General features: G+C 40.5%; 9 protein-coding genes across 12 annotated transcripts in view; 7 read left to right on the top strand and 2 right to left on the bottom strand.

Annotated features, from left to right (window-relative positions):
• LOC115794919 (myomesin-3-like) overlaps positions 1-623 on the top strand; it is a 7,872-nt gene extending 7,249 nt beyond the window's left edge. The window contains exon 12 of the mRNA XM_030750623.1: positions 1-623. This exon is cut by the window's left edge and continues 139 nt beyond it. Coding sequence (XP_030606483.1) covers positions 1-131 — 131 coding nt within the window. The 3' untranslated portion in view covers positions 132-623.
• A 728-nt stretch (positions 624-1,351) lies between these two features.
• On the top strand, positions 1,352-2,536 carry LOC115794685 (fatty acid-binding protein, liver-like). Its single transcript, XM_030750309.1, has 4 exons — positions 1,352-1,513; positions 1,665-1,837; positions 2,221-2,310; positions 2,437-2,536. Exons 1-4 carry the CDS (start codon positions 1,447-1,449, stop codon positions 2,485-2,487), a joined length of 381 nt encoding a protein of 126 aa, XP_030606169.1. The 5' UTR covers positions 1,352-1,446; the 3' UTR covers positions 2,488-2,536.
• A 530-nt stretch (positions 2,537-3,066) lies between these two features.
• On the top strand, positions 3,067-10,217 carry LOC115795155 (serine/arginine-rich splicing factor 10-like). 2 transcript variants are annotated; one of them, XM_030750971.1, is made up of 6 exons: positions 3,067-3,244; positions 5,213-5,317; positions 6,166-6,269; positions 6,373-6,541; positions 8,798-8,848; positions 8,939-10,217. In XM_030750971.1, the coding sequence occupies exons 1-6, from the start codon at positions 3,180-3,182 to the stop codon at positions 9,195-9,197; spliced, it is 753 nt and encodes a 250-aa protein (XP_030606831.1). In that variant the 5' UTR covers positions 3,067-3,179; the 3' UTR covers positions 9,198-10,217. The 2 variants fall into 2 exon arrangements, with proteins under 2 accessions (XP_030606831.1, XP_030606832.1); XM_030750972.1 differs by lacking the exon at positions 5,213-5,317 and adding an exon at positions 5,550-5,858 and having other exon boundaries at positions 3,106-3,244; positions 6,174-6,269.
• Positions 10,218-10,729: 512 nt separating this feature from the next.
• Positions 10,730-17,579, bottom strand: pnrc2 (proline-rich nuclear receptor coactivator 2). Of its 2 annotated transcripts, none has more exons than XM_030749369.1 (3): positions 17,346-17,579; positions 13,302-13,521; positions 10,730-13,086 (listed from the first exon to the last, which is right to left on the bottom strand). In XM_030749369.1, exon 3 carries the CDS (start codon positions 13,061-13,063, stop codon positions 12,596-12,598), a length of 468 nt encoding a protein of 155 aa, XP_030605229.1. In that variant the 5' UTR covers positions 13,064-13,086; positions 13,302-13,521; positions 17,346-17,579; the 3' UTR covers positions 10,730-12,595. The 2 variants fall into 2 exon arrangements, with proteins under 2 accessions (XP_030605229.1, XP_030605228.1); XM_030749368.1 differs by lacking the exon at positions 17,346-17,579 and adding an exon at positions 14,048-14,251.
• An 8,287-nt stretch (positions 17,580-25,866) lies between these two features.
• On the top strand, positions 25,867-30,020 carry cnr2 (cannabinoid receptor 2). The gene is made up of 3 exons (XM_030750500.1): positions 25,867-25,937; positions 27,730-27,831; positions 27,953-30,020. Exons 2-3 carry the CDS (start codon positions 27,762-27,764, stop codon positions 29,038-29,040), a joined length of 1,158 nt encoding a protein of 385 aa, XP_030606360.1. The 5' UTR covers positions 25,867-25,937; positions 27,730-27,761; the 3' UTR covers positions 29,041-30,020.
• Positions 30,021-35,437: 5,417 nt separating this feature from the next.
• On the top strand, positions 35,438-54,880 carry akirin1 (akirin 1). Its single transcript, XM_030750727.1, has 5 exons — positions 35,438-35,805; positions 48,424-48,570; positions 52,917-53,045; positions 54,208-54,279; positions 54,364-54,880. The coding sequence occupies exons 1-5, from the start codon at positions 35,601-35,603 to the stop codon at positions 54,372-54,374; spliced, it is 564 nt and encodes a 187-aa protein (XP_030606587.1). The 5' UTR covers positions 35,438-35,600; the 3' UTR covers positions 54,375-54,880.
• Positions 54,881-55,608: 728 nt separating this feature from the next.
• rhbdl2 (rhomboid, veinlet-like 2 (Drosophila)) lies at positions 55,609-69,653 on the top strand. The gene is made up of 9 exons (XM_030748970.1): positions 55,609-55,785; positions 55,976-56,208; positions 57,981-58,227; positions 62,832-62,980; positions 64,589-64,701; positions 66,186-66,286; positions 66,855-66,915; positions 67,003-67,064; positions 67,591-69,653. The coding sequence occupies exons 3-9, from the start codon at positions 57,994-57,996 to the stop codon at positions 67,771-67,773; spliced, it is 903 nt and encodes a 300-aa protein (XP_030604830.1). The 5' UTR covers positions 55,609-55,785; positions 55,976-56,208; positions 57,981-57,993; the 3' UTR covers positions 67,774-69,653.
• Positions 69,654-74,894: 5,241 nt separating this feature from the next.
• Positions 74,895-78,993, bottom strand: LOC115794561 (c-Myc-binding protein-like). Its single transcript, XM_030750133.1, has 5 exons — positions 78,822-78,993; positions 77,283-77,355; positions 76,730-76,778; positions 76,438-76,567; positions 74,895-75,266 (listed from the first exon to the last, which is right to left on the bottom strand). Exons 1-5 carry the CDS (start codon positions 78,834-78,836, stop codon positions 75,219-75,221), a joined length of 315 nt encoding a protein of 104 aa, XP_030605993.1. The 5' UTR covers positions 78,837-78,993; the 3' UTR covers positions 74,895-75,218.
• A 1,318-nt stretch (positions 78,994-80,311) lies between these two features.
• On the top strand, positions 80,312-96,367 carry rragca (Ras-related GTP binding Ca). Of its 2 annotated transcripts, XM_030750132.1 has the most exons (8): positions 80,312-80,667; positions 83,684-83,887; positions 84,806-85,005; positions 89,503-89,617; positions 90,355-90,497; positions 90,833-90,981; positions 94,444-94,499; positions 96,056-96,367. In XM_030750132.1, the coding sequence occupies exons 1-8, from the start codon at positions 80,485-80,487 to the stop codon at positions 96,137-96,139; spliced, it is 1,134 nt and encodes a 377-aa protein (XP_030605992.1). In that variant the 5' UTR covers positions 80,312-80,484; the 3' UTR covers positions 96,140-96,367. The 2 variants fall into 2 exon arrangements, with proteins under 2 accessions (XP_030605992.1, XP_030605991.1); XM_030750131.1 differs by lacking the exon at positions 96,056-96,367 and having other exon boundaries at positions 94,444-95,001.
• Positions 96,368-142,880: the final 46,513 nt, after the last annotated feature.

Raw genomic sequence — 142,880 nt, 5'->3', positions numbered from 1 at the left:
TCAACATGGAAGATTCGGGAAAGTACAGCATCTTTGTACAAAACAAATACGGCTCGGAAACGGTCAGTGTAACCGTGAGTGTTTACAAGCATGGGGAAAAGCCTCCAGCTAATGCGGTGGAGATGGGTTAGGACTCCAAACTGAGTCCAGAAATCAGTATTCTGCAGGGAGTGAGGGTTTACCAAGTTCAGGCCACGTGTTGCTCTTAAAAGAAGAAGCGTCAAATTTTCCTCTGAGCAAAGCTGTTGCTCAGTTCACTGTATTCATGGATTAGCTCCTACAGCTTTATTTGGTGTGTCTAGTGTCCATTTGGTAGCTAATTTTAGTTTATTGGCTTACATCAACTAATCTAAACTACAGCTACAGATGCCAGTGTTTTGCAGTAGATCATGGTAGCATTTTCTGTAAGCAAATTAGTAATTAGATAAGAAAAAGCTCATTTATCTGTTTGTAATTGACATCATTGAGCTCGTTTGCTGGCTTTGACTGGCTTTACTTTGGCACTGCATTTTATCATTTATCTGCTTTTGGCCACGCTGGCATTGTTCAGCAAGTGTTGCTTTAAGCGCTTTAGAAAACCCTCAACTCTAACCCGAGTTTTTGTTGAAGCAGATCTGTGATTTGTGTGCGTGTGTAGTGAATAAAGGAATTTGCAGCAAATTTTCTCTGGTGCATTACTGCTAAAAGCACTACTTTCTTATTCAGTAACCTTCATGGTCAAGTATTTATAGCAACAGCAGCCTACTTTGTGTATGATTTTGCAATGAGTGATTATGTCTTTCGCTTTGGAACCAAACAGTCCGCAGTGTCATTTACCCTACTACTGGGCACCACCTAGGTAGACTGATATTAGTAGGCTAAAAAGCTGGAGACATGAATGAAGTTCAGTTAAAGTCTACACATTAATCCTGTTTAATAAATTATTTAATTTAGTAGTTTCTTGTTTTTATCCTTAAAATCCTCTAAGATTTGAGATCCTCGTGGTAAAAAATTTGATTCCTTCTTCATGTACTCTCTCTGCTAACTCTGCTCCCATTGCACATTTGTCACAAATTGCAGAAGAGCAGCTATACTCTTACGATGCCTATGAGGATCAAAATATTCAAATTATGAAATATGATGGCGTGCCTTTTACTGCCAAATTTCTCTATGAGCTGCAGATATTTCATGTGAGTAAAACTCTTGATCATGTGTAACTAAATTTACTGATTTGAATTTGTCTTTGGTGGAAGCTGTGTCACCAAACAGGAGTAAATGAACTCCAGGTTGTTCAAACAAGCGATTACTTCAGAGGAGGTTGTTACATACATAGTGCTGGGAGCCCTTTGCTACCAGGTATAAGAAGGTGGGGTGTATGCTAACATTCTCCACATTGTGTTGAGCCTCACACAGCTGCCTCAGCTTCCAGCCACGTCAGTGAAGGAGAACCCAGGCTCTCTAGACAACATGGACTTCAATGGAACATGGCAGGTCTACGTTCAGGAGAACTACGAAGAGTTCCTCAGAGCAATGGGTGAGAAAAGAGTTGGCCGTAAAGAAACAATATTATTTTTGGTATCTGAGTTGATTAACCTCACAACACAGCTTTGTAGTGTCGTAGTAATACAACTTGTTGTGGGTTACTGTGCATGAATTAACAAATATACATGTGTTTTGCTCAACAGAGCTCCCAGAAGATGTCATTAAGATGGCCAAGGATATCAAGCCAATCACTGAGATCAAACAGACTGGCAACGACTTTGTCATCACCTCCAAGACCCCTGGAAAGTCTGTGACCAACTCATTTACCATCGGCAAGGAGGCTGAGATTAACACCATGGACGGCAAGAAGCTCAAGGTTACTTATTCTTGATTACCTTTTATTTCGAAAGAAGTATTAGCTGGGAATCAACCTTGCATCAGGATATCTTTTGAGAATGTAAAAAATACTATATTCTCATTACACATGAATCTTATTCATACTTCCTAAATTGCACCATTGTGTGAGGGTTCATGGCTACAGTCCCACTGTTACATTGGTCACTTATTACTGCTGCTTCTGTCTGACTAAAGGTCAGTCATCTTTTTCTTAGACTACTCCTCTTCTGGAAAAGTGAAATATGAGCCTGAAGATGTAAAGGGTTTAAATTCTTTATGAAAGTGATAATATTAAATATCTTATGAGCACTTGTCTGTTTTGAAGAATTTATTAAGTGTATTGTCTCGTCCACTGATCTGTAGTGTACTGTCAATATGGAGGGTGGCAAAATGGTCTGCAAAACTGGCAAGTTCTGCCACGTCCAAGAGCTCAAAGGAGGAGAGATGATTGAGGTAAACGTCCATCTTAGACAAGCACAGATATCTAAAACCAAACAAAATAAATACATATTCACTATTTGATGGATTATAAGCTTAATCTTGTTTCTTTATCTATTCCTTTTCTTGATCTCATTGCAGACTCTGACCATGGGCTCGACAACTCTCGTCAGAAAGAGCAAAAAGATGTAAACTTGGCAGTGAAGAAACCAATGTCTATTTAAATAAAAGATTAATAAGAGCTGCATGTGTCATATTACTATTCCTTTACACTTGTAATGGCCTTCCCCTCGCCATATGTCTAACATGTATTATAAAGGTAAACAGAGAAAGACCTGTGCAAAGAAGCATTTGGTAAGTTTGGTTTGGTTTGCCATGTTGGCTACAATGAGAAAACTATTACTCCTGCTGGAGTAAATATAAATCAGTTTCTACAAATCATGAAAGTTTACAATGAAGATTTAATCTCAAGGTAAGGGTTATTTTACGGAAGTAAAATGCCTATGGGCATGCACCTGGGCAAATATTTTGAAACATTAATCTCTTCCCCCCAAATTGTCCTAGCTTTTTTCTTTTTTTTTCGCTGTTGGAGAATCATTTCAGGATTTCGTTTAAGATAGTATAAAACAATCGCAGACAGTGTAAAAGATATGATAAAAGTTCTTTTAAGTAATAGAAATACAACTATATGTGTATTTGAGAGAGTGTGTGTGTGTGTGTGTGTGTGTGTGTGTGTGCATTATTTCTACGCATGCGCAGTGCCGAGAGAGCGCTTTGACCACGTAGCTTGTTTGAGCTGCAGTAAATCGTTGGGTTTGTAGGACAGAGTTAGCTGCAATACACGAGTTCACGGCCACTCCGCTGTAGCAACGGGCCGCTGAAAAATGGCGAGATACCTGAGGCCTCCAAATACATCTCTTTTCGTCAGAAACATCGCCGACGAGTCCAGGTATTTTGTCATTTTCAGCCCTGGCGGCGTGCATGCAAGCATGGCCAGGCTAATGTGATGCTAGTTAGTTAGCAAACATGTCATCATCGTGGTGTCATCACCAAAATTAGTAAACTGGTGTTAACGTTCAAAGAGCGACTCCAGGCAGAGGAGCTGGTAACGGACCACAAAACCGCACACTGTTTGGCAATACTTAAAAAAACAGAAGCTGGAACATTTGTTGTAACTTAAGTTAACGTTAGTTCCTGGCTTGAATTAAAAAAAAGAAAAGAAAAAAAAAACAAAAAACAAAAGAAATACGTGCTTGAAACTGAGCTGCTGCACAGTCCCTTCAAGTAAACTACAGTGTAGAGTTACATTTGTAGTAAGTTGCAACGCATTTTTGGACCAAACAGTGACATACCAGCCCAACATTTGACATAGTTTATACGTTTAAATGATAAAACGTACTCTTATGACCAAGCTGCTATAAAACAATTAAGGCAACACTTGATCATCACAGTTAGTTAAACTTCAGGGATATCAATCTCTCCAGGTAGCAAGCATAAAACAGTGAATCCAGCTCACCTGCTTTGGTGCAGGTGAAAGTGGTGGCCACAAACCATTGCTCTCTCCTTATGAAAATGAAGGCAATTTAAATTTTATTTGAAAAGAGAGCGCCTTGGAGTGTTTTGATATTTTGGCCTGTGTATCCATTCCAAAGAGCACCTCAGATAGAAATGTTTGACTCCAGGAAGCACTCCTATGAAGACTGTGGAGGAGAGCTCTACAGGGCCATAGGAGGGCATCAGCCCTGCAGCAGTACCAGTATCTGCTCCTGTGTGCGAGGATTATCAAGAGGAGCACTGCTAGAGCCTTACTAAGTGGCCTACAGTGGGTTGCTCATATGCATGTTTCCGATCAAACACTTTGAATTCGAGTCCATTAGGGTAACGTGAAGTCCCGGCATTTTTTTATTGGGATATGGGCTCACAGCCCAGTGCCATGCAGCTCGTTTGGCATTTGCCAGAAAACAACAGAACTGGCAGGTCTGCAACTGGCGTCTGCCCCGTTGTCCTCACAGATGAGAGCAAATTCACACTGAACACATGTGACAGGCATGAGAGAGTTTGGATATACTGTGGCGAATGTTATGGTGCCTGCAACAACATTGGTACAAAAGCAGGTGAAACTGATACACAGTGGTTTATGATTCCTAACTGGATAGATTGATATCCCTGAAGATTAATTGTCCTTGTGTTACACTATGATAATTAAGTGTTCCATTACTTTTTTTCAAGTAGTGCATATTCAGTAAAATTGATATAAAATTTATGCAGTATGAATATCTGCAGTTCACACCTTGAAAGAGGAACTAATGCTCTGCACCAGGGCCCAGTATTGATTTTAAATACAACTCTTATAGTCCAGGATTTAAAACAACATGTCCCTGTGTCCTCTTTCATAATCCAGAACCCTAAATGTGAATAGTTTAACTTGAACTACTTAGGGTCTAAGTAGTTGGGGACTAATAGTCCCTAACAATTAAAAGAAGGGTGGCAGGAAAATTTTCTAGGCTGGTGTGGATACATACTGTATAAATAACCAACAGAGAGAAGTCACTTCGGTAACTCCATTAGTCCTTAAGAGTCTTCCAAGAGAGTTTAAAGTGCATCTATTTTCACAGACAATAACCTTCTCACTTCTGTGAAAAGTGCATGCCATTTCTGGCTTTTATGCCCGCTATGAATGTGTGAAGAAGACCGTTGCTGGCTGTTTTTTTTTTTTTTCTTAAATTGCACAAGTTCACCTTAAATGTTCTGATGAGAAATCTTCCTTAGGAGTGAGAGAGTAATACAATTTGTCTGTTGTTAAGTAATGTCCTGTGCTTTGCTGGCACCAGCTCTTGTGTATATCCTTCACACTGGACTCCAGCCAAATTCATATGGTAGCCAGCAGAATAAATGTGCTTATTTCATGACACTTTAGGCCAGAGGATTTACGACGTGAGTTTGGTCGTTATGGGCCTATTGTAGATGTCTACATTCCACTTGACTTCTATACACGGCGGCCAAGAGGATTTGCTTACATTCAATATCCTTTATTTTTTCAATTTATGTTTATGCTTCTTCACCAGTGGATTCTAAAGCATCAAATCTGATCTGTTGGGTGCACTGGGTTCATTAACACCTGATCTAATATTTACTTTTTTTTGGGGGGGGGGGGGGGGGGGGGGGGGGTTGTAATGTAATTGCATTTTTTTGTTATTTGATACCTCTAGCATTAAACATATTCCTAACCAATATTTCTTCTGTTGTTGCCTCAGAATGGTAAAGATACAGGTATGGAGACCCAACACCAAAGAAAGTTGAAAGGTGGTTATAGAGTAGATTCAAGCCAAAGACACCCAGGCGACAAGCAGTAGTGGAATTTGGAAAATAAAGACAGAGCGAAAGCATGAAGATACAAAGAGGACAAAAAAAGAGAGCTTCCAGGCTTCCATTTGGCTACCAAAGGGAGGAAAAGAAAAGTGTTTATTGGGCAAAGACAAGCAGGAAACCTCAAGTTCTTCTGCCAAGGCTATAAAGATCAAGCTGAAGGTCAAGCATGTTAAAGGTAACAAGCCAGACTTTTTGTATCCTACCCAATCTGATCACCAGTAGTATTTGTCTTGTCTTCACAATCTGAAATCACACATGGGCCTATTTTTATGTGTCATAATTGCAGCTGGTGTTACTGAAGACAGTCAATTATGAATTTAAAAAATTATGCTGAGACAAATTATTTTTATAAGTTTTTGGCCTCACTGATCGAGTAGGTGTGTGTTTTTTTGATTTTTGACTTGCGTTGCAGCCTGTTGTTGTGATGTTTGTATTGCATGCGTGCAACTGTCAGTTCCAGCTTTCCAAATTTCCAAATAAAAGTCCTTAATAATCCAGCATGTTTGAAGATGTCCGGGATGCAGAAGATGCTCTTCACAACCTGGACCGTAAATGGGTTTGTGGGCGCCAGATTGAGATCCAGTTTGCACAGGGAGACCGCAAGAGTATGAGCAATTGACATTCCTACTTGAGCTTAACTACACCAGGTTTGTTTGGGAAATCTGTTGTATTGTTACATAATTTTTTGATGTGGATTTGTCCATGAAGCCCCTAACCAGATGAAGGCCAAGGAGCGCCATTCACCTCGCAGTTTCTCCCGCTACGAGGATGATCGAGATACCCGCAGAAGACGCTCCCGGAGTCGCAGTTATGATCGCCGCAGGTCCCGGAGCCCCTCTTTTGAGCGGCGTCCTCGGAGGTCTGAGAGCCCTAGAGAGTGAGTTCTTTTCAACTTTTACACCTTTTTACAGCATATAAAACATAGATGTTTACAAAATAACGTAATGGTATAAACATTAAGGTGCGTTTTGTGTGTGTGGCAGTGCTCTGTGGATATGTGCGGTTCTATTCTGTCCAAAAGCTGGCACTTGCAAAGGAGGGCCAAGAGGGGGAGGAAAAATAGACACATCAATAGAAAATAAATAAGTTGTATGTGCATGAGTGTGTGTGTATATATACACACTTGCATGCACAGACATAATAGTGGTTCATCTGGGGGATGAACCACTATTATGTCTGTGTCCATCATGTGTTATGGGCATCTGAACAACACAGGATCATCGGGAGCTGTAGTGGTGGTTAAAGAGGTCAGTGTCAGTCAGGTTGACTGTATTTCTGTCCTGCAGCATGTGCTGTAGTTAAAGCTCAGTGTTTTAAAGCTGTGTTTGTAGCATCAAAATTAAAGTCAACTACTGTATTACATAAATGCCTTCTGGGAATAAGTCAGTCAGAGGCAAATCAGAAAACCTTACTAATATGTTTATTCTGTTTGTAGTCAAATAAGTGTACTCTTAACATCTTCAGTGGTAGGATTGCCACGATGCTAGAATTTCAAGCTTGAGCCAATACACTGGAATTTTCAAAAAAATAGAAGCAATTATTTTTTACTTTACGAAGGTTATATAGCATAATGACATAACATCAAATGAAAAACAATATTTTTAAGTAAAAATGTGTGTGGGTATATAAAATGGTGTCCAATATTTTAAGATTCTCGTATCATAAAAAACAAAAACAATATTTTTAGGTTGTCTAAGGTAGTGTTGCTCTTCACTGTTTCTGTTTAGATGCTGGTAGCTGTTTCTCTGATTCTGTCTGTGGGACTTTAAAAGAAACATAACACTTTTTAGACACAAATAATTGTTATACATTAACACTATTAATGTTACTTTATTAATGTTACGGACAGACAGGATTGTTAACGTTTGCTTCTTAGTGCCAACATTAATGTTATTGTTTTATTATTAGTCATTGCTGCTATCTAATGATAACAGATGGCTAATGTAGCTATTAGATAAAGGTACTTTGGGCAGCTCCCTCATTTTACAATGGATCACCACAACAGAAGGTTCTGTATGTTTGATTTTTAGCACGGACGTGTCCCGCCTTGGGACTGGCACTAGGAGTACACACTAGCTTGTGATACCCGAGGCTTGAATTGTGTTTATCAGACAACTGCTTATAGTTAACCTGCTAATGTTAAAGTGTGTGCCAGTCAGTTTAATATTTACTTTCATACTTTTCCCATTTCAACAACACTTAACTGACCTTTGTTCAGAGTTGTGAGCATCAACTACTTCAGCTGCTAGTGCGAGGAGGGGCTGTGTGCCTGCCTGTTAGTGCCGTGTGAAATTGTGTGTCAACTGGAGAATGCGAAGATGATGCAGTTGCAAATGAGTATCTAATCTGATAGTCATTTTTGGTATTGATTAGTATCTGAGTACCAGTGGTGAAACTAGTGCAGTCGTCATGAGATCTGTTTGCAGAGATCATATCATATCATATAACACCAGTACAGTGCACCACGAGCTTACAATTTTAAATAATGCAAATTGGCAACTTACCATTGTCACTGTGAACTGGGGACCTGTTTAGGGTACACCCCACTTCTCAACCAGTAACAGCTGGAATAGGCTTCAGACCCTGCCTCTGCAACCCTGAGTAAAATAAGCTATTAAGATGGATGGATGTGAACTTAATTTACCAAATGGTCTGAAATGGCGCTTATGGTGCTGCATCAGTGTAACAGGTAACTGCATGATTATGCATGAGTGACAGTCAATATCAGTGCTAGTGAAAGATTTGCAACTATGTTTTAGTTATGAACTGCTTGTGGTGTGACATAAATATAGTTTCCTGTAATAGTCTGGGGAATTTGCAGCTTGTGAGCGGGCATCATGCATGCTGTTTTGTACACATTCCATCCAAGCAACTTGCTAACCAAAATGAAACTGCAAACTTTAGCAATAATTCATATGAAGCAGATTGTCCTCTGTTGTCTGTACAAAATTGTCCCAGCACATGCAACAATGTCCCAGCCTGGTAGTTTCTGCCAAAAATGGCTCAAATCTATATGTAATAAACAGGAAGCTATATACTACTTGTATAAGCTACTACTTGTTATGCTGTTGAGGATATAAAATGGTTCATCCAAACTGTACAGTAACTGAGCAATTGTGTTTTCTCTCTACAGCTCTCGATCCTACAGTCGACATGGACGAAGCAGAAGCCATGAAAATAACAAGTAGGCTCATTTAAATCTTCCAGTATTTCAGTAATAATAGAAACATGTCACTGTACCCACTCTGAGCATTAATAATTATAATCCCACCAGGCACAAAGCTCCTCCCAGTGACCACCACAGAATGCACCATGAACCAGCCTCACACTCCACCTCCCGCTCCCCTTCACCGTCCAGGTCTAGACCCAAAGGTAAAAAGAGCCAATCCAGGTCTCACAGCCCGGCGGAAGATTTCCACCCATCCCAGAAACAGTCTGTTAGGAGATCCCCATCACGCTCCTACTCTAGATCCATGTCCCGATCACGCGCTCGTTCCAGGTCCTGGGCTGGACATAAGTCTAGAGGCCACTGACTGTTCTCCAAAACCCGTTTGTTCACTAGAGGTTCCTGTTTAATGTTCAATTCTAGCCCTTTCTGGACAATACTTCATATTGTAGGTTTCATTAATCTGCTAATGATGGCATTTTGTTATTCTCTATGTTCCTCCCATTCAGATGTACCAGCAGCAGTGACCGAGAGATCCACAGCATGTGATATTTGACATGCGTGCAACAGATTTTTGTTTTTAGCTGAAAGTGTTGTCAGTATTGACACTAGACTGTAGAACACTCGGTTCCCTCTGCTGCTGTTATTAAGAGCTTTGTGTGCCTGTGCTGCTGAGAACTGCACAAAGTCCCTCCCACACATACTTAAGAGAGACATATCTAGCTTCTGGATTGGGAAAATGTAACAAGAGTGCTTTAAAGTTACTGCAAATAAAAAGAGAACTTATAAACATGCTATTGCTGTAGTGAGCTGAAGAACTCATGCAGTGTGTTGTGCGTTCATATCTATAAATGTAATTGCATGGACTGGATGTAAATGCTTCTAGGTCCAGGCCTGTTAAGAACTGCTGTTTTGACCTTCATGGAGAAGCTACCAGGGTGCTTATTTCGACCCAAAATGGACATGTTAAGATACGTTTCTACAAAGGTGTGCATGTGTGAAAGGAGTCTTGTGCTCCCTGCTTCCATTTCTTATTTCAATATAAAGGAATCTGTTGCCAAAATAAATTTGTCAATAAAAGCACAGCTGATTCCTGGTTTTTTTTTTTTTTTTTTTGTACATGTGTTAAACTGAAGGCCCTAGTTTACCAGTGTTTACAACATGCCCTGGACATACAGGTTTAATTTCAGTAGGCAAACTTGTATACTATACTAATTATTATTGCTGTGGCAAAGGAAGATACTGAATGCACTTAGCTGGTACACAATATGGCATTTTGTTTTGTAATGATATATTCAAGATGAGAATGATTTTTCTTGTATTCAGTGCCCCTGACTTCCTTGTTTAAACTGTTATATCTGGTACCTTTTGTCAATAAATGCATTCTTACCATGCTCTAGTTTAATAAGCTCTGTTGTAACCAAGTTTAAAACTGATAATAGCATCAAACAAGTGTCATTGTATCTGGGCAAAAATACTCAGGCACAAGGTAGGGGGGTAGGGGAGGGGATTTATTTTGTTTTTTTTGTATTTTTTTAAAGTTTGTCATCAATTCAAAGAGTGCTTTCTTTCACATTTTTTAACAAATTAACACCAATCGTTAACAGGGCACATTTCATTATTCTTGGTGACATTTCATCAGAGGGATAAATTAAAATGCCAATTCATTGAAAATTTTGAATATGGAGACTGCTATGCATGATTTGGTCTGGGCAAGAAATAATATGGTTTACGTGAACCAAAGAAAGGCAGTACTTAAACATTATGGAGCCATTTTCAGTTGTCAGCTGGCGGAAGAACAGCTGAGAGCTGAAAGTGTCTCTGGTGAAACTATTTGGGAAATTGCCATCAATGAAAATGTCAGTTTCAGTATGAGTTTGAACTTAGGCACAAAGTTTGTTTTTTTTTTTGTAAAAAAACCAAAAAGTATCATGCTTACAGACCACTGTAAGCACATTCGCAACTCAAATCTGTACATGTGCAAGTCTCCTAGAATCCAATTGGTATTTTTTTAGTTTTTTTCCATTTATCATCTTTCACCCTACACTGCATAATACACAACAATAAAAAAATGTGCAAGAGCTCTGGAAAGATAACAGTGTAGGGGTACTGACGGATACTGTAGGCAGTTTTTTTTTTTTTAACAAAAATATTCTTCAGTATTGAAGTCAAGACATGACCTTAGCATGTCCCATACATTCAGTGTTATTACTAAAAATACTTTTGTCAAACAGACCTCAAACTTGGCCTGCAAATGTACATATGCTACAAGTATTTTATACAGTTCATTATTTACATGGCTCTTGAACTCACAAGCTCATACTTTGTTTTGTCATCTTTAAGTTGGCCATAAATGGCTCCAATTCTGCAAAGGGAAAGCAAAAAGAGCCTCAGAAAACTAAAATAGAATCCACAGAAGATAGTCAATTACGCCTCGATCAATTCAACAGCATTCTGGCCTGTAACTTATGAAGAAAAAACAAAAAAACAGTCTGATTGCAGTGCAGGAGGGTAAGTGCAAGAAACAAGGGGCAGCATGTGTCTTGATTATGGGATAGTCAACTTAGAGACTTAATTGTAAACAAAACACCAGCCTCCTTTCTCACATTCAGGTGCTTGGGCCCCTTCAGAAACCTTCCTCAGCTCTGCCTTGCCTTGTGCAGAAAAGCATACAGCCAACAGGACCAGGTAATGTGATTTTTGAGAAAAACTCAGTAGCCCCACATTGAAGCCAGGCCCCCTTCCGCATGTTGGAGCTGCAGCACTGTCCTAAAGAGGCAGAGACTGAGGAGCAGTAACGGTACTAATTGGAACAGGTGACCAAGTCGACTTCAAATCATTTACCTCGAACTGGCAAGTGGAAATGGCAACAACGCCATCCGCACAAATGTCCAAAAAAAGAAAAGCAAAACATTGCTTTGGTTATACACAGCACATCATACATCTTTCAACCACAACAACAGAAAGGACTTATACAAAATAATGCTATGATAAGAGTGCTGTAGACCTTGGACACACTCAACTCCAAGTGCATGTGCGCACAGCGCAATAAAAAAAGGGTACATGAGTTGAAGGTCCGAGGCCAGTGTGCCATGGTCTCTTACTACCCTTCGTTTGAGGTTATACCTTTAACCTGTAGTTACACTACAGCTCATCTCCTGTAAAACAGCTTTTTCCCTGCAGAATTGCAGTTGAGTGCCTTCTCTATCCAAACAATGAATGTAAACAACAATGGGCCCCTGACAAAAAAGAAAAAGAAAATTGCTACAAATATGAACCTGCTTTAGCACCTAAAGCTTAAAGAGATGACTCCAATGATCATCATAAAAACTACATAAATGAATTGCCACATCTGTCCAAAGAAGTGGACTGTAATAGTGATGGGAATTTTCCTGACCTATGTTACAATCCTTGTTTGGGAGAAAACACACTCAATCTGCCTTGACAGCCAAAATTAAAAATAACAAAACAAAACATAAGTACAAAGGATATCCAGTTTGTCATAGTCACAGAAACTCCACTAAAGGCATCACCGACCAGCAAGGCTGCAATTCTGTAAATTTAAAATATTGTTGTTTTTTTTTTTAATAAATGGATGGTACACAGGAATGGTAAGACATCGCTCCTGCCAAACATCCGTTAACTTTCAAGGTCAGCCAAAAAAAACCAAACAAAAAGCTAAAAACACTACAGAACTGAGGCGTTCCTGGTGGGTGGGTCCATGCATTGGCTTTTTTTCTTTAAATGAAGTGTCGGTATCCCCCATCAGGCCTGCACCTTCAGGAGACTCTTGAGCTGGAAGGCCATGACCTCCCTGTTGTCACAGGAGCCTATAGGGAAAGACACCCAGTGACTAGGGGGTTTGGGCAAAACACTGGGTGAGGGTGGCTCGCTGAATTTGGGCCCTGCATAGCTTGGGCTGCCTTGGGTTGCCAGGAGCGTGTTGAGATGAGACACTGCACCCTCCCAGTTCTGATCATAGTTGGTGGCAAAACAGAGAGAAGCATTCTCTGCAGACACGGCCTGCCGTGTCTCTGGAGACCTGTGGTAGGCAGCACCTTTATCGCTCCGACGGTGGCCATGGTGGTGAAGGCCCCCTGCCCCTCCTACAGATGCTGCTGCTCCATTCTGGTCACGGCTTCGCTGCTTTGCCCGGCCAAGGTGGTGGTTCTTCTTGGCTAAAGGACGCTCAGGGTGGGAAACTGGAATGTTGTACCTCTCTCCACCTCCCATACTGCTTTTGCTCTACGTGTCACCTAAATGATGAGAACATTGTTATTACAATAAATTGTGACCCTGGTTACGCACTGTATCCACATTGATAATCTACAGGGTAAATTGTTAACCACCAAGCATGCGCACAGGCACAGCACAATAAAAAAAAACAAGTACAGAAACTACGTGCAGGAACACCAGACAGCGAGGCTCGCCCATCCCCCACACAGCCAAGCGCAGAACAGCGCCAGCTCACCTCTTTGTTGTCAGAAAGTTGACCGAGTAGACGTCTCTCTTTAATCTTTCTCCTCCGATCGGGCCCCAGGTCCTCGAAGTAGTCTTCTGTCTACCTCTCGCTGCACATTTGTGTCCAGCAGGGTCTGAGGTTTTCATGTGCCAATGAGCGTTGTTTTCTCGTGAAGCCGAGCTGAACATCAATTCACCTCGGCGCACGACGCTCCAAGAAGTCGTCGACCCTACAGGGTATTAAAACAAGAAAAAAAAAAAAAAAAACAAAGCAAACAAACAAAAAACGTCGATTAGAAATGCTAAATAGGCAGGACTTAACATAACAATAGCGCTCACAATGCTGTGACGTGTGACTGGGAACTGACATTTTCTACAAATAGCGTTACATAATACAAAAAACAGCGACAAAATTACAGTTCCTCAGCATTTGCTTTATTTAAAAAAAAAAAAAAAATCTAAATTGTAAGCGATGGCGTTTAGCACAAGAAAATGTTATGTAACAAAAGTGCGACATAACAGCTCACTTTTCTTTGCTCAGACTGGGCTTAAACTGCGATCAATTTTCACTGGGTTTTGTGTAGTAAATTTACCAATAAAAAGCAGTCGTATTCATACTCTTCATGTAGAATAAATTAGTAAACGCACTGGTTAAAAATCTAACGTTATTATGATCTAGGTCGCTGTACTTTGGCACCGAACCAAAACAAAGAAACTCGACTTAATATGGCGACGAGGTACAAAACTGCTTCTTACCGACTTCCTCAGGCTTGGTTGTTAAAGCCTTTCGTCAGAAAAAAATATATAGTTAGCTTCTGAACTCCCTCTGCGGACTATGTAGGAAGCACAGCAAGCTATATTTCCTACAAATCCGTCACCCTCGAAGCTTGTTTGGTGTTAAAAATGGGCGTAGAGATGTCACTCGTCTCTCTCCCGACTCTGAATTGCGACAAAATGGAATCTACAGCAGCGATATGTACTCCCTTCCAACTCGCATCAAACCAATCACGCACCGACTACGAAGTAAACGACCAATCAGCGAAGAGCCAAACAGATGCTTGTTGCCAGACTGGTGACGTCAATCACCGACCCTCCTCTCTTTGCCTTTGTTGGAGCTCGGGTATTTCCTGAGAAGTGAAATAAAAAAAAAAAAAAAAAAACACCACTTTCAATCTCTAAAACTTAGGAACTAGGAAATGCCCCAGATGTCACATACAACACTGTTTAAATGTTTAGAGTGAGCACAGATGCAGTTACACGTTATGTAATGTCGAGCCATGTCAGCCAGCTCCTTCAATTAATTTGTAAATATGTGCGCAGCATTTAGATTTATTGTGGGACGTTTTGTGCTACAGGAAACTGCTTTAGTTTTATTGCAGTTCCTGTTTATTCAGGGTAACCCCCGTTTGTTCTGCCTTGAAACAGCAGCAACAGGCTGTAAAAAATGTCTGAGCTGCTGCCCATGTAAACATTGTTTTGTCCTGGTACCAAACAAAACTTGCTCAAACTGGGTCTGTGAGTTATCTTTGTGTGATCCAGCATCAGAGGTTTGATACAGAGGCTGTGGTATTATAATATTACACTCAGTTTTTTCCCTTTTCTTACTTTTCTACAAGTTTTTTTAAGGGACACGGACCATGAACATCATACCTTAGTCTTTCAGTGTGCACTTCTAAGTCTAAAGCTTAACTAAGATCTATGCCAATACGGCCTTCCTCACGTCCTTGCCAGGATTTTTAAAGAGTTGCGCAACATTGCTCAAAGCTGGAGACCGTGGCATGGCAGAACACTCCCCAAAGAAAAGCGACCTCTGAAGGGGGCTGTGGCAATCAAGAGTCAGCTATGTAAGGAAAGTAGGTCACCCGGAGGCCGCTGTAGGTTGCTCCAAACTCAAGAGGAAGGACTACTCGCCATATTTGACTGGCTGCTAAAGCCAAGCGGTGTAAACACGTCACAGAGTTGGTGTACAGTGAAGTGGAGTGTGGAATGGAAAATACAAAAGCTGGCGGGTTCATAGTCCACCCCCCCCCCCATTCACACAGAGAGAAAGAAAACTACTGATTGTCTTTGTACAGGTACTGGCTGACAGCCTATAAACAAGTGATTGGAGGTGTGAACATGAACTTGAAGCGTCTGAAAGGCCTTTCACACACCCCCACAAAGGGAAGTCGGGGAAAGTACAGAAGCACAGTTTCACACTGCTCAATTATAAGTTGAGCACAACTTCTGCAGAACTAAATCACATTCAAATTGAACTGTTTTTTCCAGTAAAGTATTATTTATGTACTTTTCTCATTTAGTTATACAACAAAGCAACTTAATATGCTATAAAAGTAATACAATTAAACTAGAAATATTAAAAGACTCATGATGATATAGGACCGGGACTATAGGTGTGTTGGAGGGAGGCAAGCCCACAGTAAATTGAAGGTCCTCTTTCAAGATGGCTCTTTATGGAGAGTTAAGATTTTTGCAGGGCCACAGCCTGCAGGTAAAGTTTCCGGTTCATTAATACAACTTTGTTTTGGAGCGAGACCAATCTCAGATGTTTGGTTTTTTTTTTTTTTTTAAATAACCACAGAGGACATTTTGTAAAAAGCACAAAAAAACCACAGACAGGAACAACCAAATTTTTTTGTTGTCCCTGTCAGTGGTTTTTTGAAGACAAGTACCATTTTCTATGCATCTGTGAGTTTAGGACCTTATCTCCTATCTTAAGCTAAGTTTTCACACTACAGTCAAAACATGGCAGCAATATAATATAATATAATATAATATAATATAATATAATATAATATATATATATATATATATATGTGTGTTTGTGTGTGTGTTTGTGTGTGTGTTTGTGCACATGTCTATGACTTTCTGCACAATCAAAACATGTCACACATGGCTGTTTTGGGGGAAATTTTTAAGGTATCAAGAACATTTGAGCTGTGTTAATAAGGCTGAAAAAAAGAAGCTCACAACTAACTTGGTTTTCAGTCTGTTTGGGGGGGATGATACCTGGTATCAGACCTTCCTCTTCTTCCTTGCCCACAGTAACAAAAGCAAGGTTGAACTGCTGTTGACTGAGACAAGAACACTAAATGTACATGGCAAGTATAATTTTGTTCACCACAAATTAATTTGTTTTATGAACTCATACCTTAAATTCAGATTTGGGATTATAAAAGACCTAGTCCTGCTGGTGTGTTCCTTGCTGTGTACCACTGCAGTAGTATTTCTGAGAAAGTCATTTCCTTCATGACTTTATTGTCTCCTGAATCCGCCCTGAAATCTACACTCATATCTACAGTATTCACAAAACAACAAGTGGGCAAGGAATCACTGTATGTCTGACACCCCCGATCACTGGACTAAATAAGTAACACAGACTTGACAATATGAGAAAAACTCTGCAAATGTATTCGTGGGGTTATGGCTCACTGTATTACCATGCCTTACACTGGCAGCACCAACATTAATGTAGGGACTCCTGGTGTATTTATTCAATCTCATAACTATTAATATTATTTTATAAATCTTGAATAATAGAAAATTTAGACAAAGCATTAGTTTGATCTGTATCATAAAATACACTATTTGTAACTGATTATTAATTCAATTAATAACTATTATCAAAGTCACACAAAGAGATCTGAATAGCAGAGATTGGCAGTATTCACTCATAACATTAATTACACCCAAATATATATATTTAAGAAAGTTTATTTACAAAAGTAATAAGCAAAAACAGAGAGAGAGAGAGTGTGCCCGCGCGCCACCCCTGCAATAGCGCGTGTGTCGTTGTTCTAGCCACAGAAAAAAGCGCATGCGCGAGGAGGGAGTTTCAAATCTCTCCACGCGTCTCGTGATTTTTACGCCAAATAAAAGGTGATCACGTGGAACAATGGTGCCGGATAATTATGACAGCATGCTAACCCTAACTAGCATCAACCGAGAAGTGTGACCTACCCGTTGTAGTGACCCACTTAAATAGCTGAAACAAATCAAGACATTTATGTTCTTAATCATATACTATAAGCTACACTGTGCCCAGGTGATTTACCAGTCACTGGCTGGAGTAGGATCCTGCTTGTCCGACCTAGGAACCCTTGTAGTCTCGTTCAGCTGTGTCTTCTGAGGTACAACGATAAGCATGCCTCCCATTGCTCTCTTTACTAGCAGAGTTGGCACTCTGCGCTGACTTGCTCCGTTGTGGTTGCTCCTTGTAAAGTCGGCTACTGAGCTGACTTGGTTAGTGGTGGGTACCGGCTAACCAGAAAACCTCTGCATGCTCCAGGGGAACTCGGAGAGAAGAATAGAGGTCAAACTAGGCCACAACCTTCCAGATCTGAGCAGCGTCCTTACCTCTCCCAGGTGAGCATGAAGAGAGCGAGCACAATGAGCAGCTGTGGTTTTGTTGAGCTCATGGGGGAAAGGGGCGTGATTACCGTGAAGGTAAACAAGGCTCTATTTAGGGGTCATTCACAATTATCAATATTTTCCAAAGTGTGCAAAGGGTACTCTTTTTTAGACTCCCCTCCCTAAAAGTGTACAAAGAAAATGTTGATCTTTTTTCATGACATTTCATTTCACCTGCTTCTTTGGTATTTTAATATAATAGGAAGTATTAAAAACACATCCTGGTGTTGAAAAATCCTAGGAATCTTGGTATCAAATATACTCTTTCCTATCTATTAAAGCATTGTATTGTTGCACCAATAAACAGATATACCTATCCCTTATATCCCTTACGTTGTTAGTGACCTCGGGTTATTCTGTACCCCATGGATTTAATCAAAGAAAGCATAGATTTTTTTTTTTTTTTTCACAAATATTTTTATTGGAATTTTCTTCTATTATAATGACAAACAAAACAAGAAATAAAAACAAAATTATAACAAAATTAAAAACAAAAACAAACAAAAGGAGCTCACATTGTTAACAAAATTATATAATTAAGATTGCATGTCACTTTGTTTAACGAAATTTAGAAAGGGTAACCAGATGTCTTTGAAGTCTTCAAGTGTCCCTTTGGCTATGTAAGTCAGTTTTTCCAGTGCCAGGTTATTACACATTAGTTTAATCCATTGATTTAACTTAGGTCTTTCTGAGTCCTTCCAGTTTAGAGCAATCACATGTTTAGCCTGTAAAAGGCAAAAACTAACAAGCTTCCTTCTCTTTGTTTGTCCTTTAAAACCTTCAGGAAAAATGTGTAATAAACAAAGTTTACAGTCCATTGGCACAACCTGTTCAGTTAAACGAGAAATAAACATAGTGACTTCCTTCCAAAAGGTTTGAAGAATTGTACATTGCCACATACAATGAAAAAGAGTACCCTTATCTGCATTACATTTAATACAAACATCAGAATTATTTGAGTTGAAATGGTGAAGTTTTAAGATTAAGATTAAGATTAAGATAGTGTTTTATTTGTCACATGCACAGTTATACACAGTACAATGCACAGTGAAATGTATTTTGTACCTGCAACCATATATACACACACATATAAATAAGAAGAAGAATAAAAATAAAAAAAAGTAATTCGCACTATACACTATACTCTATATACTATGCACTATACACACTTTTATAAATTATAATATTTACATTGTGCAATAATGGTCCAGTTAGGGCTCAGAGTTGAGCAGACGGATGGCTTGTGGGTAAAAACTCTTCTTCAACCTTTCAGTCTTAGCCCTCAGGCAGCGGTAACGCAGGCCTGATGGGAGCAGGGAGAAGAGAGAGTGTCCGGGGTGGCTGGGCTGTTTTAGGATCTTCATGGCCCTCAGCCTGCACTGCTTAGTGTAAATGTCCTGCAGGTTGGGGAGGGTGGTTCTGATGGTCCGTTCAGCTGAACGAACCACCCTTTTTAGGGCCATGAAGTCCTGCTTGGTGCAGTTTCCCATCCAGGTGGTGATGCTCCCACGCATGATGCTCTCGATGGTGCAGGTGTAAAAGTTCCTGAGCACCTTGAGTGGGAGCTTGAAGTCTCTCAGCCGCCTGAGGAGGTAGAGACGCTGTCTGGCCTTCTTCACAGTGATGTTTATGTGATGAGTCCAGGACAGGTCCTGTGAGATGGTCACTCCCAGGTACATGTATTTGAAAGTGTCCACTCTTTCCACCTCAGCACCACTGATGACAAGTGGATGGTAGTCCCTCTGCTGCTTCCTGCTGAAGTCCACGATCAGTTCCTTCATTTTGCTGACGTTTTACAGGAGTGATATAAGTTTTAAATAACCATTTATATTGTAGTATTCTGAACCTTGTGTTAATAGTTTGTGTTTGTGCCAGTAGACATGAGTTGTTCCATTCATCCTCAGAGATTTCTGTTTGCATATCCATTTTCCATGCTTGTAGATATGAGAGGCTATTGTCTTTTAAGGCTAACAGTAAGATATTGTAAAATTTGAAAAGTAGGCCTCTACTGCGGTGATGGTGAACAGCTAAGTACTCTATGGCAGAAAGTGGAGGTTCAGCTGTAGATTTCAGTGAGGCAGTTATAAAGCTTCTGATCTGTAGGTATTTAAAAAAATGATTTTTAGGCAGATTGTATTTGTTAACCAATTGTTCAAAGGACATTAAAACTCCTTCACTATAAAGGTCTCCTATTGTATTCAAGCCTTTATTCAGCCACATTTTGAACCCCCTGTCTGCTCTTCCTGGTTTAAAACTGTTATTTCCCCAAATAGGTGACAGACGGGAGATCTTGGATACTTCGCTTAAGACTGTATGTGAATGGTGCCAAACTGATATTGTGTTTTTGAGCAGAGGATTTTTTGTGCTTTTTAATAGCTGTTTAAGTTCAGCCAAGTAAAGGTAAGATGACAGCGGTAACATTAATGATTTACTCTCAATCTGCATCCAAGATGGTGTGATACAGGTGGAGAAATAGCAAGTAGCAGCACAAAGTTGAGCCGCCCAGTAGTACAACTTGACGTTCGGCACTCTGAGCCCTCCTAGATCATAAGGCAGATAAAGAAGAGAAAGGCGTAATCTGGCCCTAACCCAAAGAAAGCATAGATACAGCCATAAAATGAACTTTATTTCAACCAATAAACGAACACTGCATGCATTTAACCACCAAACAAACACTGCATGCATTTAAACAACTGAATTGGAATATTCTGCAAAACATTTATCATTAGCAACCTCATTCTGGATGAACATACCTAAAATGAAGTTACACAGTACCAGGTAGCTGATAAGACTTGGGAACAAAAATATCCAGATACATGTATAGAAAGACTAGCTAATTCCATCTAAATTTGTCTGATATGAAACCTTTGCAAAATATTTTTTATTACGACAAATCACTTTTTTCTGTGTTCACTGTACAATAACAGATATGCTGACACTTTTTGTATGTCTTACTCCTACTTAGTCACCCAGATCTTTTACAGTTGCAGCTGGATGTATATAGGATTTGATTCAAGTATTCTAGTCCTATATATATATATATATATATATATATATATATCTCCTACATTTATAGAGATACCACAAGGTAGCAGTGCTGCATCAAAAAGAGACACCTTTTGGCAATGATGGAAACCCTGGGGTACAGAATTACCCTAGGTCCATAAAACTGTAAATTTCGCAATTCAAATGAATAACTTAATAAGTGGCTATTGATTGATGAGGGCAATGCATAAAAAAAGGGCTGGTAATGACCAAGGAACAAACTCCTAAAAGGATTGCTCGATAACATTTACTTCAATAATATTATTTTTAAAACTTGGGACTTGGGGTACAGAATTACCTCAGGTATGAATAATAGGGCTATATATTAGAATTTATAGGGTGCAATAAACTGATTTGAATTATAATTTGAATGTGAATGTGTGCTGCACTGCATATACGCAAAATGTACATGTCACCACACTGTACACAGTGGCAGTGGAGCAATTTGTCATCTGAATAGCCGGGCTCGTGCCAAAAAGTGATCACCTGAAGAAAAGCGATTTCCGAGATTTAATGGAAAAATTATTGCTGGTATTTATATTGTTGTAAATGACTTGTTGACCTATAATCTGTCAAGCAAATTTCAAACATTATCTCTCATGAATGATATCAATTCATTTTGAGTCATTTTGCAGTCATTTTGAGTCATTTTGCAGCTTCTACGTGGTAGAAGCTGTGTTTTGTGTACATAAAGCACCCTTTGCATGCTATCTCCCAGACCTCGCTTCGGCACCGAGGGGGACACCCCCCTCTCGATTTGTCCTTTAGCGACTGTTGAGACAGCCGCTAGCAAATATACGGGCCAGCACAGATGAAAACACACCAGAAGCATGTGGAATTATTGTACATACCTTCAGAATAAAATCCTTCATTGTTTTCTGTTGTTTACTGTGTACGGTTTCCATTTTTGAAACAATATTTCCACTTCCTTATTGAATTTATCTCCAGCGGCTTTGGCTGCTTTCCACACCTGCTGCACTGCACTCGCAGCTTGTTCCTGCCTAATATCGTCAGCAGAGTCTTTTCGTGAATCGATGATGGCCTATTTTAGCGAATTCAATGACGCCTTTGAAGTGATCTGCCAGACCGGAGGCCACATCGCTGCAGACCACGCAATAGTGCAGTGGTGTACAAGTGAACGAGTGTGGATGCCTCGGGCATTGGCAGGCAGGCAGCAGTGCTTGAATTACATAGTCCTGACCAACATTTTCTAACTATTTGAAAAGCATACGTTGGGTGTTGACCCCCTTCCCCTGGGCGTACAGTTTGTACGCTTTGTAAAATGTGAATGATCCCTTAATTGTTAACCTTCTGTATTTTCAAATTGATATCCTTGAAATAACAGCCCCAATTCATTTATGCTTTGCAGCAAAAATCCAACTCAATTATTACAATAAATATACAGTTCCCAAATTTTTTGGACAATGACACTTTTTTGGGGTAATTTTGCTGCTGTACACCAACACAGTGAATTTCCAATCAAACAATCAAAATGGGATTGATTTAAGAGGTTTGTGTTTAGGAACTACAGCCATTTTTATACACACTCCCCCATTTTCAGAGCCTCCAAAGTAAATGGAAAATCAAGTGTTAAATAGCTTCATGGCCGGGTAAGCCTGTTCTCTCATTATTTCATGATGAATTAAGCAGATAAAAAGACCTGGAGTTGATTCCAAATATTGAAGTTTCCTTTCATTGAAGCTTTCACTATATGAGGCCCAAAGAGATGTTGATGCTAGTGAAGGAGGCCATTATCAGTGTGGGGAAAAAAAAAAAAAAAAAAGGCAGAATAAACCAGATAGCAACAAACACAGCATTTAGTGAAGTCCATAACTTCCAGACACACAGAGACAAACAGTGGAAAAATTACTAAATTGTATCATTGTCCAAAAATGTAGCTAAGTCCTCTTCTTCTTCTTTCAGCTGCTCCTTTTAGGTTTGCCACGGCGGATCATCTACCTTCATCTCATCCTATCTCTAACATACCAACCCTCTGCATGTCGCCCTTCCCTACATCCATGAATCTTCTCTGTGTTCCTACTGTTTATATCCGCTATCCCTCCTCTGCACATGTCCAAACCATCTCAGCCTTGCCTCTCTAACTTTGTCTCCAAATCGCTCAACCTGAGCTGTCCCTCTGATATCCTGGTCGCTCCAAATGAAAATCTTACCATCTTCAGCTCTCCCTCCTCGAGCTCGGCCTCCTGTCTTTTTGTTAGTGCCACTGTCTCCAAACCAGACATCATAGCAGGTCTCACTACAATCTTGATATCCTTCCCTTTCAGTCTTGCAGCTATCCTTCTGTCACAAATCACCCCTGACACTCGTCTCCACCCACTCCACCCTGCCTACTCTCTCTTCTTCACCTCAAGTCCCTAACACTGTAATGCTGAAACAGAGCTTAATAACAGCTGTGTGTGATAAGCGGCAAATGGGAACAGCAAATGTAAGATGTTTTTCACGATGATGGTAATTGAAAGATATTTGAGTCTGAGATTTAGATTTATTTGTGTACATTTGTAGTTTTCATTTTGTGCATTTAATTTCCATATTTAGAAGTCAGGACTTTCATTTAACAAAAACAAAGTAAATAATTAGGCATTACTGAAGAATTAAGCTTCCAAGTAATTTGATTTTTGCCTGATCATTTTTTCCTGTGTTTTTCATGTCAGTGAACTGATACTGCTCCCCGAGGGTCTGGCAATCTGGAAATGAGGAACGGAAATTTGATTAATGGATTTAATCCAAATCCGTCTGAAGCAGCAGAACTGGCCCTGATGTTTGTGTCCAGGGCAATTTCTAAAAATGGATTGCGTAACAGTAATTCAACAGATAATTGAACATTTCAGCTTTTAGTCTGTCCTGTTGTCTGTTGTGTGTATGCTGCACCTGGGCAGACAGAGAGCGAGTAGAGATCTTATTGAAGCTGTGCTGCCTGCTCCTAATCACATTTCCTGCTTTCTGGCCTGCTGAATTCATCAGGTCGCAGGAGGAGAAGACAGAGCCCGTGCAGCAGATATTGCAGCCTTTCTGCAAGACATTTTTGTTTTTTTAAATAAACATGCAGTTGAATAGTAACTCCTTTCTTGTCACGTAATCCAATATATTTGTTATATTTGTCAGTCCCAGTTACTGACTCTGTGTTATTGAGAATAATTTTCTCAAAATGCTAAAATAGGTTGCTAATTTATTTCAGATTGCCTCAGGTATGTGATTAAGAGACCTGATTAAATTGTTGTCGAACTAATGTACCCTATTTTTACCACGAGGGACTCAATCTAAATTAAATGACCTCCTTGCTGAGCGCACAGCTTGGCGAGTTTGTATGTCTAAAGAATAATCAACTAAACAAACTTTTAACCCATCACCTTCAGTGTTATGCTCCTGGTCAGGTTACTGACTCACTCATATTGTCTACTGAATCAGGGTTGCATAGTATTGCCCCCTATGTACTGCATCCAGTATTACACACTGACTCGTCCACTTACAGTGTATCACAAAAGTGAGTACACCCCTCACATGTCTGCATATATTTAAGTATATCTTTTGATGGGACAGCACTGACAAAATGACACTGTGACACAGTGTAAAGTAGTCTGTGTGCAGCTTATATAACAGTCTTCATGTAGAGCAACAATTCTTCTTTTAAGGTCCTCAGAGAGTTCTTTGCCATGAGGTGCCGTGTTGGAGCTTTCAGTGACCAGTATGAGAGAGTGCGAGAGCTGTGCTACAAAACTGAACACACCTGCTCCCTATGCACACCTGAGACCTAGTAACACTAACGAGTCACATGACATTTTGGAGGGCAAATGACAAGCAGTGCTCAATTTGGACATTTAGGGGTGTAGTCTCTTAGGGGTGTACTCACTTTTGTTGCTGCTGGTTTAGACATTAATGGCTGTATATTGAGTTATTTTGAGGGAAGAATAAATTTACACTGTTATATAAGCTGCACACAGACTACTTTTCATTGGGTCAAAGTGTCATTTTGTCAGTGTTGTCCATGAAAAGATATACTTAAATATCTGCAGAAATGTGAGGGGTGTACTCATTTTTGTGATACACTGTATGTAGAGATCTGTCAGAAATGACTGGCATAGAAGGCTTTCGAGCCAAGTGAGTCAATGCTATTACTCCGCAGAGTAACTATTTGATTAGCTCAACTTCAAAATGCTCAACTGAGCACTTGAAGTGCTGGCAAAACAGAGGGACTCACATTAGGATGAATATGATGGTGAATTATGACAAAAACCAAACAGGCTGTCAAATTTATGCAGCACCAAGATAAAGCAGATAATTAAATTGTCCACTGTAATGTACAAACACCAGAATGAAGTGTCATGGGGCAAAAGGTGGGGTACACCCTGGACAGGCTGCAGGACTAACAAGAAACACAAGGAAATATCTGCAGTTCTGTCACTTCTATAAAAAGCAACAAGGTGTTCCTCTAATCCCTCAAGCAATGTGCTATGAATATAGCATTAAGTGATCCTGCAGGGACAGGATGTGCACTGCATTTAGAAGATACTGTCTGTCAAATGAAGATGAGTGGAAGGTAATGAGAAAAAGAGGTGGAAGGAAAACAATTGCTGCTCATATAGGAATAATATAGAATAATCTGACTAGAACGGTTCATTCTTGACCTTAGGTAGCATAGTTTGTTAAAAAAATAATGTTAAATAACCTAATAACGGGACTTCTGTCCCATTATTAGGTTATTTAAGTACCATCGAAAAGCTCTCAGTGTTTGAGTAATAGCCTGCAAACCCTAATGTGGTTATGATGTATTTCCTGCTTTTTGTTTTTTAATATCAGCATGCTTTTCACACTTGATAACTTAGATCCAATCTTGCACCTAAATGCTTTCCGCCACAGAAGTGTGTGATCACTGCTGTAGATCTCTGTTTCTATGTATGAAAATATTAGGTGAAAAACATACGAGCAAAAAAAAAAAAAAAAAAAAATCTGTTGAAATTTGTTACAGAGAGTGAATAATCAATCAAAAAGTGGGCTTGGTTTTTATTTCATCTCCGACTCCCGCCCCCTCTTAGCTACCTCCTTATCTTCTCCCTTCACAGGCACACTTTCCCAGTAGTCAGGTCTGTTGGTCTGTGCTGTCATGCTGCTTCAGATCTGTGGCTGAGAGGCAGGAAATCAGATCTTTTCACAGTTTGTCAAGCAAGAAGATAAGGTGAGTTCTTAAAACCTTATTGAACATAGTAGAAAAATCCACGTATATACAGCAATAATTTTGTAATTTGCTTTGAAGTGGAAATTTGAAAGTATGAAATTGAAAGAAAAAAAAATGTTTTCTGCAGTGTTTCTAATCTAACATGTAGAGAGCTGATCTGCTACTTTTAACCTATTTTAATTATGCATCTGTTTCCTACATTAAATACAAAAAGAACGATTTCAAGTAGTGGTTTTATTTAAATTTTTTTATTTTGCCTGAAGGGTTCATAATATGTTGAAACAGGGTGGCAGGATGCAGAAGTGACTCAAGGGTTTATTGCAACACCATATTTCACTGTACGTGTTAGCCACAGTGTTGCTAAAATGGCTGTCAGTGTGCACGTTAATGATAAGATTCGGGTATCCCGCAGTGCCACTGCACTACCTGTAAGGATGACTGGTTGTCTTAACAGAGCTGTCACTCAAAATTTTCACTATAATGAATGAAAGCCTTAGGTGGTGTAATATCCACAGTACATGCACCAATATGGCCCTTCGCTGAACTGAGAATTATTTTCCCTCAAGTCAATAAGTATCTTTCTCAAGACTTATTTCCTTTCATCTCTTACATATGCATTTTTTATAGACTTCATAAGGCGTTGAAAAACAGAAACAGTGGGAACAGAATAACAATGGTATAAATGGAACAATGCCACATAACTTTATTTATATCCTTTCTTAGTGTTTATCAGCTGCTTTGCTTTAAGAACATTTTGATTATACCCTTTGTAGTCATGCTGCTACCCGCCACAAAAAAAGAAAAAAAAAAATCTTAAGCCACTCTGTGCAAACAAAAAGGCAGTCCATTCAGTTCATCACAAGATAATTTGCTTCAATCAAGTGTTTTCACATCAGCTTTCCACACATTCTTTAAATCTACTGATTGCATACAGGCAACGCACTTCACAGGGGGGGGGATTGTTTTAACTCAACTGTGACCTTCACCCATTAAATGAGTAAATACCATCCCCTCTGATTCCACAAGGGGGCAGTAACATGGGCACCTGTACAGTGAGAGCACAACCACAGCTTGGAAATATTTAACACATGCGCATACACACACACACACACAAAAACAAAGAAACAAATAAAGTAAAAGCTTTGTAACAAAGAAAATATATTTTCATAGCACAGAGTATTCCTCTAGAGGTTTAAATATTTATGAGATGTGCATATTTGTACATGACATTAATACTAAAGTTAAATGTTTCAGGGATATAGTAGCAGGATTTTCAGAGTAACAGTGAACACATCACGATGAAAAAACTGTCTTTCTCTTTTTACACAAGAAGCACAAGAATGAATCTCTTGGTATTTTAAAATAAATTCAGCCCTCAGTAAAAATCCATGTTTTATGGCTCACTTCGAACCATGTTCTACCGGGCGACTATCCCTCCAGTAACATCATCAGCTGATACTGTGATGATCTGTTTGTCTTGACCTCTAAATGACTCTCTGTCATGACTCAGAGACGCTGACATTCCCTTTAAGCTCCAGGATCAATGTTGACAACGAGATGAAACGTAATCGCATTTTCTGTTTTATTTGTTTCTCCACGGGAAATGACCTGTCTCGTCCACCTAGTGTGACAAACGTCAAGGTGAAGGATTCTTATCACATAAAGATGTGAATTAAATCTTTTTTTTAATCTTATGATCCTATATTCAGATCAAATTCTGCAGATACATTTGTGCTTCATCTATAACCAATATTTGTTACACATTTTTTTGCGCTTCATTTCCTAATTATAGAGTAGGCAGTAGACCAGAACGTTACAGCTGGAATGGCAGAGTGCACAGCTCCTACTTCTGTAGAACCTGCACAAACCAAAGGCAATGGCTCATCACCAACAGGTATGCAGCCTTCCATAAATGGTAAAATTCAGTACTGGGTTGTATGAAAAAACGACATCTGTATGTACAGTTGACTGGCCAACTAAGATTTGTCATGGTGCTGATTGTGTTTTTCTCCTAGATAATGAGTCCTTTTGGAATCTGACATGCTACATGGTCCTGTCTAAAGCAGAGGAGACAGCCATCGGCTCCATCTGTTTCCTGGCAGGCCCTATCACACTGCTGGAAAATGCTCTTGTGCTGGCGGTGATTGCCTCCACAGTCACCTTGCGAAAGCGGCCGTCCTATCTGTTCATTGGCAGCCTTGCTCTGGCTGATGTCTTTGCCAGTTGTTTCTTCACCACAAGCTTCCTACACTTTCACCTCTTTCGTCACGACGATGGCCCGACTGCCTATCTCTTCAAGTTGGGCGGTGTCACCATGGCCTTCACCAGTTCAGTGGGGAGTTTACTGCTGACTGCTCTGGACCGCTACCTTTGCATCCACCGGGCCTCCAGCTACAAGGTGCTGCTGACACGCCACAGAGCTCTGCTGAGCCTTCTGATTCTTTGGAGTGTAACCATCTTTCTCTCCTTCTTGCCTCTGATGGGCTGGAGGTGTCCCACAGGCCTTAATCCACCTTGCTCGCGCTTGTTTCCCTACATCAATAAGCACTATCTGGCCTGCTGGACCAGCTTCATCCTGGTGCTTCTGGCTCTCATTCTGGGAGCTTATTCTCTCATCCTGTGGAAGGCCCACCGCCATGTATCGTCAATGACCAGCCTCCACGGAGCAGCAGGAAAAGGTCACGCTCGCATGAGGATGGACATCCGGTTGGCTCGCACCTTTGGCCTCATTTTGCTCATACTGGTGGGCTGCTGGCTTCCTGTACTTTCTTTCATGTTAGTAGATGTCTCAGAGATCCTGACCCGTTCCCAACAGAGGGCATTTGCCTTCTGTAGCACCCTCTGTCTGGTCAACTCTGCAGTCAACCCACTGCTGTATGCCCTGCGCTGTCGAGAGCTAAGACTTGCTCTGTTGCGGCTGCTACAAAGGCTGTGTGGGAAGGGAAGATGTAAAAAATCTACAGAAGACTCAAGCAATGGACTGCCCTCTGCAGAAGACAACTGTACTGCCGTCTCTGAGGATGAGGTGCCCAAGCCCAGAACCGCTCGACTTGACTCCATTTCAGAAATGGTGAACAATCACCAGCTGAACATGAGAGAGTGAAGGAAGATGAACATTAAAATAAAAGCAATACAGTTTGTGAAAAGCTTGTTTCATGGCAGCTTTTAGCTTGTAGTGAAGAAGGGGAACGCAGTGTAAAAACAGTTCAACACCATCACTGTAGATTAGGAATAAAATCTGTCCATTAATGAAAAGGAACTTATTGCTTTTAAAACTGTAATTATAAGTAAACACCACATGTTAACAATGCTTGCAGAAACCCTGGGAATTACTATGTGACCTATGCATTACTTTAATTATAAGAGATTATTAAGTATATAGTTAAGTATTAACCTTTAATGTTATTACCAATTTATGTGGTTAACATTTGATGAGCTAGTTACACAGAGGACACAAAGAGCTTTATTTTTTCAGCATTTTGCAATAAGTGCACCAGGATGATTCGAATGAATATAAATCTCTCTGCACTCATTTAGACTAAGAAAATTGTTTAGTCTGAATGTATGTTAGCTTTATTGAAGTGAGATTATTCATTGCCATTGGCCTCTATGTCTCCAACCTCACTACTTTAGCACTCTATGAAATACTGTGTCCCGTGAACTGAACTGCTGACTTTTGGGCTCACCACACGATAGAAAAGAGGATTTGTTGTTAGCATGCTTCTTTATTTTTGAGTGTATGCCCCCTGAGAATGCAGGAACAGAGGACGCAGTGGGTCGCCTGTCCTATCTGCACATGAATGCCAGGACTCCACAAAAGCATCATGCAGAATTTCACACAATGGTCACCACATGAATCCAAGCAGCGTGCCGAGGTGAATGGAGCACATGTTAGGAAGAGACACTAGAACAGTCTTTGCAATTGTAAAAACTGGCATCTGCAGCAGAGCCCGCACTGCTGCGCTCACAGTGACACAGGGTAACAGAAATAGATCATCAGAACCACCACTTATTAATTTAAGGTCATTGGAAATGCTTTAGAACACCTGTTTCATCCATCATTTGTATTTATTAAAAGTAACACTTGCTCTATTATGACTCTCTGTTTTTTTCCAAGCACAATATACAGGTACATTTCCTCATCTGTCATTTTTAATCGTTATGCAATAATGATTGGTAATGATTCTAAGTGGCCCCGTCTTTAGGGTGACATCAGGGGAGCTTTGCTACTATAACAGACAATCTGTGAGAAATTAGTGGGCAGACACATAACTGTGTGGGAGAAGAGATAGCAGGCAGTGAACGGAAGGTATGTGGCATTTCTTACCACAGCAGCAAAAAGGGTTGCACAATTACAGTAAAAATAATAATCTTGATTATTTTGATCAGTATTGAGATTGATTACTTAGTGTGATTACCTGACTTCTGAAACACTGAAAAAGTATCTGTTCCTCCTCGCCTAGAAACGAAAGTATTTATAAAGAGCTGAATTGGTTTTACAATTCTTGGTAATCAAAATCTCTCTTTCTGTGATGTTGGCTCAGACTGAAGTAAACCCGGCCCACCTCTAGGGGAGTAAGTTTGGGGTTTTACTGATGCATGAAAGCACACAGCTGTAAAGGAAAGATAAAATGAGAACTGCAAAAAAAAAAAAAGAATGTAGAAGAATTGTTTTCTTGCTCATCTTGCTTTCATAACTGTTGGGAGCCATCACTGTAATCAAATTTAATTTTCAGTTATTTGCAAAACTCAAGCAAAAAAAGATGATCAAATTTAAAATATGCACATTTAAAATTAATAGTTCAAAATTACAGTCCTGCACTAAATTCAACAAATAAAGTTTATACTATAAAGATTTGGGGCAATTCTTTCAGAGAAGGACATGTTATACAATCAGGTGGCATTTATAAAATTTATTTTATAAAGTTTATTCTCACTGTGGTATTGTATCACTTCCTGTTTCTGTTACATAGCACAGTGGTGTTATTGTGTAACTACTTATTTCATACTGTAATCTTCATGTGCTTTATCCACAGCACACTCTCTGTTGAATCACTTGCAATTTATATTCACATTATTTACTTTGGGGAAATTCGGGGGGTGGCTGTAGCTCAGGAGGCAGAGCAGGTCACCTACTGATCAGAAGGTCAGCGGTTCAATTCCTGGCTACTCCAGGCTGTGTGCCAATGTATCCTTGGGCAAGATCCCTATCCTAACCTCAAGTTGCTCTCTGTGAATGTTAGATAATTGAAGCACTTAGCTTAGTTAATCATGGAAGTGCTTTGTATGAATGGGTGTGCATGGGTAAATGTAAACATGCTGTATAAGCACTTTTAGCGCTCTGAGTAGTACTGAGTAGAAAAGCGCTATATAAGAACTAGTCCATTTACTTTGTGTGTTTTTAGGGATTCGCTACCTGAGCGTAGTGAAATGTCCATTCCTTGTGTTCCTCGGCCCAAGCCATTTTCTTCCTCTTGTTGTTCTTCCATACAAGTGCCGTCTTCGCCACTTGTATGGCAGCAATTCAACCATAAAGTCCAGATTCATGCAGTCTTCTCTGAACAATTGCTATTGAGATGTGTCTACTTGAAATCTACAGTATGAAGCATTTATCTTGGGTGCTTTTAACTTGTAGTTTCTGAAGCTGGTAACTGATCAACTTATCCTGTTTAACAGAGGTAACTCTTGGTCTTCCTTTCCTGCGGCGGTCCTGATGAGAGCCAGTTTCATCATCATTTCATCATGATGGTCTTTGCAACTGCACTTGAGAATACTTTCGAAGTTCGGACTGACTGACCATAATTTCTTAAAGTAATGATGGACTGTTGTTTTTCTTTACTTAGTTGAGTAGTTCTTGCCATAATATAGATTAGAACATTCCTCAAATAGGGCTATTCACTCTATACAACTCTACCTCTTCACAACACAACCGATGGTCTCAAACACATTAAGAGGGCAAGAAATTTAAGAAATTAACTCTTGATGAGGCACAGCTGTTAACTGAAAGCCATTCCAGGTGACTACTTCGTAAAGCTGACTGAGAAAATGCCAAGATGTGCAAAGCTGTCATCTAAGGAAGAGGTGCCTACTTAAATAAATCTAAAATATTAAACTTATTCTGAATTATTTAACACTTTTTGTTTACCATATGTATTTTTTCATAATTTGGATGACTTTAGTACTACTCTACAATGCAGACAATTTTTAAATAATGAAAAACCACTGAATTAGAAGGTGTATCCAAACTTTTGACTACTTTTGACTATACTGCACATACTTCCTTTAGACAGTATTATTAGAAAGCATGGCATACATTTTCACTTTTATGCAGATGATACCGAGCTTTATCTGTCCATGAAGCCAGATGACACACATCAATTAGGTAAACTGCAGGAATTTCTTAAAGACATAAAGGTTTGGATTACCTCTAATTTCCTGCTTGTACATTCAGATAAAACTTAAATTATTGTACTTGGCCCTACAAACCTTATGCCGCGTTTCCACTAGTACCTAACTCAGCACGACTTGACTCGACACAGTTTTGTTGTACTTCTATTACAATTGCAATCCACCTCAGTGTGAGTGGAGTCAATATAGCAATGCAGGCGGAAGTAACTTGGCGTAATTTGTACGCGACTCAAACGCCGCAATCGGCTCAGAGACCTCCTGATACACTTTCTCGCTTCTCATCTGCCACCAAGCACAGAAACATCTACACCTCGTCTTGGACCATGGTGTTGGTTTGCATGTCTCCATCTCCCCCGCTGATTGATTCTAGTGAAGGAATTGCTTTCATGACTCAGCTAGGGACGACACTCCCTAGTCAATCAGTAGCATGCTGTTCTTTGACGCCACATTTTCAGATCACCTCGGATTGCTTGGAGTGCCAGCTGAGTAGGCACTAAAAAAAAGTACCTGGTTCCAGGACCTAATGGAAAACCTTACAAACCGTGCCGAGTCAAGTTCAGTCACGCTGAGTAGGTACTGGTGGAAACGCGGCATTAGAAACTCTAACCATATACTTACTCTGGATGGCATTACCTTGGCCTCCAGTAACACTGTGAGGCATCTTGGAGTCATTTTTGACCAGGATATATCTTTCAGTGCACATATTAAGCAAATATGTAGGACTGCTTTCTTGCATTTACACAATATCTCTAAAATGAGAAACATCCTGTCTCATTGTGATGCTGAAAAGCTAATTCATGCATTTATTGCTTCCATGCTGGACTATTGTAATTCATCATTATCAGGCTGTCCTAAAAGCTCCCTGAAAAGCCTTCAACTGATTCAAAATGCTGCAGCTAGAGTACTGACAGGGACTAGAAAGAGAGCAGATTTCTCCCATATTGGCTTCTCTTCATTGACTCCCTGTTAAATCTAGAAAAGAATTTAAAATCCTTATTCATACATACAAGGTCTTAAATAATCAGACCCACCTTATCTCAAAGACCTCATAGTACCATGACACCCCAATAGAGCACTTCGCTCTCAGACTGCTGGCTTACTTGTGGTTCCTAGGATACCTAAGAGTAGAATGGGAGGCAGAGCCTTCAGCTTTCAGGCCCCTCTTCTGTAGAGCCAGTTCCCAGTTTGGATTCAGGAGACAGACACCCTCTTTACCACTTTTCACTATCTATGTGTTTATACACCACTCTGCATTTAATCATTAGTTATTATTAATCTTTGGCTCTCTTCCACAGCTTGTCTTTTGTCCTGTCTCTTTCTCCTCACCCCCAACCGGTTGCAGCAGATGACTGCCCCTCCCTGAGCCTGGTTCTGCCAGAGGTATCTTCCTGTTAAAAGGGAGTTTTTCCTTCCCACTGTTGCCAAGTGCTTGCTCATAAGGGGTCGTTTTAACTGTTGGGTTTTCTCTGTAATTTTTGTATGGTTTTTACTTTACAATATAAAGCGCCTTGAGATGACTGTTCGTTGTGATTTGGCGCTATATAGATAAAATTGAACTGAATTGAAATATTTACATTGTCAAGGAAAATGCAATACAGTGATTGTAAATTTGACAATAAACAACTGAGGAATACAACAGAGGAAAAATAATAAATTTTTAATAAACTTATGTGGGGGAAAGCAAGACATATAAGCACATACTGGTTTTAGTTTTGTGTTTGGTTCCTCCCATAAGGTATTCAATAAACATTGTAACAATGTAAAATCTTATTTTACTTATTTCTTAAAATGTGATAGGCATTAACCAAGGAACTGATTAGCCCATTAGTCCCAGTGACAGTTACTTTTCCAGTCTGCTTCTTCTTCTCTTGACTGCTTCCTTCATGGTTCGTCACAGTGGATCATCTCCCTTCATCTAACTCTATCCCTAGCATCCCCCTCTGTCACACCAACCCAATGCATGTCCTCCTTTGCTACATCCACAAATTTTATCTGTGACCTCCCTCTTTTTCTTGTGCCTGGCATCTCCATATTCAGCATCCTTTGTCCAATATATCCACAATCCCTCCTTTGCACATGTCCAAAACATCTCAGCATTGCCTCTCTAACTTTGTCCCTTTCTAATACTGTCCATTCTGGTCACTCCCAATGAAAAATTTACTCTGCCAACTCCAGTTCAGCCTCCTGTCTTTTTGCTAGTGCCAGCATGTCCAAACCATACATCACAACAGGTCTCACTATCATCTTGTAAACCTTCCCTTCCACTTCTGCCAAAGGTACTACTTCAGTCAGGCACTTCAATAATATTTTGTGAGAGTAATAGCCTTAAAACCAGCAGTCATAGCCAAAACTAGTGAGTTATTGTTAAGTCTGTGACTGATCGTTGATACGTGTGTTTCAATAAGATATCGTAATAATAAAACATATAATTACTAATTAGATCAGACCGCAAAGTACCTGTACGCACAAATGTTTTAACGGAGGCCGTCGTGAATTTATTTTCTCTTCTTAGTCAGTGTAAAAAAGCTACCTAACAATAACCATAACTATGGTTATAAGCGTTAAAACATTATTATAATTATATGCATGGTCACTGGCCATTATAAAAAGTTATTTATCATCCGAAAATGATATATTGTATACAATTTCCATTTATTTTTGTAGAAAAAAACCCTTAACTATTACTTGCCAGACTTAAAGTAAATATTAAATCTGATTTCTTCCAAAGGTAATTAAAAGTGTAAAACATCCCACTGGTGTTAGTTTTAATCTACCTAATTTACCTGATTACCACGACGAGACGTCTCGTGAACCTTGAATTTGAGTTCAAGGGAAAGCAATCATCAACAACAATAGGGTTGGATACCCGGAAATCGCAACGTAAACACGGCGAAAGAAAAAACAAAACTACAGCTTAGCCGGTTATAATTAGATAACACATTACAAAAGCAAGCCTGGATACGGATTACAATTCAAATGAGCGAAAAAATACAGAACGATTTGTTGTAAATATTTCACGACCCCCCCCCCATTTCCGGTAATGGTAGGCTCTGCCTTTGTGACGTTTTAAAAATTCAGCAGGCAGGGTCGGCAGTTGCTTTACTACTCAGAGAAGAAAATCCGTTGTTGTGGAGCGGAAGAAAGGCGAAGAAGAAATACGAGGAACGTTAAACGTACACACGTTCGAGCGTTAAAGTCTAGTTTTTGCGGGTCGTTTTTTCTCCTGCTTATTATTTTCCGTTTTGTTTAGCTATCATGGCTTGTGGAGCTACGTTAAAGCGGTCGATGGAGTTTGAGGCCCTCCTCAGTCCCCAGTCTCCCAAGCGGAGAAGGTGCAATCCACTACCGGGGACTCCTAGCACTCCGTCCCCTCAAAGATGCAGCCTCCGTCCCCCGGTCGACAGCCCGGCGCATTCGATGTCCCCTCCGGCCACTGGCGGCGAACACAGGCTCACCCCAGGTATGGATTTAGACCAAATTTGACGTCTTTTTCTGCATTTCAGGGTGGGTGTCATGGGGGAGGGGGTTTGGGTGGAGTGGAATGGAATGGAACGGATAGCTTGCTACTTGAATGGGGGTTGGAGGCTAAACGTTAGCTTGCCTCAGCTAACGTCAGGAAGGGGAATGTCGTAGCTGAGTTACCGGGACAGATCACTTTACCGATCATAATAAATCAGTATACGCCACCAAAGTAGAAGCGACTCTGCGAGTGGGGGCTTGTAGCGTCTTTTCAGCTTTGTGTTTTTGTGTGATACTTGGCTGAACTGGCGTACATTGGCTGATTTTGTTTTGTTCATGAATAGTATTAGGTCCAGAGTTGTTTGCTTGGCCAATTCAAACAGTTTCTGGCGATAGGGGAAGTTGAATAAACATGACGCCCTTTTTATAAGCTTTGCTCAGACAATCTTCAGCTGTGCTATGACGTTAAATTATTTAATGTGTTTCATTAAACTTTAATTCGTTTAACTGAAACTGGACTGAAAGGATTGAACAAAAGAGTGTTCTTTTTCTTAACCCCTGCCTGTTGGCTTTCCAGTAGATAAATGGCATCACAGCAGCAGCCACATCATTGCAGTCTATTAATTAGGAGCTGCCTGGGTAATGTTCCTTAGCTTCAATGCCACAGTGCCACAATTGTCTTGCATTGAGGTGGGGGATACTATTATGCACCACAACCGTTTCTTTTCATCCTCAGGCATGGAGGAAGGCATTGTTCATTTCCTTTATGCCTGTACTTCACTCTCCCATTGATTTGAGAATGCAGCTCCACTGTGAGTGTTGGATGGGTGTGTGGGGTGCACATATAGCACAAACAGGATAATTGCCTGAGTGTCTCCACTGCATCAAGTGGCCTTAATGTATGTGCCAGTCAGTGATATTTGGCAGGATGACCGCAGTGAGGGCTAATCAATCTGTTAATTCCTGCAAAAAAAAAAAAAAAAAAAAAATACAAGATTAAAGTAGCTCTCCGGCTTATACAAAACCACACAATTAAGTCTTAGATTGTCAGTATTCGCACACACATCAAGAGGCAGCGAAAACGCTCCTTTTACCTATTCTTTGGGAAATGTTGAACCCCCCAAAACACAACCCCTGTGTGTGTGTGGGTGGGTGGGTGGGTGGTAGTCATACAGGGTTTTTACTTCTTATTGAACAGATTGGCACTTATTAAGGAGGTTTGAGCTGACCCCCAAAGTAAAATTACCAGGACTATGAAAAATATTTTTAACCACTTGTTTTAAGTGGGGTTTGACTGGGGTTTATGAGTCATACAGTCACCTGCCTGAGTTTTATTGGCAAAGCATCAGATTCACCCAGAGGCTGTTGTGGAGCTGTTTGTCTCTGAAATGCAAAAGGTTTAAATATTAATACATGTGTTATCAAGCGGCTGGAGCACAATTGGACTGGAGTATTATAACATTATTGCTGTTTCGTTGTATGTTTGTTTTGTTTTTTTTGTTTTGTTTTGTTTTTTTTCCTTGGAACAATTATGTGGATAGGGTTAATAACATGATAACATCTGAAAAATGAAAGTGAAATATGGACTCTTAGTGAGTGTTGTATTCATCAAAACTTTAAACCAACATGACTCCAGGTTACAGTGTGCCTGCTGGGTTCCACTTTTATTTAGTATTTTATGACCTCTAAAACTCCCTTTGAAATGCACCTTTCAGTTTTAGTTTATGATTATGTCTTAGTCTAAATGATTAGAAACTTCTGGAAACAAGTGAACAGGTGCCCATATTTGCTTCCTGATTGGGTCTTATCAGTTACAAATATTAAGACAACGCCTAATATAGTTTCACTCACATTATGTTGTCTTTCTTTGGGTGAGCTGAAGCCCTGACATTGTTATAGAAAAATGCCTTAACTCTGTTAATCTTGGCCTGATATTTTTATTAGGTTTAATATTGCTATTTTTGAAGTTTTATAACATAACCTGAGGCACACCTCCCGGGATTTCCCCCTACTTCTCCCAAGTTTGTATGAAAGAAGCAAAAAAAAAATAAAACTAGAGGGACAAATGTGTTTGCACCTTCTTTAAAAAAAAACAAAACAAAAACAAACAAAACAAAACAAAAAACTGACCACAGCAACAAGTAGGACCCAGGAGGGAAAAAAGTCCCAGCATTTTGTGTTTCTGTTGGCTGGAACTGCATGTAAAACACCAGGACAGGACCGAAAGGTAATTAATACATGCAAAGCACCTGGAAAGGCATATATGCCAGCAACAACATCGGCCACTTACGTTGTAGTTAAAACAAAGACCCAGTGCTGAAGTCTGAATCAGGCATAAAGCTGGAGAGGGAGGTCTGGGCTTCACTGCTCTGGCTGCGGCCCCCCACGACCCAGATCCAGATAAGCGGAAGAAAATGGATGGATGCTAGCATTGTTTTATCATTTTAGATTTTAACTTTTATTGAGACGCATGTCATGAATTGTCGAACAACGGGCATCGTTCATAATGCACAACATAATGCGTCACACTTGTAAGTTGCAATTTATTTGTTTTTCGGATGTTATTTTCTCATATTTCAATGATGTGTAAACATCGTTTGCAGTAACGCATTTTCATATGTTTAGCATCAACTGATTTTCTTCATTGTCTGTTTGGAGTATAACGTGCAGTGATCATAATGCACGATGCCACACAGTTAAGCAACATTTTAAGTGCGATCTATTATTGAAGAACGTGGTTAATGGTTTCAAATGCCTTTGTTTACAGTTTTTGACATTGACCATTAAACAGTCCTAAAATGTAACTTGATATCTGATTGTTTCTTAGTTTTAGACTAGTTGATTATTCTAACTTTTTTTTTCCCTTGTTTAGTCGACTAAGAAATTATTCGCCAGAAACATTCCTACCCCCAAATTATGATTTTCACCGCCTCTACCACCTTAAGGGAATGTCATGGTTGATTCTGCACAGAGCATTGCAGACTGTCATCTGTTATTGTTGTATACTTTAAAAAATACGTGGAACAATGGGTTTGTGATTCTTTCGCTTAGCTTTCTATGGCAGAGAAGACCGAAATCATAACATACAAAGATCCTATTTGAAAACGTGCGTTTAAAACAAACAAAAAACCCTGAAAACCACCCAAGTGGGTCATACAGCCTCAAAATTATATTGCATTATTGAAAGGAAATTTGTGATGATATCTTTAGTGATATAGAGAAAGATACTGAACATTTTATGTGATTACCACTTGTAGCGGTTCAGTAATCAAAGAGTAGACAGGAAAGAGGGGCAGAGAGAGCAGGTGAAGACTCAGCAGAAAGTCGCAGGTCGGATTTGAACCCAGGCCACTGCATTTTAGCCATGAAGCGCATGGTTGCCTGCCAGTGAGTTGAAATGGCACCCTTCCCTGGAAATATTAAGTTAAAGTATAAAATAACTGCTTAACACTTTATTTTAACAATAACTAATGCCGCTTAACCCTAACTGTTCAGGAACCTGCACTGTATTAACAGCTAAAGAACTTGAAACTGAAAATTAGGATGTTGTGTCTTGGGTTGAATTGTTTTTAATCAGAATCTTAAAGCCCTCCTTTACCACATCAGTAATTTGCATCCCTTGTTTGCTCTTCCTGTTAAATGGAGTGCAACTCGTGCACACTCCAGCTTAGCTGAGTCATTTGTTTACTTTTGGGTCCCTCATCAACGGTTGCTAGTATAGCCCCCTCGCATGTCTACATAGCCTGTAGCCATAGGTACTGTGCTTTGTTGGAGGTTGTTTAAGTAGCACCGTTTTTTAAGGTATTGATTCTCAGTGGAGGCTGACATGCTGCTCTTGCTCTCAGACGTACCTGGACTTGTCTTATTGTTGTGTGCATGCTATGGAAGATAAATGCATGGCATTGCAGTACACTATAGGGGGAGGACCCCCCTCCCTCCCAAGTTCAGACAAAGACACCTGTTTTTTTTTTTTTTTTTTTTTTTTAAATTGCCGTTCGTGCTCAGTTCTCCCCTGGTTCTCATTTAGTGTCATGCACATGCCCTGTGTACATCAATAGTAAGTGAGAAATCCTTTAGTTTATACTAATATTTCTAAAACTATGGTAAAATGTTCATCTAGACCAAGGTTTCTTCAGGATGTAACCTCAGACAAAGGGGTCTCTGTGGTTCCTCTTGTCTGGACTGCAAGAAAAAAATATGCTTCATGGCACATAATTGCACGATGACACTGGGGACGCTGCATGATGTATATTGTGAGAGACAGGGCATCTTTGGTGAGAGCACCAGCACACATTCAGGTGTTCATCACAGTCGGCTTGCTGTTAGAAGCAGAGAGAATTTATTTTTTTTTTTTTATGTAAAAATTAATGAAGAATAGTCAAAGAATCAATGATTGAGCAGTGTTTTGCTTTTGAGAACATGCAGAACAGTTATGACGTTTCTTCCCATCTTGCTGTTGATACAGTCTGATTAGCGTATTTTTTATATATGTTTATAGCGTGGCTGTGTTATACATGAATTAGAGTTCAGGAGCTGCAAAGTTAAAGTAATGAAGATTTGTCTGCTTTAGAGACAAAGTCCAGATACCTGATACTAAGCTCACCTTCCCTGAAAGAGGCCTCCCATGGGAGCAGCTCTGAAAGCTTGCCTTTCTGATGTGCTTTGCTAAACGAAAGCAGCTTTGTATTTAACGAAAGGTCAACTGTCATCCCTCCCACCCAGCTCTATCTACACATGTTTTTCAGCTAGTCAGGTTTTCTTGTGTGGAAACAGGAAGGCAAGAAACGGGCTCAGATGCTGCCAAAATATCTTTAAGTAATTAATTTCATAACGTGGATAGGATCACCTGTTTCGTTTTCCTCTGCCAGTCTGAGCTTGTACTTTGGTAAAATCCCCCAAGATGACAAATGTGTTTTCTGTGTGACTCCTGTCAGCTCATACCTTGGTTAGAAAGGTTCCCAGGTTATAGTTTAAGTGATAATGATGTAAAAAAGTTTTACAAAATAAAATTGCTGACTGCTTATCAAGAGTGTATCAAGTAAAGGTGTCAGTTTTTTTTTTTCTGGCTCAAAATGGGCCTGAGGGTACGACTATGCACAAAAACACAAAGTCCAAATGTAGTTAAGGCACTTTTTTTTTTTTTTTTTTTTTTAAATGCAGGAGTACACCCTGTATTTGTTAAATGTAGACTGTTTATCTGAGTTATATAATGTATTTGACATCTTCTCTACCAGCTATCTGTATTGGCTTAAATGCATTGTAGACATAAATAAATGCTTGTATTTGTAGGTAAAAAAATACCAATATGGTTATAAATCTTAGTTTCTTATTCAATACAGTTATTGATACACTGGTACTAGGGCTGGGCGATATATCGAGTAAGAAATATTGATATATTTTCATACGCGACATAAGACAATATCATTTATATAGATTAGGGCTGCAACGATTCCTCGAGTAACTCGAACAATTCAATTATTAAAAAAAAATCTTAGAAGCAAATTTGATGCTTTGTTTAAACTCTGCAGCGCTCAGGTGTCTCCATTTCATCCGCACTAAAGTGCTCCGTCGTCTTCTTCTTCTTGTGGGTTTAATGTCGGTGGGCAAACCAGCTTAGAGCTGCATTACTGCCACCTACTGGACTGCAGTGTGGATGAGGCGTTAGAAAAAAAACCCCCATCAGATTCTAAAAAGGTCACCGTCGGTGCGATGGATTCCCTTTAACACTAAGTGGATCATCGCTGACATGTTTTTCCACGCCCCCACCGCTCTCCGCTGTGTTTGTGCGTTGTGCTCGCTGTTCTCAGACTTTCAGCTGTTGTTTTTTTTTTCTCCACTTCAGCTTCCAGAACAGATCACTATAACCACAGTTTGCTGGCGAGCAGTACTATTAGCACTAGTGATTGTTCGGTACCGGAAGGACCCCTTCCCCGTCAAAATATTTTTTATATTTTAATTCCTGATTAGTGACTAAAAATAGACCTGCAGTAGGAACGTATTTAGGAGAATGCTTGTGAATACAAAGCATTACAACATTACGCTCACGCAGCCCCCAGTTTTTCAACAAAAACACTGATAACAGCAGGCAGCTGTTTTACGTGGTCTGGCTGTGCAAGTCCAAAGAGGTGGAGCCGTTATAGAGGCAGTGAGCTCAGGTGGAGCGAAAGTTTTTCTAGTGTCCAAAAGGTTTTTTTTGTTTTGTTTTTTTTCCCTCCCGTAACCACCATTAAACCTTTACTGGGACACAGCTGGAGGTCCTTCCATCAACCACCTGATCAGCAAGTGAGGAAAAGAGAACTTTGTAGCTGCTCCATCCACTGCTGTTTATTTCACACAGCGAAAAACTGCAGTACGGGTGGTAAAATATGAAGATGAACTTCTTGTCCGATTAGTCAAGTAATCAATGGAATAATCGATAGAATACTCGATTACTAAAATAATCGATAGTTGCAGCCCTAATATCAATATAGTCTGTCGCATTGCAATCATACTTGTAGATCCACCAGTTCACCTTTCTCTTCTCCCAATTTGTCTCTGCACAATTTCACACTGCCCCGCCTCTCTCCCTCACCGCTTCACCCGTAAATCATGCAGGAAGCGACAGCATGGAGAAGTAAACAGACACGAAGCTACTGAAGAGGAGCTGGTTAGTAAAAAGAAAAACAATGCTCAATTATTTGGAGATCGTTCACATTCAAAGTGTCAAATGAGCAGCAGAGTAATGTATTCTGTAGAGAATGCCACAAACGAGTCCCAAGAAAAGGTCCGAGCACTCATCTTTTCCACTATGCATAAGATGCTAGTGCTAATGGCCGCGTCGCTAGCTGACTGTTACGATAACAGCTGAAGTCCTCAGCCAGCACGATAGCACCTCAGCCAGGTACTGCTAGCTAGAGTCCTGCTGACTGAAGGATGGAATTTTTTTCAGTCTGTTTACATGTTTTTTTATTTGCACAGAGTACTAGATGTACAGGACTACATACAGGAGGAAGCACTTTGGTGAAGTTTACTTCACTGGAAACTGTCTTTTTAAAGAATAAGTCAGCCTTTTGCTATTTTTGCTCTGTACCTGTACTGTTTACATTTTAATAGCACAGCTGTGAGTCTTTTGTTATGGGGGGAAAAAAAGCATTAATTTATTTGAGGAGCATTATTATTTAAATATGCCAGTAGTTTATTTTTGAGCAATTTCTCATGTACATCTACATCTGAATGTTAATAAAAGTGCCCGTGTGACATTTGGGACATGTAGCTTTGACTCAGAAGTGCCTTTTTGTTTGTATCTTTCGAGATACAATATCGGGATATCGTATATCGCCATTCAGCTAAAAAATATTGAGATATCATTTTTGGTCCATATTGCCCAGCCCTAACTGGTACCAAACCATGCTGGTGGATTTTCCCTCTTTTTCACTTACCAGAGTCACTATATCAGGACAGCTCATAGTGAGTGCAGAATAGAAGAAGAAACACACAATGACACAAAGTGTAGAATAAATACATGATTTCTGCCTTGTTTGGAGTATTTTTTTTCCTTCTTTGACATGTTTTAATGTATTGTATATTGTTTCACAGGGTATCGAGTATCAAAAAACTGCCTCATCTTGGATAACGTATTTTCATTTTAACATGCTGTTTATTTTATACAAATTATGGATCCTATTCGAGCCCCAATGAGGAACAACTCTTGCAGTAGTCATGTGAAACCTTTCCCATTGTGGTATAATTTTTCTGTTTTGACATGTGTATAGCTGCTACTGCTCCTGGCAGACCCCTTTTAAAACTGTGGCCAGACCCTTTTGCATTATTTAAAAAGTCAAGCCTACTGAAATATGTTTTTTTTGAAACACAAGGAGAGACTGACTCCATACATGTGTTTTTATCAGAGCTATAAAAATGAGGAAATGCATTTGTTTATACTGACAGAGTGCTAGCTAACTGTTAGCATAGTGAGCAAACTAGATAATAATCTGTACTGCATTTAACTAGATTCTGGCTAGCCAAACTCTGCAAACTAATCTGACTTTGTGTTTACATTATATATGGTGCAAAGTGCCAGACATTTCAGCGACATTAACAAGGAATGTATTTAATGGTTTCATATATCTTTTAAAATACACACACAATATTAGTTTGGCCCGTGTATAACTTCACTCATTGAAGTGTGCTCAGTTCTGAATGGTTTGAGTGTTTTCTGTCTTTTAGACTAGTAGTTTTGATGTTTTTTCTTTATTAAATGACTCATGAATCAGTCACCAGAAACATCCCTACCAGTAAAGCCTTGATGATATTCTGTTACGGACAGCTGGAGACCTGACAGCTGAGTAGTCATTCCTGTTATGCTTCTTTGAAGTCTATCACTTGGAGCACATGCGTAGTTGGTGCACTGCAGTGTAAATTCTCAGTGGACAAGTCCACACAGTTGCAAAAACCAAGCAGGCATCTGCATGGCCCCTTGCTCTCACTGTCTGATGAAAGTTATGTCACACTAACCTGAGTAGACCCTAGTGAACTTGTGGCTGCGGAAAGTATAATTAAGGCTCATTACATCACAACCTATTTCCCAGCATTTGGGATATTTGAAACCCATTTCTCCCGCAATCCTTTACCGGTAAAGAGTGAAATTAAATGAGTCAGCTTTGTTTTCTCTCCATGTCCAATCACCTGGCTGATCTCCTGTCGTATTCACCATTTTGGGCTTTGCTTAAGCCTTTTAGCTGCAGCTTTCTCTGTCGTGTTTCTTCCTGGAAGTCTCTGATTGATTGCTTGCAGGGTCATTATTGCCCAGCAATGCCTGCTGTTGAGTTAGTAGTAGTTGGCAGAGCTGGAAGTGACAAGCAGCAGGGGAGGGTTTTCATGTCATTCAGATGACAAGAGCAGTGTGCATACAGTACATGTACATACAAAAGACCCTTCTCTCTCTGGTATACTTTGATGGTGTGACAAGACTGAAGTCTGCAACTGTCCTTCATTCACATGAGCAACAAACACATTTGACTTTCAGAATCTGGTTTTCTCTTCTCGCACCAATATTTACACAAGCCTTGTTTAAATTCCCTTTACTAGTGGAGGGCTTTCCCCCAAGAAACTGGTTCGTGGAGGTGTTGATCTGCAACCCCACCCTATAGAAAACAAAATACAGCTTGGGTCACCTGCATACATACTATTTAAAAATAGTGGGGAAAAACTTGGTAGATCCTATAATAAAGGCTGTGCAATTAATCAAATATGCATTTCAGTTATGCTTTTGGTTTCCAACAAATAAGATGGTCAAGATAAAATGAGGTGAGCATCCCTACCCTCACCTGTGGTCATGAGCTTTGGGTAGTGACCAAAAGAATAAGAACGCAAATACAAGCTGCAGAAATGAGCTTCCTCCGAAGGGTGGCTGGCTTCTCCCTTAGAGATAGGGTGAGGAGTGCGGCCATTTGGAAGGGGCTCAGAGTAGAGCGGCTGCTCCTCCACATCGAAAGGAGCCAGTTGAGGTGGTTCGGGCATCTGATTAGGGCCTCTTTTCCACCAACGGGGTGCCAGTGCCAGTATTTGAACCATTCAGCAGGTTTTCCACCGCAAACACACTCAGTGCTCGGCTGAAAAACGGGTTCAACTCAGGCCCCGCAAGCTAGCTGGTCTCGAACCAAGAAAGCTTGACCAAAGTGGCAGAAGGCCATGACTCTGCCATCTCAACATAAGGTTTTCTATAGTTATTTCACTGCATGGTGTGTGTATTATATGAGAAAAGCGATGCGATTTTTCACGGCTGTGAATTAGGTTGGCCCTAAGGCTGAACTTGCTGCTTTGTATCAGTTCATATCACAGATAAAAGGACGCAAAGTGCGTACTTATCGTCTTGCTCGTAATCGCTGTCTGTGTTTACATCTGTGCTGCACACAGATGCTGCAGTAGTTTTGTTTGGACTGTAAAATGTGTTCGCAGCACAAGAAAGGGGAGCGTGTTCTCCCACGTTTGCGCTCTTCGGATTCCGTGTCCAGGTGAGGACCCGCCCACACTCATATGTAAAGGAGCAGTTCACAGAAACGCGGTGGAAACGCAGGCTCGTTCTTAAGCGTTTCACCGGTTCATTGAAATTGACACCAGCACTGGCATGAGCACCAGCACCTCGGCGGTGGAAAAGTAGCATAGGATGCCTCCTGGACACCTGTTGGGTGAGGTGTCCCGGGCATGTCCTACCGGGAGGAGGCCCCAGGACAGACCCAGGACACGCTGGAGAGATTGTCTCTCGGCTGGCCTGGGAACACCTTGGGGTCTCTCCGGATGAGCTGGTGGAGGTGGCTGGGGAGAGGGTGGTCTGGGCTTCTCTGCTTAGGCTGCTGCCCCCGCAACCCAGCCCCAGATAAGCGGAAGAAGATGGATGGATGGATGGATGGAAGATAAAATGACTGATGTGCCACATTCTGTTTCTAAATAATAGCCTTTTTTTTTATCACATCGATGACTTTTGGGCCTCCATAAAAGTCTAAATTCACGTAATTGGTTCAGCTCACACTTAATTATTTAGGTCTGTCGATTGTTGAATAATAACAGTAATAATAAGCAAACCAACATACGGTAATTTGAAACAATTCTTTTTCTTTAAATTGTCAGTCACAATTGAGTAGTTTAGTAAATAAGCAAATAATTGTGATCTTGATATTATACCCATAATTCTTTAGTTTTATTGAGCTGACACTTTGCAGCTCATTATAAAACATCTCTACTGGCATTAAAATATGAAATTGCAGCAGCAACATAGAGATTTGCCTAAACTTTTTCCCACATCCTTTTTCCCTTTTCCCCTTATGGCTAATTAAATGTTAGGTGTAGTTGTGGAGCCTATGTCACTTGTAGATGGTTTGTTCTCTTTGCTCCTTTGTTTAGTAGTAGCTAAACAAACATAAAAAAAAGCCTGCCAAATTCATCTTGTGGTGTTTATACTCTGAGGCTTCAGGGGCGAGGCTGCATCCAGCAGGAGGAGGCGTCATCTCTGTGAGGGCACCAGTTCAGTGCACAACTGTGTATAATGCAGTAAATCCCCTGCTTTGCTTAACAGGTTGAAACAAGCTTATTGATGAGCCGGTTGAAATGGAAGAATGGCTTCTCATGGTATCCCTAGCCCAGATAAACAAGGCACTTTTCCTCAGATAGAGGTGCAGAGTGTGTAGACTTCACTCCCTGGATAAGTCGAGTAAGATAAAGTTCCTTGCTCTGTATTTTATCAACTCGGTTTGAGGATCCCATGTGGGTCTCCCCTGCCACGTTTTTCTCATGATTGTTTAGCGTTAACCTTATGAATCTGTGAGCAGGCTCAGGCCACAGTATTAGCTGATTTAACAGACAGCAGACTAACAGGCTTCATTCTAAGGAGGAAAGGAATGAGTCCATATGTTCCTAGGTATTCAGTACAATTTTATTTATATAGCGCCAAATCACAACAAACTGTTGCCTCAAGGCGCTTTATCTTGTATGGTAAAGACCTACAATAATACAGAGAAAAACCCAACAGTCCAAATGACCCCCTATGAGCAAGCACTTGGTGAATGTGGGAAGGAAAAACCCCCTTTTAACAGGAAGAAACCTGATCCAGGCTTAGGGAGGTCTGCCACGACCAGTTGGGGCTGAGGGGAGAGAGACAGAGTGGGGTATAAACAGAGTGAAAAGAGGTGAGTGTAAAGAAACCCTCATCATGGGATAATCATGGGAACACCCCAGCAGCCTAGGCCTATTGCAGCATAACTAGGGGATGGTTCAGGGTCACTTGATCCAGCCCTGACTATAAGCTTTATCAAAAGGGAAAGTTTTAAGCCTAATCTTAAAAATAGAGAGGGTCTCTGTCTCCCAAATCCAAGCTGGGAGCTGGATCCACAGAAGAGGGGCCTGAAAGCTGAAGGTTCTGCTTCCCATTCTACTCTTAAGTATCCTAGGAACCACAAGTAAGCCAGCAGTCTGAGAGCAAACAAAATTTACACACCCGATCCAGCCTATTACACATCTGCATCAGTACAACCTTTTAAGCCTGTACCAGTTTATCTTATATATTAGTGGAATGCAAGGCATAATTTTGTCAGTAATTTAGCTTCTAAACCTTCAACACAAATACAGTATCTCAAGTTCACGTTGACATGAATAAAGGTTCACCCAACAACCTGAAACTCACAAATATTAAATGTAGTATCAAGCAAGACCAAAAAAAAGCAGCAAATTAATTTTAGCTGATTATTTTTCTTACATTACTGTGCTGGTACTGACTGTCTAAAGCAGTAACTTGGCAAGATTTATAACATTATACATATATGTAGTTAGTAACTGTGCCTATCGTGTTTGTTGGCTAAAAATGCATGAATCGTGCAGCTCTTAAAACAAAAATCACTTTGCATTCCATTTCCACAAAAACCTGAGCCTATACACCAGTTGTAGCTTGATGTCATGCTGCCAGTCCTTATTCAGCTGTGTGAACATGTTGGTTACAGTTGTGGCAGGCTCAATACGGAGTGAATTTACTCTGGGGAACCACTAGGACCACTTTCTGTTACTAAATGTCCCGGTGGTTGGAGCATGTGTGAGTGTCCTTTATCTCACTTTTTACTTTTCTGACCCTGTTCCTGTTTGCCCTCCCCTTCAGAGCAGATCTTCCAGAACCTCCGTCAGGAGTACAGCAGGATCCAGAGGCGGCGGCAGCTGGAAGGGGCCTTCAACCAGACTGAGGCCTGTAGCTCCAGTGACGCCCCCAGCCCCAGTTCCTCTCTCAATGCTCCTAGCTCCCCACCAGGTAGGACAGTTTACAGTACTGCACACCCATAAACCGTTTTCTGTGCCGTGTATTTTGGTCTTTTTCAAACGTAATTGGAACTGTCTTTGCAACTGCAAATGTTTTTCACCACATAATCCACATTAATAAACATATTCTGTAAGGTCAGGTGTTGATTTAGTAAGGCCTTAATTTCTGTTAGGGGCATAGTGCCATAATACACTGCTCAAAATAAATAAAGGAACACTTTTTTAAATCGGAGTATAGCATCAAGCCAATTAAACTTCTGTGATATTGATCTGGGCAGTTACGTAGCAGAGGGGGGTTGTTGATCTGTTTCATCTGGTTTTACAGGTGGAGGCCCAATGACAATTTTTTTTTTTTTTCCCCACCTCCTCATCTTTTCTGGCTGTTTTTCATTTGGCTAGGGTCAATGTCCCTACTGATAGCATGAGGGCGTACCTGGACCCTACAGAGGTTGCACAGGTAGTCCAATTCCTTCAGGATGGCACATCAATACATGCCGTTGCCAGAAGACTTACTGTGTGTCCCTGCACAGTCTCAAGAGCACGGAGGAGATTCCAGGAGACAGGCAGTTACTCTAGGAGAGCTGGACAGGGCCATAGAAGGCCAGTATCTGCTCTTTTTGTGCCTGGAGGAATGGGATGAGCACTACCAGAACCCTACAAAATGACCTCCAGCAGGCCGCCAGTGTGAATCTCTCTTACCAAACAATCAGAAACAGACTTCATGAGGGTGGCCTGAAAGCCTGACGTCCTCTAGCGGGCCCTGTGCCCACTTTCTAGTAGCATGGAGCCCAATTGGCATTTGCCAAAGACTGTCACCCTGTACTTTACACAGATGAGAGCAGCGTCACCCTGAGCACATGTGGCAGACTTAATAAGGTCTGGAGAAGCTGTGAAGAACATTATGCTGCCTGTAATTTAATTCAGCATGACCAGTTTGGTGTTGGGTCAGTGATGGTCTGGGGGAGGCATGTCCATAGAGGGACAGGCAGACTCCTACAGCCAGCCTTTACAGGCTAGGCAATGGCACCCTGACAGCCATTAAGTATCGTGATGAAATCCTTGGACCCACTGTTAGACCCTGGGTCTTGGGTTCCTCCTGGTGCACAACAATACCTGGCCTTATGTGACAGCATGCAGGCAGTTCGTGGAGGATCAAGGAATTGATAACTCTGACTGACCCCCCCCCACACTTGCCTGACCTAAACCCAATAGAACACCTCTGGGACATTACATTTTGGTTCAGCTGACACCACTGGGTTGCACCTCAGACTGTCCAGGAGTTTAGTGATGCTCTGGTCCAGATCTGAGAGGAGATCTCCCAGGACACCTTCTGTCGTGTCATTAGGAGCATGCCCCAACGTTGTTTGGCATGCATACAAGCACGTGGGGAGTCATACAAATTACTGAGTTGCTGCAATGAAATTTTGGCAAAATGGACTAGCTTGCCATATAATTTTTTTTTCAACAGATAAACAAGCATCTCTGCAAATGCAGTTGCATTACACTCTGATTTTTAAAATTCCATCCAGCAGTCAAATATCCTCCTTCTGTTTTCTTCCATTTGATGGCAAATATTGATCTGTGTTGCCACTCCACACTCACAATTGAACTGCAAAGCATACTGAAATACAGGCATGAACTTGTATGCGTGTGCCCATGCATTGCTAAGATACATCTGTGTTGCAAGTGTTGGCTACATGTGGATGTGCAACATGAAACTATAGCGAGGCAGATTTAATTTATTATGAATCTCTGTGATACTAATTTAATGTATGGTTGGGGGAACTGGATAAAAATCACCTGGACTGGTGAGCTACCGCAGCTTATTTTGACCATTGTCAATCTCTGACATCATTGCCCATTGGCATAACACAACTTCTGTGCCAGATACAACCTGTTGCTGTTGATCAATCTTTTGAAGTCACTCTTATTTGCTGGAAGACCTTAAAGAGGGCTTTATTTATATATTTATCTAATACATGCCCATGCTACAGTATTTTTGGTCTGGAGTTTTTAGTCCTTTATGTGGTTGCCAGACAACGTGTCATACCCAATTTTTTTTTTTAAATAAAAACAGCAAATCTTGTGTCCTCAGATATACCTGTGAAGGATAAGTTCATGGGCAAACAGATTTGCTGTATTATAGTAAGATTCTCTGCGTACTGTTGAATGTAATGGATGTGTTTCAGATGGAGCTCTAAATGGAAAATAACGCTGAATTAATCTTTATGAACCAGTTAATGAATCCAGATGTTCAAGTAAAAGTCTGACCCTGGGAACACACCTGGTACATATTTGTCACATCATGTGAAAGCTTGTTGGTCAGATTCTTGAAACCATCTGACTTACTGCCCTCCTCGTCTATTCTGTGCAGCTTGATGTGGCTTATAATAGCCTCAGTGCTATTTTATGTGAACTTGAGGCATCGTGTCTGATGGAAATTACAAGCATTGCTGAGCTCTGAGTCGCATCAGCCTGAACGTGACGCAGCGGTGCCTGGTATATTTCCAGGGTTAGATTCAGCTTAGAGCACAAGTTTTAATAGAATTTGTTGAAGATTCACACACCCCCCACTTTCAAAACGACAGCCCATGTAAATGTTATACTACTTAAATTAATAGTTTGATGCATAAAGCACAATTTTCCCTAGTGACTGTGTGTAATCCAAGCCCCAGGCCTTTGGTTTTCTGTGTTGTGTTTCTGTGCAGGACGACCTCGTATATCACAATGACTGCACTGTTACTAACTAGGGTTTAATATTTTTCCCGAAAATGACATGAATCAAATCCCGGGAAATGACGAGCCATTTCCCGGGAATCCCGGGAAAAAGTTTATTTATTTTTTTATTTTAATTAGGCCTTCTGTAGCCTGTGTCGGCCTTAACCTATTGTGATATTGTAGAGGTAGCTTTCCAGCTATGTCCTGTTATGCCCAGTAGGGGGCAACGTTGGCTTGATTAACGCAATAAAACCTACATCTCGACATTCGAGTGCTCGAGCTATGCGGTGTTGTATCGTTCCTCAACACTCCCTTAACAAATATAATTCGAATATTCCTCCATTGTACATGGAATTATACCAAGATATTTTACAACTGCTGGTGCAAAACAATACGGTTCATCTCCACAGCATTGATAATGGCTCAGCCACGCTGTCGTGGCGACATCTGTTACACTGTATCTCCACCAGTGGAACGCTGTAATAGTCATTGAAAAGTTAACTACCGTACTACACTATAATATGGCATAACACAGGGCCTTGAGTAATGCACTACGACTTGGTCATTGCCATTCTGGCAACAGCAAATTTATAACACCGTGTCTGAGGGTTAAAGTAGGTTCGCTGTGAATCGTCTTTTGAAAAACTGGCCAATCCTTATAGCCTAAAAAATATACATTTTACTCAACTCCATTTTAAAAGCGAAATATGTTAAAGCAATCTATTTCATGATAATTTCTTCACACATTAGGCCCGTATCCTAATTCATGATTGTTAGTAAGCGGCTGCAAACGAGGAAAAGAAACACTCGAAGTTAAACAGATATTTCTTTATTGTTCAGGGCAGGCGTATTTTATAGGCTATATAATGCAATATAACAATATATAATAATATAAAATTATATAATACAAAATACCTTAGGGTAAACACATTGCCTACGATTTCAACAAATTAAAGAGGAAAAAACCACAACTGTGTAATACCTCTATTAAAACGCTTGAGATGAAGGCTGAAGCCTTAAACGGAGGCTGAACGTGCCTGAAATGAAGAGTAATGCTTTTCGCATTAAACGAACCCTTCTCTCAATATTTCCTTAAATTTAACATTCTGAAGCTTTCTTTTCTTTCTGAAAGTCAAATCGACGCGCGCGACTTTTTTCCCGGTTTCCCGTCTAACGTTTCCCGGGAAACGGGAAATGGTTCTGATCGCATTTCCCGGGAATCCCGGATCCCGGGATTAAACCCTATTACTAACATGGCCTCTTTCTGTCTGCGAGGCCACTGTTTTAACCTTCATCCTCGCTCTGCCATCCTCCACTGTGATTTACAAACATTTTAGTCTTTCTGGCTCACAGCAGACCTCAAAGACCACTCAGTAATGAATCACTGAGCTAAAGCTGGCTCCAGTTTCAGCCTGGCAGAGACGCTGGGGAGGCTCAGAAAGAGGCAGCGTTAGTGCTGCATGACCCTGCTGGTCTGAGGGGAGAGAGGACACCAAGCTGTAAATCTGCAGCCGGCCAAGCAGCTATTAGGGGAGAGAGGATGTTTCTGTCTCAGGGACTTGGTACTGCACCAAAGATATGATTCAGCCTTTTTAATGCTGATATGATTTGCCCCCCCAGGTGCCTCAAGGAAGGACCAACCTTCGTTTACACTGAGGCAGGTGAGCTACCTGTGTGAGCGCCTGCTTAAAGACCATGAGGAGAAGATCCGGGAGGAGTACGAACAGATCCTTAATACAAAACTTGCAGGTAACACCCCCCCCCCCCCCCCCTTTTTTTTTCTTTTTTCAATTATTGTAAACTTTAAACCACAGGACTTAAATATGAAGAGCACCTATTATATTCTAGCAGTGATGTACAGTCGAAGTGTCACCAACATTTCCCATGAGTCTCTTATTTTATGATTCAGAGTGTTTGCAGTGTGTGACTTTCTCAGACTTTAAATGTGTTATTAAATGCTGAGGCTGTAAACAGACATGGGTGAATATTTTGTAACAGCTGGAGGGAACAAAGACATTAAAGAGGATAAAATGTTGTTTAGCAACAAAAGCAAATCTGTATTTGCTCAGTGTGTGCCTGCTGTAAGATGATGATGATGATGATGATGGAGGGTTTCTAAACTGCCACATTCCAGCGTGGGGTCGTAGTATGCAGGAAATGAGACCAACTACCACATATCACATTAGGCTTTATTAAAATCAGTGTTTGTTGCTCAGCAAGTAAAGCCTTACAGTACTACTTTACTCCATGTAGACAGTAATTTGTTAAGCTGCTCGACATTATTTTTGCATCACTCTGTAACATGGTCTGGAGTGCAATGTCACATAATTACTAGTTAACAATATAAACCTGAGGCTGCAGTCCCACACACTCACACACATCCCTGCCCTGATGAGAACACAGAATAATGGAGCCGCAGTGACTCCGCTGTTGAAGTGGGCATGAGTAGAAATGGAGGCTACAACGCTTTAACTCTGACTGCTCACCTCTGATTTTGTTGCCCCCTGGCTGCTTGTCTGGGGTCAGCACTCACTCTTTTAATTACTCATGGTTCTTGGCTGCTAGCTTTGTGTTAGCTACGCAGGTTCTGGGAAAATGCTGATGTCGTGTTAGCGGCTGTTTGTAGCCTTGGTCAGTTTGTGCTTTACTGTCATGTTCTTGTCCTTCCATTCAATAAAGCTGAAAGTAATCTTCATATCTGCACTACTCAAAAGTTACAGACTGCTCTGTTCCTCCTGAAATCAGCTGATTGTAGCAGAAGTAGTCTGATTGGTTTGGTTCAGCAGTCTCACTGCTGCTTCATTGTGGACAGTCTTTATAAAAAGTTCTGAAAATGTGATTGTGAATTGGTTTTCAGGTTCTCAGCTTAATGAACAATGGCACCCTCACCACCATCCTCTTCTCTTTTCAGAACAATATGAATCTTTTGTAAAATTCACACAAGACCAGATAATGCGAAGATACGGAGCTCGGCCTGCTAGTTGTAAGTTCTCTTCATCTTTGTTTTTTGTTTTTTTCCTCAGTTAAAAACGACGGCTTCTTTTACAATGATGATTTTGTGTTTCAGATGTGTCCTGAGCTCCTATCCATGTGATCCCAGCTTCATCTCACAAGATAGCTGCTCTTCTACTGCCTCCTTCCAGTTGATTTACATTTTATTTCCCTAACACCACCCCCTCTTCCCTTCTCAAGCTGTTTGGGTGCCATGATTTATCCACTTTTTAATCCCAAAGTTGGTTTCTTACTTCAAGACTATTGCTGCTGGCCAAAACTTAGAAAAATCTGAGAGAAACTCTGTATGACGCCTGCTATATATATATATTTTTTTCTTTTAAATATGCTTTTCTGGACTTCCTCACTAAAGCAGATGTTTGTCAAATCTCTTGCCAGCGCTGTAGAAAAAGCTTATTGGCTTGTGACCGTTCAATATAACCTTCCAGCAGCTGTATCTAATGGCTCCTGCTTATCACCTCGTCCCACTTGCCCTCTCTCCCCCCCTTACCTGGCCTCCCTCTTCACAACTCCTTACCCCAAAATGTGGATTTTTCTCCCTTTTGAAAAAAATAAAAGTTCTGTGACTAAAATGTGTTGTCTTGGATATTCATTTACAGCTTCATATTTGTATTGTTAACAATGTGCACTTTGCCCAAAACCATTTTAGCAACAGGTCAATATGCTAGCTCTTCTGTAAAACTGATAATACATGTCCTTAGTGATCTTGTGTTTTGGCCCAGTTGCAACAGAGTGCATGTGTTCAAATATGTGTTTTTTTTTTTTAATTTTTTTTTTGTTTATTGTGCACTTAAAGGTCTTTTTAGCCTAGAATAAAATTGTTAAATTATTTTTAACCTCAATTATTGAAAAGTGTATCATCCACAGCTGAAGAGTACCATTTATTTGCATTTATGGTTTGGCTCATCTTTCTTGCAAAAAAAATGCCATGAGGATTATAATTTAGATAAATCGAAAAATTTGAAGCACGCTTTGGATTTTCTGACATTTTGTGCAGGAAACTGCAGATCTGCTGAGCAATGAGCAGTGCAAAATACTAATGACACGCATTCATCCATGCATAATAACGACCCATTTATGTTGAAATCCCGGTGTTGACGTAATATAACGTGAATGTATAGCCTAGCCATTAAGACTTGTTCGTAACCGGTATGTTCTCTACTGTGATCTTGCATTGTAAACCTTTAAAGCTGTCAAATGCTCTTAATTCCGTGCTCTGCCGCCCCCCTGTGGTACGTATGGGGAACTACAACCCCAATATTAAAGCGGGGACTTTGACTTGTGTGCAGTTTACTGAAGTGGACGCTAATTTGAATATGAGCCACATTCTGATCAAGTGTATGTTTCGGGCTGTGTGAGGGTGGATTCTGAGGTGGGGGGTATAGTGGTAGCGGTGGGGTTGATCCGCTGCTCCTTGGAACGAGACGCTGCTGTGTTTGTGACGTCACTGACCGACAGGTGTGGCACGAGGAAACAGGTAAGCTGTTTACGGTGCGCGGTTTGGAAACATCGGCGTTCCCAGACGGTTTGAAAAACGGCTGTGCTGTAGCTGTTCTCGGGAGGAAGGAGGGGAGCGTCGGTGGTTTGAGGAAGTAAATTTCCTGCAGGAAAAAGCAATGAAAGGCCTATAATTATCTCCAAGTGGTTTCATTTTTTTTTCCTTCCAGTCACTCAGGGACCGTCCGTCTGAAGAAGGGAGCTCCGCGGGTCGCCTGAAAGCATAAAGGGACTATGATTTAAAAAAAAAAAAAAAATTGTACGGTACTGTGTTTAACTCTAGCACAGCACACCTATTAAGCTATTTCATTCAGGACTGAGTCGTTTGATTTAGTTTAGAGAAGTCGACCTTTTTTTTTTCGGTTTGGGACCCGCTTGGAGCCATCTGCACTTCCTGTTTAAGGTGAGTCGGACAGAGTTCATGGTGTTTGCTTATGTTTAAGCGCCTAAACTACAAGGCAGCATGAACGTTATCCAGATTCTCCTAATGGCAGCTGTTTGTCGCCTACAATCACTCAAGTCCTCAAAATCAGAAAGATCATTTGCGACGCCCAGAAAACAGGAAACGCTCCCAGTATCACTGTGCTGTGAGGTAGGCCAAATTTGTTTATACATCAAAACAATGAAGCAACACAGGAAGAAACGCCAATTAAAAAAAAAAAAAAAAATCATAAGTAGAATCTCAACTTGTAGTCTTAAAAGTCTTAAAAACTTTAATGTTTAGAGTAGTTTTCAGTGTATTTCATTATAGTTCAAATACAGGATTACAGACTACCCCCAGCATCAGTCATCTGTAGTAAGCAATATTATATAGATACGAAAAAAAAAAAAAAATCATTCAATTCAGTAAAAAGATTCCTTTAGTCAGATTTGTGCGCCCAAGCCTGCGGAGGCTTTGGGTGAATACTGTGTTTATGCAGACTGGGACATGACTGTGAGTCAGCTGTACTCACAAAACGCTGTTTGTTTTTGTTCCGTTTTCTAAGCCTGTTAAGTCTTGTCCTCTAAAAACACTTTTTTTTCTGTAAGAAAACAACGACTAAAGCTCAACCTAAACATTTCTCCACAATTAAAAACTAAAGTGAAACAACAAAACCCACTTCTACATCTAAATTAAAACGAAAGAAGCCTGAAATTTGTAATCCATAAATTAACAATGCAAAGAAATGTGTTTTAATCAAGTCAGCAAATTAAATATCTAATAAATTAAACAACCTCTTTAAGACACACTCGCTGGACACTTTATCAGTTCAGCTGCTTATTAATGCAAATATTTAATCAGCCATTTACATAGTAGCAGCTCAGTGTATTTAGGCATGGGCAAGTCAGCCTGCTGAAGTTTAAAGTGAACATCAGAATGAGGAAAAACGGGGATTACGTGACTTTGAATGTGGCATGGTTGTTGAGGTCAGAGGAGAATGGCCAGACTGCTTCAAGCTGATAAGAAGCCAACAGTAACTCAAGCATCCACTCAGTATAGCCACGGTATGCAGAAGAGCATCTCTGAATGCACAGCATATGGAACCTTGAAGCAGATGTGCTGCGGCAGCAGAAGACCACACCGGATCCCACTCCTGTCAGCTAAGAAGAGGAAGCTGAAGCTACAGTTCACCAAAATTCATGCCACAGCCTACCTGAGTATTGTGACTGACCATGTCCTTCCCTTTCTGACCACAGTGTACCCATCTTCTGATGGCTACTTTCAGCAGGATAAAGTACTCTGTCACAAAGCTCACATCATCTCGAGGTGCTTTCTTGAACATGACAGTGAGTTCACTGTACTCAAATATAAAAATAAAGGCTTTTTTTCTTTTCTTTTCTTTCTTTTTTTGGTAGTCCAGTAAAAATATACATGGGGCCACTAAAACTCTGTGCCACTGACCTAGAGCTGAATAATTATTAACATCTACACCATCAGAACATCTGTTTTCTGCAGCAGGAAATGTTGCATCAAAGTACAGGGCAAACCCCAGGCCTGAGAATGCCGTTATGCTCGCTTTTCTTCATTACAGCCACCAATTGCTCACAACCACATGTTCATTCACTAGCACATTAAAACATGCAGACACGCAAACACATACACATGAACACACACACCAATTATGGCCAATGAGACTCATAATGTTTTCCTCTCTCTCTGTCAGTCACTAATTTAAACTTTACTGTTAAACTCAGGGCTGGAGCAGTGATGGAGGACATTGACGTGGAGGAGCAGAAGGAGCCATTTCCTGTGGACAGGGATGGGAGGCGGGTGAGGCGTGAAGAGGAGCAACCGGATGGCGCCAGGAAGATGGGGTTCCATGAGAAGTTCCATCATCATGTCTCCAGATGGATGCTCCCAGAAGACATGCGCGACAAGTACATGGAACGTGCCAACTGCTGTCCGCCCCCCATCTTCATCATCCTCATCAGTATTGCAGAGGTAGCTCTGCATATACATGACACAGATACTGAATAGGTACCAAGATAGTCAGTATGCGTACAATTAGTGTTAAATACATTTAGGGTAATTGTAATAGGTATAGCAGATAGCAGAAATGTGCACTTATTTCTTTCTTTCTGTGTCTTTTGGCATCTGCATGCCCTCCTCTGAATGCCCTGACTCATCAAGTGCATCAGTCAGTAAAAACAGTAATAGCTTCAGCTTAGACTGGGTACAGCTGATAGTCACTGGTGGGAAAAGCTTTTCATGAGTGTGCACACAGAAAGCCAATGAGTCTATCAGAGGTGGGAAGAATGTGGCCGCGGTACTTCAGCATCTAGCTAGCACTACAGAAGAGGGATAAAGGGAGGTATGAGTGGCGGGCAATTTCAAGTGCAACTTGTCTATCAGCCCAACAAATATGGGCAAACACACAAACTGTTTGTGTGCAGTTTGTCATTCAGTGTGTCTCCTAGCTAAAGGTGTGTGTATATCTCACTGTGTATATCCCAGTGAGAGATGGAGAAAGATGTAAGAAAGAGGACAGGAGAGGAAGAAGAGAGGTTAGATTTAAAAGGTAAGGACTGCTCACTGACGTTTGATAAACTGGAAATTTAAAGCTTACATGAAAGTAAAAAAAATGATCAGATATTGAATCTGTACAGTATATGGTGTGAAGTTATGCTTTTTTTCATATTGTGAAACACCCTGCAGGTACACTAACTTTATATTATTCAAAGGTTGCATGAAAATACTGCAGTTTGGTGCAGGATAAACAGTTTAGTTTGCTGTACTGTGTTAAATGAAACAGTTACAGTTAAATGAACAGTTCCATAGAAGAGTTATCTACAGCCCTGCATGGAAAAGCAGCCGGATATGGCAATATGTTCTCAGGATTTATAAAGAACTCGGGCCCAGCAGCACTCAACCGGCTTTCAAAGTTCCTGGTGCGCTTTGCCAAACGGAACATTGCGAAACAATGAAGGAAAGCGAAAGTCATCGCAATACTAAAACCAGGAAAAGACACTTTTTCTGCCACAAGCTACCATTCTATATCCCTGCTGTCTGTGACCTTTAACATCTATGAAAGGATCATTGTCTGCTGCATCAGCTCAGCCATCGATGTCATTCTGGACGTTTCAGGATTCAGAAAGACCAGAAGCACTCAAGACCACTCATACTGAAAATGGATCTTCCTGGATTTAACAGCTGTCTGTGACACTGTGTGGCACAAAGGCCTGTTAACAAAGATCTCACTGGTGCTCCCTAGGTGGACAGTTCAGATTGTGTCCACATTTCTGGGTGCCCATGGATAACATATGCAGCTCCTGGAGAAAACAAGTCACTGACTTACCGCAGGGATCGGTACTATCTCCTATCCTCAACATATATGCAAACAATTTGCTGTCCACTGAATACAGGAAATGAATCTACACAAATGATAACTGCATAACCCATCAATCTGAAGACTTCAGATGTTTGAATGAAGTTTTGACTGCAGACTCAGATTGCATCACCAAGTATACTGCAGCTGCTGGCATGTTCAACCAAGCCCTTTGAAGAGGGTATCAAGTATTTTCATTATTCTAGTCCAATCATCTTTCTGCCCACCTTCTTCAAGCCAATCAGCCTCTACTGTGTGTACTTTAAATCTCACTGCTTACCTGTCATTCTCCCGTGCAGACTAATTCATGCAGACCGCCTCTGAAAACCACCAGATAGCTTACTTTAATTCTGTATATCAATAAATTATGAACAACAGCAAAAACAAAACACAATTAAAAAAAAAAAAAAAAAGACATGGTTAAAAAAAACCACCCGATTGTCTGATAAAATTCTGCAGCGTTCTGTCACACTTGTTCATTCTTGCTTACATCAACCAAGCTTCATCCTCCCGGGAATGCTGTGACACCGCGCTGTGGGATTACCGTTAATACCGCTGAAAAGCGCAGAGTCACTGCTTTCAGAAACCGTTGGAATTTTTTTGATTGTGCAAATAAAGAAATTCATCCACCATGAAGTAAGAAAATGGCAATAAACCTATTTTTTTTTCTGCCAGGCCATTAAAAAAATAAAGTTAATTTTACCCTGGGAATCTATCCAGACTGCATTGCATTTGGAGCCTGATGTGGTCATTGTATCCACCCCCATACTTAGCTGACGTTCTTTATTGCATCCATCCTCAGGTTTTTTCCCAACCCGACCAGTGTAGAAACACTGGCCACCACAGACTCATAAAACATCCATAATATGGTGCCACATAGGCTAAAGGACTGAAGCCCATATGAGAAAGAGATGACTCTACACTTGATTGAAAGATTGCTGAATTTTCACACGACACATGCGTATGGTCGCCTGCTCAGCCTCTGAGCCGCCCCAGTGCCCCTTTAAAAATCTTTTGAATGTTTATAAAACTGCTTTTAACACCTACACCTCATACATCATCTTCTGCATGGACAGTGTGACCACACAGAGGACAGTACAGACACAGCAGCGGGCTGGGGTAGAAATTCAGCCTGGGAGCTTGGTTTGGAGAGGCCTTTTATCCGATTGTACAACGAATAAACCATCATTTTAAAACAAGGGAACTTGATGAAAAACGGCTCTCAGTGAAGAGTTCCTGTCATTCACTTCAAAGAGCCAGCTCTTAGAACCGAAACGTTCGCGACGGACCATCACTCCCTGCACTTGTGGCCACGACAGCTGCAGTGTGAGCACTGCTGTGCTTAATTGGGTAAAAATAAATTTTGATGACCGGCCGGTTCGGGAAACCTCCCGAATCTCCCAATGGCCGCCACGCCCCTGCTCCCCAACCAATAAGCCATGGATGAATGGTGCTATTCTCAGTCTGCTGAGGGCCTGAGATGCTGCTTTTTTTTTTTTCGCTCAGGTGATGGAGAGGCCTACAGAACAGCTGGGTCCAAACTGAGGAAAGGCATCAAGGAAGCGAAGCACTGCTTGTCTACAGGGCAAACAGGTCGACTGAGGATGCTGTGTTACTGTGTTACTCTGCCCTGACCCACCTAGACCAGCGAGATAGCTATGTGCAGATTCTATTCATTGATTATATCTCCGCCTTCAACACTATCTCCCCCCGACAAACTCACCACCAAGCTGGAGCTCTTGGGCCTCAACACACACCTGAGCAGCTGGGTCCTGGACTTCCTCACCAGCAGACCACAGACTGCGCGCATGGGGGAGCGGGTCTCCTCTAGCATCACCCTGAACACTGGTGCACCACAGGGCTGTGTGAGAGCTGCCTCTTCTCCCTCTACACACAAGCATCCAGTGATGAGGCTGCCTACAGAACAGAGATCAATAACCTGAAGAACTGGAGCCAAGAGAACAACCTGATCCTCAGTGCTGCAAAGACGAAGGAGCTGATCCTGGACTTCAGGAGACTGAGGCCCCTCGTCCATCGCCTGATCACCATCAGCGGCGAGAGAGTGGAGGCCACGCAGAGCATCAAGTACCTCGAGGTCAACATCAGCCATGACACGACCTGGACTGTCAACACCACAGTGACGGTCAAGAAAGGTCTCCAGCGGCTTCACTTCCTGAGGTGCTTGAAGAGAGCGCGACTCCCACACCAGCTGCTGGTGAGCTTCTACAGGTCAGCCATCGCGTCCGCCCTCACATACTGTATCTCAGTATGGTACTCTGGCTGCACTGCAGATAACAGGAAAGCTCTCCAGGGCATCATCAAGACTGCTGAGAGGATCACCAGCACCCAGCTCCCCAGACTGGAGGGCATATACAGGACCCTCTGCACCAGGTGGGCCACAGCCATAATCAGGGACAGCACACATCCCGGACACTGCCTCTTCACCCCCCTGCCTTCGGCAGGCGTTACAGGACACTGTACGCCCAAACCTGAAGACTGAAAAACAGCTTTTACCCCAGAGCTGTCACACTACTGAACACTGACCATATCAAACCCAATAGACAATCCCCTTGCACAGTCACTGCGGCACTTTAGCACATTGCATCCAGTTGTAAATAAACCTTTGCCATTTATACTACCTCTGCTCACTGTAAATGCCAGATTCTTATTTATTTTATTTATATTTCTTATTTCTATCATGTATTATTTATTATTACAGCACCTGGGGAGCATGGCTCCAACAAAATTTCATTGTATTGTGCAATACAATAAAGATATCTCATTAAACTCAATTTTCCAGTTGGATTTATGATAATGTGAGAGCTGGTGTGAAGCCTGTTGCATCTTTCTTGATTATCACAAATGTTTGCATGCTTCCTGTTCAAACCTGGGAATGAACAGCGCGCTCTTTGTAGCCCACAGATGTCCAGTGTCGCTGAATTTGAATGCTCGTGAATACTTTCTCAATGTCCTATGGCTTTATGCTCATACAGATACAAGCATTTAAACCTACAAGATCACACTGGGGGATTTTTGAGGTCATCTTGGTGGGATGCATGTCTCAGTAAAAACCAAACCTCAGCATCTGTATGCCTAATTCCCTCCTTCCTTTGTTGTTTTCACAGCTGTTTTAGATTTAGCTTCACCCCTGGTATCTTTTCGTTTCAGTCACTCATACTTCATGCCTAATGTTTTGTATCCACTCTGTTTTCTTGATCAGGTGGCAGTATTTATCTACTACGCTGTGTGGAAGCCGCAGAAGCAGTGGGTGACCCTGGATGAAGGCATTTGGAAGAGCCCTTTAACCTACCATCCTGACTGCAGGCAGGAAGCATGGCGCTTTATCTCCTACATGTTTGTCCACGCTGGGTAAGCATGGGAAGAGCTTTTAGCTATTTTAATTACATGATTGAAGCTGTAATCAGTACAAAGAAAAAAGTGGACAAATCCCAACAGCTGCCCTCACAGGTGTTAATTCAATCCAGCTGTCACTTTTTGTCACTTTTGAGATTGCAGGTTATGTCTGAAGCGTGCTGTCTTACATTATTTCATGTTGTGTTTTTAGTTGAAGCTGTAGCCTTTGAAAATTAGTTACTCAGAGGTGAGTCAAGCTGGATACTATAAAGGTATATGAACAACTTCACCCACTGTTTGTGCAGGCGTGTTTTAGAACCAATACCTGCGTTTCAAAATAAAATTAAGCGACTTCTTGTGGTTGTACATGAAAGGACGTGAATAACGTGTTTGGTTTTCTCCGGCAGATAATGAAGAAATATGTAGATATGGATTTTCTCTGATTTTTGAAAAATCTATGGGGACTAAATGGCATTAGATGGCACAGGAAAAGCTTAAACATCAAATAAATAGACTGGTTCTTTTAAAGCACTTTTCTACTCTACTTGAGCATTGAAAACATGCCTCATTTACACCCATTCATACAAGCACTTCAGTATCTTACTCAAGGATACTTTGACATGCAGACTGGAGCAGCCAGGGATTGAACCGCAAACCTTCCGAGTCATTGGTGACCTGCTCTACGTCCTGAGCTACAGCCACATTAGAATAGAATAGAATGCCTTTATTGTCATTATACAAGATGCACACTGAGATTGGAGGGCCACTCCTGTTCAATGCCATGTAACAGAAACTCAGATTTTCTAAAATATAAATTAGAACTTCTAAAAATATACAGAAAATAAAACAGTATGTATAAAATATATAGAAAATAAAATGTATAAAAAATACAGAAATAAGAGAGTGTATAAAAATATATACATTGTAAAAAATAAAGTAAGTGTATACATATAATAATGAAGATGGTGAGTATTGCATTTGGTGAATGAATATTGGATATTACACAATATAGGAGTGATAGATATTGTTCAGTATGAATAATATAATATATATGCTGCCATGACACATGCAGGGGTGCACATTTTGGAACTAGTCATATGGGTTGTTTTGGATTGGAGGACGTAGAAAAAAAAATGCACAAGGCTGGTAATATTCCTTGGAGGCCTCTGAAAACGCCAAAGCCAACCATAAACTGATTGTTCTGGGTACACAAAATCAAATTGGGCTTATTGCTGTGGACACTCTGTCATACAAATTTATTAACAATTACTTAAGGCGTGCTGGTGCCTTGGCATTTTTGCCCATGAATATAGGCACTGTAGATTGCTCTGAATCAACCCCATAAGTTCTTACTGGAACAACTTGCAGGAACATACTGTGTTTGGTCCTCTTTAAGTAACATCCACACAGCTGTTTTATTAATAAGATTAGATTAAATGGGCTTGATACTTCAGAATGAATGGTCCTATTAAGGACAACAATAGCGCTTTGTTTTTTTTTAATTTGCTTAGTAAATGTACAGAATAACCCCAGTTGGAACTGAATATGTTAATGCTATTTTGTTCACCATGCTATATTGCACGTCCATAGTCAAGTACTTATTGCCTATCTCCTATTTTCTAGTGTGGAGCACATTTTGGGCAACCTGTTGATGCAGCTGCTACTGGGCATCCCGCTGGAGCTTGTGCACAAAGGGTTTGAAGTGGGGATGGTTTATATTGGTGGTGTCCTTGCAGGTGAGAATCACCTTTCTCTCTCTGTCACTTTCTCGCATCAAAAACAGACAAACATAAAAATAGTTTGTGTATGCTGGGCATGTGCAGGTGTTTCGGGTCTTTCGGCATTATACACCCTCACTCAGGTGACCCAGCCAGGGTTGATCAAGCCCTGGCTTGTGTTCCAGCAGGACTGGCCCATGGACCATTCCTCCTAATCCAAAGCCACCTGGAGGCTCTTTCTGCCACTTCTATGGTGGACTTGATGACTTTCTTTTTCACAGCCCCTGCAATGCTGAGTAGCATTTAGACCTTGCACAGTCAATGACCAGTGGAACCCCACTTTAATGGTCTTGCAGTATGCCTTCCAGTCTCTCCTCCTGTAGAGCTCCTCCAGCTCCTGGTATTGAAACTATTTCCTTTCATTTGCCTCCTCCACGTGCTCCTTGCAGGAAACAGTGAGTGGATTAGTGCCCGGTCATACCACCAGTGCTAATGGCCATCCCTCAAGGGATGCTGGGCAGCTGTCCACCATTTTCCCCTCTCTTCAGCACCATTGTCCTGGATTTAGTAGACTTAAAATCACCCTTGCCCAGGATATGAGTTTTTCCAGGCCCTGTGGGATCCACTGGGCTCCTGGCATTGATGTTGTCATTACAGTAAGATCATCCATCAAGGCTCTGATAGGGGATACACCAGACTTGGGCACTGCACTCAGCTTCTGCAACCTTGACCATGTTCATGGTCAAGCTTGTATAATCAGTTTTTATTAGTCTGATGTCATGTGCTAAAGAAGTGGCTATTAAGGCCTACTGGACGCATAACATTTGTGCAGATGTTTCGTGCATTAAAAATATTTCTCAGACTCATTTATTCCTAATGCGGCTGTTCACACTGACCATATAATTTCACAGGATGAATTTGTGGCGCTTATTTTTTCGTGTCAAGTTCGATTTTTCTGATTTTCACAAGCGAATAAACAGATCTGACCAATCAGACCACTGCATTGGACAGAAAGTGCACTCCTAGCTCAAAACGTCCACCGGTACACTACAATGAAATGGAAATAGTAAATTAATTACCACAGACACACAGCTAGGTTCTGCTCCAGGTCAATAGGCTCTCTAAAAAAAATCTTTCTCTGCCTCCTCACATGCGGTCCCAACTCTGTCAACATTTACATTACATGACAATTTTGCATCTAAAAAATTTGGAAGTTGGTGTTGTTTTTTTCACAATGCGCTTGGTGTGTAAAGGCCTTTAGTCTAAAATTCCAGTAGTAGTCCAGGATGAGGTCCTGATCAGATACATGATGTCTACTCCTGGGCTGACTTGACAAACTTGTGGAGAACAGAGCCATATGCAAATGGCAAGGTCAAGCCAAAGCACCTCATGGTCTCTTTCCCTTTGCAAGCCTCCCTTCCTGAGAGCTAAACTCTTCCTGAAGTCAATTGTTCCTGTTTGTGTTTGTTCAAGTGTTAAAGCTTTGGATGTTTCTCCCTCAGGGTCTTTGGCCAGTTCCATCTTTGATCCTTTCAGCGCCTTGGTGGGGGCTTCTGGGGGTGTTTACGCCCTAATTGGAGGCTACTTCATGAATGCCGTGGTGGTGAGTTCAGAGAATCTGTCTTTTTTTTTTTATATATATATATATATGTTACAGGGCCTTTAACTCAAATTAAATATGAATGATTAACCTCTCTGAAATAAGCCATTTTATCTTTAGCCTCTTTAAACTAGCTTTCTTATTACTGTCAGCCCCCTGCAAACAGAAGGTTTATGCTGTAGGTGCTGCTGTGCTAACAGCCATAGCTGCCTGCCTGAAATGACAATATTAGAGCTATCTGCTCTAATTTTACAGCATACAAACTATCTGAAACTGAGCATTTAGAGGAAAAGCTGAGCTTTTGGTTCACAAGGATTATTTGTACATGTGCCAACCTCATTGGTTAAAACTTTGTTAAATATGAGCATGCATCACCGTAACAGTTTTTTATGACTGAAAATAGAGAAAAGCACAATAGCTCCACGAGGAGTGTCGCGTTGATGTTTTGCAATGTGATTTTAGAAGAAACTCCTGAGCAGATCAGCAATTCCCTTTTTTACTAAATTAGTACCTGCGTTAATTTAGAATCCAAGTATTGATCTTTGTACCTGGTGGTTGTTTCAATCCACAGAATTTCCGAGAGATGCTTCCTCTCCTTGGAGTGTTTCGTATCCTCGTCATTGTAATCATTGGTAGGTTCTGCTATCTGTGTTTTGACCTGTTTTTGTAACTGAGGTAATTACCTTCAGAAGTGTTAGCTAAAACTTTCTTTTCTCTAGTCGGTGTAGATTTTGGATTTGCCTTCTACAGAAGATTTCTCGGTGATGAGGCTGGTTTAAAGGTATGATTTTGCTTCTGCTGTAGCCATAAATAAACATGGCCTTTAAAATCTCTTCGGACATAGAAGAAGCCTCAAGACAGACAGACAGATCCAGCTAACCTCCCCCAACAGCATGATTGTTTAGTGATAGCATTATTTGCTTGTGGCTGCAGACAGGCTCAGTAGTATGCACTGGAACTTGATTGTTCTTGCAAATATACGCTTCTCTGTGCAACATATACCGAAGGCTATTAGCTTTCCACACAACCTGCAGTTTTATCCTCTTGTAGAAGTATTGAACCCTGTCCTCCACAGTTTTAAAACTAAAGGTGAAACAGTATCCTTTTTTCCTCCATTCTTCCCAAGCTTGCTTATGTTTCCAACTGATTCATTACCCCATCCCCCATCCCCATCATTTGTTTTGGATGTTAAACTGGTCCTGCAAGTTTTATGAGTCACTTTTCAGTGAGGGTGGGCGACAGTACTTATGTCAGCTAACTTGCATTTACTCTGAAAGGCTAAATCTAAAACCTGACTGTCCTCTTAGGTGTCCTTTGTTGCTCATTTTGGAGGAATTGTGGCTGGGATGACCATCGGCTACATCTTCTTCAGTGCTTACAATCAGAAGCTACTCCATGACCCACGTTTCTGGCTTTGTATAGTGGCCTATATAGTCTTCCTTCTCTTTGCTGTGTTCTTCAACATCTTCCTTTCTCCAGCTCCTGTTTAAAAATGTTTTTACCGATGTGTTACAGAGAAAAGTTACTTTTCAGGGACCTCAAAAAGGATTTGTTCATATTTTTTTTAAATTGGAGCTATCTTTAGGGCTGAATTATGAGCTTATATGAAATGGCTCCTCCTGCTGTTTATGTGTAGTGTTGCTTTTAGACAATGTAGATGAAAATGTGCCTTTTACACCAGATTAATTTTGAACATAGTGGGTCAGTTATATTTGATTTAATTCAGATATGGTCTGTGCGGTTTTCTTGTGTGTTTTGTTTTGTCTTTTTGTACTTTCCACTGTGCGATTTTTTTACTTGGATCATCAAGGCCTCCCATTGACTTATAGTATTCTTAAAAAGTGCCTTATACAGATAAACACTACACACTAGAAGAAGAAATAACATTTCACATCAAATTTTATGAAACAGTTTTTATATGATAGCACTACCGTACTGTAATGACAGGAAGAACAGGGTTGAGTGTCCTAAATGTCTTTACATTTGTCAGCTATGGAGCTGCTTTATCACCAGGTCTGTTTTATTTTTACAGATATCATTTTTTTTTAAATAAAATCTTATTTTATTTAAAAACCATGTACATTATCTAAGATGAAAGATGAAACAGAGACCTCCTACAGTTGTGTTTTCATTAATAAAGTCTAAAATTTTTAATTGTCAGTTTTGTCATATTAAACCAGAAACTTCTGAAGGTTTATTTTATGTCCTGCTTAAAGTGGAAGCAGCTGATTTTCACAAGCAGGTCCACTGCCGGTGTGCCAGTTTTATTTGGTAAGCCTATCAAATGATGATATGTTTACATATTCTACTCTTTTTTTAATTTTTTTGTCCAGATGTTTACAAATGTGTTATTTCCCACTAATAGCAGCAGAATCAGGGCCAGATTTGGCCTCCTATGTTCAGGTGGGCAGCTGAAAAGTCTGGGTGGGCAATTTGACCCTGCAGGTTTGAATCCATGTTTAGATGCATCATATATTAAAAACACTTGTTTGCTTTCAGTACATATGTAGCAGTCTATGATTGCTTCTTTTGGCAGATGATTGGCAGTCGCTGCAGGAATCAACATTTGCATCATCTAGAAGAGTAACACAGTTAACATACACAGAGAAGCAGATTCTGTCCAAAACCTTAGAACAATAATTGCTCGCCCTTTTTTAAAAAATGGCCGTCAGCATACTGATTACAAATACTGTTATACTGTAATTAATGCTGTTAGAGCTGCAGGAAAAGCAAGATGAAAATAATCAGTGGATGAGGTTAATATTTACTAAAGCAGAATATAATATCTAGATGTTTCACCCTCTAGTCTCAAGTTTGTTCGTAAATTTAAGGTGCTGTTAAATTAAAAATTAAAAATACTGCTGTCATTCAGGTGTTTTAATCCCACATGCCATATACTCAAAAGCATGAAGAATGTTATAATTACACAATTTTTCCCATATGTGTTTTTATGTCATTTTTAAACCTTAGCTTTGCTACCAGTAGACATATAGTGATTTATCTCATGCTGAAATGCATCCAGAAAACAAGCGTAAAACTTGAACCTGAGTTTTTAAGGTCGACTGAGGCTACAGATGCACCCTTAAAAACATGCTAGGAATACACCAGCAGAGCACACCGGCTACTAATACAGAGAGAGGAACACTAACATACAATTAGCCTACACCTTTTAAACAGAGAATGCTGAAAATAACTGCAACATTTTGCCAAATTTTTTCCAAACCTTAAAAAAAGTTTTTCAAGTCGCTTTTTTTAAAATCACATTTACAGCAATATTTACAAAATGTTTGGATCTAAATCTAAATGTTAAACATGAAATATAAAGGTCAATAATAAATGTTAAATATAAAAGGCAGTTTTATGGCAAAGTTGAAATGCGACACAGGTCGTTTTTTGCTTTTTTTTTTTTGTAAAAATGGGGGAAAAAAAGTTTCAGCTTCAGTTCTTGGTTTTTCTTCTTCCCCACAAAGCAAATTTACCTGTCGATACTTTCTTTTTATTGGTAGGTGAGCCTTCAGCACCTCCTTTAATTGGTCCTATGACTGATGTTTGCACTGTACACTTTAAAGCTTCTACTGCTTTGCCTGCAAACCTTTCAGTGTGTAAATTGAAATAGCAGAACAAAGACATACAGGGTAACAGTGAATACATATCACACTTTTAATTGTGTAATAACTTATATGACTGCTTGTACAATTGAAGGTGCCAAACATTATTTTGTCTTGTGACCAATGAGGACGATAAAAACCTTTGTCATATGCCCTTGGTGTTTTTTCATACAGTTTTTCTCGATATATATATTTATATGTGAAACAAAAGGTTTGGGCCTGTTTTACTGCTAAAAAAAAAATTGCTTTCAAATGTACAACATAGGTTCTAGGTGTGACTAGGGAAGAGAAACACCACACTAACCCTGAAGGTTGTGGACTAGGATGAGATTTATGAGCTCGGGACCTAAGTATACCAGTCTGAATTATCAGCATGTGTCAGCCTTAACTGCCCACCTCCTAGCTGAAGCAATAGATTTTCTCCTTTACACATCTGCCTACAACATGGTTTCCTCACAGCCAATTTGACTGTGCAACTCTGGTTCAGTCCTTAAGGTAAATCAGCTTTTGCTTGTTAAAAATAAATCCTCTTTTCAATAAAAGATACATTACATTAAGAACAAGATAGACCAAGTTAAAACTGTTTAGCACCTGAGTGCACTTCATTTAGTACATGTGGGTTTTTAGATCCAGACAAGCTCCTTCAGTTGTGGTTCTCCCTTTACCTTCCTCTGGTACCATCCTCCCATTTCCCTTTATAAAAAGACCCCAAAACCCACACTTACAGTAGTAGCTACTTCTAATCGGGACTGTAACTAGGGTTTAGAAATATGTCTTTTAATGTATTATGTTTAAGGTGCTCCAGTGACTAGTAGAAAAGGTAAGTGTTATAAATAAAATGACAAAATACATAATTATCCTTTCACTTGACATTTAAAAAGTACCTTGTGACTTTGTAGCTGGTTACACCCATTTCCCTAACAATCCTCTCACTCGGTTTGTATGACACACATTAAAATAAAACCATGCATTAAACAAAACACAACAAAAATCAACCCAACCCAGTGTGTGGCAAGGCGGCTCCCTCACTCAGTCCACAATGGACAGCTTTATAGAACCAAGGGCTCAGAAACTTTTTTCCTGCAACTGTAGTAAGAAAATTGTGCAGTGATCAGAAATAAAGTGAAATTGCTTTGGAAAAAAGAAAAAAAAAATCATGTAGCAATGGGACAGCATGGTGCTGCAGTGGTTAGCACTGTCACATCAAAGTAAGAAGGTCCTGGGTTTGAATCCAGTCTGGGGCCTTTCTCTTTGGAGTTTGCGTGTTCTCCCTGTGCCTGCGTTGGTTCCCTCCAGGTTCTCTGGCTTCCTCAAACAGCACAAAGACATGCGTGGTGTTAGGTTAATTGGTGATTCTAAATTGACTGTAAGTGTGAATGTGTGTGGATGGTGTACAGGGTGTACCACGTCTCTCGCCCTGTGTGTAATTACATAATGGATGTTGCAATATCATGATAAATTAGTATCAAGATATTAAGAATTAGACAAAGTTGGTTTGCACACTGATGCATATTATGATAAATATGCGGCAATTCAACTCAACAGCTGAAGACAAATGAAACATGCACTCTGGACTCACAAATTTATCTGGAAAGAGTTTAGCTTAATGCCTTGTCCTCCCACACAGGTACCACCAAATGTATGCTGTTTACATTTTCTATTTGGTAAATGGACTAGTTCTTATATAGTGCTTTTCTACTCTAGCTGAGCACTCAAAGCACTTTATACAACACGTTTGCATTTACCCATCCCCAACCATTCGTACAAGCACTTCCTTCTACAGCTAAGTGCTTACTACCTAACATTCACACACATTCATACTACGACGGTTGCATCGGAGAGCAACTTGGGGTTCAGTATCTTGCCCAAGGGTACTTTGACATGCAGACTGGAGAGGGAAAGAATCAAACCACCAGTCTTCCAATTAGTAGATGGCCTGCTCTACCTCCTGAGCCACAAGCAACCCCAGAATTTGTGCTGTTAAATGTATGAAATATCACAGTGTGTAAGACAATGCTGTCTCAATGTTGCCATAAAAAATACACAAAGAGCTCTGAACTGCAGAGTTTGAGGTCCGTATCTGTGTTATGACCATTATAAGCCTTTAACTGTGTGACTGTGATCTAAATGCATCAGTAAAGCTGCTGGTATTGACTTTTCTCTGGCTAGAGTAGTGCTGGCAACCTTCCCTCAATAGTTCACATGCTGCCACTTTGTTACTGGCAGCAGTTCAACAGAAGAGGTCACAAAGGTTTAGGTGATGTGGGGATTCACTGAGGGCACTAAAGATTGTTAAACTTTTTGGTGACCGTGTCAGGGCTGCATGACCCATGCAGAATTAAGTGACCGCTGGCAGCCTGTTCGTGCTGCTGTGAGGTAAATGAACCACACCACACAGGTCTTGGTAGAGATAATATTACACTGCTGAAGAGGATTGAAGAGCATATCTGTGGATATCTTTGAAATCATCTTTGTCAACTGTTGACGCAACTTTCTGCAAATATGTGATGTTTTCTCCTTGTTAATATTTAACTTTGTTCAGTTGAGAAATAGGGTCATTTCTTAATACTACCACTGTTTGAGTAACTAAATTAATGTTTTTTTTTATACTATATAAAAATTGCTGGTAATGCTGCTTTTCTTTAGTTAATGTCTCTCTGTTCTTCACTTTGTGTCAGTCATTATGGCACAGTGAATATGGGAGATTTAAGAGGAGGTGCAGATCCATTCCACTTCCACGGGAAAAATCTGGCTCACCATCCTCTTCATCTTCCGGGTGCTCAGGATGTGTGGGTTGATGATCAGGCTGACTGTGTGGAAAACCGAGCAGCCTGGGTGCAGTAATGTCCAATCTCCCTATTCTGCTACTGGGTGCTGCAGATCATTTTTGTGCCCTTTCCTTCACTGGTTTATTTGGCCCACACTCTCTGGACAGGCTCTGGACATTGGAGAAGGCATGACAGAAGAAAAAGGCTCTGCTGCTGAGGGAGGTGGAGCTGGTGGAGCTTATAAAATACATAAAGAGGCCTGAGCAGGAAATAAAACTGCTTGATCAGGTAAGCATTGCAAAGCTCCTCTGAGGGGCTCCCTGCTTCATACCTATGTGACTCACATCATCAGCTGCAGTTGCTGAAACAGACTTCATGACAGGTCAGTACCTCCTTTATGGTTATCATCTGAACCCACACTTCAAGTGCGAGCAGGATCCTTGTCCCAGTGCTGCAGACTGTTACATCTACAGACCAACAGAAAAAAAAATGTTTGTGGTGTTTGTGCAATGCCAATTTCCCTCTTCCTGAACATACTGGAGATCATGCATCTGAGCTACAAAGAGATAAAGAAGGGCTGTTGGACTTCTACCCACACTTGAGGGACAACAGGAATGAAGCTGATGAATATAAACCCAAATGTATAAAAATACATAAAATAAATCTATTGTGCAAATATGCAGCAATGCAGTCCAACAAGCCTCTGTTCCCACTGACTACAACCTCTTCATGATGAAGCTGCAGGACAGAACAATGCACCCAAATCTTATCAGACCTTCAACTTTTCTATGCCTTTGGGGCCAGCTGTTCATTCACCAAGATTTAGATAATTCCAGATGTTCAGCTTAAAAGGTCCAAAGAGTGCAACTCCACCTTGACTACCACCAAGCTTTGCTTCCCATGCTGTGATGCCCTGATCAATCCAAAGCAGGAGGGTGAGGACTTTTGGCATCATCCCAGACAAAGTATGGAGGATCACACCAGTGAAAGAGGAAGCCCAGACTTTCTCCACTCCCACACTGGCAGAAAATGCATCAAGGAGGCTATGGAGCACTTCAAATGGGTAATGGGTCTTTTAAATGTTCCACAGTGCGAAAAGAGCTCTGACACATTCATATGGAGTAGCAAATGTAAGCAGTGGACTGCCCGCCATCAAAAGGCAATCAAAATTGATTACCCAAAACCAAACTCAGCCCTCTGCCCCAGAGTTACTCCAGCTCAGGATCCAGGAAGAAACAGAGACCACCTGCTTCCAACTGCAAAACATGGGAGGCAATTAACACAAGCAGCAAATCTAAACTTCATTATAGCGCACAGCAGTCCATCTTATACATGTATAAATAAGCTTTACATTTAATCACACTCTACAGCTAACAGGTGTTTACTAATAGTTTAGTCAGATCTAGTTTTAATACAAACTCCCAGAAAATGAATACAGGTCTTTAAAAACCACTCATTTAATGTAATATAATTATTTATGATCTTAAAGACAATGACAATAACACCAGCTGACCTTTAAAAAAAAAAAAATTTCATCTTTAAAAAATTTTGTTTACTTAAAATAGTTCTTGCGTTGCTACCAAAGTCATAGGAAAAATTACATTTAAATAGTTAAAAGCTGCATCATAAATATTACTTAAGTATAAGCATGCCTGCACTGGGCCAAACATAGATGAGCTGTCACTGTGCTGTTTTGACTGTTTAATTCCACCAGTTATTTTGAGTGCATATTTACTTGTGATAACAAGGACACAAAAGATACTCTTAGTTTCAAAGCAGAGCTCAGTAGCTTTAACTACTGTAGCTGTATATTCAAAGGCCTTTGCAAACTCGACAGTCAGTAATGTCCCCATGCAGCCATTTCTGAAGTAGAGATAATCTTGGACATTTTCTTATATTATTTCATGTTTTACAGCAGTTGGGCTGCATTTTAATCTCGTGACATGTCAGTATAAGAACTGGCCCTCAGCAAAAACAGTACTGTCAGGTTTCTGTCCTGTTTGATAGTTTGGACTGCTTAGAGAAATGAAAGCACAGTGTGCTCTGGTCCCCAATGTCTGTGTTTCATTTATTAATTTATTTTTCTTTCAGTGTGTGTGTGTGTGTGTGTTAATGAACATATGCAGCTGTAAATGACCACAGTAAATCTGTCACGTTACAATATCAGAACTGATAATTTGCCATTAACAAATTGATGAAATTGACAAAAAGAGTCATTACAAGACTGTTTTATTTTACAAGTGCTATATTTTTGTGCACCTACACCAGATTCTTGTAAATTATAATGACTCCTATCTATTAACAACTAACCGGTCATGTTGAAAGGCAGTTTCTGCAATAAAGCTACACTAAAGACTGAATGAACCAGGAAAAAAAACAAACCAAAATATATATACATTCATGTACAGAATAAGTTAAATCAAAAGAAGTCATTTGGAAACTGAGGTTTACAAAAGGACCAGAACAGTATAGCAACATAAAAATTCTTAGTTTTCACCTAACAGTGATGTCTTGTCTTCAAATTTTAAAGTGACAAAAGACAAAAAGTGCTGCTGGGGTTCAGTTAGCTGTGCCTCCATCTTCAGATACAGCTTCATAATGCTTCAGCTAGTGAGAGAAAAAAAAAAAAAAAATCTCTGTTAGTTGAGTTTATGAGCCTTTCAGAAATTCACTGTGTGTCTGTGAAAACAGATACATAAAACAATTAAAAATATATACATAAAACAAATACATAGAGTTACAGACAGGTATCAAAAAGCATTGTGGCAACAACACACTGGTGCACAGCAAAACAAACCACCCATATGGAAGCAAAAACCTTTGGCCTTATTAAAGTTAACTTTGAACTCCAAACTTTAGAAAAACTGTAAACTAACAGGTCTATTTTTGTCTTGTGTGTCAATTTATATATTGATGAATTGTGCTTGTCTGTTTTTTTGCATTCTGTGTCTATAAACTATCCTTCAAAATCTTAAAATCTAGAAAAATTACACTTTATAGGGATGTTCCCGGCTACTAATTTGTTAGTCGATTAAACAAAGACATAAATTCGACTAATGGACCAGTCTAAAACTAAGAAACACACAGATATTTTAGGACTGAAATCATTAATCGCGTTATTCAATAATGAATTGCACTTTGAATGCTGCTTAACTGTGTGGCACTGCACATTGTGCATTATGAACACTGCACGTTATACTCTGAACAACGAATTAAAAAAAAAAAAAAAAAAAAACTAAATTGATGCCAGCATTTATGGTTGTGCAGGTGCACTGCGTATGATAATTACCTTTTGATCGTGTCCCGGTGTTTTACAGTCAACAGAAACATAAAATGCTGGGACTTTTTCTCTCCTGGGTCCTACCCTTTGCTGTGGTTCCTTTTTTTTTAAATTTTTTATTTTTTTATTAAAAGGCACCAACACATTTGTCCCTCTAGTTTTTTCACTTCTTTGCACAAACATGGAAGGAAATGACGGTGTTTCCCTGGAGGTCCGCTTCAGGTTATGTTGTAAAACAATATAAGGCCAAGATTAACACAGTTAAGGCGTTTTTCTACAATAATGTCAGGGCTGCACCTCCATCTGGTGGCAGATCGCTGCATAACATTTAGGACAACTATTTATGGCACTGGGCATCAATTAAAATCTGAACAATTAGGCTAACCGGCTAGTACACCTGGTACCGACTAGTGACAATAGTGACGATTAATTGACTAGTTGCGCGCATCCCTACTTTTTTACACATTTCCTCTGTGACAAGAACCACTGGAGACTTACCCTTGTTTTGAGGTTTTTATTTTCCTCTGCCAGATGTGCACACCTTTGCCTCAGATCCATCACCTCTTGCTGCAGAGCTTCAGTATCTGCTGAAGTCTGGCCAACAGCACCGAGGTGCTGCTTGACAAATCTGGGAGAAGGAGCTGGTTAAAGAATTTAAAGCAACTGTTTTCTGTCCAGACTTGTAGCTGGGAGGGGAAATATCAGTCAAAGGTTCACCTCAATACAGCAAAATCATTTTTGCAGGCTCATAATGGTTCAACAGAATCAGGTTGTGTGATTAGAAGGATACTCCAAAGCATTGTTGGGCTTTTCTGGTTGTTCATATAATGACACTAGAACTGAAAACCAGGAGGAAAAAGAGAGTTAAAGAATAAGAGTTGGGTAATAAACGGACACGTACTATCAGTAAATCCTTAGATGGACTCTTGATTCTATTTATTTGTTCTTTGATAACATAATTCTAGAGTTAAATGGCAATTTTGGGCTGTGTTTACTCAGGCAAAGTCCTTGCACTGGACTTTTATGTTAACTCAAATTATAATCTAAAGAATTTGAAACGTTTGGCATCATTCCTCACACTTAAAAGTAAGTACAAAGTCCTTGTTATGTTCCAGAATGCAAGAAATCAAACCATGTTAATGTGTCAGTATTAAAAAGCCCAATACTGGTGTTAAGATTTTCCATCCAATCAGTTTTCCCTGAGGCTATTGGGTGTCACAATAATTTGTAGCTGTGTCAGCTGAGGATGTAGCTTTTATATGTGCCCTGTAATCCTTTGTGAACGGTGAGTAATGACTTTAACAAACAGAAAGAAGAAGAAGAAAAAAAAAAACCCTCCATACCACTAGTTAGACTATCAACAACACCGGCTTTCTCCAAGTATCTCCTGAACTGTTCCCTCTTGGGGTCTGGACCCTGTAGGAGGAAAAGAGAAGACATTTTATTACCAGCTAATCACAAAATACTCTTAAACTGTCCCATCTTCCTGACTAGAGTAGCCCAATATGAGTTAGAGCGTCCTCTGTACTTGGAATTTCCACTTACTTCATGCCTTGCACTGTCAAAGTGTAATAAAGAAAGCAGTATATAGTAGCTGTAGTTGGCAGGGTTATTATAGTTAACGAAAACGAACGAAATAACGAAAACTGAAATTGAAAAAACATTGTCGTTAACTGAAATAAATAAAAACTATAATTAAAAGGAAAAAACGATAACTAATTAAAACTGAATTGTGAGTTTACAAAACTAACTAAAACTAACTGAAATTATCGATAAACTGACTTTCATTTTAAGCCTTGTGGATTGATATGAAATCATTGTTTCCGCTCTCCGAGTTTAAGCTGGGAGCGCCACAGGACAACTGTGTGAGTGCGCATGTGCGTGCGCTCACCGCGCTGGTCCGCAAAGTAATTGCTGCGGTCTGCCGAGAAAGCGGCAGAGTCCCGTATGGAGGTTCTTTGAGTACAAACACCTGCACACGACCACAAGGTAATAACACACACAATCCAGCTACACAAGCATAAATGCGGACATGAGGTCGGACACTTCTGTAGGTTGTGTACAGAGGCCGCAAAGACCCTGCAGGTTTAATTAGCAGCATCTAACCAAGCTAGCTCCAAAACAGAAGCAGCTTCAGGTGGTGAGAACATCAGGATGCAGCTGGATTTGAGCTTTGACTCCTTCAAAGAGTTTGTTTTTGTTTAACACCACATGTAGGCGTTATTAATCTGCTGCACTGATGCTGAACTTTATTGTGGAGTTTATTGTAGAATTTATTGAGTTTGGGAGTTCATGTTTTTCTTTGTTTCTCCCTGTTGATGTTCATGTGTGTCCTTAATATTACACACATTTAGCATGTCTTGTGAACAGCTGGTTGTTGAATATATTTCTTTAAACTGTATCTTTTGTCAAGTTTTCATTACACAATAGTCACTTTTGCGCCTTGAATCTTGCACCTGATCAGGTATGAAAATACTAAAACTAATACTGAAACTAACTGAAACTAACTAAAACTAAGCATGAAACCAAAAATAAAAACTAATAAAAACGAGCAAAACCACTCTGAAAACTAATTAAAACTAACTGAATTAGAGAAAAAAAAAGTAAAAACTAACTAAAACTAAACTATAATGTAAAATCCAAAACTATTATAACCCTGGTAGTTGGTTTATTTGCATTATCCACTTTCGTTTTACCCACAAACATTTGCAGAACACTATCACCGTGAAAACCCAAACATGAGCGGTCACAGGTGGACTAGCGAACCCCTGATGAGTCTCCCTCCTTGCTAACGTTAGCTTAGCTAGTTTAAAACACGGGACATGAAGCAGTTTCTTAAAAACCTAGGAGAAATGACATGAAATGGTAGCAGACAGACTTACTTTATAATGTGCCATAGTAATGCCGGGGGGGGTTTTTCTTGTGGAAAGCTCCTATATTTTGCGTTCCGCTTAAAGTGGGAGCACCTTATGTTAAAAAGCAGGTACACTGCCAGCTGGTTTTAAAAGTTTACTTTCGTTTATCTTCGCGCAGCCAACTGCTGTGCAGGGCTCAAAGCTGCATTCAGGGGTTCCTCGTAAATACAAGAACTCATTGCAGCGTTAGGTTCATGTCATCAGCGATGAACTCTTGCATGTCCCTATTTCTGTTGGTTTTCAATTAGAGGACAATCTAGGCCAGGGGTGGGCAATTCCAGGCCTCGAGGGCCAGTGTCCTACAGGTTTTAGATGTGTCCCTGATCCAACACATCTGAATCAAATGGCTGAATTACCTCCTCAGTATGCAGTCAAGTTCTCCAGAGTCCTGCTAATGACTTCTATATGTGATTCAGGTGTGTTGGCTCAGGAACACATCTAAAACATGCAGGACACCGGCCCTCGAGGCCTGGAGTTGCCCACCCCTGATCTAGGCTTAAAACAAACAAACAAACAAACAAAAAACAACAACTTTATTTTGTAATTTTCTCTTTTATCTTTAAGAAAAAAAATTATAAAAATGTTGATTTGTCCAGCTCAGTCATCAAAAGTACACTTTTATGTGTTTTACGTGCGCAAATGTGACAAATAAATACTTATGACCACAGACAGGTTGCTTTATAATATTTTACATGTTCTTAACATGCATGCAACACATGTATGTCTTAATATGATTGTACTGTTGCAAATCAGTGTCTTTATGAGTGTTGTCTTCTTTTGGTAATATGGGTATGAAGTGAAACAATCTAGTCAGAACAGATTGGAAAAATATAAAAGACATTCTTAACTTATTTTAACTATTATATTTGACAGGCAATTTGGTTATCAAGATTTTTAAAATTTTAAATTATATTTTGGAACCAATTTTGAACGAGTAGATTTATATTTTGCCTCAAGACGAGTGTAATTTACACAACAAATGTATGTTTTAGCATTTTGTGCGTGGATTACTATCAGTCATGGGTGGGACAGAAAATACCCTGCATTTGTGGAAGGAAATAATCCCCATTTCAGAAGCGCCATGAAAGCCTCTGCTTCACTGTAGTGGGCGTCTGCCTCCACCTGCTGGTACCAGCACTGCATAACACGTAACCGCTCACTTTCTGTTTGGTTCGTCTTCATTAAATGTTCCCTTTTCACCCCAAAGATAATGTGTAACTATTGTGTTACTGCAGCGAACTCTGGATGTTTTTAAATAGTTAATTTTAAAAAGTGTTTATTTGCTTCTCATCCGAGCGATTGTTCACAAAACGAGTCTGAGTACTAGTCAGGTGACAGCCACAAACCTCATTAAAGTGACAGGCTCCTCAACCAATCACCTGTCGAATTGTAAACCAAGCACCGAATCAGAATCAAAGGGCGGGGCCAAATGGTGAGTTTTTTTCAGGGAGAGAGGAAATCCTAAGGAAATGTGTGGGATCACGCTCTGCGTTTCCAAGTGGCTCAGGCGTTATTGACAAACTATCTTCATCGGGTGACGTTAGTGGTGCCTACCAACCGCACGCTACAAACAACTAAGCGACAAAGTAAACGGGGGGAGCAGAAGGGAAGCAACCGCGCTTAGGACAAAATGTCGATTCAGTACGAAGTGGAACAGCTGTCTGACAGCTACGGGGTTGCGGACTCATTCCCCAAAGATTTTGGTTATGGTGAAGAGGAGGCCGACATCGAGGACAGCCCGGCACCGTCCGACAGCAAACCCAGAATCCTGCTCATGGGCCTGAGAAGAAGCGGCAAATCATCGATACAGAAGGTAGGCAGAGATGTTAAACTGTTAGCCTTCCGAGGCGAGCGCCGCCTGCCTCCGCTTCACACGAGTATAAACGGGACGTTAGCCAAAATAGCTACCGAGTTGGGTTAGCATGTCGCGAGCGGTGACGACTATCAATCAGCTGACAGCATGCCCAGCTACATTAGAACAGAAGAATGAGAAAAGAAACAGAAAAGAAGGTAATGGTCACTTGGGTATCTGTGTGAGCTAACGCCGGTGTGGCCGCAGGAGTGAATTATTAACCAGCTGAACAGAGGAGCTCAGTGCATCTGTAATGGTGTGTGTGTGTGTGTGTGTGTGTGTGCACACATGCAGCATGTGACTGTTTGGTTAACAACTTGTCCGACATGCAAAATCCATCTCAGTCCCACCCAGCTGTGAGGAATAGGGCAGATATGGAGTGTGCCTAACACACGACGGCAGAGCGACCACACCTTTCAGTCTGCAAGTCATAACACTTTGTTTCAAATCAGTGCAGCACCTGCAGACCTTCTTTATCCGAGTCGTACTCATGTTAACTAATTAAGGAGGAAAATAATTTGCTCGGCCGCTACTTACCCCGCTCCAGTAACTGCGCCTGTGCATAATGGACCACCCAGACGCCTACAAGCTCCCAAAAAGTCAAGAGCAGCCAGGACTCCAGTTTGTTTGCTCCTGGAAATCAAGCCTGCCATATCATGACACAGCTGCTTCTTAGGAGATGATCTCAGTTGCCACACTCAGATTGCTGTGACAAATAGCACTTGTGTTTTCACCTGAATCTGAAAGAACCCTGTATGCATGAAGATGGCCTTTAATACTAAAGCAAAATGTAACTTCTGTGCAAGAATAGTCAATATAGACGCCAAAAAAGAAATAAATCTCTTGGCTTCGCTAAAGACGCCAGAGAAGTTGACATTAAAAGATGGGAGCGGCGGGAGCCACAAGCCAGTGTTGCACCAGGAAGGTCATCCAGCGTAAAATCTTTGCCAAATCAAACATGCGGATCATCAAGAGTGAGCTTTCTATAACCGATCGGTCAGGACCTGGGTTAACAACGACCACCTCTGGTGCTGTTGGCCAACTGGGTGCCTTTGGAAACTGTCCTGAGGAAGAGGCGAGGAGGAAAACATGTTTGGAGGCAGCGAAAGAGAAAGAAAGGCAGCAGTGTGGAGCTGAGAGTAGGGACTTCAAATGTAGGGACTCCGGGATGTAGTGAAGGAGGACGTGCAGAGGGTTGTTGTGACAGAGGAGGAGGATGGGGACAGGATGAGATGGAAGCAGATGATTTGCTGTGGCGACCCCTAAAGGGAGCAGCTGGAAGTAGAAGTTGCTTATTTTTTTTTTTTAATCTGTGGTGTCAAATCGTATTTTGTGCTGGCTAAATAAGTCAAAAGAGCTGAAAAAATGTTTTGAGAATGGCTTCTTTTGTTTCCTTGGAACAAAATGGGTAATAAATGACAAGAAAAAGTACATAAACAATAAAAAAAAATTGACATAAGCTATTAGTCAGCTTAGTATTTTTCAAGATCTGTATCAGTTAATTACTAGTAATCTTAAAGTAGAGCGTAGTTAAGAATATCATGCGAGAACAATATAAGGTGGAATAATAAGATCCATTAAAAAAAATGTCCAGAAATGTAGCCTTAGTTATTTTGGTAATTCCTCAAAGTATGTAATTACAACTGTAAGTAATCAAATGACCAAAACCAGCTGACGTGCAACAAACCCTCAAGGTTGTTTCTACTTTTTCCACCTTGTTTTCCGACCTTTATTCCAGCACCTTCTTCTGTTGCTTCAGCCAGTTCCTATAGCCCACTCAGAATGTTTCTCCAGGGCCGTCACTTTCACTGTTGTTGCACTGTTCTTTAATAATAGATTAGATGTAGTTGTGCCTTCTATGATATTTTATTATTTATGTTAAAATCCAAAGGGGGCAGGGGGAGAGAAGTAGCATCAGGCTCCCATATAGCGTGACGTGCCAGAAAGCTAACCTACAGACACTGCGTGGAGAAATTCCTGTAAAGAATCAACTTCTCTGCACTCAAGTATACGTGTGCACTTGCACTCTGTTTGCTATAATCCATACACCATCAGGTTGAAGATTAACATTTCGACGTAAGCCGCCAGCTTGTCCTGAGAAACATGTGATTTGGCTTTTTGCTGGTTCATCGGCCTATGACCCCTGTCAGACGACGCATTGATTTTTAAAATTCCAGCGGTGGAGCAAACACTCCTACCACCACGCACGTCCAATTACGTCTTGTTTTCTACCCTTTATGATATTCATTTGGCCCAGGCGCCGATGAATTGTTAACATCCGTTCAATGTATAGCAGCAGCTTTTCTGTATGCTGTTTAAAAAGCTGAAAAAATGCTGACAAGAGTGACATGTTGCAACGGAGTCTACAGTGCTTTGCCCTTTTTTCTCTTGTTCTACATGTGATGTCTGGATGATGTTGTCATGCTGGAGTCGTACCATAAGTCAAACTGCAGTACTGTTGTGATAATCTTTCACACGATTACGATATTATTTTAATAATGGAATTAAAGAACAGCCAACACAAGCGAAGAAAACTTTAAACACCAGCAGACTTGAAACCCTGTTGTTAGGCTTCCAGTCTAAGTTGGCCTCATCAACAATGTTATTATAGTGAAAACATTTTATTTAATACATCCATTAAACTGCCTTCTTGCATTTATGTACTCGTGCATTTATTGAACTGAAATAAAAATGAAAACTAGACTTTAGAAATAAACAGAAGTGTAATAAAATTCAGTTCAATTTTATTTATATAGCACCAAATCACAACAAGAAGTCGCCTCATGGCACTTTATATTATAAGGTAAAGACCCTGCAATAATTACAGAGAAAACCCAACAGTTTAAACGACCCCCTATGAGCAAGCACTTGGCAACAGTGAGAAAGACAAACTCCCTTTAAACAGGAAGAAAACCTCAGACAGAACCTTATATTCTGTTATAAACTAACTGAAACACGACATCAATTCTCATTTCAGGTGGTGTTTCACAAAATGTCGCCCAATGAGACCTTGTTTCTAGAGAGCACCAACAAGATCTACAAGGACGACATCTCCAGCAGCTCTTTTGTCAATTTCCAGATCTGGGACTTCCCCGGCCAGGTCGACTTCTTTGACCCCACCTTTGACTACGAGATGATCTTCAGAGGAACTGGGGCTTTGATATTTGTCATTGATGCTCAGGTGAAAAACAGAAGTTGTTTTGTCTTTTGTTTAAATGTCAACAGTGTCATGTTTCCAAAGTGCAGACTAAGCATGTCTGATAAGATAATGTTTAGAAGTGCAAAATCAGAACAATATTCTGAATCACTTCCGTTTGCATTTTTATTGACATGAAACTGTAAAGAAAAAGAAAACAGACATCCGAGCATCCGCCCATTTCAGCACTGAAGAATGATCTGGGTGATGAGCAGTCCGAGTGGCTGAGTGGCTTGAATAAAAGACAATTGCACGCCACGGCTTTTATGCTCGCGCTTTCCGCACAACTCTGAGTGCTTTCAAGAAGTAATCTCCGCTCCGATATAAACCACAGCTGATCTGATTGCATCGGTTTATTTGTGCTCAAGGTGCATCAGATTCAATTTACTTCAGCAGTGGGTCACACGGTGCTGTGAGAGCAGAGCTGTTCTGGACAATGAATGGGAGGTGCATTTCCTCATACCCTGCTTAAAACTGATGAGAATGTATGGCTCCGTGTGATCTGGAATAACATCTAATAATTATGTTGGGCTCAGTTCACAAGAGTGTCACTCTCACATCTTTATGAGGAAGCGCTTTCTGATTTTCTTTTTCTGTTATAACTATTGTTTGAGTGAAGTTGTTGCAAAGTACTTTTCGCTGGATGTTTTTTTTCATAGTGTTCTGTAAGAACTAAGCAGCATGTTAGTATTAACATTTTTACACATTTTATGCTGTATATTGCTTCTGGTTGCGATATTGTGTCTCTTGAGTATAAGATTATTGGAGGAAAAAAATTGGTTGAATAAATGCAGCCGAGATCTAATGTTGGCCCCTTTTTTTTTTTTGTTTGTTTTTTTTGTACCTTGTTTTATGATTCACATTCTCAATATGCCTGTTTTTGTGACATCTTCTTTGTCATAGGATGATTATGTGGAGGCTCTGAGCAGGCTTCATCTCACTGTGTCACGGGCCTACAGGGTCAATCCAGAGATCAACTTTGAGGTGTTTATCCACAAAGTGGATGGCTTGTCAGACGATCACAAGATTGAAACCCAGAGAGACATCCATCAGAGAGCCAATGATGATCTGGCAGACGCCAGCTTAGAGAAGCTACATCTCAGGTATGCTATGTTTAACATTTGATTATTTACAAGCCAGAGGAGACCTTATAGTCCCTGCTTCCTGTGCAAATGCTGCAGTTGTTTGTATAGAGATAATACCTGGAAATGCATCATCGATGTGCTCTTGTTTACTCTTAGTTTCACTTTTTCTTTTGAGGCAGTATAAGGAGTTACTAGGTCTAAAAATATTATAACAACTGGAATATAGGAACAAGTCTGTAGTCCATTAAGAAAATGCTTCATAGCACATGGTCTCATTGCTGTATTTTAATTGACACACGAATAGCCAAACTGCAGCAAATGGGTAGAGGAATTAAAGACGTTATACACCACCAACAAAAACCAGAAGCCAATAAACAAATGGTCACTTAACTATTAAATTCTGCTGCTATAGTTTGACGCAAAGCTCTTGTTTCTGATTTGACTTGCAGCAAACAAAGTTTTATACGCTCACAGAAACTCTACTGTTGAACTGATTTAACTCCTCAAGAGCTTAGCCCACAGCTCAAATGGTCCTTAATAAGTTGGCACAGCAGTTAATCACATACGTCAAATCATGCAGCATGGAGTCTCAACAGAACAAACTGCAGTCAGCACACTTTTAACACTCGTAATGAATCTACTGAGTTGATCAACGGACATAGCAGAATGTCACATGGCATGTTTTATTTTATTTATTTTTAAGCGTGTATTGATTTTCTTTAACTTGGGCATAAAACAGAGGGTGAGAAGGATGAACTGATGTGTCACTCTTGCCACTCAGTTTTGGTCTCACTGTATTTTGAAATATTGGGGAGCGTGGGCTGACGCAGGTAAAGGGTAAAAAAGGCAGTGCAGACATAGAAAATGATCCCACTGAGTGACAATGACACATGAGACAGAGGACCGTTGTAACATTTTCCAGAAAAACTGTGTGTGTGGTGGAAACTTGGCCCCACTTACGCCGCAGGATCTACCATTTGCTTTCTCTGTAACTACCACCCAAATCTGCAGATTTATTAAACCGTAATAAATGTAGGCTTTATCTGTATACTACTAAACTACAGATGGATGTGTTTTCAAGTCACTGTTGAAATCATATGAGAGGTTTTCCCACATTTTTATGCTTCTTTTAATGGTGTATGTGAAGCTGATTCTCTTTTGAATCTGATGTCCTGATACAGATGCTGTAAATGTGAATGTGTGCTCACTTTTTTAGAGAGAGGGCTGACTCTCCCTGCTGTGTTTAATTAGCTTCTCAGAGGAGACTTTATGCAAAAGAAGTTGTTACATGTAGAAAAGAAGTGTTTTGGTTATTTGTAATTGTTGTTGAATAATGAAACAGATTAATTCAGTCTTTTTTCTTCTTCTTCATTTAAAACAATGTTGTGCTACCACATCACTGAGGTGTTAACACGTCAGCCTGGCACACCTTTGACCCCACTACATTGTTTTAAATTTTAAAGGGGCACCAATGGTTATCCTTATTGACTCTTTTATTTATATATATAATATAATATAACATTTTTATTTATTTATTTATATATTTATATATATATATATATATATATATATATATATATATATATATATATATATATATATATATATATATATATATATATATATATATATATATATATATATATATATATATATATATATATATTTCTGTTCATAGGCAAAGTTTCAAATGATGCGGTTAAAGCATAATTGTAGTGCCAGTGACTACTTGAGGACCAAAATTATGAAACTAATTGTACATTTTCTCGAGGTTTCAATTGCATCCACTGGCCTGTAAGAGTTGTTTGTTGTTGTTTTTTTCAACCAATATGGCTCATCTTGTCTTATTTTATATTTTATTTTTTCCTTAGTAGCTGCAGTAGAGAAGCCATTGGGATGGTTGTTTTTATTAATTTAATTGGCTATTTGGTGTTAATAACATGGTAATAATAAGGCCTAAAAGTATCTTCTGTTTTTTCCTTTACATATACAGTAGCCTGTGTCTTCAACATGGTCTCCATAGTCTTAGTGTTCCTGTGAGATTCCTCTTTGACCTCCTAATGAAGCAACAGTGGCCTCTGCTTCAGATACCAGAGCTGCTGTGATTAAGGCTCCAAAGGGCAAAAACGCTTCAGCTGTAGAAAGAAAGTCAAAGTACACATCTGCTGTTTGGTTCATCTTCATTAATCCCTCTGTTCATAGTTTGGTGTTTTCAGAGAGAAATGTTGACAGTTTTGCTGTCATATAACCTGAGGAGGTCTGAGGAAAACTGATGACCTTATAAATATGTTCATTAACTGACAGAATAGATTGAATTGATGGATGGATTCTTGAGAAGAACAAAATGAGTATTCCTTTGCTGTTTCACACAACAAATCTAATACCTTTGTTTATTAATAAGTGGAGGTCAAAAATTACCACGCTGAGGTGAAACTAAGTGAGAAAAGGACACTTCTGCTTCTTGTTCTATTTGGTTCTAATGGGGACCACAATAAAAAAAATGTACATCATGCTGTATTTTTTATTTATTTATTTTTTTAAGATGAAGACCATAAACTTATCAGGAAAGGGTTTACAGGTCATAGATCACTGGAGCTGAAGGGAAATATTGTCATAGAGTATCAAAGATGAGTGTAGCGTCCTCATGTGAAAAGTGAAGCCAAGTATGTTAAAACCTGCATTCTTTTTAATGGGGGTGATACCTGCAGTTGCAAAAAGACCTGAGGTCCTATAGAAGTCTATGGAGCCTCAGTCCCTCTGCCCTGACCTCAGAAAAACACTTTCCTGATGAGTTTATAGTCTCAGTAACTTATTTTGGTCATATTGAATAAAACTTATTTCCTTTTTAAAAATGTTGGTCATTCTAAGGATCAGAAAGGAGGATTATCCAGGATATACTTGTTGGCTATGGAGTTCTTGTTTCTCAAATGTTTGTCAAACTGATTGAAAGCTCAATAAGTGACAAACTAGAACAGGAACAAAAAATAAATAAATAAATAAAACCACTGGTTTGATGGTTTTGATTACAAGTTAGTAGCAATACCTGTAGAATTACACAATTCTTGATAACTTTTAACTCTCAAATTGGGTAATAGCCAAATTATTACCACATGTACCTAAACTCCTTTTATTTCAAATAAGTAGCTTTAAATCACCGAACTGATGGTAACAGACTGTTTATTCAAAATGCTGACACATTTTGTTGACTGGACACGGACTGAAATACTAGGATGGCTGCTGAGTAGCCCGCTAACATTACTAGGGTTGGCAGGGTCGAGCTATCAGGGCAGCTACGCTAGTCAACATCTTGCATATCTAGTTATTCCCATGGCTGTGTCTGGTCTTCAGCCTGTAAAGGGAGACGAGGGCAGATGACAGCCTCAGTAGATACAGTATTAAATAAACAAACAAACAGAAAACTCACATTTTCAGAATTTTGTATCATAAGTATCCATTCTGGTAACGTCCTTTTACTGTGGATGAAGGCAAAATGGACTCTCTTGGAGTTTCTGATGTTTTTAGAATGATTTTCTTTGTTTCCTGAAGGTCAAGACTTTCTAGAACAATTTAAAAAAACAAACAAACAAACAAAAAAAACATTCTGATTTGAATAGTGTCAGGGTTAGGGGTCATCACTGATGACTTGGACCTCCATAGGGTATCCATAGGGTAAATTTAAAATTGCAACCCATTATTTCCAGCCTCCTAATTTTTTAATGTGTTTTTTTTTCTAGTTTTCTGATTTATAAATTGAGTTTTTTTTTAAATTTTATTTGCTGGTCACATGATTCACTGTTTTTGCAATATTTTCTAGAGTCAAGCTAACGAAGGATTACTAGATGGTGAAATTTATGTTGCTGCTATAATAAAAGAAGTTAATGTTAATTGCAGCCTTTGCTGTGACACACTATATGGAAAGTCTAAATGTGTTGTGTAGCACATTAAACACTGTTGGGGCTGAGCCTGGGCAGCTCTGCAGCAGCTTTACTGTTGATTTTTAGGACCGTGTTGGCACATTGTGCAGTTTTTTTTTTTATGTGGGGTGAGATTGTTGTTTATTCCGGATAGACAGCCTTAGCGGTCCTGGATATATATGGATCTCTGCCTTATGCCTCTGGTGCTTTCTTCACTGTAATACATTGTGAAGTTGGGCTCCTGCCAAGGGTATGCCGACACTTCCATTTGGCTCACACCACTGTTTTCTCAGACAGTGACCTTAAATTTATACATCTCACTAACCATGTCCATAAGTCATGTGTGCCTAGTTTTACAGCAGTCATATGAAGGCGGTTTTTGTGCCAAGTTAGCATTAACTTTTTATCCCTGTGCTTTCGTCTGAATCAGGCTTTAATGCTTTCATTTAGATCTCTTTTCGACAGTCCTTCAACCCTTTGTCATGCGATCTCGTGACTCTTATGTATTTTTACCTGGTTTCATATGCATTTTGAGGAAGTGAGAAGTGTTTGCTACTTGTAACTGCTCATATGCTTCCTTTTTTTTTCTTCTTTCATTCAGCTTTTACTTGACGAGCATTTATGACCACTCCATCTTTGAGGCCTTCAGCAAAGTGGTACAGAAGCTCATCCCACAGCTCCCCACCTTGGAGAATCTCCTAAATATCTTCATTTCTGTAAGGACGTAACAGCCAGCGTTTTATGCATGAGCATTTTTTTTTTTTTTGGATAACTTTGTCACTGACGGCGTGATTTATGTGCGACAGCGTTCATGGCGTGACTCATTGCCAGCACTGAAGCCGCATTAAAGTTGGCAGTTCCTTCATTGTCCTTACAGCCTTTTCAGGGCATGTTTGTAGCCTGCCCTTGGATTTTAATGCTAAGTCACACACTGCTAGTAGTATTGACTCCTGATAACTTTTAAGGGACAAATTCTGGGAGAGGATCTAAGAGTCAAAGGTTTTGACTGTTTGTTCCTTAAATTTATTAACTGGTTTGGTAAGATTTACTGTATTCAGGAAGTCCAAGCAAGGCGGGTGTTTATGTGATATGAAAAAATATTTAAACTAAAACAAAACTACATCCTCCAGAATTATCTTAAATTAATATCAGCATCTCTTTAAAACAGGTTTTAAAAAGCAGCGTTTATTTCAGAGCTGTATTAGACTGCATGATGTTGAGCTTGGTGTATAATAAACTGACAGCTGTGCAAATTATAAACTTTAGCTTTCCGTGACTTTCGTCTTGTCTTTAGACTCCCTACAGACCTTTTTAGCAGGCGCCCTCTTCCCAGGTCTTACTACCAAATATTCATTGTAAGAGGAAGTAGTTCCTTATTTCTTTACCATATTAAAGTTTTTTGACCCTCTTCTTTCCTCTGCATTTCGTTTGTCTTCTTTCATGTTGGTGACAGAATTCAGGGATCGAGAAAGCCTTTCTGTTTGACGTGGTCAGTAAGATCTACATCGCCACAGACAGCTCTCCCGTAGACATGCAGTCCTATGAACTGTGCTGTGATATGATTGATGTGGTTATTGACGTCTCCTGCATCTATGGGTGAGTCTGTTGATTTGTTTGTTTTTGTGCTTTAGAGATATACCAGTGAGGTCAATAATGAGTGCTCTCTGTTCTGATAAACATAAACTTGGTCAGCAACGTCTATAGAGTTAATTAAAAAAAACAAAACTTTCTGTATTAATTTGCATAATAAATACTACAATCATATTTGCTTGAATCTTTTGTAATCTCTTAAGGCCTTAAGAGAGAGAGTTCACCCATGTTCTGTCTGAGGCCAAAGCGTAACTTAATTTATGCATAATTAATAACCTCATAGACGAGCTGCAATTTATTTCCCATTTCTCCCTGAATGTTATGGTGTTGTGTTGCACTAGTCTGAGGGAGGATGGCAGTGGCAGTGCCTATGACAAGGAGTCCATGGCCATCATCAAGCTCAACAACACCACTGTGCTGTACCTGAAAGAGGTCACTAAGTTCCTGGCCCTTGTCTGCATCCTGCGAGAAGAAAGCTTTGAGCGCAAAGGTAAGCTGTCAGGTGACCTGTGATCCTGTGCTGCTCATTTGGCTTAATTTGGTTAATGGTTTAGGCTTGAGTCAAACGCCTTCATATTTTCTTTCATTGTGTTTATCAATGCAGCGAGAGTGTGCGTCTGCATGTGTACAGACATTTGTACACCTGGATGTTTTAATGCATTGAAGTACATTAAACAGAAAATCATAGAGATAAGCTATCATCACCTTTAAGCTCCAAAATACTGGATCCTACATTACTTATAATGAATCTAAGTAGCTTATTTGGTAAATTCCTGAGTGTTTCACACTTGAGGTCAGTTTGAGCCAATAGAAAATTGTGTGTTCAAACTTTTGACTGGTACTGTATTGGCTGTCAGTGATTGGCCGAGCCCATCTGCAGTTTTTCTCCTTTTATAAGTGAGTGCAGGAAGTGGGGGTAATTTTGCTATTTAATTGTGTCTCCTTGAGAATTCAACACAGTAAATGACTCTTAATGTGCAATTTAAGGTATGAGCTAAAACAGACTGCTAACTGGAGCTATATTATGCCCTTTTCTTTCCCAGGGCTGCTGTGCTGAAAAAAAACATCAGTTCATAAATTATATTTGAGAGCAAGACCTTCAGACTGTGTGTGGTGTGCACCCTGATCATTTAATAGGAAGTTGTGTATTAAGACAAGCTGAGGGGTAAACTATGAAGGACGTTCAACATAGCCAGACTTTCTTTGTGTTAGCTGGCCTGACAAAACCTAAAACCCCCAGTCAGATTATTAATCAATTATTTTAACGCTCAGTGAACTCTTGATGCTGCTGTTTATTTCTAATATGGTGGGTGCAGATTAGAGCTCTGAAACTTTAAACTGCATCCATTCAAACATTAAAAGGATACTGTCCTATAGCCTAATAAAGGAGACATGGGAATCAAAGTGAAATTTAATTTATTGATTTGAATGGGTAATCTTTTTGTGTGTTCTGTGTTCTAGTAGCTGCAGTTCCAGCAGCTTAAAAGAGACTTATAGCAGGAGATTAGAATCAAGTGTATCATGTATATACTCATGTATACATGAGCAAATGAATACATGCAGCTTCCAGAGACAATTCCAGGTTGAGTAACTGTAACTTTCATTCATAAATTACAACTTGACAATGTATTCCCTCAGCAGAGAATCTCTACTGCAGTTAAAGCAAAGTGTAAAGCTGTAAATAAAGGAATTGGTGACAACATGGCGCCAAAACACTGAACATGTGTTCAGTAAAAGCAACCATGGTGATTTAGTCAGGTAAAAAGTCAGTCACTTTCATGAGACAGAAAACTTGAATTTTAAGCTCGACAGAGCTCACTAACGCATTCGTTTTGTTTTGCGGTGCACCCCTCTGTCTGTCTGTCTGTCTGTCTGTCTGTCTGTCTGTCTGTCTGTCTGTCTGTCTGTTTAGCTCCTTTTTGGCTTCACAGTTTTGTTGGGTTAAACAGAAACATACAGGTGATTTTATATTCTTTGTCCCAATTAGCTCTTCCATCATTCCATCAGTGTTAATTTTGACAGCAAATTTTGATTTAGTTTTAGTCATAGTCTTGTGACGAAAATGTAATTTTAGTTTTAGTCATAATTTAGTCATCTGAATAGTTTTTAGTTTTAGTCGACGAAATTATAAGAATATAGTCGACTAAATCTACAGTCGATTTAGTCGACTAAAGTATAAAGAGTGTAAAATGTAAATCTTTTTCTTCAGTTCCCTTGAATTGGTCATTATACACACTTACACAAAATTAAACATTTATTAAAAGTTATGGAATATTAATAATATTAACATGAGCGTTTCACCTGCTTCCCACACACCTGATCATTGACACCACCTCACTGAGAGAATACGAGCGTTTTACAGCAGGACGCGCTCTGACAGGTACAGGGCAGTGTTCAGGACTAAGATTAGGAAAGGCTAATCCACCGCGGCGTGGAGATTTTCTCTAAACACAAACGCTAAACTGGGAAAAACACTTTACCCTGCATGACATTAAGTTGTTTAAGATTTGTCGTGTTTTTACCCGAGATAGTCGCCCCACATGGTTTACACATCGTTTTGTTTGTCACTACGTCAAAGGACAAACGTGTCCATACGTCGGCTCTTCTCTTTCTCTCTGCTGACATTGTTTCCATAACTTAGTTCTGTCGGAAGTAAAGACAAATCACAGGCTAGTTTGGTCTTCCCGGGTTTAGAGCAAATTTGTGCAACTGTGCGTTTGATTGGATGTTTTCCTAACTTGTCTCGTCCTATCACAAAATTAAATCAGTTTGCGTTTGATGCCGTCCCTGCCGAGCATTTTCGTCTCGTTTTCATTCGTTGACAAAAGTGTCAATTTCGTCATCGTTTTTATCCTTTCAGGTAGTTTTAATTTATTGTCTTGTTTTCGTCATGAAAAAAAGGGTCGTTGATGAAAATATAAAAATATAAATATATAAAATATTAATATTTCGTCAGCGAAATTAACACTGCATTCCATTTATGGAAAATCGTTTCTCGGGAAAAACATCAGCAATTTTAGGGCTAATTTATTTATTTATTTATTTGGTCCATGTCATAATGTGCCCAGTTCACAAGGGACTTAAAAGTCTTAAAATAACCCCAATGACATTATCAGTGAATCTAAATGTTAACTTTTTGTTTAGATGCTCATATTCAGTATGCATAATGTTTCTCCAGCTTGTTCTTAGTATATTTCTGAAGAAGTGGAGTTTTTTTTTTTGGTCTGCAAACTCGCAGTCGATTCCTGTGCAGGGTTCTAGTGATTTTTCTTCTTTGAGACTCGGCTGTTGTTGACACAGCTCTCACTAGTTTTTCTTCCAGTCTTTGAATTCTTTCACTTCCTAACTCTGCCAGGTTTGTTCTGTACTGTGTGGCTCTGAAATTTCTTCATACTTCTCACTCCAGTTCTTAACACTGTGATAATTTTGTACATTCACCTCCTGTTTTGGGTGATTTTTTTTCTTTTTTTTTTTTTTCCCCTCAAGTCTAAGCTGATTTCTTTTGTTGTTTGATATGCTGCTTTCTCAAGTGACAGCTCAAACCCTTATTCTGTGTGTAAATTGGAAGATAACACTCATTTTTAACTTAATTTTACAACCTTTGAACATTACAAAGTTAAAGCACATCATTGCACAGCAGTGGTTTGTGCTATGGCTCAGTGAAAAGGTCTGTTTTTGTGGGGGCTAATACAATACTGCTGATCCTGGTAATGTTTTTTTTTTTTTTTTTTCTGAAATATGTTATTGGGTGCAAATAGAAATAATTTATGCTTTCTAAAGAAAACTAGTAATAAAAATGCTGTGTCAGCTTAAAAAAAAGCACTTGGGCACTAATAATTTTTTTCTCATCTAATAATTGACTACATCAGACTTTTGGTTGTTTAAAGATATAATTATGAAGCAAGACTTCCATGTGTGTTGAATAACTGAAGTATATTTTTTACTTCCCCAGGACTAATAGACTACAATTTCCACTGTTTCCGGAAGGCTATCCATGAAGTATTTGAGGTGGGTGTTTCCACTCAGCGTCCTGCGGGCCCACAGGCGATGGGCTCACCCTGCACCAAGGCCGTTGCACTCAATGGCACTCCACGTAACACTGTCTAGCCACTGATGTAAAATAAAAAAAACAAAAAGATGCAAAAAGAAGGAAAAGGAACGGAAATATAAAGAAGGGCCAGGGAGCCTGTAGAGGAGAGACTACAAAACTGGGGCTCACCAGCGCACCAGTCACAATCCCTTGCTCCCAGCACTTAAAGCACCGAGAGACACCTCAAGACAAGAGAGTGTGGGAGCAGCAGTGGAGTACAGAGGGGTCAGGCCAAGATGGAAGATTTGAAGGGAATTTCAGGCATCAGGTAAATGCAAAGCACTGTGTTAGCTTTGAGGAAGCCGAGAGACTAAACTGCACCTGAACAGGAAAAAGGTTCAGGATCTTTCTTTGGATTTCCTAAAGCAGTCAAAGGCTGTGATAATTAGCTGCTGTTTCCTCTATATGAACAGTGTGATGGGCGGGGGGGGGGGGGGGGGGGGGGGGATAACCTCTTCATATGGACAAACTGTGTCAGTTTGCAGGCTTCTGTCTCGTGATGAACCCACCCTGACCGCTCCTGTGCTGAAAAAGGCAGCGGATGCAAACTGCTGGTCCACACCCCACACATGTTCAGAGATGGCCTTATGTAGATAAAGCTTGACTGCAGTGCAAGCTTTTTCTCTCACCACCACTCACCTCATCTTACCTGAATGCTGCCCAAAACTCGCTTTTTGGTTTCACTAGTGAAGGGAAAACAAGCTTTGGTGAGCAGACTAAAAAGGGATTGTGTTGTCCAGGTAAATCGGTTGTGTGTCTGCGCATGAGTGTCTGTGTGTCAGTGAAGGGTTTCTGATTAAATCCCAGGCTCGATTATTGTGAAGGACCTTTACAGAAAATGTGTCTGTCCTCCTTGCTAACAGCAGCTTGGCATGATTAAACTCCTCTTAATCAGCGAAAGCAACTCTTCTCTGTTCGTGCTCCACTGAGGAACAACCTTTTGATTGACTTTATGATGAAAAGGAATTTTGCTGGAAATATGGACATACACATTGCAAAAGCACTGCCAGAATGATTAAATTGATACATGATTACAATTTAGAACTTGAGATCTATTAAGTGTGAGTGAGGTGCAAAAATGATGGAGAGGTCAAGAAGCCAGATTGTCAGACTGGTTGCAGCATGCTTGCATGCTTTTCCACTCACAGTCCCAGTCCTGCCAGAAATGAACACATGTAGCAGCCCGTTTCGTTTAGTCCTGACGAGCAATATTCACAAGAGCAAAACTTATTCCAAGCACGCATACATCAGTGTGGTGTTTTTTTGTTTGTTTGTTTGTTTTTTCCAGTTGCATTGTTTGGAACCATAACGCTGCTTGTTTTGAAAGGGGGGTGGGGGGGGTGGAAATGAAACGAACCAAGAAAATCAAACTGCTAAAATAGGAGTAAAAGACCAAATTTCATTATAATTGCCATTACAATGATACACTGTTCATGTCTGTTATTATGTTTGTGTTTATTGTGTTTGCTATCAGGGCTCAGACGTGAAGGTTATATTGGTTGCACCTGAAGACCAGGAATTTGACTCAGGAACCTGGATTACCGCATTATCTAGCTAACTTTCCTGAGTAAAACTGCGTTAGTTCCAGCTTCGAAGGTGCACCTGCTTTTATTCAGCAAAGTTATTCAGGTAATTCTGGTGCTTCTTGAAACTGGCCCGAGACGTTGTTGCATTAGTCATCTGAGAATAAGTCACTGCTTCACTGTTGCACATCAGAGCTGTGGTGGATGATTGATTTCATGTATTGTGATGCTATACAGTGTGAAATAAATGAAAATGTAAAATATGTTCCTGTGCTTTTATAAACTAGTGAACTAAAAGACATTTCAGAAGTGTGTCGTAGGAGCAAAAATGTTTTCTTGGATTCTGTTTGACCCCCCCCCCTCTCTTCACTGTCTAATGCAAAACCGCAAACAAACACAAGATGGCGCTGCAGGACCACGCAAGTGTGCCCCCCCGCCCCCAAATCTCTGCTATCCAGTTCTCTCTTTGCCAAGACCAGTAAGTCTTTTCATACTTGTTAAAAATACAGAAAGTGTGCATCCATTGCTTCACCTGTGTGGTGAATTATACAGCCTGTTAAATGTCAGCAGCGCCTATAACAACAGCGGGAAATGCTGCTTCGTTTATTGGTTCTACATTATGAGCATAACAATAGAATAAATTGGATTACTTGGTATTGATGAAACACAGGGTTTTACTCACATCCATATAAAAAAAAAAAGTCATCTTCATGTCAATTGGATATTTTCATGTTAAAATGCCAAATAACCTTTTTAACATTTATTTGCTCAAAAGAAAAAAAAAAATCCTATATAAAGGGATACAGCCTGTTAATTGTCAGTTTTCTTAAACTTGGCTGTTGTTCAGATGGCATTATAATGAGTGAGGAAGGGTAGGGGGAAAAAAAAATTCCCCCTCCTTTCTGGTTTAGTGCATATAAAAACAACTCAGTGAATAGCTTCACCATGCAAGTTATTCACCAGTTAAGTTAAATAAGCCTCACAGCTACTGTCACGACCCATTATGTGGGGAGTAGGCGAGACAGCTAAACACCACTTCCACACAATTTAGATGCAATAAAACACTGACAGCTTTTTTATCCACTTCATTAAGCCAGTAATTTCTTATAAAAATCTCCCGCATTAATCCTGCCGATGGTTTCCCTGCGGTTCCTTAAGCTCTCCTCCAACCTTAGCCGCCTTGCTTTGATGCTTACTCAAATAGGCGCTAATTTGAGATAAATTATGCATCCACATGTAGCCTACCCATGCCAAGGAATATAAAGTGTGACACTCTGAAAGATGGTGAATTAAAGCAAAGTGTGATACCTTGACGGACTAATGGCAGATAGGTTAGGCCTGTCAACCGGATGGTGCATTGATCTGCACGTCACTTCATATTTAAAGAAGTTGAGAGGTCATGCTTATGATGTTTTGAAGGTCATTTGGAATCAGACCTTGGGGGGAATGCAGAGACCAATGATGCACTTAAATGAAGACATTCAAAAAGAATAAACTGAGTCATTTTTAGTTCTCCTTTAATGCCAAGACAAATATGAAATATTATTGATTCCATGCAGGGAAATTCAAGTGTCACACCAGCTGAAATACAAGAACAGATGCGCGCGCACAAGTAACTTCAACAATCAAAATTTCTACATAAATATGAGCGTCTTTTATACGCAAGTGTAGCGTGAGAAATTAAAAGGTCCTTAATTCTCTATACACTGACATGAAGTGCATCGAGACAAAAATAGTAGCAAATAAACTGAGGCGCCAACAAAATCTGAATACAGAAAAAGCACTTGAGGGAACAAAAATTGTCTGGTGGTTAACGTGCCTCATGCCTGCAGACAGCTTAAAAAGCAGCTATTGCGCTTGTTCTGTAGCAGCAAAAACAAAGTGTGCTTCTAATAATGCAAAACAGTCGAGCAAAAGCTGGATGTGTACACTTCATCCTGAGCATCCTGCAGGTGTATTTATTGTCAGTTCGCTGTTACCAGTTACAGTTACCCCTGCTGAATTTAAAGGCATTTAAATAAACTGCATGCAACCAAGATATTAGGAAAATAAAAATCTGTGAGCTGCAGTTACTGAAACACCTGGGTCATCTCGTGTCCACTCAGTAACACAGTGACTTAATGGAATCTGTAGATGGGGCTGTTGTCTGCAGTTTCAGCCGCTGTCTCACTCTTTGGCCAGTCTTTCTGCTTCACGGTGCAGGCAACATGGAGATCAACATCACACACAGAGACCTTCCATATGGAGAGGACTGGAGGAAAGGGAGACTGAGGAGAAGTTGAGGAAGCAGCAGAGAGCGAGCTGCATGATGTACAACTGTAATTTGGTGCTGCAGCAGGTCTTGAAATTGCTTTGCTTTATCAAAGGTAACACTCCTCCTTCCCCTGTCCCTAATAAGGAAGCTTAACTAATAATGAAATAAAGCGAGCAGAACATACTTTTGCCTGTGATGTCATGCTCACTTCCGCACGCCGGTACGCCCATCATCTCAGATCTCTTAGTATCATTACGACGATGATATTGCTATTACGTTCTTAATAAAACTCAGTCAGTGCTGTGCTATCTCCCATCTTTACATTTTATTAACCATGCTTATGAGAGATGAGGGGAAAATGATGTGACTAAGTAAGACATCTCAGATAGGTGACAGATGTAATACAGGCTACATGGGTGCTCCAGTGAGAGCAATTATCCAGCATAGACAAGGTAAGCTGGTACTGAGGTGACATCAAAAATTGTAAGCAAGACTGTTAATAGCATGATCATAGCAGTTCTGCTAATACTGCTAATACTAATAAATCTGCTCCAAGATATCCACAAAGTAACTTTTAAAGCTCAAAACACTAATACCCAGTCATGTACCAGAGGATAAGGGCTCTTCAAAAGTGCACAGGAGATGTTAAAATACAAATGTGCTTCTTTAAGTGGTTAACAGATTGCCAATCATCATAAAGCGACAATAAAAAACATTATTCTGACAGTAATTAAGCCAGTAAGCCATTCCTTTCCTCAGTGAACTATCCGTCTTCATTTTGGGGGGATTATTTGTGCAGTTATCTCCTTCGTACCTCGGTCAAACAATCAGTCAAGTGTGTAATGCTTAAACAAACAAACAAACAAAAAAAAAGGAATGTAACTTTGAAGGGGAATCTGGTATCCAATAAAAATACATCCATCCTAAAAACACCACTAGATTTTCCCACAACTGATACACACACAGAAAACCTAGTTTGAGAGTTTTTGTTGCAACATATCATTAAAGCATAACAGACCTGTCATAAGGTGTTCTCTCTCTCTCTTTTTTTTTTAAAGCTAACCAGTTATACCAAACTGCTCTGCTACCCTTAATGTGCAGCAATGGGAAAAGCTCTATGAGGAGAGGGGAAAAGGATAACGACAGTGGGAGTTAGAGGAAGGGACAGGCGTCTCCTGTATTTTCTGGTCAGGCAGCAGAGCGTGGAGCGAAGGGGCCAGCGGGCCAGCAGCCAGCTAATGGGGACCAGCAGAGAGCAGGGGCCAGGGACAGCGCTGACAAAAGGAACAGCGACAGATGCCATTATCTCAGCCTCATGCAGATACAATGGAGCTGGACAACACAGGTCCTGACACTTGCAGACATTTGTGAGTGGGTGTGTGGGCTGTGAGAAGGGGCATGTGTGTGTACACTGTGAGGTTAATGGAACACGATAGAGGAGAAGTGGATTATCATGGAGACTACAATTTCTTGGTAACACTCTGAGCTCCACTGCACCCCTTGCATGCATGCGTGCATGCGCGTATGCAATTCACGTGTGTATTTGAGTATAGCCTACATGACCTCATCTTGTTACAGAAAGACAGCTGGATCAGTCACCCATCACTTGCTTAGAATTCAGGGGCATCGTGAAAAGCATATCACATTTGGTTTCACATTTCTCTGGGTGCTACTCTTGGACTTAAATTATGCAGCGTTCACTTCAACCAAGGATGTTCTGGTCATTTGGACAACCAAAAACGTGTCGGGGAGGTGTTTGGGAGGAGGGATATTAGCTGGCTATGGTGATGCTTTTAGCAGGATTGGCAAAGGCAGAGGAGGGCTGTTAAGCAGCAGTTTTTGGGGAGGGATAAGAAATGTGAGCTTTAGCCAGTGTAGTGCGGTGACATGGGACAGCGTTATTGACTGTGGCGGTGCATGCTGACAGTGGATTGTCAGCCCCTGCAGTCATTTGCCAGACTGAGCGAATGCAAGGATCAGAGTTCTTGGAGCTTAGAGAACGACAGAAAAGAAAGTGAGACAGGGAGGGATGGCACGAAAAGGAGAGCGAAGACTGGCAGCCATACAAATGCAGGAATATAAACATAACACACACGCAAACACACACTGAGATGTGGGCACCCCGCAGAGTGTCTGACACTGATGCTGCCAGACTAATCAGGGTACTCTCCCACTCTCTCACTTGCTCATTAGTGTTAGAGAAGAAGCCAGACAGTTGTGACGTTGCAATGAGGTTTTGTCTTGCTGTTGTAACCACGTTTGGTGCGAGGGGCTCGAGTTTTGAGTTCTGGGTTAGTATTAATTTTAAAAGTGTTCGAAACAGATCTGTGGCACAGTTCTAATGCATTCCCACCTGATAGGATTAGCAGTATTATAAATATATATTTTTTTGTTGGTCACGTAAAGGTTGTCTGCGTTAATAGATCAGCGACTTTAAAATGCAACATTTGAATACACTTTACATACTCGGAGCAGCTTATCTCTATGTGAGAGGCAGTTTGTGTGGCTGCAAGGATTTTAAAGACAAAAAGCTGGCTAATGAAATCACCAGTGGTTGAATATCTTAGATTCAAGAGTATATTGGAAAAACTCTGCTATTTTTCATCTGTGGCTTGGCAATTTTTTCATATATATACAACCCAACCTTGAATCATGAAAGCATTAGTTTAAAATTAACAACAGAAAAAAAGGGTGCAGAAGAAGAATTGTAAGAGAGCTATGACCAGGACACAACATGTTTATGCCTGAAGTCCTTTCTAATTATTTAATATAACTTGATTTCGTCATTTAGTCCAACATCTCTGATGTAACGTATTTATCAATTTTCTGACATGTAATAAAAAAAAAAGACTTTCCCAGTTTACATGAGATTTGCTGATCTTACCTCAACTGACTTACTCTTCAAACTAAAGAAATATATTAGCTGCAGCTTATATTTTGTAACAGCTCATCTCAAGGTGTTGTTGCAGCCTGTTTGAGTTCAGAGAAGTGCAGAAATCTCAGGAAACACCAAAAGGCCATACCACGAGATCCACGTCTCCCTTCTTATCAGACCATTCAGTAACAAAGGCAGAAGCACTACTTTCATTCTTTCTTCACCCATTTATTTAATCTGTCCCCCTTTTTATGGGACTTTATTAATTCCACAAGCAGACAAGGGGTTAAATAGTGACTCCGTAAGACTGCAAAAGAAGCCAGGACATTTCCTAAAAATAACATTTGAGGAAAAACCTGCTCTTGCATTAAAGAGTTTAGGATGTGTCAGCAGTAAATCCTTCACAACACTCTCACACAAACTGAGTTTATTAGCCTTTCCATTAATGCTCGTCTTTTTCTTTTTTTTTATATGTTTTCCCTTTACAGCCCCGGCATGGCTTATACAACCAGAGATTTGCTTTTCTTGATTTGTTGTCCCTAAATGGAGCAACAGCAGCAAGACGAATACTGAAACAGCTACTTCCAAAACATTACAAAGACTCCTTGGTGCTGAATGGCACAAGGCAAAAAAGACTAGTGTTGTAATAGCTGTCAAAAAGGCCTCTGAGAATGTCTGGACCAAAATGCATTTAAAGGTGATGGAGTGGGCTTGTGTAAAGAGACTTGGGAGAATTTAATGCAGCAGAACATCAGAAACAAAGATCCTAAGGTCACATAGAAGTGTGTTATTGACCGGGGCAATAACAAATGCAAAAATAACTCACACATAGTACTTACTTAAAAGCTTAAACACACTTTATAAAACTCACACAGCTGAATGCGAGACTGCTGGACAGCAGTCATAAAAGAAGATCTTTAAATAAACCAGTATAATTTACATTCAGATCTTAGGTAGAAGTACAAAAATATCTAAAAAAAAAAAAATAGATTAATGATGCAGAAAATGCCTCCTATGTCTGGTATATTATTACATATTGCATTATTGATTTTTAGTGAAGCATTAAGTAGTATTTCCTTCTTGCAACTGGCTGTAACTTCTTTATTTACTGTTCATTTAGTCAAGCAACCCCAAAAGTAAAAGTCAGGTTAAAAGTTAAATGTGAGACATCCTTCGATGATTAATGTTGAACAAAAGGGTCTGCTGCGCTAACCTGTATTCATTTTTTTAAACCTGCACGATGCTTTATTGTAACTGCTGACTAAAACAATGCAATAAAACCTTTTTTTTTTGGATCTGCTTTCCCTTTGGGTGCATCATTTCTCTATGCCCTGTAAATGGTTCTTAAAGTTTTACACTGTGAAAATGATGGTTTTAGTGGCTTAGGCACAAAATAAGACTGTGTTTTTTTTTTGTTTTTGTTTAAGACCTTCAGGATGTTAATAAGAAGAGAAAGTTGAAAGAAACCAGCACTTACTGTTGGGTGCAAATAGAAAACCTAATAAATGCAATGAAGAAAAAAAAAAGGATGCCTTCCTGCAAACTATATTGGAGTAGAAGTATAAAGTCATTAAAAATGCCTTCTTCAGAGTTCCAAAGAACTTTTGTGAAGAAAGTTATGGGACTTATAAGATAGGACGTGGGCATGGATACTAAAGTAAAAATAGTGCTTACATTTATGAATCAATGGACTTTGGAGGTGGCGGACGGTCAAAGCAGCCAGATGATCAGATTGTAGAGAAACTAACGGCTGAAAGAGACGGAGTGACAGGTTGAAGGGTTATGTTTTTCTTCGGACACTATGTGCACACTGTTGACTGGGTGCTGACTTGTTTCCTGAAAAAACTTTAGAAACTTGGGTGTAGTTTATGACTTTCCTCCCTCCCTCCCTCCTTCCTTCTTTCCTTCCCTGCTTCCTTTCCCTCTACCACTCAATCTAGGAGTCATGCTAATGACCCCGCTGTCTGCCCTGGCAGTTTCTCATAACACAACTTATCAGCACAGAGCAGGAGTATGGGTATTTTTAAACTCTCTTACACACACACACACACACACACACACACACACACACACACACTTACATGCATATACTTTCTTACTATTCAGTAGACTCGCAGGGAACCTGTGCTGAGGTCCAGATTGAAAATGTGATGTGTGCTAATGCATTCAGAACAGAGGTGAGGCTGGTCCTTTCCTTTTCTGTAAGCCAGCAGTGGGAACACCAGCCCCAATATGGTAAGCTAGAAAGGCGAGCACATTACAGTGGCTGAGTAATGAGAACCATGGAGCTCCAGTCATTCCCACATTCACACACACACATAGAGGTTGGTCTGTGGGAGTGTGTGAAGCAGTATAAGACTCCAGCAGAGTACTACCAGTGCTATCCTCTCCTGATGGTGATGCTGTGTGAAGTGCAGAGCTGTTCGACACAGACTCCAGCTGCTGCTGCCCTGTATTCAAATGGCACCACAAGACATCGGCACGCTGTCTCTTGGTTCTTATTAGACTCAGCCTCTCACTCTTTTTGTCTCATGTCTTTTTTTTTTTTTGTTTTGTTTTTTTCTTTTCCCAAACCTCTCAACTTATGTGCACCCGCGGCATCTCACTTTTGCTTTGCTTCTCCCCTCCGTCTTTACTTCTTTCCTCTTCTTGTCATGTGTTCTGTGCTCTTGTGACTGTTAGGCATCAATTTGTGGCACATCAAAAGATGGGGAAAAAAAAAGAGGATGCATGGGGAGAGAAGTTTATAAGTATTCTTAATTTATTTGCTGACTGCCTTCAAAGGAACATCTGAAAATCTCAGCGCTTTATTTATGTCAATTGCATTTTTATGTATTTTTTTTTATTTTTTTATTCCAGAGTCATGCCAACTTTTACTTGTAAGAATCTAAGCGGGATCAGTCAAGTTGTGTACACAGGCTAAAAATACACATTGTAGCATGGAGCATATGTCAGTGTGTGCATTTCTATTTGTGAGTGGGTGTTCTGTGACAACAAACATTTCCACAAAGTGTAATAGAGTGGTGAGACGCTGGAGTTTCTGGCATACTAGTTTTTCACTTTATCACGTGCACTCTGCTCCACACAAAGTGCAAACAATGAGTCAGCCTTATATAAAGTATATGAGGGATGTATGTATGTATGTATGTATGTGGGACTATGATGTTCATCTATTTTTCCGGTGCTAGTGGGAAACAGGTGTACAACAGGTAAATCTTTAAGCTCACTAATGTTTCATGTGGACACCAACAGGGAACCCTTCATATTTGTTGTCCTTCTTAAAAATTAAACGGTGTCCAATGTGACATTAAACGCCTGCACCGGTTTAATTTTCAAAGCTCGCTATCCGTTGGAGTAAGCTATGCATGTAAACTAGCAAATCAAACAGACTATGATGTAAATGCACGAGAACCACAGACTGTAGTGAAGTTAAAGCCAGCTTGGATCAGCTCAGAGGAGCAATTCTGGGGGTGGATAGTGAAGTCTACTCTAACTGTGCATTACACAGAGGGATGCTCGTCATCACGAGTACTGCTAAACGAAGAAGGCTAAATTCAACTGTAAATGGACTACAGGATGCATTTTTGCTAAGTATTCTTGAAAGAGGTTCACATATTCGTGTTAGTTCAGTGTTTGTTGGGTTAATTAATATTTACCTATAACTGTAGGCACACATTGATTATTAAGCCAACAATGATTACCAGTAACTGCAAGAACAGTTTAAAACACTGACTGAGTGAGTTTGGATGCTATTAGTGGTAACTCTTTGTCAAACGGTTTTATGAACTTTAGCTGCTTTGGTCTCAGGGTCCAGTTTTTGTGCATGCAGCCACATTATTGGTAATCTAAAAATACTAAAAATAATTTTCTGTTATATTTTCATAATGTCTTTTGTATAGTCTCTCTATATATGTGTATAGTAAAAGTGTAGACTGTGGAAAAGCAGGAGTTTTTAAATAACTAAGTTATGCTTTTTAATGACAAAAATCTGCCCATCCAAAATAATTTAAACTGTTAAAAAATAGCTAAAAAATAAGTGCTGAATTGTTTCTAGAAAGACAGACTTTTGAAAAACAATCTAAAACAGACAAAATTACCAAAGAAAACTTCCCCAAAATCTGTTCTCAACTGAGAAACCAAACTGGACTAAAACAGTGGAAAACTAAAGAGAGTTTTTATTTTGAATTTGATAACTTCTAGTTGAACTGCACCAATTGTGAAAGTCTAGGCCAGGTTTAAAATAAAACTTTGCCCATGTAGCTGAAAGACGTTTTTTAATAGATTTCCTCTTTTGTGCCAAGGAAGAAAATACATTTTTATCATAAAACAAACTGATTTTCTTTAATGCTCTTTATCACGCTGTCTTTAAATGAGTATCAGTTAATTCATATCTATGAAAGTGGATCCTGCAAACCTGATGGAACATAACAGATAAACTCTGGCCGTCAGCCTTATTTGTCATCTGGTCATCAGTGGACAAAAAGGGGAATACTGCCCAGTATTGACTTAGTTTGAAAACAATTTGATATTCCTTTTTTTTGTTGTTATTATGTGAAATCACTACTTGAATGTTGGCATGCTTAGTAGTGCTCACAATTACTTCAAATGTCAGATTTGCTTAATTTAGTGTCTTCTCTCCCTTGGTGTGCCTTACATAGTGCCTGAGTGGATGGTTTTGCAGTGAGAGGAAACCTGAAATGTGCATCATTTCTGAGGTAAAAATAAGACTGAATACCTTCAGTCAGAACACAGTCCATTTGAGCTGGGCTCGTTTTAAAAGACAAGCAGCTCTTCCACTGAGGGATCCAGGGTCACCAGTACATGCTAATGGGAATTCTCTGTGGACTCGCAGTTTCTCATCGCACAACCCATCTGCACAGCACAGTGACTGTGTATTTTAGACTCTGCTGCAGTCTGCCTTCCTTTCATTCCCCTTGTCCTTCTCTCTCTCCTCTTCTGTTTTACTGTCTTTTCTCAGACTTGCATATGTGTGGTGGTTCGAGCACAAGCAAGAACACCTAAAGTCACGCACACACACACACACGCACACACGCACACACAGCAGGAGTGGGGCCTGCAGCTCCTGGGTGTTTTGCGGGTTGGATTCACACCGATGCTTTCTGTGACTGCACTATTGTTATTTAAATGTGGGAGGGCGATCAGCAGCAAGCATTAATGGCATCCTCAGCATTGCGGATACTGCACAAGACACACACACACACTTACATGCACAAAAGCGTACACACATAGACATGCACACATGCACGTGTGAGAGACACACTTTCACGCAAACCTTGTGGATGCACCTTGAGGGCCATATGAATAACAAATACCTCTGCCATCTGCAGTACCACAGAGTATTCCCGACCATTTCGGCACATTAGTCAGCAGTCCTTTGACTTAGGCTCTCCACGCACTACTTGGTGTATTAGCAGTGATCTCCCCCGCCACGAAACGCTGGGTTTAAGAATGCAGTTTGAAGAGAAGTTTGTTTTCTAAGCTTAAACTTTATGTCACTGCTGATCTGACCTTGTCCTCTTGAGTTTGATGTAGTGGGAGGTGCTTGAGTCATTTGCGGAGGCGATGTTTTGTTCTGTCAAGGCCAATCTGAGCCTAGCTTGAATACCTGTGGTGATGGTATCGTTTTAAACTGGTGAAGACCTCCCCCACCTCCCCGAGACTGCCAGACCAAATGGGATTAGACAGGCACCTCTGGCCATTAACACTTGATCCTTACCTGATTTCATTCTCCCTTGGAAACCATGGATGAAATAGTCAGACATGTTGCCTTTTGATTCCACATGATAAAAGATGTTAGTACTGTGGCAAGTGAATCCAGTGGTCATATAATGCAGCAAGATGAATTTGGAAGAAAGTTAAGTTGCCTTGCAAGTTCCTAATGTAATAAAAATTATATGCAGTAGTATATTTCTTACTGGGTGACATAATGTTTGGATTTGGGGCTCAGTACTGTCACTGCTGGTGGTTGTGATTTATCAATTACATATATTATACAGTGAGGGAAATAATTATTTGATTTCCTGCTGAATCTGTAAGTTTGCTCACTTACAAAGAAATGAACCGACAATTTTTTATGGTATTTTCATTTTAATCAAGAGAGACAGAATATCAACTAAAAATCCAGGAAAAAACACAAATTAATTTATAACTTTTAACTGTGAGAAATAAAAATTTGAGCCAGAATTCTGGCTCCCATGGATTGGCTGTGTGCTCATGTGGCACACAGATCACCATCCATCCATCCATCCATCCCTCCCTCCCTCCCTCCCTCCCTCCCTCCCTCCCTCCATCCATCCATCCATCCATCCATCCATCCATCCATCCATCCATCCATCCATCCCTCCATCCATCCATCCATCCATCCGTTTCTTTCATTACAATCACTCCACCATTATGAGCAAGAGAAAGGTGGTGGATCAGCCCAAAACTACACGGGAGGAGCTTGTTAATGACCTGAAGGTAGCTGGGATCACAACCATCAAGAACACCATTGGTAATATACTACGCCATAATGGACTGAAATCTTGCAATGCCCACAAGGTCTGCCTGCTCAAGAAGGTACATGTTTGGAGGAAGAGAAATGCTGAGTATGACCCAAAGAACACCATCCTGGTAGTTCAAGCAAGGGTACAGGACAACTTTACTGCATTGAGGGGCCAATGGATGGGGCCATGTACATGCTGCTTCTTCCTCCAGCACAATAGTGACCCAAAACGTACCACCAAGACAACAAAGGAATGGCTAAAAAAGAAGGACATTAAAGTCATGGAGTGGCCTGGCCAGTCTCCAGACCTAAATCCTGCAGAAAATCTGTGGAGCGTAAGTGCCTGAAGCAACTGTTGTGATTTGGTGCTTTAAAAATAAAACTGAGTTGAATTGGAAGGACCTGAAACTTCAAGTTGCCAAGTAGCAAAGAAATTGGAATCATTTAGAGAGTATTGACCAACTACAAGAGACATCTCACTGCTGTGGTTACCAACAGGGGTTTCTCCATCAAGTACTAAGTTACGCTTTGCTTGGGGATCAAATACTTTTTTCTCTCAATAACATTTAACTCAGTTTATAACTTGGCTGATGTTCTGTCTCTCTTCATTAAAATTAAACTACCATAAAAATTAGAGACTGTTCATTTCTTTGGAAGTGATCAACTTACAAATCCAGCAGGGAAACAAATGATCTTTTCCCCAACTGTATACATCATCATCGACTGAAATTCAATTAGGGTACCAAAGTAACAGTTGCAGGGCAAAGGTGATCATCATACAATGTTACATATAACATAGTTTTAGAGTTTCCATGAGTCAGGTTATAATGTACTGTCAATTATATGTGCTCTTTGATGAATTAATAAATTCAGAAACTTGTCATTTAGACACAGTCCACTGAGATACATGTCACACCTGGCTGTAAGGTAAAATGGACATGCTTTTATGTAGTCTACATATTTATGAGTTTGTGTTGTCCATTTTTTCAGGATGTTTCTTATTTTAAGTAAGCAGAGATAATACCTCTATTACCATAATTTTACAAGGTTTGCATTTTTTCTATCTGCACTTTTGTTCAGCTGAAACAAAGTTTGTGATATGAAGTCTGTAGTTAATTATGATTATTATGATAACAGCCTCCTCACATAATCTGTTTTTTTTTTTTTTTCCCCAACTACAATGCGAATGTGGTTTTAAATGCTTCAAGCCGTACTGAAAGCCGTACTCTTGGGATTAACATTGATTATGTTAACCCCAAGATAACCTAAAGTAGGTGTATTTCTGAACAAATACCTCATGGATTGCCTTTCATTTCTGTGTAATTAAATAAACAATAAACTAGTAATTACATGTAGTTCTTATAAAAACATTAGAAGCCAGTTTTTGTGACAAAAGAACTGCTTTGGAGAGCTGGAGAGAGACTTGGAGAGTATCATTGAGTTTTTGAGCACCAGCATATCCGAGGTCCTTTTGGGGGATTGTGTTGCATCGCTATTGTTATTTAAATGCAAGCATTTTGGAGGAACAAGCCTGAATATGTGTTTTTGTGTGTGCGCGCAAGACTGCATCTGTGTGAGTCCGAGTGTGTGTTGCAGAGTGTTGTCAGAAGTGATTCTATTTTCATTACTCACTGGCTCAAAGAAGGAGGTGAGGCTCTGGCTTGCAGCAGTGATAAATGCATTACCCCAATAAACCCTGTCTCCACTGAGGTGCTGAATGCTGACACGCAGACACACACACACACACACACACACACACACACACACACACACACACACACACACGCACACACAGACGCACGCACACACACACACGCACGCACACACGGGAGGTGGTGGGGGAGGAAGTGGTGACAGAGAGAGAGTCAGAAGGATGTATAGATAGAAGGGGTGAAGAGACAATCAGATAGGGGAAGAAAGACAGTGACAGCTAAGAGGAGATGAGAAAGAGAAGATGGAGAAGAGAAAGGGGGGAAAAAAACAACACAGGCTGAATACAGGGGAAAAGTGAAAGGGAAAAGTGACAGGTGCCCAGGAAAACAGCGACAGGAGGGAGAGGGGATGGAGGAAAGGATGCAGGCAGACACTAAAGAGAGAGAGAGAAAGGAGGGGCAGGTGGAGGGGATGGTGGGTGCAGGCAAGGGGAAGGTTAGGGGTAGAGAGGTGCTAATGGCTGTATGCAGAGCAGGACTGTGGGGCATGCAGGGGCTTGTGGGGGCAGAGGAGCGGGAGGGTATGTGGATGGTTTCGATAGGAATAGACAGGAGGGAGGTGGTGTCCAGCTGGCCTTTTCCTCAGCCCCTCATTAGAGTAGCACAGGTCTGTTGAGAATAGTAATCCTGAAGGAGATGGGGAGAAGAAGATGTCCATATTGTGTGTGGAGTGTTCATTTTCCCACAAGAAGCTTTAATTTTATTAAATTAACTGTATTCCTACATGATCTAACCTCCACACACTTACTCCCTTTTTAGATTCAAACCCAAAACCTGTGCGTATTTATCAACATGCTATGAAATTGAAATATTCTGAATGTCTTCATGTAGTATTGATTTCATCAACACACACAGCCTGGCATGGCATTTGGTATCTTTAAAATTTGGGGTTTGCAGTAGAAGTAAAAACTTTACGTGTGGTGTTGAACAAAGTTTGGCTGCACATCTTGACTTTGTAATGGTTGACATAAGCGCGATCAGTACACCAAACTGTGTGTCACTGATATGATGCATATCAATGTTTTTAATATGACTGCAACGCAGTGAACACCTACCTTCAAAAGCACAAATGCACGTGTGTTTAATGTCTGTGTGTTTAGACATCAGACACTGTGTGCGTGTTTACGTATGAATGTCTGTGACTAGAAATGTTTGTGTGGGCATATTACAGGTTGAATTTGGGTGTAAAGGCAGCTTGGTTAAAATGTATGTGTGTTTAGTAAGAATGCATCTGAGTGTATGTGTTTATAAAGGCAGTGTGTGCGTGTGTGTGTGCGTGCGCATAGCATATGTGTGTGCATATATGGGATGAGAATATTAAAATCTGGCCTTGTGTGTATGCAGTGTTTTCATGAATATTTGTGAATGACTGTGGGCGTGTGTGCTCTAACTCCTAATCACCAACTCCTCGCTCTCTCCCTCCCTCTCGCTCTCTTTTATTTGCCTCCAGCCCACTGCCTCTGGTAATGAGGTGAGGGTAGGAGCAGATCAGAACCTTAGCAAAGTGGACTAGCCCCATCCTCAGTCACAGCTACATGCGGGTCAGGCCTCCCTCATTAGCCGCCATCACTGTGACAATCACAGGTGAAAGCAGCGGTGTGCAAATTGAAAACACCAAGTTCACCGAATCAAATCAGAACCTGAGCAAAGACCTGCCGAGTCTCAGCTTTAAAAAAAAAGAAAAAAAAAATCAAAATGAATAAATAAAGTGTTAAGCAGATCTTTTTAATGTCTTTTGGGATTCTTAATGATTAGACGAGGAGCTGGACCTTGGTAGTGGGGGGGGTAAGGGGGGGGGGGGGGGGGGGGGGGGGGGGGGGGGGGGGGGGGGGGGGGGGGGGGTGGGGGGGGGGGGGGGGGGGGGGGGGGGGGGGGGGGGGGGTGGGGGGGGGGTGGTGGGGGAGATGGGGAAAAATGAGAGTCTGAAAGGGTGGAGGGCAGAATACGATTAAAAGCGAGCACAGAGTCAGGGGGACTGACCTGGTGATGGGAGAGGAGAGGAGGGGAGAGGGGCAGTTCTGAGTGCACGTGAACCACATAATGAAAGGTTGAACTTTTTGTGGCCAGGCTGGCATACCAAATCAACTCACCCGGGAGTGTTGAGGGGCAAGGGGGGAAAGATCCATAGCGCTGCATATAGAGGAGGAAGGAGAAATGGAACGATAAAGTGACCCCGAATGAAAGAAGCAAGGCGAAGGACAGGCACAGACTTTAACGAGGACAAGGGAAGTAGAGAGGGACTGAACATAGGAGGGACAGAGGGATGCAGACCATCTAGCTGAATGAGTAGAGAGGAGGCGGCTGGAGAAGGAAGGAGGGAAAGACAGGGAGTGAGAGGCCCCCGCTACGTGGCTGCCACGGGGGCCTGAGTGACAGAAATTAATAATTAGTGACAATGATTGACAGCACTCCCTCCATCTGCGGCTCTCTGCCGCCTCGCAACGCCTGCCTCCGCCAGCGACCGCGGGCACAATGAGCTCCAGAGGGATTGTGGGAGACGCACTTGATTGACAACTGCCTCCTGGAGAGATGAGGGAGGTGGAGTGGTGGGCTGAGGCAGAGGAGAGAAAGGAAGGACTGAAAGAGAGGAGGGTCGGTGTAGAAGAGGGATGATGGAGGGGAGAGGAGCCTGACGGGGGCAAAAGGGGACAGAACAAGAGAGGGGGGGTTGGGAATTTAGGAAGATGGTCTGAGATTGAAGAAGGAAATGCTTCTTAGAGTTTCCTCATAATCTCCTCTTCCATTATCATCCCCACTTTCTCCATCACACCCAGGGTTGCTCATATTGCCGTTCCATCCTCCGCCAGTACCCTGACACTAGCAGCCTTATGCAAAAGTGACAAATTTACCACAGAAGGAAGGAAACGGATAAATAAAGAGGAGAAAATGAGAAAACAGGGTTGAGGCCTCAGGTTTCTGTGGTGAGGGGGAATAGCCTGTAAATAGTGATCAGCAGGGGATTTGTCACTCTCTGCTTCTGTCCTGTCTCTCTTTTCCATGCTCCATCCTTCTCCACCCTTCCATCACTCCTGCTAGCCATCCCTACTGTCTTTCTCTTTACTGTCAACTGTGACACCATCGAGTGTCTTGGGTTCGCTCTACGCCTTTTCTTTCTCTGGAGGTGGAAACGCAGCTCCGTAAGAATGAAACCTTGTATGACGACGCACAAGCCGTGTGACATGAAATCACACAAATGTCATTTCTCCAACAAAGTTTTTTCTGTTCTTTTTTTTTTTTTCTTTTTTTTATCTTTGTTCCTTTTCCTCCACCCTCATATTTCTCTTCTCTCCCTGCCATGTTTTTCTCTTTCATTTCGTTCACTTTTGATCCCCTTTTTTTCATCTACTTCCCTCTGGTGTACCCTTCTCTTCATCCTTTTTCCTTCCATGCCAGACCCATTTCAGCCTGCCATGACATGGCCTGAGCTAATGTGCTCCAGTACGGCTTAATCGCTGCACAGGTCTCCAAGGCTTACTGCTACACACTGTAACAAAGTACACTACTTACCTCAGGGCCACACAGAGAATAGGCTTGCACAGAACACAGCGAGATCCAGTGGGAATCAGTTTCACATCACAACACATTATTGATTTTTTTTTTTTCTTTTCTTTTCTCCCCCAAAACAGACACATTTTTCATTGTTGCCTGAACCTAGCTTCCTATCTCTCTGTCCCCTACAGAGACGGGGAGGGCGCTCAGGATTAAGGTCATGCCCTAGAGGTAAATGCTGTAATGGGCCCTTTTTTTTTTTTTAAACACTAAAACTAGCCATTTTGCTGGTTAATGTTTTTTCTACAGAGAATGACCTCATCACTGCGTAACTGTTTGCCTCTTTTTCTTTTGTATGTCATGTTGCTACAGCTTATACCCCTTTCTCCTTACATTTTTGCAGCACTGCAAAGAACCAATTTGTTGATTACTTTTCATTTGATCATTACATCATTTAATCTGTAATTGGAGAAAATAATATATTAAAAAAATGATTGCATTAGTTTTTTTCTCTCCAACCAACAGTCCAGAGAGACAGAGGAGAAATCAGAAGTCCTTACTTTTGAGAAGTGCAATCCAGCCACCGTGAACTTGATAAAAACTTTATTACTTTATTATTATTGTTGACATTTTACTGTTCAGCTTGACTTGGCTGTGAAGGGGAAGGTAGGTTGAGACAATATGGCTCTGCTATTTGAGAGCGTTCTTAGTGCATTGCTGTCTCCATTGATGTAAAAGAAATCAGAAATAAGAAGTCATATTTCTTTTTTGGCTTTGTGTATTTGTGGGTTAAGAAAAATGTCTTCATATTCCTTGTTATATAAAAAGAAGCAATTTCCTCTCATTTAATTTGTTTTTCTTGAAACATTTGTTGAATGCAAGTAAATGTCCTTGAAGGCCCCACATCATTTCTTCTTCTCCGTCCATGGCCCAGCTGAGGCTTGTAACTTTGCCACAACCCTTTACTTATGCAGACACACACACACACACACACACACACACTAAACAGAAGGCAAAGAACACGTGGAGTTGACAGCTGGTAACTGCAGGGCCCAGCAGGTGCAGTGTGTGTGTGTGTGTGTGTGTATGTGTGTGAGTGTGTGGTTGGCCCCAGAGGCCCCTGACTCATGGCCAGAGAGGCCGGCAGAGGTGTGTGTATGTGTGTTTGTTAGGGGGGGGCCTGGCTGACTGACTAGCCTGGAGTTGACTTCACTTCAGCTCCAGTGATTGATTGCAATAGGCCTGGACATGAGGCGATGTATTGCCCGTGGATACTACCTTTGACTACCTTCATTACATCAATAGCCCTCTCTCGCTCCTCTTTCCTGTTTTGTTTTTGTTAGTTGTGTGTTCTTGTGGCCTTTTACTGAACTTTGAAGAGTTCACTTTATTATGATAATCAGCACTGGACTACGAACTTTGTGGAAAGACTCTCTTGAAAGAAATGGATCATCGTTTGGAAGCAAAATTACAGGAAAAGTTTGACTTGTATGTGCTGAAGGTGGGAACTTCTAGTGCACACATGGAAAACTCTTTATCCCTCTGCCTTCTTTCCCTTACCAGAACCGGCTTGTTCTTGGTCAGTATGCCATTTGATGGAGTGCGCTTTGCCAGCCCGCCCGCCCCTGGCAATGGTGCCATCTTGAAAAGCGCCGCGGCACACACACCTGGCCTGCCGGCTGCCTCTTTGGTCTGCCTCACCTTTTGTCAGCACCATGTTAATGAAGGCCCTGTCAGTGTCCACTGCTCGCACACCGGGGTGCCTTTTAATGAGTGCGCTATTTGATCACTATAGACACCCGGCATGAACCATGTTCCTTTTTTTTTTTTTTTTTCTCAAATCCCTCATGGTTGCTTCTGCTTCGGTCTTGTATGCGTGTTCACAAAATTTGGTATGTGTGTGGGGGGCTAAGGGGAGGGAGGCAAGAAGGAGGGGGCTGGTCAGCTGATTAGGACTAGTTTATAATAAAGGGGAGGGTGGTTGTCTTTTAAAAAAACGGGGAAAAGAAAAGAAAATTATTATTTTTATTCCCCTCTCTCTCTATACCCAAGTGAGTCATGGATCTCTCTTTTCAGGGGTAGATGAAAGCAGCTGGGCGCAGGGCTTCCAACAAAAAGTGCCAAGCGATCACAAACAAACCTTCAGATGAATCACATCAAGGCGCTGCCCCAATTGTTAGCCCTCTCGTATCTGCGGAAAATTGGCTCATTAGGGCAAAAAATGACATTGTTTACATTAGCCGGGGCCCTGATTAGTGCTAGCCATGTTTGTTGTGTTGCTCTGCTGTCCGCTTACCAACAGACCACTTCAGCTGCTCTGCACAATCGCTCCTTTGAAGGCTTTCTTTCTGTGGAAAAAAGGAGATAGAGTGAGGACAACAACAACAACAAAAAGAAATGGAAAAACAGAGTGGAAAAATACACCAATACACACACACACACACACACACATACAACTGCTTTTCCAAACCCACACAAATGGACATGATAGCTGGTCTTTTTTTTTTTCCTCTCTGCCTCTCTACTCTCCTCTGCTTATTGGCTTTTCTCTCTTTAGGACTAATTAGGTTGCTTGTGGAAATAAAGGTGATAGGAGAGGACAGTTGGGCCAATGATGAGTCTGTTTGTGCTGTAATTGCACTGATAAAGAGGCTAGTGTTGTTGGCGGCAAAGAAAAGAAAAGAAAGAGCTTGACAATAAAACGCCCGTGGCTCTTCGTTGCGCCGTCAGCCGCGTATCTGTGAAAAGAACACCTTTTGTGGCGCAAAGCTTTTGTAAACTGGGATGATTTCTAATCTGTGGAAAGTGCCATGTGTTTTAGACAGGCGCGTGTGCGCGTGTGTTTGATCTCATAGATCTAAGGTGTGAGGGGTCCTTCTGTTTTCTCATCTCCCCACTGAACTCCTTTTTTTTTTCACTCATCTGCCTTAAAAAAAAAAAAAAAATCCAGACTTTGTGGAATCATTCAGCACTAAAGAAGAGATTATATTAGACAAGTTTAATTTCTAACCACTTCTGCAGAGATCTCTCTTGTTGCACTAAAAAGGAAATGTCATGTTATATATGCACAGAGAAAGCTGGACTATGTTTGTATATTCTGTTTTATTACAAGGCTTGACTAGATGCAGAGATTCATAAAAACACGGGTAAGGACTTTGTAATAAAGGTCATGCCCTATAATGTATTATGAACAAACTCATAAGCTATTATAATGGATTTAAGAGGCTGCATATAAACTGAACTCACATGTCCAGAAAGCTTAAACGTAGAAAAATGAGCTTTTAAACTGCTCCAATCCACTGCTGGTGTGTTTTACAGAACCACAGTGTGATGACTGGGCTATTATAAATGATTAATAACAAGCTGAAATGAAAGCTGTCTGTATGTAAGTTTAATATTCCTGGTATCTTAACATACAGACTGACAGCAGCAGCGGCCTTGCTCCATCAGCATTTATTGCAGTTATTACAAATCTTAAGAAATGCAAGGAACCAGCAAGACTGGGAATAAAGAAAAGATGAATACAGAATTATATTTATAGCCACAGAGATGAGAGCACCACAGCCACCTGACTGCTGCTATCTCAGTATCCAACAGGTAGTTTATGCTCGCCTTTGTGATCCTTGAGCATGACACGGCTTTGCTGTCTTCAATCAGACTCCGGATATTTTCTGTGGAAAGACAAAAATGAGGGACGAACTCACTGCTGTGGATTTTCAGTTGGTTTCTGTGATCTCTAAAAGCATTTACCCATGTCTTTTCTCTTTGCATAAGAAGGTTAGCACACTGCAAATTATGAACCATGCTTTTTTTTTTTTTTGGTGGAGTGCTAATCAAAGCAGGGTGTCAGTGATTGTTACCATGGTAACATCAGTCTTAAGCTTGAGTTAGCCTGGGGGTGAGTTGTCAATATTTATTTGGAGCTAAATTAAGACAGGTCTAGCCCTACAGGCCTGTCTAAACTATCTTCATGAAACCAGCTCCTGAATTGAACTCTATAGCTAATATGCAAGTTTCAATATTGCTTATCTCTTGCCAGCCATGTCATTGATCAAGTTTATTGCACTTTACAGATTTTTCTCATATTGTACAGGCCCTTTTTTCAAAGCCTAACTTTCCATTTAAGAAACTTAGAATTTTTAATTTTAAGTTTTAATTTTCCAACCAGTGGTTGGAAAATGAGGGTTTACAAAAAAACTCACCTTTCCTTTTAAAACTGCAGTCCAGATCTGGTCCAGTTCCCGCTAGCATGTCTTCATTGTTGAACCGGCTCTTCGATGGATGCCACTGAGGAGGCATATGAAAGGAAGAAACTGTGATATGCAGCCATAGCAGCTGAGGCAGAGGGCTGGGGCTTCAAAGTGAAAGCCTGTCCAGTGGAGGTGGGCTGCAGGGGGTTTGCCACCAGCTCGACTGTAAGGTTGCTGAAGGAGGTGGGCATCAGAGGGCAGGCCCAGCTCAAGTTAATCAAAGCTTGCCACTGTCGCTGAAAGAAGCAGTCAAAAGCTATGGCTGAAGTGGAAATAAACAGTGTGGGCTGCTAAATGACGGGTGAGAACCAGGGTTATTATAGTTAACGAAAACGAACGAAATAACGAAAACTGAAATTGAAAAAACATTGTCGTTAACTGAAATAAATAAAAACTAAAATTAAAAGGAAGAAACGACAACTAACTAAAACTGAATTGTGAGTTTACAAAACTAACTAAAACTAACTGAAATTATAGATATTGTTATTTTTTCAAAAGTCTTGTGGATTGATATGAAATCATTTTTTCCTCTCTCCGAGTTAAGCTCGGAACGCCGTCGGGCAAATGGGTGCGCATGTGCGTGCGTGCGCACACCGCGCTGCTCCTCAGAGAGTCCCATGTGGAGTGTTTTTTTTTGTTTTTTTTTTACTATGATAGCACAGATAGCAGCGAGTGTCTTGTTGTGGATGATGTTGTGGATGATGTACGGAACACTTCTTAGTCAGGAAAAAAAACACCAACATCAAAGTAGACCTGAGAAGCGCACACAAGGCAGCTACGGAAACCGCTCTCATCCTACAAGGCAACCTGGCCTGCACCTCCAGAGAAACGTGACTACTCGTCGGGTCAACGCAGCCACAACGTTGTGTTTAGTCCTTGTGCGTTTCCGGCTACTTTATCAGTCAGATAATAACAATCAGGACTAATAATCAAAGCATCAATATAAGGACTCACAAATGTCAGCAAATTCCTGGAGGGAGCTGCTGAAACTATGGGAATGGACGTGAAGAAATGAAGAAAGTGAAAAAACAGGGACAAATATGTTTGCACCCTAAAAACTGAGCACAAAGAGCGAGGACCAAAAAAACCCCCAGCACACAACCACAAGGTAATTAACACACGCAATCCAGCTATACATGCATAAATGCGGACATGAGGTCGGACACTTCCGTAGGCTACATAGGCCGCAAAGACCCTGCAAGTCTAATCAGCGAGCATCTAACCAAGCTAGCTCCAAAACAGAAGCAGCATCAGGTGGAGAGAACATCAGGATGCAGCTGGATTTGAGCTTTGACTCCTTCAAGGAGTTTGTTTTTGTCAAACACCACATGTAGCTGTTATTAATCTGCTGCCCTGAGGCTGAACTTTATTGGGAGTTTATTGTAGAATTTATCGAGTTTTGGAGTTCATATTGTTCTTTGTTTCTCCCTGTTGATGTTCATGTGTGTCCTTAATATTACACACATTTAGCATGTAGTTCTGCTGTCTGTGAACAGTTGGTTGCTGAATTTATTTCTTTAAAGGGGATCTTTAAAGCGTACCTGATTAAGTATGAAAATACTAAAACTAATACTGAAACTAACTAAAACTAAGCATAAAACCAAAAATAAAAACTAATAAAAACGAGCAAAACCACTCTGAAAAACTAATTAAAACTAACTGAATTAGAGAAAAAAAAGTAAAAACTAACTAAAACTAAACTATAATGTAAAATCCAAAACTATTATAACCCTGGTGAGAACCATGCAACACACACCCAAATCTGATCAGCTTGGTCGAGGGTTTCTTATGATAAATGGCCAAAATGCCTTATGAAGCTGGGGTACTCAACTGACTATCTGTTGCACAGGTGGAAAATTTACTGTACGGCCAGTAGTAAACTCCCCCCATCTTGAAGGTTTTTCAAAGCACTCAGGGCAAGTGTGCTGTAACATCTAGTCCTATTCATAAATTGAATTCAGAACTTATGATCCTGGGTTCAAATCCACGTTGGCCAGGGTCTTTGCATGTGTTCCCCGTGTCTGTGTGGATTTTCTCCAGGTGCTCTGGTTTCCTCCCACAGTCCAAAGACATGCAGTTAGTGAGGTTAGGTTAATCAGTGATTCTAAATTGCCCATAGGTGTGACTGTGAGTTGGATGGACGGATGAACTTACAATGAAGTTGTTGGAATTTCTCACTTTTCTCAAAGTTCTTTCCTTCTTTTTCTGTCTCTTTATGAAATAGAATAGAATCATACAGCTCCAGCTGTCTTTGAATGAGGATGAGTGACAGACTTGGCCTTCATTTCTGCTTGTCTGTGGCATCAGGAGAATCCAAAGTCTATGGGAGAATTTTAGCTTGTAGGCTGTCGTGACCTGATTTTTTTTTTTTCCTGTTTAAGTTTCTAAAATTTTTTTAATTTGCACAGATGCGGATTTAGTTCTGTTTGTGTTGCCAGGTTCAAATTCAAGTGTTATCAATATGCAAACCCTCCCAAAGAAACAAACAAAAAAAAAACAAAGCCATGATTTTCATGCATTAGAATTCTGTTCTACCATTTGAGTCCAAATCTTTTTGGCAAACTGTTTCCAACAAGTTCCTTCAGTGACACGTTTGACCTATTAAAATTCAGGAGAGGACATTTCATTTATCTAAGCTTGGTCTGGAAGCAGTGAGAGAACAAGACAGTGCATGACAAAAAGAAAAAAAAAGAAAAAAGATAGAAAAAAAACTTTGGGAGTAAAACTTCAAGTTATGGGTGAGCAGGTCAAGCTGCAGTGCTAACGACAGCCACCGACCCCGAGCACGCCCTGTGTTACCCTTCACCTTCCTCTGCTCCCCAGCCCGACTCACCTTTGCCCTGGGAAAGAAATGGAGTCTGAGCTAGAAGAGGAGGGAGGATTGAGGGAAGGATGGAGAAGAGATCCCCCTCAACATAATGATAACCGCAGAGATCTGGCCACCGTCCCCCACTGGCCCCTGGACACTCAGCCCCGCGGCCCCCAGGTCAGCTCAGCACATTATACTTCCTCTCTCCTCCTGAACTCTCTGACTCCACATTTACATACACACCACTTTTTTCCCTCATACTTTCTTCTCTCTCTTTTTTTGTGGTTGCCATATTTCTCCTCCTTTTTTCCTCACTACACCTCATTTTCCGTTTAGTTTCTCCCAGAACTCCTCCCTTTCTCCTCTTTGTCTTTTGCATTTCATCTGTGCAGACCATGTGCTGTGTATGTATGTGTGTAAGTGTGTAATAATTACCATTTAGAATACTAGTAGATCTCTGAGGGAGGGAATCCAAGTTTGCCAACACTAAGGCATGGTGGGAGCTGTTTGGTTTGTGTTTAGGTGCCCTTGGTGTGCTCTGCTGAGGAATCAGAATTTCCTTGACTTTTGACCGTTGTTCTCCCCAGGGGAGAAATGAGGGGGGATAAAAGGGCACAGACTGACTTCCATTTGCCGTTTAAAGACCCATATGGAAAATATAAATTGGTAGCAGCAGGAAACACTGAAACCATTGGCATTCCGGGCATCCAGCATTTGAATTCATGAGGTTGTATTGTGTCTCTGCCCACTTCTCGATTGGAATATTTAAGAATGTGTCACACGGGGAAAGATGGATAGAGATGTCGACTGTGCTTGCTTCTGTCATTGTTTTCTGTCCGAGTCTCTTTCTGAATATTTACTCTGTTTCTTGGTAATATCTGATACATAAACAGAATGAATGTTGACAGCTACTATGAGTTGATTTAGGATCAACAGTGTGTTTTCTATATTTACAAATTGCTGCAGCCTGGGGAAAAGCTTGTACATCCAAAATCTTGTTTGCTTTTATCTATTTATTGGTTACATCTGGGAGATGTGTCTATCAAGACAAACTTACATAATGTTCATCATTAAGGAAACATAACTAGTGGAAATAAGTCAGAAGCAATGAAAACGTTTCTACAAAAGGACATCTTAATATTTTCAGCAATGTTTAGTGGCTTAATTTAGCAAATATACTTGTTTTTGAACTGGTTTTTAACTCTTAAACACTTCTTAAACACCTGTTCCCTCTTCACTTTTTACAAGCCTGTAACCTACACCTACACTAGTACCATCCAACGTTTCACAAGAAGAAAAACAGGATATAAAAATTGAGGCAGAAGTATGAATTTCTTCTTCCCGATCCCACTAATCACCTTGCCTTTTAGTTACTCTTCAAAGTTCAACCCCCTTTTCACTCTACTGAGCTGCTACCTGTAATATGAAAATAATTTCAATCCATTATTGAAATTATTTTCTTTTAATGGTGAAAAGACTATCCTTTATATTTTCAGTTCAGTGTGCTGTGAGAAAATTTGTGAGAGCTCAGTTAATGCATTTTTTTAATTAGTGCAGTTAATCTGTTTTTGATTAATTGGTCAGTAACTTATATGGTACACGCTGGCAGAAGAAAATTCTCATCAGTTTCCAGGAAGTGAAGTTGTTCTCTTCAAATTGCTTTGTTCAGTCAGCAGTGTTGAGGTCCTTACTCAAAGAATGTAATGTGTTACACATTACTCGTTACATCCTTTGAAAGTATTGTATTACATTACTTAATTAGTCCTTGGAGAAAGTAATTTGTTGCACTACTCATTACATTAGTTTTGCATTACTCCTTAACATGCCCTGAAATGTGCTGTCCCATAATTACCGGTTACCAATATAAATCTGAAGATACAGAAGTTCTTGTCCCAATGAAGACACACACAGGATCTTTCTTTTAGTGTTTAAGTATGCACACAAAAGTGACAACGCAAAGCAAAGTTTAAAGCCAGTGTAAAAGAAACTTCAGAGCGATCACCACTGCAGTCCTATTTTAGAAACAATGTACATGCTACGGCTGCTCATCACTGCCTTTATTACCTGATGAATATCATCCTCTGGCTGCTGGGCTCGGATCGGCTCACACACTCACTCTGGGTTCTTGGCTAGCTCTGTGTTAGCATGCTGTCTGTGCAGATGTTTGCAAAGACCTGATGTTGTGTTAGCAGTATAATGCAGTTTCTGTACTGGACACGGTTTGCACGACACCATCGCACTCTTGTCCTGTTGTGCAATAAAAATAAAAGTATTTCTACTCAAAAAAAAGGGCATTTGATTAGTATTTAGTTATTTAGTATTTAGTTAGTAACATTGGTAAATATTGCTAAAAATGTAAAGTGAGATTTTTTTTTTGATGCTTTTCCACTTATGTGGTCATGCTATGTTGAAACAGCTCATAACTAGTTAAAAAAAATGAAACACTTCCATGCAGCACATGTGTATCAGTGTCACGTTCACAGCATAATAGATTTCCTGCCTTAAACTGCTCCTCCTGCTTCGAGGAATCACACTTGACTAGCACGAGGTGATGGCTGAAGGGAGTAAGGCTTGCTAGATGGATGCATGTATGAGTGTGTGTGTTTGTGCTCAATGGAAGAGGTTGTGGAGAGACTGTTTGGCTTCACAGGAACTGGCCTGTTGGAGGAATGCATTAGGACTAGGTTCTGTGTGGCTCACGGGACAAGGGACCAACTGTGACCTTGTAGATGATAACTGCCACCAGGGTCACAGTCAGTAAGAGAGATAGAAAGAGTGAACAAAGCTTGATGATGAACCCATTTTCTCCATCTCACTCTCCTTATGTCACTGCTATCAGTCTAAATGGAGCATTATGCAAAATGAAGATGATTTTGGCTTCAGGGGGTGTGATGGGGAGAATTGCGGGTTAATGTAGGGGAGAAAAGAAAAGAAAAATGGGGATTTTGTAAGGTGGGGAACAAAAGGGTGGGAGCACTCATGTGAGGTTGCGAGGTTTGGTGGGAGGTGTTGGTGGGGGATAAGGAATATAAGAGGGTTAATAAAAGTGACAAGTGAGTGTTTCATTCTATCTAAACCACCCTCCTAGACAGGTAACTCACTTAGAGAATTTGCTGAATGAGGCAGTCAGGCTATTGGGAAAGATCGTCACTCCAGTGTCTGTCTCAATATCTGCCAGAGGCGACACAGGACCCCGGGGTCCAGCCTTCCCATATAAAAGCCCACCTGAGAGCCAGCACAATAAAGACCACTCAGCCAGATGCAATATACCACAAAGAGAATTTCCTGAAAAACTTGATTTAAGCTGGAAAGAAATTGAAAGTTATTTGCAAGTAGTGATTTCCTAAAATCATATACCCCAGGTTGACTTAGGAGAGTCATTCATATAAGATTCACTGTTATCTACAAACTAAATGGATTTGTTTTCACCTGACTCAAAAGAAAAAGTTATTGGAAAACACTTACCTAGGTCTCATGTCTCTTCCTGTGCACTGCTGAGGGAGAGTGCAGCCCTGCATATACCCTCAGAGGATTTTCCATTTCCATCGTATATACTGTTTTGAAAGGCACCAAATCTCAGACTTCCTTAAAGTTTATTCTACTTGCCATGAGCAAAATCAAAAAAACATGATTACCTAAAAGAATTGTAATTCCATCTTAGTCATATGTTCAGCAACAGTGAATTCCCAACCTGTTTACTATTGACCGTGTGTCTCTCTTGATTGTGTGAAATGAATGCGCCCGGGCTATTTTGTCAAATACAGCAGTAAAGCAGTTAGCCTGAGTCCTTGTAAACTATGCATTTTTATGGAGCTAACATTAATACTTGCAAGGCATGGATTTTACATTGTATTTTTTATATTTTAAATATACAGTAGGTGTAAAAATGAAATAACGTGAAGCACAATTTACAATAGATTGTTTTTGAAAGTTTTCTAGTTTAAGATTGATTGATTTTTTTAATTCAACACACTAGTTGTTATAGTGCCCCAAATATAAGCTGTTTGAACAGGTAGAAAACCAAGTGTGGTTATATACAAAAAGGAGTACTTGAGTTACAGTATACACTCATCAGCCACTTTATTAGATGCACCAATTCAACTGCTTGTTAATGCAAATATCTAACCAGCCAATGAAGCCTTGAAGCCGATGGACTACAGCAGTATTTTTATTGTTCATCCCTTTATGACCACAGTCTACCCTTCTTCTGATGGCTGCTTCCAGCAGGATAGTGCACAATGTCACAAAGCTCAAATCATCTCAGACTGGTTTCTTGAACATGACAATGAGTTTACTGTACTCAGATGGCCTCCACATTCACCAGATCCAATGGAGCACCTTTGGGATGTTGTGGAACGGGGGATTTGCATCATAGACATGCAGCTGACAAATCTGCAACAACTGTGTGAGGCTATCATGTCAATATGGATCAAAATCTCAGAGGAATGCTTCTGGCACCTTCTTAAAGTAAGGTGTAACTAATAAAATATTTGGTGAGTGTATATACAGCAAAATACTGTTGTAAAATAGTAAAATAAAAAAAGATCCTTACAACTGAGTCCAAAGTAATGGAATAAAACTAAAGAAAAGCAACAGATCATCACAATGAAAAAGCTGTAGCCTGTGAATAGTTGTCATTAAATGATGTAAATGATTCATCAGTTAGGAAGACTGTTGGTGATTCATTTCTGCTACTACTCACAATACACGAGCACCACTGTCTCAGTGGTTTCTTAAATAAAGGAGGCAAAATGCTACTGCATATTTAAGGCATCGCTGAGCGGTTACTGGGTTTTTATTTTTTTATCTATCCAAAGAAATCATTTCTACAGATCCCTTGCATACTTTTATGGCATTATAATCTGTAATATTGGACGAGATGTGTGCCAATATTTATATTTCTTTGATGGGTTAAGCTTTACATGACACGAAAATAGAATATCATTCTCGACAGCGAGCACAACAGAAGATATTTGACTCCCCTTGTTATTTACAGATACAAAACCTGAGTCAAATAAAAGGAATTGTTAACCTGAAACAGTGAAACTGCCAGACGAAAAGTGCAGCCCTCTGTTTAAAAGTAATTTGAACTTCTGGCTGATGTGCTGATCAGGCTTCGGAGACCCCCCCCCTCCCTGGGGTGTGTTAAATAGTTTCTGTGTATCACTATTACAGAGGTTAACAATTATTTTCTCCCTTGAAATGAGGGGCAATGACCTTAATATGAGGCCACTTAACATCCATAATAAGATGATAATTGGCCAATGATGATGGCCTCGCCCCTCCCCCACCATTACTGATGTCAGTTAATTGTAATAGATTACCTGGGAATTAGTTACATTTATCATTTTTGAAATAAAGCACAGGAAGATGTGTGTACACTTTTATCTGTATATGACTGATTATCAGTGGGGGCAGGGTGACTGAGACTTGAGATAATAATACTTCAAATCATTTCCTCCTTCTCCATCCTGATATTTTCTTTTTACGCTCAATGCCCCACTTCCTCACATGCGCGGTTCACTGATGACTGTCGTAATTGCGTGTTCACGGGCTCGATTTCCCCCGAGGGGTTCCCCAAATTAAAAGAAGTCATCCCACTCTTCCCTCATCTCCCTTTTCTCTAGCACCCTGTTTTACACACACACACACACACACACACACACACACACACACACACACACAAACATGCACACACACACACTTTATCACTCCCCCTTCTTGTTCTCTCTTACAATCCTGCTCCAGGGATGCCATGCTTATTTGAATGGAACTTTCTTGTCTTTTTTCTTCTTCCTTTTCAAGCCGCGTGTCACTAATGAATAAATAAACACACACAAGCAGTGGATTGACTTTCATGCATGGGTGCACTGGCTTTGATGAGACCCCCCCCCCCCCCAACCCTTAGACAAGCTGCTGAGGACAGTCACTCTCTGCTCTGTTAGGCTGCATTTGTTCTGTATGCAGATGATCTACATTTCGAAGTTTACACATCCTCTCCACCTAAGGTCAAATAACTGTAAAGACAAAGAAATACAAATTTAAATTTAGTTGGGTTTTTTTGTGTGTGTGTGTGTTTTTTTTTAAATAACTCATCTATAAAACATTTACCAAAATAATTTGGTACTCTGTATCACTGAGCAGCAATTCAGTCTCTGAGAAATCCTGTGTTGGCCACGCAGTAATAATCACAAAGACTATTTAAAACTACAGCAGCAGATTCTGTGATTCGCTTTAGGATCAACTGAGAGTTAGCACTAGCAGTGATAGCTACCAAAGAGCAAAGCCTACAGAAACCAAAACCAGATTTTCAAGGACAAGGTCATTCTTGTAACACAGTTTGGTTGTGAAGTGGTGACAGGGAATTGCAAATGCCAAAATACATTGAGAGCACTTTAGAAGAGATTTTTGCTTTACACCTGGATAATGATGGAAATTAACTTAAAAAATATTGTTTTGTAAAGGAGCTGCTTTTTTTTAATGCTAGTTTTTGTTATGGACGTGTTTTGTATTTACTGTTTTCAGTAAATGAACTGACTGTTGAGAGTAGCCTTTGCGAGTACGTGGGCAACCAATGCCAGCACTTTGTGCCCTCTTAACTGCCAAGGGCCTGGCGTGCTGAGCAGGGCAGAGTGATCCTGGCACTAATTAGCTTGTAATGGCATCATAAATTATGGACAAATCAAGGCAGCGCATCAGACAGACGCTTTAATGAAAAGTTGTAATGGGTCACCCACAGTGGCCTGAGGGCTGAGGTCCTCTCGCCTGCCAGGGTTATCCATCACATCACAGCTAGCAACAGGATTGGATCCACAGACTGATTCAGAGACTGCATGAGTTATCTGGAGGCTAAAGTTTTCATTCTGGATTTTTCTTTCTCTTCTCCAGCAATACCTTCTTGATTGCTTTGTCATATTTAGGTTTGTCACTCTGGCAGAGCTGATAGTGAATATCCATGTGAAATAATCTTCTCCCTATTCAGCTTCATGATATCACCTTGCATTGTAACTAAATGCATGTATACGCATAGAGCTTCTCACATGTTCACACACCACACATGTGTGACTCGTGATGATTTTTCCTAGACAGAGGGGACCTCTTTTTCACAAAGAAAGCTTTGGAGGAATTGGACATCAATTTCTGGAACGAGTGGTCAAATAAAACTGTTCCGAGAATTATTGATGTTTCTTTTGTCCCTCTGTGCAAAATGTGATAGGGTTCTAGCCATGGCTGCCAGATGAGCGTCTGAGAATCATTAGCAAAGCTGATTTGATTTACGTCCTGTGTAGATGGGGCCATCCAAATGATCTGCCTCACCATGGCCATCATCAATCACCGCCAACCAGAGGGCACAGCCAACACGCATGGGAAAGAGAGCGGGTTGGCACACCAAAGTACCCAGAGGGTTGTGCATAAGGGTGGGCACATGTGTACAGACTATACAAATGTACACTTTGTAAATGTGTGTGTTGTGATTGTTCCCATGTGTATTTGAGTAGATTTTCATGTGTTTGCTTATGTGCTTGTATAGGGAGGGGGTGGAGGGTGCTTGGATGTGTGTGTGTGTGTGTGTGTCTCTGATGTTGGTATGAGGGACTGTGTTAAGTAGATTGAGACTGAATGTGTTGTTTTTGTTAACCTTTAATGGTAAGTTTCTGTTACTTTGTAATAAGATATTTCTTTTCATAAAAATAAAACTAGGTGGAGTAAATTCTGTCTCTCCTGGTGGTGTTTGATACTAGCACCTAATAGCTTTTGCATTCCTTGCGATCCACAGAGGATGGATGAGCTGTAACATGATTTGATATTATGTATGTATGCAGTCAACTGCTTCTCTTTGTGATCAAAAAAGGACCTGTGCATCCTCAGCTGTGTCTGCTCAGCAGCACAACAGGTTAATCTAGCTCTCTACTTTGATGGAGGCTAAATGTTGGTGTCATTATGATGATGTCCACTGGATGCTATACAATAGTTGTGTCTGTGATTGTGGCTTAAGATTATCTAACTAATAAGATAATAGTGAATGTAACCCTAACTACTTGCAAGAATATATTACAACCCCAGTTCCAAAAACAGATATCCTAAGATTTGCTTGCCAAACATAAAATTTACCTACATTTGAAGCTTACGCACAGTAGCTGTGACTTTTGTGCTCTGTACTGATTTTATTACAATTAGTCAAGAAAACACTATAAAGCCATGTGAGGTTGGAAACCACATTGCTTCTATCAGATGTATAACCCCTATTCCAAAAACAGTTGGGATAATATGTAAAATATAAATGAAAACAGAATGATTTGAAAATCTCATAAACCCATATTTTATTCACAATAGAACACAGAAAGCATATCAGATGTTTAAACTGAGATATTTCAGTATTTCATGAAAAATATTAGCTTGTGTTGCATTTGATGGCAGCAACACGTCTCAAAAAATCTGGGACAGGGCCACATTTAAAACTGTGTACCATCCCCTCTTCTTTTAACAACAGTCCGTAAACATCTGGGAAGTGAGGAGACCAGTTGTTTGACTTTAGGCAGAGGAATGTTGTCCCATTCTTGTCTGATATAGGATTCTAGTTGCTCAACATTTCTGGCTCTTCTGTGGTGTATTATTCATTTCATGATGTGTTCTGCTGGAGGTTTCTTCCTGTTAAAATGGAGTTTTTCCTTTCCACTGTCGCCAAGTGCTTGCTCATAGGGGGTCGTTTTGACTGTTGGGCTTTCTCTGTAATTATTATAGGGTCTTTACCTTACAATATAAAGTGCCTTGAGGCAACTGTTTGCTGTGATTTGGCGCCATATAAATAAAATTGAATTGAATTGAAATTAAAACCTGTATATACCTTTAAGCATTGATGGTGCTTTACCAAATGTGCAAGCTGCCAATTCCATAGGCCCACTGCACCCTCGTACCATCAGAGATGCAGACTTTGAGCTGAGCGCTGATAACAAGCTGGATGTTGTCTCTCCTCTTTAGTCTGGAGGATGCAATGTCCATATTTTCCAAATAGAGTTCAGTTTTCCAGTTTTCTTCAGTCCCTTTTAAATGAGAAGACGGCAGTGTTTCTGGATCACGTGCACATACGGCTTTTTCTTTGCATGATAGAGCTTTAACCTGCATTTGTAGATGGCACGGCAAACTGTGTTCACAGGCAGTGATTTCTGAAAGTGTTCCTGAGCCCACGCAATCATTTCCATGACAGCTTCATGCCTGTTTTTAATGCAGTGCCACCTGAGTGCCCATAATGTTGAGGAACATTATTCTGAAATTGCTCCACAATTTGTAGATGCAGTTTTTTGCGGGTTGGTGAACTTCTGGCCCATCTTTACTTCTGTGAAACTATAAAAAGAGCATGTCTAAGATGCCCTTTTTATATGTCATGTTACTTACCTGTGGTTTCTTTTTAGTACCACTTACTTTTCCAACTTTTTGTTGCCCCATCCCAACTTTTTTGAGATCTGTTGTTGCCATCATATTCAAAATAAGCTAATATTTTTCATGAAATAATAAAAGGTCTCAGTTTATGTGTGTTCTATGTTCTATTGTTTAATAAAATATGGGTTTATGAGATTTGCAAATCATTCCTTTTTTTTTTTGGAATTGGGGCTATATATCTGATAGAAACAATGTGGTTTAAAGACCGCAAGCAATAAATGCATCATATTCAGTGTCCTATTATATGACCTTTTTCTAACTAGACTGTCAGTGTAATATAACTGGAGTACACCAACACAATAGCTGTTTTGTGTGGAGGAATGTAAAAAGTAGGGAAGGGAACTCAAAATTCATTGCATACAACTAAAAAAAAAAAAAAAAAATCCCTCAGAGGGCTTTGTAGGCAGTAGCAAGTCATGCTGCACTTTAACAATAAGAAACTGGATGTTAACTAACCAGAGAGGAAATTTGTATAAAGGGAACAAGCACATCTCAGCTCAGTGTAAAGATAAAACCCACTTTTAATTCTGAATATAATTTAAATATAAAAATACTGGGACTTACTGAAGAGGGGGTTTGATGCTTGTATAGCATAGCTACCATTTACCAACTCTGTTTTGAATTCTGTCCAGTGAGTAAAATTATATTCTAACCTGAGCACTTCTGACCCAAGGCAACTGAGCTGGTGAAATTCCCATGCTGTTCATGATGTCCTGAAATCTCTGTTAAATTTAGTGCAGCTGCTGGATTAATCAAGACATTCTTATCAAACTCTCCCCTTAAAGTGCTCACCTATTTTTTTTTCCCCTTCACTTTCAGTGCCTTTGTATGTGTGTGTGTGTTTGTTTGTTTGCACGTGTATGAATTTATGTCTGTCTGACAAACTGAGTGAAGTGGTGGGCTAGTGAGAATAGGGTGCATTTCCATTTGAGGGCTCATGATTGACGGCCAACTCCAGCTTCCCTGGGAGTATGTTGTTGCTGGCAAGAATCCATGGTGCCTTGTTCACTTACAGAGAGTTGGCACAGGTTGCACTGCACGGTGGTGCACAGTTCACATGCCATCGCACAGTTGCATCAGCAATAATCTCTTAAAGCCAACGGAGACAGGGAAATGGATCAACATTTAGTTAATCGAAGTGCTTTTATCCAAGCCTCCTCCCATCGTAACCGCCTCCATGCTTAAACACCGTGGCACTTGTATTATTGGAACATGCATGCTCAAATATTTCTCTGTGATATGCAAATGAAACACTAATCCTTTAGATTGTAGGTCTATTTGCACTTTTATAGCATTCAATATTCAGTGATTCCATTGGATTCAGGTTAAAGAAATATCAAATTCGATATGCAGTATCAAGTCATGGATTTATTCCTCAAATATAGGACTATTTGTTTTGTTGTTTCTAATTCACTGGAGCAATAGTAATGATCTTTACTCAATACTTTAAAATTAGTATTAAGCATGCACATAGCATGGATATTAGAGACATGAATATTACACATTCGGGAGAGGAGGGTTGTCTGTGCATGTGTGCGTGTCTGTGCATGCAGAGGGTGAAGGCCAAATTAGCCAGGTTGTATAAGCAATTATTGGGGCACACTCTGTACCTAAGCACCCTAATAGGTATGTAAAGAAGGCATTATTCAATTAGAGTGGTGGTTTGCTGTAGCAAGGAGCAGAGCAGTGGTGACAGCGCCAGTGTCTTCTCCTTATGAAACAACCTATTTAAGCTAAATCAACTCCCACTTAAGAGCTGCGGTAATAAGCGTGTGGCGACGCTCGCCGGCCCGCGGGGGCCCATCCGTCATGCTGTAATACGGAATCAGAATGAGTGATAACACCTAGTGCTGCTACAGCGCCTTAGCTGCTGCCGCAGGAACGGCTCTCAAACACACATAAGATAACATACACACCTGCGCTGACACACTCATACACACATTGCTAGAAGCAGCAATACTGCTGGATGGCTTTGCTCATTTCCCTCTCCCACCCACCTCCTGTTCCACCAACTTGCATATGTGGAAAGAAATCGTGTTTCTATGGATTTGCAAGTATGAGTTTCTTTTTCGGGGGGGGGTTGTTATTGACCAATGTGAGCACACTTTACTGTACATGTGCGTATCAGTTTCTCTATTCACTTAAAAATAATTGTGTATTAAAATATTCTAATAATATGCTTACTATGTATGATTTATCAGTCATTATTTCAAAGTGTATAGTGCTTTTCGGTACATCAGAGTTTCCAAAATTTTAATTTACAATGAAGAAAATAGTCAAAAAGTAACAAAATAAATATTTAACATTTTGACTTAAAAGATTTTATTAATTGCGTTTTGGAGCTTGGTTATTTTTTGGTTATTTGTGGTTATTTTTTGTTGATTCCCCTATTAAACTGTTGTTTCCAAAAAAAGCTGAGATATTATACAAGATTGAAATACAAATGGAATGCAGTGATTTTGAAATAATTTAAAGCCAATGTTTTATTGAAAGCAGTACAAAGAGACACATCTTTTTTATTGTTTCTTGAAAATATACACTACCAGTCAAAAGTTTGGATATACTGGTAATGCATAAATTTATATTATTTTGAATTTGATGCCAGCAACTTCCCACTGTGTTGCATTAACAACAGCACTCAATTCCCAAATGTTTGGGAATTGAGTGCTCAAATTATTCTAATTCTGAAAACCAAACAGTTTTTTTTAAGTGTTCAGATGTTTACAATAGGTTAGAGGAGTGCAGGCAGATCAGTTTAGTACCCAGACTCTTTAATTGCAAAATCATGCTTGAAGAATATGTGAAGAATGTGTTGTGTTATTATCTTGCTGAAATAAGCAATGCTTTCCCTGAAAAAGATGCTATCTGAATGTCAGCATATTGTTAGCCTAATAGCATAATTGCCTAAGTCATATTTTGGCCAAAACTGAGATATCTATCTAAATGAATCTACACTGTTAGCAGAGTAGAATTAGGTAGGTATCTCAAAATATGCCAAAATATGACTTAGGCAGTTGTGCTATTAGGCTAACGATATGTTACTCCAGACTCTATATACCATTCAGCACTAACAGGATATTCACAAAATGTGCAAATTACCCATGCCATGTCCACAGATGCTCCCCCACCGCATACAGTGATGTGAAAAATAATTTTTTCACAAAACTATATGCATTCCTGTGAAAAATTTAAAACACTCTTACTGCTTCCAATCGAATTAAGAGGGTTAGTAGTAACCAGGTGCTGCTAATCAGATGCACTTGATAATTGATTATCATCAAGTGTGACCTCTATAAAAGCAGAACTTTTGGCAGTTTGCTGGTCTGGAGGAATCAGGTATATGTGAACACAGTGGCACAATCTTCCAGGAAAAGGACATCTAAGAAACTTCCCTCCAAGGCCTGACTGTGCAACGCTCAAAGAACGCCCACAAGCTGCATCTCAGACTCTACAGACCCTTGTTAAGCATGACAAATGGGGCACTGAACAAAAGTTCCTGAACAAATATGGCTTGTTTGGAAGGGTTGACAGGAGAATGCCTCTTCTCGCTAAAATGGCTTTGTTTGCAAAGAACAAATCCAGAACAAACCACGTGACATCTGGAACAATGCCCTTTGGACAACCAAGAAGTGGAGATGATTACCCATAATGCACAGCGCCATGTTTGGCAATAACCAAACAGCAAATCGGCACAAACGCCTCATAATAAGCGCATCGAGCACAGGGTTGGAGGGGTGATTATTTGGATTTGTTTTGCAACCACTGATTCAACCATGAACATCCTCTGTGGACCAAAGTCTTCTTGAGTCAAACGTGAGGCCATCTGTCTGACAGCCAAAGCTTGGCTGAAATTGTCATGCAATGACTGGACATCAATCAAGCACATTAAGCACACCAGCAAATCTCCAACAGAAAGTCTGAAAAAGAAAAGAATAAAGGTGTTGCAATGGCCCAGTCAAAGTTGAGACCTCAATCTGATTGAAATGCTGTAGAGGACCCTTAAGAGAGCTGTGAAAGCCTGCAAACTTCAATAAAGTGAAGCAACCTTGGTAAGAGAAGTTGGCCAAAATTCCACAATGTGAGAGACTGATAGAGAAAGTCATAGAGAAAACAACTACTAGTATGTACTTCAGAAGAAGAACAAACAAATTCTTTTAATGTAATTTTATATTGAGAAACTTTTTTTTTCAGTAGTTGAAGTAGTTTCTGAGATCAGTCATGAAATCCTTGTTATCTTCACATTTGAAAGACTCAGCTTCTTTGGGATGCTCTTTTGTGTTCATAATCATGTTACTAATAAAACTCAGTTTTGAGAGCTTCTGTCAAGTGCTTCTTTTAGCATAATCAAACTTTGGCAGTCTTTTGTTGGCCTAATCCTTTTTATTGACATGTTACACTGTATCCCAAATAGAGTTGTGTTAGTGGATAATGATGATGGCAGCGATTGATGATGGTCAGAGTAACCTAGCCAGTCAAGGTGATATTTAGCTTGCTTTACCATTAATGCAATATCATAATTGATAAAGTCATAGTAAAATCAATCAGCCTTGCTATCATTACATGACAAAACACTTGATCATATTAAAAAATGAGGCACTCATGCAACACAAGAGGCACTTGGACTGGTTGTGTAATGGGAGAGGTTATGATACGGGCCCTATTCCTCCACTGAGCTGTGAGTCTGACCCACCCAAAAAACAAATAACAGTTTAAACTCTACAGATCTGTACTACTGAGATTACAATTTAATATGTTAAATGTGCTTTGAAATAATACTCTGAATTTCCTTTACAGAAACTCGAAGCAGTAGTTAGTAAGTCAGTTACACAGTGTAAAATGTTGTACTGTCTGGCTCATTAGATTTGCAGGGAACAGTAAAATAAGAAGCAGTACTGCAGCTGGAAGGAGCTGGAAGGCAAAGCCATCCAATGCTGTGAATAGAGCGAACTTCAAAACTCCATAAAGTTCTGAAGATGATGAACTTTGGCTGCACCACTGTCTTAAGGAAAGCCACACATGTCATGCCCACATCACAGACCCAGTGTTATTTCAACCAGTGCAAGAAGGACCTGCATGATTGGAAATGATGTCCCAGCGGTAAAAAATTGTGCCATATGTGCACATTGCTAGTTAGTGTTATGCTCTTTATACAAGATCAGATTCTTAAAGCTTTCTAATTAATCATCAATCAGCCCTATGTAATGGATGCTCTGCCTTAGACTTGCTCTGTCCTATCAGCGGGAATGCATTATTTAAAGTTTCTACTGTACATGCACTCCTACTTACTGCACTCCTGTGTACAGATAAAACTTATTACCAAGAACCACCACAACAAATACAAACAAACAGAAAAACTAGTATTTTCCAGAGTTTAATTATGGATAGATGAATGTACAGATGAAAACAACAACAGAACATCTACAGTGATGAAAACAGAGGAGGGAAAAACACAGTCAATAAGCGGCATGCTTGAAACATTTGAGAAGCCTGATTTCATGGGCATCCTTCGTTCTATTTTTTTTATCTCTTGTTTGTTTTTCTGCTACATTCATCCCCCATCTCTCTCTCTCTCTCTCTCTCTCTTTCTCTATCGCTCTCTCTGCTAGCTCTCTCTATCTCCATGGCTCATCAGTGTGGTTGTTCATCGGTAATGACTCCCACTGTGGCAGGGCCCCTTTAAGGTTGAGGTCCCCCTTCCTACCCCTCCATCCTTCCCCCTCCTTCAGTCCCATCTGCCATGCATTATTCATGACTTCACAATCAAATGAGGGAACAACGGTTGGTAGCAGGAGACATGGTGCATGGCTCTTCCTCCCCAAAAGTCCCCCGAGGTGCCCCAGTCTGGTACCCACCATCACCCACTCCCCTTAACCCCCACCCCAGCTCAGCCCAACACTTCATCCTCACCCCTCCTGACACAGTGACTGATTCTTGTTTTTTTTCCTCTCTTTTTCTTTCTTCTTTTTTATTTTTTTTTGAATGGCGTGGGGGTCCAGACACATTGACTCCATCCTACTCTTCCCTGGGGTTGTTGGCAGTCACGCTGGTCAGTGGTGACCTCTGTTGCCCTTTGGGTTACTCATCACTTCCTCTTCCTCTCCACAGGGATGCACCCAAAGTGTCTGGCACCTTTTGGAGGGTGGCTAAGGATGGGTGGGTTGTGGTTAAGGAAAAGTAGTTCTTTCTTCTTTCTTTCTTGTACAATAAAAGCTATAAAGCTGACAAGCTGTTAAACTAAAGATGTTAGATTGTTCAAACTGCTGTTGCTGTCGTTGCCCATCCTTCCCTCCCTCCCTTGATATCTCTCTGAGCTTTGTGGCAACAGGTATTCACTCATTTTATTTACTAATACATCAGTAACTGGATAACTCTTCTAACTTCAGTTCATCATAATCCATAATTATATTATCTTTCCAAAGCCTGCCAGTCTCTTTTTAAAATCAGAAGTATGAAAGTGGGGCAAACAAATAGTCAACTAGGTACACGCTTACTGCTTCCATAGGAATCAAGAGAGTAAGTAGCAGTCAGGTGCTGCAAATCTTTTTTTTTTTTTGGCAGTTTACTGGTCTGGAGCACTCAGATGTGTGTTAACAAAATGCCATAATTTCCACAGGAGTGGACATCACAGCAAATTCACCCCAAGGTCAGACTGTACAATGTATAGGGAAATTGCAAAAAAAACTCCAAAGCCTACATCTCAAACTCTACAGGCCTAGATTAGTATGTCAAATATTAAAATTTGTGTACAGGCTTAGGTTTGCAAAGTTGCATCTGAGCAAACCACAAGACTTCTGAAAAGATGAAACTTTGGCTGAGAAGTGGGGATGTTTGAACATAATGCACAATGCCATGTTTGGTGAAAGCCAAACACAACACATCAGCACAAGCACATCAAGCACAGTGTTGGAGGGTGACTATTTGGACTTGTTTTGCAGACACAGGACCCAGGCTAATCTGCAGGTCAGGGTGTTGTAAGGGCCCAATCAAAGACCAGACCTCAACCTGAGTGAAATGCTGCAGCAGGACCTTCAGAGAGATGTACATAAATGAAGTCTCGCAAATCTCATTGAACTAAAACATTGCTGTAAAGAAGAATGGGCCAAATGTTGGTACATCTGTTCCTTAATCTGTGGCTGCTTGATACAGGTTTGGGCACAGGTTAATGTGGAAAACAAGAGCTTCATCTTTTGTTTGAAAGTGCCAATGCATTGACACAGAGTAAAAGCATGGGAATTAAGAATGAGAACCAGAGAGTAATTTGAAATGGGCAATCAATAAGGAATAAAGAAATGAGCAGGTGAAACTAAACTTAATTGAAACTGAACTTTAATAGGTATTTTATTTTGTTGTTTCATGCAGATGAGAAACAGGATTGGTGCACACACATACATTGTTAGAGGACTCTGCTCATCCATTTTACATGGACACAAATGGACACATAAACAAATCTTTACTCTTTATGAGACATAACTAATTTGGCAAGCTCTTTCAAAGCAAAAGCCTGCACAGGTTTACTTTTGAGGGCTGTGTTTTTGAAGTTGATCAGGATGTTTAATGATTAGTTGGTGCAGAACTTGCATCAACATTTCCCGCCGTTCATTCTTGTATCCAGCGCCTGTGGCTCAGTGAAAACTGCTAAGATTAGAGTACTAGAAAGAAAGACAAAAAAGAAGAAAATTCCTTCAGTGTGGTGCCTGTAGTAGAATAGTTGAATGAAGAGTAAGATTACAGATTAACATATTAAATGCCAAGATAGGCCCACCTGGTGTGTGACAGATCTTTCACACGGCGCAGCCAGTAGAAATGGAAATGTATCATAACTAGGTCTCTTGTGAGTAATTTTATTCTGATCACTCCTGGTCCTCTCCTTTGCTGCTTCTTTTATTAGAGGCTTTATGTGTGAAGGATTAAGTCCTGTAATCATGTTGGTAATTGAAATCGGAGGCTATGATATTGTAAATTTCTTAAAGCCGTACAGTCTTCCACCGTCACCTGACTGTGAGTTCTCCCACTTCCTTCCCTCCTATTCAGATTAACCTAAAACATAGCAGCCAGTCCTCTTCTCCTAGCCAACCCATAAATATGCCATTATGGTAGTCTTATTATCCTCATTATTGGGATAGCTGGAGTGGCGCCTGCGTCTATCACAGCCCTCTAATGTGGGTCTAATAGTTCTGACCTGTACGGGACACAGGTGGTCTCCAGAACAGCCCTGATTGGGTCCATTTAGAAAGCCGCTCTGGCGCCAGAAACGGGCCAGTTAGTCATTTGTGTGCGGGGCAGGTTCCATTCTCAAGACTGCTGATCAGTTAGAGCCCCCCCGCCCCCCAAGTGTCTCACCCTATAGCCTCATCTTTGTTCTTTCCTAATGGCTCAATTAAATTGGTTAATTCAGAATGGAGACCCTCTTCAAATCTGTGATTATCACCTAGCCCCCTTCCCTGCCACATAACCACAAGCACACACACACACACACACACACACACACACTGCTGTTGCTTCGTGGCTCACCCCCCCCCCCCCCCCCCCCCCACACTCCAACTGCAAGCCCACACATTTATTATTCATTGCAATCAAATAAGTGAGGTGGTTGAAGAAAGTTGCTTTTCTCTCTCTCTCTCACTTTCTTTCTTACCTCTCTCTCATTCTCTCTACCTCCATCCCCTCGCTGCACCTCCTCTCCACTCGTCACCTCTCCTCTCCCAGGGAAGAATTGCTTTTATTGCGACAAACACTCTGTGGAGCCCTCGGCTTTCGGCAGTCCCAGCCAGTCATTGATGCAGGCAGTCAGGAAAGCAGGCAGCCAAGCAGCCAGGCAGCCCTCCCCGTCAGGAAAATGAGCAATTCTCTCATTGTAATAATGCGCCTCTGTCATCTTCCCATTATCGGCATGATAAAAGATGAAATATTCAGGGAGGCTGGCCTCCTAACCTGATCTGGGCGCGATATTGGGCCTGTGGAAAATGAGTTTTATCAGCTTTAATATACTCCTTGGCAGACTGACCCTTGAAATTAAACATTATTACAGAGCGGATATTTAAAAAACCGGGGCCACAAATTACATCAAAATGAAAATATTAAGGAACATTACGAATATATCAAGTGGCGCTTCTCTCCCTCTCTTCTCACACTTGCACACCGGCTCTCCTCATCCTGACACCCCCTTTCTCATCCAGCCTCACCCGCCCCACCATTTCACCCCCCCCCCCCCCCCCCCCCCCCCCCAACCATCTTCGATGAGCGTGGTTGGGGATACGGCAGACGACGTTGTAAGTGTCACTGTTGTTGTGTGTGTGTGTGTGTGTATGTGTGTCTGTCTGCAGTGGGCTGGCAGAGAAATAATAACAATGCTGCCTGTCCCACCAGCTTCATACGTCTGCATAAACTAATTAGACCTAGACGCTCTCATCACCTGCTTTATTGAGAATGGAGGGAGAACACTGGCAGGAAGTGTGGGACTTGAGTTGCAGAGTGTGTTCCTATACTTGTGTGTTTGCATGTTCGAGAGGGAGTGCGCAATGAAATTAGTGTTCAATGTGCATTTAAGACGGGAAATTGAAAGTGTGTGAGCCTCTTTTACAGTAGCGGTGGGACTTTATGTGGCAGTTACAAATTTGTGAAGTAAATAATTCTTCCTTCTCAAAACACTCCAGGTATTTCAGCTTGCTCAGGTATAGGTTTCTCTGGACTGACTCCTGTACAACAATGCTCACGGAAAATAATGGAAATACCAGTAGGAAGTGAGTTTCTCTAATCAGTTTAAAAGTAAAAATCCCCCAAATCTGTCCCCCAAAATGGAGAGAAAGTGATGTTGGTTCTGTGAAGTGTGTGGTGATTTGTCACTTTGTGATGGGGGGATATGAGAAATGCAATAAAAGGCGGAGGAGAGATGTGATTTGAATAGATTTCAGAGGAAGTCGGTCCTTGGGGGAGTTGGATGAGTAAGCAGTGTCCCCGAGGACCGAATTAAAACTTTACTTTTGGTCACGGCGCCCCCTCGTCATAGTGCTCCCTTTCTTATCGCCTGCAAGTGTGAATGTGTGTACGCATGGGTTATAATGTGCATGTGTGTGTGTTGGCGTACAAACATGTATGTGTCTGACTTCTCGGTTTGTGTCCCTGTGTGTGCCAATGTGTTTTCAGATGTGTGTTTTTACTTGTGTATGTGTATCCCACGCAAATTGAGTGCCCTCCCCTGCCCCTCGCCCCGAGGTTATGGGGGGATACACACAGCTCCCTCTGCCAGGCTCAGATGAGTATTCACAGCAGCACGCCCCTCTCCCTTAACCCAGCACAGGGGAGCTTTGCATATTGAGGCCGTATATGTATCTAAGTGTGTGTTTGTGTGTGAGTGTGTGCACTAGCCTCCCCTGCACAGAAATGAACAGGGGGTCCAGATGATTCCATGCACATGCGTTATTATTATTCCATTGGTGATTCAGCTGGCTTGGCTGGTGCCAAACTCACGGAGCTGCATGCATACTTGCACAGTAGCTTAACATGAATTGATGCATGCTACCAGCATATATTTTGTTGTGTGTAGATGCTGTTAATGTTCAAAACTCCAGTTGTCATTGGACAGGTTGATGTTGTATGTCCAGAGCAGGGACAGAGAGGACATCAAATAAGATCTCGTGTGCTCTTGTCCAGCCCAACTCCCAGTATCTGAATGATTGCTTTTAATGTGCTGCTAAAGGAGGGAGAAGGAATCTGATGTAGCCAGGCAAAGGGAAAAAAAGGGGAAAAAAGAAAATAGGGTTGAAAAAGGGAATAAGGCGAATAGACAGAATAGACACCACAGGGGTTGGTTGCCGGGAGGGTAGAAAACAGAAGAGGGAAAATGGCTTTCTCCATCCATTCCTCCATTCCACCCTCCCTCTTTCTCCCTCTCTCTCCCTCTTTGTTTCACTCTCTCTCTCTTTGCCACTTGATTCATTATGCTGATATACACAGTATTTGCTTCCTGAGTGAGCTCCCCCCCACTGCACTCCCACCCTTCTGGAATGCACACACTGGTGCATGTACACTCACACACAAACACACAGCAAGGTGGTGGTGGTGCCATAAATATAGCAAACGACACAGCCTAGCAGCCGTGCAAGGTCAGCCGCGGCCCAGGATGACAGTGCCGTGGGCGCTGCACCGAGCTCTTGTTAGAAATGCACACAGATAGCTCATTAGGACAGGCCCCTGAGGCCCCTCAACACACACATGCACACACAAACATATACAAACATTGATCCATTCACTATTTAATTGCAAAGTTACAGAGTAAGCTGAAGTGTAGAACATGTATGGTTCTTTGGTGAGTTTTAATCTGCTCTCCTCATCAAATACTGCTTCATTCCAAGGGTGTCCACTGATTTTTAGTTTGTGTTTATAATAGGAGGCTTGCAAGTGTTTTTAATTTTTCTTCATATCTTCAAGCATTTACACATATTTATTTCCCTACATCGAGACTTACATCCTTTTAAAAGGGTGTACTGCTCATACTGCTCATTTTACTCAAATCAGACAACTTTCACCCATGAGATTTTGGTTTCAGACCCATCTTTTTTGCTTACATTTGGTTTTGACTCACTGTTTACTTCCATTCTCACTATTTGTTTAGTTTTGTTTTCACATGCTGCTTTTTTTTTTTTTTTTGGTGCCTAAATCTAAGGCTAGAGTGCCTAAAGGGTGCCTAAAGATCAAAGCTAGGGTTGTAATCCAAGACTAAATATAAAAGAAGGATGTAGTTAAGATAATTTTCCAAATCTGAAAAGTAAAGCCAGTGCAGAAGTGACTTAAACTTGTTTTCTTCCAGTAAGGGGGTAATACCTGTGATTTCAAAAAGAAGTCCAAGTATATGGTCTCAGTTGCCAGTTTATAGTCTTATTGAATGCAGCCTGATGCTCATTATGTGAAGCAAACCAGTTGGGATGCACGTCGCTGCAGAATGCTGTGGTAGCCATGCTGGTTAAGTGTGCTATGGAGTTTGAATATATCACCAACAGTGTCATCATCAAAGCACCCCCATACCCTCCATACTTCATGGTGGGAGCTACACATGTAGGAACCATCTGCTCACCTTTTCTGCGTCTTACAAAGACATGGTGTTTGGAACCAAAAATCTCAAATTTGGACTCATCAGACCAAAGGACAGATTTCCTCAGTGGTCTAATGTCCATTCCTTGTGTTCTTTGGCCCAAGCCATTCTCTTCCTCTCGTTCTTCCTTAGAAGTGGCTTCTTTGTAGCAGTTCAACCATAAAGTCCAGATTCATGCAGTGTTCTCTGAACAGTTGATGTTGAGATGTGTGTGCTACTTGAACTCTGTGAAGCATTTAGGTGGGCTCTTATCTGGAGTGGTGTTAACTTGCAGTTTCTGAGGCTGCTAACTCTGATGAACGTATCCTGTGCAACAGAGGGAACTCTTGGTCTTCCTTTGCTGGGGCGGTCCTGATGAGAGACAGTTTCATCATAACCTTTGTTGGACTTTGTGGCAACACTTGAGGATGCTTTCAAAGTTCTTGAAACCTTTCGAGTTGACTGACCTTCATTTCTTAAAGTAATGATGGACTGTTGTTTGTCTTTACTTAGCTGAGTAATTCTTGCCATAATATGGATCCGAACATTCCTCAAATAGGGCTATTCACTGTATGGCAACTCTACCTCTTCATAACACAACTGATGGTCTCAAACACATTAAGAGGGCAAGAAATTAACTCTTGACGAGGCGCAGCTGTTAACTGAAAGCCATTCCAGGTGACTACCTCATAAAGGAAAATGAGGAAATGCCAAGATGTGCAAAGCTGTCAACTAAGCAAGCGGTGCCTACTTTGAAGAATCTAAAATATAAAACATATTCTGATTGGTTTAACACTTTTTTCCATATGTATTTCTTCACAGTTTGGATGACTTTATTATTAATCTACACTTTTTAAATAATGAAAAACCACTGAATTAGAAGGTGTGTCCAAACTTTTGACTGGTAGTGTTTATCTAAACACAGAGCAGTCTCTTTGAGTTTTCTTACCTCTGTGAGAGATATCATGATAAACAATAAAGGGAGAGCTTTGAAGTGTGGAAAAATGTGTATGAGAAAAAAATGGAAGGGGCGCCTGGTGAGAAAAGGGATGTGAGGATGAGGAGAGCTGGGAATCACTCACTCACACTGGACCAACTGGGGGAAATGGACAAGTCGATGAGTCTCCATTATGAGACTGCATTAACCTTATAATTGCAGGGTAAAAGTTTCAGTGTGTGTCAGGGTGAAGCGTTTACGTTGTGTGTTTGTGTCTAAGTGTTGCGTATGTATAAGGTTAAGGAGGGAGAGAGTGTGTGTGCGTGCGTGCGTGCGTGCGTGTGTGTGTGTGTGTGTGTGTGGACTTGAACATAGTAGAAGTACTTGGCTCATGCTCTGGACACGCCTGAGAGACTCTCTGAGTGTTGCCCTCCTCCCTC

This window comes from Archocentrus centrarchus, chromosome 16 (genome assembly GCF_007364275.1).
Source record: "Archocentrus centrarchus isolate MPI-CPG fArcCen1 chromosome 16, fArcCen1, whole genome shotgun sequence".
Classification (NCBI taxonomy): domain Eukaryota; kingdom Metazoa; phylum Chordata; class Actinopteri; order Cichliformes; family Cichlidae; genus Archocentrus; species Archocentrus centrarchus.
Note: the sequence above shows the minus strand (reverse complement) of the source record. Positions and strands in the feature narration are given on the sequence as shown.

Bases quoted from the DNA above. Each gene is read 5' to 3' on its own strand.
- rhbdl2 (XM_030748970.1), top strand. From the start codon at position 57,994: ATGGAGGACATTGACGTGGAGGAGCAGAAGGAGCCATTTCCTGTGGAC. The intron at 58,228-62,831 runs GTAGCTCTGCAT...TTTCTTGATCAG, and splicing joins TCCTCATCAGTATTGCAGAG to GTGGCAGTATTTATCTACTA. The intron at 66,916-67,002 runs GTAGGTTCTGCT...TCTTTTCTCTAG, and splicing joins CCTCGTCATTGTAATCATTG to TCGGTGTAGATTTTGGATTT.
- LOC115795155 (XM_030750971.1), top strand. From the start codon at position 3,180: ATGGCGAGATACCTGAGGCCTCCAAATACATCTCTTTTCGTCAGAAAC. The intron at 6,270-6,372 runs GTATGAGCAATT...TTGTCCATGAAG, and splicing joins TGCACAGGGAGACCGCAAGA to CCCCTAACCAGATGAAGGCC. The intron at 6,542-8,797 runs GTGAGTTCTTTT...TTCTCTCTACAG, and splicing joins AGGTCTGAGAGCCCTAGAGA to CTCTCGATCCTACAGTCGAC.
- rragca (XM_030750131.1), top strand. From the start codon at position 80,485: ATGTCGATTCAGTACGAAGTGGAACAGCTGTCTGACAGCTACGGGGTT. The intron at 83,888-84,805 runs GTGAAAAACAGA...TCTTTGTCATAG, and splicing joins TATTTGTCATTGATGCTCAG to GATGATTATGTGGAGGCTCT. The intron at 90,982-94,443 runs GTAAGCTGTCAG...TTACTTCCCCAG, and splicing joins AGAAAGCTTTGAGCGCAAAG to GACTAATAGACTACAATTTC.
- pnrc2 (XM_030749369.1), bottom strand. From the start codon at position 13,063: ATGGGAGGTGGAGAGAGGTACAACATTCCAGTTTCCCACCCTGAGCGT.
- cnr2 (XM_030750500.1), top strand. From the start codon at position 27,762: ATGGCAGAGTGCACAGCTCCTACTTCTGTAGAACCTGCACAAACCAAA. The intron at 27,832-27,952 runs GTATGCAGCCTT...TTTTTCTCCTAG, and splicing joins CAATGGCTCATCACCAACAG to ATAATGAGTCCTTTTGGAAT.
- akirin1 (XM_030750727.1), top strand. From the start codon at position 35,601: ATGGCTTGTGGAGCTACGTTAAAGCGGTCGATGGAGTTTGAGGCCCTC. The intron at 48,571-52,916 runs GTAGGACAGTTT...TTGCCCCCCCAG, and splicing joins TGCTCCTAGCTCCCCACCAG to GTGCCTCAAGGAAGGACCAA. The intron at 53,046-54,207 runs GTAACACCCCCC...TTCTCTTTTCAG, and splicing joins CCTTAATACAAAACTTGCAG to AACAATATGAATCTTTTGTA.
- LOC115794561 (XM_030750133.1), bottom strand. The intron at 76,779-77,282 runs GTATGGAGGGTT...CCTGGTTTTCAG, and splicing joins TGTTGATAGTCTAACTAGTG to TTCTAGTGTCATTATATGAA. The intron at 75,267-76,437 runs GTAAGTCTCCAG...TTCTCTCACTAG, and splicing joins ATAAAAACCTCAAAACAAGG to CTGAAGCATTATGAAGCTGT.
- LOC115794685 (XM_030750309.1), top strand. From the start codon at position 1,447: ATGGACTTCAATGGAACATGGCAGGTCTACGTTCAGGAGAACTACGAA. The intron at 1,514-1,664 runs GTGAGAAAAGAG...TTTGCTCAACAG, and splicing joins AGAGTTCCTCAGAGCAATGG to AGCTCCCAGAAGATGTCATT. The intron at 2,311-2,436 runs GTAAACGTCCAT...ATCTCATTGCAG, and splicing joins AAGGAGGAGAGATGATTGAG to ACTCTGACCATGGGCTCGAC.